The following is a 115,488-nucleotide window of genomic DNA, read 5'->3' on the forward strand; positions in this document are numbered from 1 at the left end:
GCTCTGCTCTCCACTGAGAACCAACTCCGGTCCACAATGAGGACTGGCTCTGGTCCCCACTGAGGCCTGTCTCCCGTCCTCACTGAGGTTCCACTCCGGTCCTGTGCTGTGCTCTGGGGCCCGGGTAGGGTCCTCACTGAGGCCAGGCTCCGCTCCTCTGTGAGGTTCGGCTCCAGTGCTCAGTGAGACCCAGCTCCTCCTGCACGGAGACCTGGCTCTGCTCAGCACTGCTGCACAGCTCCGCCCTGCAATGGGGCCTGGCTATGGTTCTCGGTAAGGCCACAGTATCGTCCTCAGTGAAGCACAGCTCCAGTCCACGCTCAGGCATGCCTCCGGGCCTTAGTGAGCCCCTGCTCTGGTCCTCACAGAGATTTGGCTTGCTTCTAACTGAGGTTTGGTTCACCTCCGTGAGGCCTGACTTTGCTACTCTGAGGCCAGGCTCCCCTCCTCACTTGGGGCCAGGTCCACCCTCAGGAAGGCCTGGCTCTGCTCCTCACAGGGGCCTGGCTCCAGTCCTGAGTCCCTGCTCTGCAACTCACTGAGATTCAGCTCCAGCACTGAGTCCTGCTCTGGGCCTCACTGTGGTTCAGCTACCCTCCTCACTGAAGCCCAACTTTCCTTCACTGAGAGTGAAGGTTCACCTCCACTCTTCACTCAGGCCCAGCTCTGGTCCTCCTTGAGGACGGAATTTGGTTCTCTGAGGCAAGACTCCATTCTACACTGAGGCCCAGCTACACTCCACATAGAGACTGGGCTCTGGTCCTCTCTGAGGTCTGGCTCTGTTCCTCAGTGAGACCCAGCTTCTCTCTGACTGAGGACTGGCTCCACCCACACTGGGGTCTGGCTAGGGTTCTCACTGAGCCCAGCTTGCTTCTCACTGAGGTTCTGTTCTCCCTCTTCCTGAGGATTGACTTGACTACTCTGAGTCCCGGCTCTGGACCTCATGAGGCCAGGCTCCACTCCACACTGGGGCATGGCTACAACCTCAGTGAGTTCCGGCTCGCTTCTCACTGAGGTTCCATTCTCTTCCTGAGGCCTGACTTTGCTACTCTGAGTCCTGGCTGTAAGGCGAGCATGGAGAAAAAGAGAGTGAGCCAGACAGTCAGGCAGAGAAATATTTATTATAGGAAGAAAGAAAGTGGTTTTAGAGAGAAACCAGTGCTTTCTTTTTACAGCCAACCCTTCTTATACCGTATCGATGGGAAATTGTGCCCCAGAGGGGTTTATCCTTAGCCCACAGCTGGAGTCTTGTGGTCACATAGTCGAAGGGGTCTCATAGTCGGGTGGTCATGTAGTCTTGAGAAACTGGCACCAGCAGGGAAAAACAGGTATCACCTTAAGGAAAAAACAGGAAGCCGTCAGGGCAATGTGGCCACCATGATTTCATCCCTTGTTTGTCAGGTCACCACAATAGGCCATATTTTAACTATAGCTATGAGCCCCTTGAGAGCCCTAACACTGGCCCTGGTCCTCAACAAGGCCCAGCTCCTCTCCTCACTGAGGCCTGGCTCACTTCTCACTACGGTTCACCTCTGATCCTCCCTGCGACCTGACTTTGCTTCTCTGAGGCAAGTCTCCATTCTGCACTGAGGCCTGGCTCCACTCCACACACAGGATGGGCTCCAGTCCTCAGTGAGACCCGGCTCCTCTCTGCCCTGCACTGGGGCCTGGCTATGGTCCTCAGTGAAGCCCGGCTCCACTCCTCACTGAGGTTCGGCTCTTGTCCCCAGGGAGGCCAGGCTTCGGTCCACAGAACCTGGCTCACTTCTCACTGAGGTTCTGTTCTCCTCCTCCCTGAGGCCTGAATTTACTTCCCTGAGGCCTGGCTCCTCTAGGGACTGAGAACCGGCTCCGCTCTCCACTGAGGCTCCTATCCGCTCCTCACTGGGACCCACCTCCCTCAGCACTGAGGCCCGGGCCTCACAGAGGCCAGGCTCGCTTCTCACTACCTTTCAACTCTGCTTCTCCCTGAGGCTTGACTGCTTCACTGAGTCCCATCTCCGCTACTCAGGAAGGTTCGGCTCTGGTCCTCCTTGAGGCCCAAGTCACATGTTACAGAGGCTCAGCTCTGCTCCTCCCTGAGGCCTGACTGCCTGTCTTCAGCCCGGCTCCACTCCACAATGAGGCCCGGCTCTGCTCCTCACCGAGGCCCAGTCTGGTCCTAAGGCTCGGCTCCGGCCTTCACTGAGTCCTCGCTCTGCTCCTCGCTTAGGCCCAACTTTGCTTCTCTGAGGCTTGGCTTGCTTCTCACTGAGGTTCGGCTCTGCCCCTCTGAGTCCAGACTTTGCTACTCTGAGGCCCTGCTCCACCCCACTCCACACTGAGGCCTGGCTCACTTCTCACTGAGGTTCTGTTCTCCTCCTTGAAGCCTGACTCTGCTTTTCTGAGGCAAGTCTCCGCTCCTCACAGAGGCCCAGCTGTTCTTCCCTGAGGCCCTGCTCCACTCATCGGTATGGCCCGGCTCTGCTCCTCACTGATTCCCAGCTCTGGTCCTCATTCTGACCTGATTCTGTTTGTCTCTCAGACCTGACTATAACAGGAGGCTCCATCAATATGGAACTTAAAAGCACAACCTTCACATACTTTAAAATTGTTATATTAAAAATAAAGATAATTTTTGGCAACAATGTATAGAAATTGGAACTTTTAAATGTTAGTTGTCGAAATGTGATATGGCTCAATCTACTTACGTAAAACTTTGGCATCTTATAAAAAAATATAAAAATGCAGTTATCATCAGTTTCAAAAAGTCTGCTCTTACATATATACCCAAAGAATTTTAAATAAATGTTGAAATAAAACTTGTATACCAATATTCACAGCAGCGCTGTTCTTAATGCCCCTCTGCAAAAAGAATTAAAATGTCCATCATTGGATTATTGGATAAGGAAAATAGGGTAGATCCATTAGATGTGTTATTTTACCATATAAAGGAGCAGTATCTGTGGAAATCAGTAGGTGGGGTCCTCAAACACTGAAACATAAAATTAACATATAACTCCTGAATTTGCCTACGGCCATGCCACCCTGATCACACCTGATCTTGACTGACCTCTTAAGCTAAGCAGGGTCTGACCTGGTTAGTACTTGGATGGGAGAATCCCTCAATTCCACTCCAGGCTGTACCCGCAAATACTTAAAAGCAAGGACTGGAACAGGTATTTGTACCCCATATTCACAGCAGCCAAAAGGTGAAATCAAAACACGTGTCCTTCAGCAGATGAATGGATAAACATAATGTAGTAATGTACAAAATAGAATACAATTCAACCTTTAAAGTAATTCTCACACAGACTTCAATGTGGATAAACCTGGAAGTCAATATCCTAATTGAAACAAACCAGACACAAAAAGACGAAGGTTATCATTCCACTAGTGTGAGGCATCCGGATAAGCCCTATTCTAGGTTGCCAGGGATTGAGGGTGGCGAGTGTTTGTTTAATGGTTACAGTTTCACTTCAGGAAAATGAAATGATTCTAGAGATGAATGGCAATAATATTTTTACAACAATGTGAATGTAATTAATGGTATCGAAGTGTATAGTTAATATGATTCAAATGATAAATGTTATATATGTCTTAATCACAATGAAAAGCTACTGATACATGGTACAAGGGAAAACACTGAAATTATCCTCAGTGAAAAAAGCCATACAGAAAAGCCACCCAGCTCATATTCATCCTGTATACTTTAAATCCATGAAGACTTTTAACATGAGGGAAAACCCCAGGGATGGTTCCAGAAAAGGAAAATTGCATTAGAATGGAGAAAGGCCTTTGCACAAAGTTGGGGGCACCTGGCGAAAGTTGAAGTGGTCTTGCGGATAGGATTGCAATATGGAAAGCATAATTATCCCTCATTTTGGAGTTATGTGCAGGGAGAGAGGCCCTGTTTTGGGTAAAACACACTGTAGTGCCTGGTATGAGTGTAGCAAACTTTGTACTGCTATTTAAAGTTTAAATATTTGAAATCGACTAGAAAATAAATTACTTTTCAATACATGTCAGTAACATGCCAGAAAATCAGAGATGACATCACACACTGCTAATAGAGGCCAAGACTTACTTACCCAATTCAAATTCACCCAAAGTAGTGATGCTAATCGGCCTTGTAGAAGTGCACATAGTATAAAGAGGCACCATGGGAAGAGTATATTAGTAGCCATGTCTTGGGTGCTGTGGATGACCCTGATGTAGCTGAAACTGTGGGATTTCTGAATTCTAGTTTTCCACATAGTACCACCAAAAAATGCCAGAACTAAAAAATGAGTTCAGTAAAACTGCAGGATCATTTGTGATTCTCTACACTAATAATGAAGTATCAGAAAGAGAAACTAAAAAAAACCATTTACAATTGTATCCCCCCAAAAAACTAGGAATAAATTTAACCAGGGACTTAAAAGGGATGCACACTGAAACTGTAAGACGTTGATCAAAGAAACTGAGCAGACACAAAAAGAGGCACGCTATCCCATGCTCACGAGTGAAGACGTTGTTAAAATACCTATTCTACCCAAAGCCACACATACATGCAATCACTACCAGTATTTCAGTGACATTTTCCACAGAAACAATCTTAACATTTGCATGGAGCCACAAAGGACCCAGAAGAGCTGAAGTGACGCTGAGAAGTGAGAAGAGGCTGGTGGCATCTTTCCCCTTGACTTCAACCCACATTAAGCAGCTAATGGCACCACAAGACGTGTGGAATTGACACAGAAACAGGCAGAGACGAGAGCCCAGAAGTAAACCTACAGGCCCGTGGTCAGTCAGTTCACAAGAGAGGACCTAAGTAAATACACTGGGGAAAGGCCAGTCCTCTCAATAAACAACGCTGGGAAAATGGACACCACACACAACACCGGACACCATCCCATAGTGAGAGCGAAGTGAAGTCGCTGAGTCGTGTCCGACTCTCTGCGACCCCATGGACTGCAGCCTGCCAGGCTCCTCTGTCCATGGGAGTTTCCAGGCAATAGGACTGGAGTGGGTTGCCATTGCCTTCTCCAGGGGATCTTCCCAACCCAGGGCTCCCGCATTGTAGACAGACGCTTTACCGTCTGAGCACCAGGGTAGTCACCATCCTATACTACAGACAAAAACTAAACACCCACAACTTTCCACATCAAACTTTTCCAGTCCTGAGTTCTCTGAAGACAGACACACTCAGCATCAGCCACACACAGAAACTCTCTCCCCAATTTCCTCACCTTCTCTTTCAACGGCACCTCTTCTCCACAAATCCTGAGGAGACCAGACTCCCATCAGCCTGAACTGAACCCCACAATGTCCCAAAGCTGAAGCCCCAATGGGCCCTGAGGAGACCAGACTCCCATCAGCCTGAACTGAACCCCACAATGTCCCAAAGCTGAAGCCCCAGTGGGTCCTGAAGGGCCAGGCTCCTGTCACCATGACTGGACCCCACAATGTCCCAAAGGCAAAACCTGAGCAGGTCCTGAGGAGACCAGACTCCCTGTCTTCCTGAACTGAACCCCACAATGTCCCAAAGCTCAAGCCCCAGCGGGTCCTGAGGAAACAAGACTCCTATCAGCCTGAACTGAATCCCACAATGTCCCAGAGCCGAAGTCCCCAGAGGGTCCTGAGGAGACCAGACTCCCATTAGTGTGGACTTGACCCTGTGGTGTCCCAAAGGTCCCAGGCTTTCAGCATGGACTCAGCCACGAGTGTTCCAGAAGCCAAAGCCCCAGCAGGTACAAAGGAGACCAGGCTTCTGTCCACTGCCAGAGGGAGCCAGGTGCATGGGCAGAGGTTCAATGCCCTGGTGGGTCACGGAGGGGAGCTCTGCGTTCCCTGCCAGCCAGTAAGCAAGTGCAGACCGAGCTGCCCTCACAGCTGAGTGGGGACCCTGCACCCCTGAGGGCAGTTCTACTAGGTCCATTAAAGTGTGGAAATTCAAACTGAAACAGAGCCAAGGATCCCAAAACTTTTCCAAACTAGTCAAGGAACAATTAATTTATAGACATAAACACAGAAAATCTACATGATCTCGGGTTTAGCACACAAAAAGTCAGTCCACAAAAAATATTGCGGACCTTAAAAATTAAAGATGCCTACTCTGAAAGACCTTATTCAGGAAATCAAAAGATAAGCCACAAACGGGGAGAAAAATGTTTGCAAAACTTGTGTCTGATAAAGGATTTGGACTCAAAATAGACCTCTTGAACAGAATCTATAGACAAAAGGCAGAATGGACCTTTCATAGACAGTGGGCTTTATTTTACAGGCTTCTTTCCAGAGCGCAGTAGCTAACAGCACCAAGACCTGTGCGCATGTAATCCGGAAAGAAGCGACACACAGATAGAGGGCAGATAGTGGGCGCCAGGCTCCTCACCGTGGGAATGCGAAGGGCAGACACACGAGGGGAGAGCCTCTGCTCTCATCATCATAAGCCAGTGGCTACCTGATGCTTTCGATGGTGCCACCCAGGAGAGCCAGCTTTGCAAGGTAAGCCCTGCTGGACTCGACACTGGGCCCCTTTCCACGGACAGGATGGGGTGGCTGTTCTCACGGGCCCCACGGTGGGAGAGATCACGTCTGCTGAAGCCAGGCCTTGATCTTTCCCAGGTCCTCATTCTCCCCAGATGCCCACCCACATGACTGCTGTCTGTGCTGGTCTATATGGGACTGCGGTGATCTCCTAAAATGAGGGTTCTTTTATACATGGATAATGGGCTGAATTGTGGCCCCAAAAGCTGAGTCCCCCCAGAACACATAAACAGGGCCATTGTCTGGGGAAAACATCTCTGTAGATGCAGTTAAGGATCTCAAGGTGAGGTCATCTCCGGTTAAGGTGGACCTCAATCAAATTGACCAGTTCCTTATGAGACAAATGAGGAAAGACACAGAGGAGAAGCCATGTGAAGACAGAGGCAGAGATGGGAGGGAGGGGGCCACAAGACAGGGACCCCTGGAGCCCCTGAAGCTGGAAAAGGCAGGAAGGATCCTATCCTGGAGCCTCTGGAGAGACCTCAACCCTCCTCCACCTTGATCTCAGGTGTCTGGTCTCCAGGACTGGGGGAGGATAAACTCCTGTTGTTTTAATCCACCCAGCTTGTGATCATTTGTTAGAGAAGCCATAGAGCAGCCACACAGACCCTGCTCTGTAGGATCCTAGAAGTGTGGGTCTCAGTAAAGGAAGATGGAGGGTGGATTACAGAACCCTTGGAGTCAGCACTGGGACCCCCCCCAAATCCTGAAGCAGTGTCTGGATGTCAAAATGCTGAGGGGCGAAGTCTGAAGCCTGTCCCTAGGGGAACGGGCTGCACAGGCCTCCCCAGGTTCTTACACCGGTACACGTGGTGTGACATCTCAGCCCTGACTGAGGAGGACATTTAACGTCACCGTTCACGTTGCTGATTAACAACCCACCAGTTACACCCGTGAAAATCAATCAGGACGCCTGCTGCGCGGATGGACAACTCTGAAAGTGGCCAAGGGCGAGGACTGACACACAGCCAGCAGCCCCGCTGCCCTCCCACCCCACTCCCAAGGAGGGTCTGCAGTGCGGAGCTGGGGGACCCCATGGAGGCATCTCTAGGTAAACGCTGGCTGACCCCCAGGCTGGTGCTCCTGAGCCTCCTCCAGCCTTCCCAGCTAAGACACCTGAATGTGAGCAAAGACCTCAGAGGCTGGAGGAAGGGGCCTGGGACCACCCCAGCAACAGCACACTTGCCGAGTTGGCTGTGCAGGCAGGCAGGATGGTGCTGACCCCAGGGGCTCTTCTGGAAGCTTTCCATCTTCTTACCTGAGTTACTCCTCTGCCCTGCTCCCACTGCCTGTGTTTTTGCTTCCTCACCTCTGCCTGGGAAGACTTCCAACATCAGGTACCAGCAACACAACCTCTTCCTTATCAAGTGGCAGCCTAGCAACTCCTGCAGAAGGCCCAGCAGAGCCCCATGCAGGCTGACGCCCTGACACGCCACGGCCCTTCATTTCCCCTCACCAGCCCAGCCCTGCGGCCTCTGATGGCAGAGAAGGTGGTGTCTGGTACCGCTGCAGGCGCCCTCCTGCCTGGAACCAGGGCCTCAAGCAGGCACACCTGGGAAGGGCTGGCCAGCTGGGTCACGCTGCCCGGGTCAGCTGATCCTCGCCCACCAGGGGCTCAGTTACAGAAAACGGGCCGTGCTGTCCCAGGTCCAAGGACCAGCTGTGTCCTGAAGGTCAGGATGGACGTGGGGCTGCAGCTCTGGTCTGTCTTCTAAGTATTTTAACTGGCCTACAAGTGGGAAACAATTTCAAGAAGACCTGCCATGCATTCCTGGTGGTCCAGTGGTTATTAATCCGCCTTGCAAAGCATGGGACACCAGTTTGATCTCTGGCCAGGACGATCCCACATGCCTCAGAGAGAGTGAGGCTGCGCCCTGCCGCTGAGCCTGTGCTCTAGGACCCACGCACTGCAACTGCTGAAGTTGGCCCATCTGGAGCCTGGGCTCCAGGCAAGCTCAGCGAGGAGGAGCCCCCACTCCCGACAACCAGAGAGGAGGCTCGTGTGCAGTGATAAAGTCCTACCACAGCCAAAAGTAAAATAAATGAATGAATCTTAAAGAAAGAAAAGACCTCTCCCCAGGAGAGGAGCCCAGGAGTGAGGGAGAGGAGGGGAGATGTGGAGGCCTGGTAGGGGGAAGCCAGATAAACTCCATGGGCTGCCCAGGCGAGTCTCAGGTTCTGGAAGGCTTCTGCCCAGGTGGCTTCCCAATCCTGGAAGTGCCTGCTTAAAAGTGCCCCTTGCCCTGGGAGGGCCATGGGGAAGGAGCATCTTCTCTTTGTGACCAGCACAGTTTCTGACGAACAGCCCTGGGCAGCGCTGGGTTGAGGTGAGAGCCAGGAGACACTGGGCTCCCGAAGCCGCCTGGGCACATCTAGAGCAAGGAGGCCCAGAGGAGGCGATGGCGGAGGCACTGGCTGCTGTTCGGTCGCTCAGTCGTGTCCAGCTCTGCGACCCCCTGCACTGCATCACACCAGGCCTCCCTGTCCATCACCATCTCCCAGAGTTTGCTCAAACTCATGTCCATTGATCAGTGATGCCATCCAACCATCTCATCCTCTGTCGTCCCCTTCTCCTCCTGCCTTCAATCTTCCCCAGCATCAGGATCTTTTCCAGTGAGTCAGTTCTTCATTCGAATCAGGTGGCCTAAGTATTGGAGCTTCAGCTTCAGCATCAGTCCTTCCAATGAACACCCAGGACTGATCTCCTTTAGGATGGACTGATTGGATCTCCTTGCAGCCCAAGGGACTCAAGAGTCTTCTTCAGCACCACAGTTTGAAAGCATCAATTCAGGCTTCCTTGTGGTCCAACTCTCATATCCATACATGACTACTGGAAAAACCACAGCTTTGACTATACCGACCTTTGTCAGCAGATGTCTCTGCTTTTTAATATACTGTCCAGGTTGGTCATAGCTTTTCTTCAAAGGAACAAGCATCTTTTAATTTCACGGCTGCAGTCACCAACCACAGTGATTTTGGAGCCCAAGAAAACAAAGTCTGTCAGTGGTTCCACTGTTCCCCCATCTGTTTGCCATGAAGTGATGGGATCGGATGACATGATCTTAGCTTTCCGAATGCTGAGTTTTAAGCCAGCATTTTCACTCTCCTCTTTTACCTTCATCAAGAGGCTCTTTAGTTCCTCTTTGCTTTCTGCCATAAGGGTGGTGTCATCTGCGTATGAGATAATTTTATAAGGCTTGAGTTTCATCCAGCCCAGCATTTTACATGATGTACTCTGCATATTAGTTAAATAAGCTCCTGGTACCCATTTTTTAACGTAGCTGCTTGTTTCATAGCACTTTATATTATGCAAGTACAAGTTCTTTATCACATGTGTAGTTTGCAAATATTTTTTCTTCATTTCTGGCCTGGCTTTTGACTTTCTGGATAAGTGATTTCACCAGTACAATTTTCAGTTTTATAAAGTTTGCTATTTTTTCCCCTTTTCTGTGGATTTTCATGTGATGTGTTAGAAATAAAAGGTTGTGGTCTACATGACAAAAGCCACAGCCATGTCGATTTTCTTCTACAATTTTAAAAAGTTTTATATTTTAAATTTGCCTTTAGACAACTTGGAGTGTCTTTTGGTTTGAGTTGTAAAGTCTGTTCCTACATTCCTTTTGTGGTTCCTAATTGCTCTGTAGTTAGGGTTGCAGAAGTCCTGGGATAGTGGCCTCGACCCGTTTATTTCCAGAGTGTTGTGCCTTGAGCGGGACTGGCAGGAGAGACCTCGGTCTGCTCTGCAGTGGGAGAGGGCGTGGCCTGCATTCTCCAAGTTGGCCCGCAGAGAGTGACAAGCCGCCTCTCTTCCCAGGGCGGACCCGTGTCTTCAGGCCACAGCTTGGCCCAGGGCACAGCTGACAGGCAGTAGGTCTCCTCAGGACTGGCCAGTGCTTTGGCTTCGGGAAAATGCAGGGCTTTGTCCACGCAGAGGGTGGCTAGGTTTCCTCGGGACCTTCTGGGAGGAACCCCTGGGAGAGAAAGGTGAGGAAAGGTGGGGTGATGCTGCCTCTGGGGGCCGGGGGAGGCATCCACAGATGGCGACCTGCCTGCAGACAGTGCTGCGGACCCCCCTGAATTCTTGCTGAGTATTAGGGGGAGTGCAGGCACCAGGGCAAACAGGTTGTTCCAGTGGCTCTTGAGCAGAACTGGGGGACAGGGCTCAGTCCACACAACCTGAGACGCACTTCCAGAATGGCAAGAGGTGGTTCTTCCACCTGCCAGACATGAAGGGAGGGGTGGGCCCACTGGGCCACCCTCACTCTCGGCGACCTTCTAGGAGGCTCACCGGCCTCAGTGCATGCTGTGTGTGAGGCTAGGATGGGTCAGGTTGTGCAATAGGGAGGCACGGTGTGGTGGGGGGGGCTTCCTCCAGCTTCCTCACGACCCCTCCTTTCCTCAAGGGTCTCGGAACGTCTCCCCTCCCAGTGACAGAGGGTAGTTCCCCAGGAAAGCTCATTAGAGACTTGACCCCCAAGTGGGGCTGGTCACGTGGTGTCCACCCTCCCCCTCCAAAATGCCAGGCCCCAGAAGGGGAACCTTGCTCAGTAAGAACCACATGGCATGCAGTGATGCTGCAGGGGGCCGCCCCTCAGGGGACGGAGCTTTAGGTCACGAGGAGGGTGGTTTGCCAGCTCTCCTCAACCCTGCCACCACCCACCTTGGCCAATTCACAAAAGCCAGAGTCTGCATCAGCACCGACCAGCCCAAAGTGAGCAGCGAGGCCCACACGGCCCGGACACTCCCATCAGATGCGAGCTGACCTCCCCAAGCCAGCAGGAGAGGTCCTCTCCGGGCAAATCATTTATTTACTTATTGGGGTACATTTATTCCCAGGCCTTATGTCCTCTTGACCTTACTGTGAGATAGTTTTCTTTCTCTCTGATGCTAATTAGTGTGTAGGAACACAACTGATATTTGTGTACTGATTCTTGTATCATGCAGCGTCACATACTGTTGGTGTTCTTCAGTAGTTGCGCGTGGAAAACTACGATTAGAACACCACTGTTTCTACAACAGCCAGGTCATCCAGGACACCAAGACACGCCATGCCCTTCGAACCCATGCCATACTACAGTGGTAAAGCACGTTTCATTCTGGGGGAGCGGCCTGGGTGGGGCTTGGCCTCTGAAACAAGTTTTGAAGTTTTCTCTAATTTCTGGCTCTTCGTTGACATGGTTGTTTTGAAAAGAAATGTACGTAACTTCTGAACTCTAGAAAATTGTCCACAGCAGTAGAATGGGCTCCCATTTGCCGTCTCACACAGAATTCAGCCTTGTTTTACACAAAGCAGAAACCCTCTGCCAGGGAAGTGGCACGTGACCTCCAAGTGAGGACATTATAATATATTTCTACATTATAATCCAATCCACAAGGCCATGTCCACTTCCACCAGTTGCCCCAATTCTAGAGAAATGTCTTTCCCATGCTGATCCATGTTTCTTTCTCTGGGACCACAAACAGATACTTTCCGTCCTTGTCACAGCCTTGATGGACTGAAGGGCACCAGATGAGCAGGCTCTGGGTGGCCCTTTCTTACGGTAACAGGTATCAGTGCTTCATTGATTGTGACTAAACAGACATCACACTTACCATCTGAACCATTTTATGTACACAGTCCTATGGTATCAACCACACACATGCTGTTGTATAAACATCCTCAGCACCCACGTCCAGATCTTTTCCATTTTCACTGGTGAAACGCTGTACTCTGAACACGAATCCCCCTCAGTCTACTTTGTGCCTTTGAGCTGCACTGCTCTGGACGCCTCCTGTACATGGAGGTTCGCCCTCTTGTGACAGGGCTATTTCACTGATCATGCCTTTGAGGTTCGTGCCCGCTGTAGCAAGCAGCAGCATTTCCTTACTTGTGAAGGCTAAATGGCACTCCTTTGTGTGCAGACCACACAGGGTCCATCCACTCATCCATCGATGAACACTCAGGTGGCTTCCACCACTTGGGTGTTCTGATTCACGATGCTCAGAATGTGGACGTGTACCCACATCTGTTCCAGGCCCTGCTTTCAATCTTTTGGGTATGATTCTCTCTAACCGGGTGTTTCAAAACTTTTAAAAGAACATTGGACAGACTTCCCAAATATCAGGTTCTATTTAAAGTTCTTCTGAACTCCAGTTGACTTTGGGGTGCTTCAAAGGGCCCTGGAGCATCTCAAAGAGAGACCCTAAACTAATTAGGCTCATTTGGAGGGTTACGCTGCATGGGAAACACTGTCCAACCTGCTGTCGCTTCTGTCAGAAGGACTCACGAGGCTTGTCCCCGATTTCATCACAGCCTCCACCCAGGGGAAAGGGTTCAGGGTGTCTCCTGCTGCCTAGTCTCTCACCTCACACAGTGTCCAAGAAATCTAAAGAACATCTTCATTTCCTGGTCCTCGGGTCTTGAACCCCATGCTGCCTTCCACAGTGCCCAACTCTACTTTCTCCAGGGGTTTCTTTCTGCATCAGCTGAATGCCTTTCACTCCAGTCTCCTGGGCTGGCCGCTGCCCAGAAGCCCAAGTTATAATCTTTATAGATGCTCAATCGCGAGGAATACACCCCAGGGTAGGGAGACTTGCTGTTGGCTCTACCCTTTATACACAACAGAGCCTCCTCAGGGAGAGTCCTGGCAATGCCCTGGCAGTGTGCAAACGTCCCTGTCCCACCCACTGGGGACCAGTGAAAGGCCTGGGTCAACCAGAGATATCTGGTTAGACAACGGGAGAGTAGAGGATGCTCAAAATCCCACTGGGGGGACTTCCGGTGGTCTGGTGGTTAAGAATCCACCAGCCAATGCAGAAGACACAGATTCGATCTCTGGTCCAAGAAGATTCCACGTGCTGCAGAGCAACTAAGCCCGTGTGCCTCAGCTACAGAAGCCCACGTACCCCAGTGCCTGTGCACCCCCAAAAGAGAAGGCACTACAACGAGAAGCCTGCACACCACAGCTAAGGAGAAGCCTTCGCTCTCTGCAACTACAGAAAAACCCTCACACAGCGACAAAGGCCAAGTGCAACCAAAAAAAAATAAAATTTAAAAACCCATTAGGTTCAAAGGGAATTTGGACAATGCTCTGACCCCTTCAGGTCAAAGCCTCCTGGTAAACGTTTCCTGGACGCTGGATTCCATTTCTAGGAAAGTCCAGTTGCAGGTTGTTCAGTATGGGTGGATCCCCTTCTAAGCCAGAAGAAACACCTCTGGAGTGTATCCTTAAGAACTGGAAGTTCTTAAAAATAGTTGGGCTAAGAAAGGAAACACTTAAAGTTTATTGTAACACTGCCTGTCCTTTATGGAAGCTGGGAGGATGGAGAGGAAATGGCCTGAAAATGGGTCTGTAAATTACAATATCACCTTGCAATTGGGTCTTTACCATCACAAGAGGAGAAAATGGACCTAGGTTCCCTATGGTCAAGTCTTCAAGATCCTTTCCCTAAGTCCCACCCTATGTGGCTTTTGTAATTAGAGGCCTGGGGAATCAGAAAACACTCCTGACATCTAAGGTGATCCCCTTCTAAGCTCCCCAACCCTCAGTGGGGAAACCGGCCTCCTCTGCTCCTCAGGAGCCAGCAGCCTTTCCAGAGCCACCTACTCCTCTGGAGCCCTCCAACTGACCCCAAATCCCACTTCCCTGAAACCTTTCATACCCTCCGTTACCCCAGGAGGGCAAGCCAGAGCCTCCGTAGTAGGGGAGCTTCCTCTCGCCCAGGATGAGGGAAAGTGACAAATGGCGAAGGATGATCAGAGTGTATGTGCCCTTCTCTCTAACCAACTGAGCCCAACATGGAGACTAAGCCGATCTTCTAAGGAACCTACTAAGTCTGCTGAAAGGTTTTAGGCCTGACTCTGGCCTCTGATTTAACCTGGAAGGATGTCCCAATAGTCCCACCTGTTGTACCCAAGGAGAGCAAAGCACCCGGACCGAAGCGCAGGTGCACACTGTCCTGGCGTGCCAGGGCCTCCATGCAACACCCACTTCTGCCAGCTGTTAGGCCAGACGGGGAATAGGAGGTGCACACAGACCGGGAGCAGTAAATGAGGCGGAGGCCCTGCACCTTCCCTCGTGGAAGACGTGAGGGCCGTGCTGCCACTGAGGAAAGGGGGAGACACGGTGGACCTGAAGTTCTCACCCAGGGAGGTGGGAGTGCCCAGTTCTCCAGCCTCACATCGCAGGACCAGCATCCCTGAGCCTCTCAAGGAGACCTCACTCCTCCCAGGCAAAATGCACGGCCACGTCTTCGAAGGTCAGGCCATCCTGCTGTGACCGTGACAGACGAAACCACAAAAGCCACACACCCATGGAGCCACGATCCACTCTCCACCTTCCCCCCAACACTGACCCCATCCTCTTCCCACACTCCTCAACACAGAGGAAAACCAGGCCTGGTGCCCCTGTCTCTTCACTGGGTAAAGCCCTTGGCAGCAGGAGGCATCTAAGCTCTGGGTGGGGAGAGAAGTGCGACTTCCACAGGACAGCCCCGCGGTGCGGCCACGGCCATGTAACCCTCAAGGCAGATCAGCAGACGCGCGCCAGGCCCCGCGCCCAGGGCCACCACGACCCAGGCCCTGCCCCTGGCGTCTCACTGCCCTCCCGGCACTGGTGTCTCAGTCACTTGCCAGAAACCCCGCTGGTTACAGTGCCATTCCCTCAGCATGCGGCTGGACACGTGGCCCCTGGCGGCGGCCAGATGCGGCCACCAGCCCTTTACTGCCCCCACGTTAACATGTGGGAGACGGCACACAAGGCCACCAGCAGGCTGCACTCTGGAGGGTGACCAACCACGGGGTCTGGGACGCAGTCTTTGTGGGATCAAAGGGTTGGATGCCCCGCTTCCCGGAGGACGTGACTGGCTTGTTTAAATGACTCTGCACGTTTGTAGGGAACTGAAACTCACTACAAACAGATAAGCAGGAACTGCGCCTGCTCCCTTTGATGAAAAGGGTTGTGAGGTTAGGAGATATTACCTGTGAGGAGAGTGTGGAGGGAAATGCACTACCGCCCCTCGAGGGCATCCTTGTTTCAGGAGATCTGGGCACCATGTCTACTGGCCTTAACTTGAAAACTTACAACTTGGCAGACAGCAGCCAGAATATCACTAACAAACTCCACAGGAGCCAGGATGAGCACAGGCTTCCCACAATCCCCCTAGTGCTGGCAGCCTCAGATCACTCTGTATGCGGCCACAGAGAGCCCAGTGTGATCCCAGACGCCCAGAGGCCTGCTTTTCCTGCACTTGCTGTGCCCTCAGAGATTACAAGCTTCCTCCACTCGTCCAGCTGTCGCCCACAGCCCGGCAACACTGGCAGCCCGGCCCAGGCCTGCTGCTTCCACAAAGGGCCGCACTCGCCCTGACCACAGGCGCTCGGCCGAATGAAACACGCGAGGCTCCGGAAAAGCCTCACAAAATCTTGGTGAGTCCACAAAATGGTGAATTCCAAGTATGTCTTTAAATAATCCCATAGACAGAGGAGCCTGGTAGGCTCCAGTCCATGGGGTCGCAAAGAGTTGGACATGACTGAGCGACTTCACTTTCACATATGCATAATTTATGGTAACACAATCAGTAGTCCTCATCTTTTCACAGATTCAGTATTTGTAAACTCGCCTACTTGCCAAAACTGTGGAAACCCCTCAAATCAATACTTACATTTTTACATTCGTTCACAGACATTCAGCTGTGTCTGACTCTGCAACGCCATCAACTGCAGCCCACCAAGCGCCTCTGTCCATGGGATTTCCCCGGCCAGGCTCCTCTGTCTGTGGGATTTCCCAGGCAACAATACTGGAGTGGGCTGCCATTTCCTTTTCCAGGGGATCTTCCTGATCCAAGATCAAACCCGCATCGCTTGCGTCACCGGCAAATTCGTACCACTCAGCCACAGGGGAGACACCTCACAGATGTACAGACACACAAAAAAATCTGAGTCACCCAGTGATGCTCTGCCTTCTCATTTCAGCTCTCATACCGGAAATAGGCATTCTTCCCATGATGCCTTTGGTACCCCATTTATGCTTTTTCTTGGTGATTTTGTGGTCCACACAGGCCTCCAAACCTGGTGCCTCTGTCCACCTGGTGTTCCTAAGCACAAAGAATGTGCCTTAAAGAAAATACGTAATAGGTTAGAATTGTTCAGTCATGAACCACTGTTCTTGGCCATGATTTCAATGTTAACAAATCAACAGTATATAGTAAATGAGTTGCTTAAAAAAAAACAGGAAAACAATGTTATTTACTGACTAGTGGACAACAATTTTGTGACCAGAGGCTCTCAGGAAATTATTTCTGTTATTTCCCCTAGAAACAATGGTTGTACATCTATTAACTCAGTGAATTACAGAAAATGACTATTGTGAATGACAACTAATTGGACTTCAATAAAGCTGTTTTGCTTTTTTTTAAACAAACTCTTAAAATTTGTAACCTCCTAATTTACTATGCTTTACTATTATATGTATGTTCTTGAAGTTATCCATGTCTACTGCAGCATTACGGAGTTGACAGGATATAATGCGGTACCTTCTCTGCATCTTTGTCTCTTCTCAGGTTGCCCCAACAAAATCCCTGATTAGGTGGCTTCAAGGGATGTATGTTCTCATATTTCTAGTGGCTGGAAGTCTAGGGCCAAGATGCCATCAGGATTGCTGTGTCATTAAATGGCCTTTCCTCTGTTCAAAACTACAGAGACAAGCAAGCACCTCCTGGTGTCTAGTCTTCTTATAAGGACACAAGTCACACTGGGAGGCCATTCTCATGACCTCATTGGTCTTAATCACCCATCTCCTTATAGGCGACACCTAAAAAGTTCCATTGGGTGTTAGTGCTTGAACGTACAAATTTTGAGGGGCACAATTCAGTCTATAACAGACTGACCAATATTATATAATGGTCTTTATGCCTTGTGAACATTCTGGTACTTTGGCAGACTAGGGTTAAAGGTAAAGGACTTCCATTCACTAAACTCTAAGGTCTTTCTCTAATGTGAACTTTCTGGTGATTAATGAGGTTAGAGCTCTGGCTAAAAGACTTCCCATATTCTACACCCATAAGGTCTTTCTCCAGTGTGACCTCTTCAATGCTTAATGAGGTTAGAACTGTCACTGAAGGCTCTGACCCTCGCTACACTCATAAGGCCTTTCTCCAGTGTGAATTCTCCAGTGCTGAAACAGTGTCAAGCTATGGCTAAATGATTTCCCACATTGCTCACAATCATAAGGCTTTGCCCCAGTGTGAACTCTATAGTGTGAAATGAGGTAAGATTTGCAGCTAAAGGACTTTCCATATGGCCTTTCTCCAGTGTGAACTTTCTGATGTTTAAAGAGGTTGAACAAGCTGGTACACATTCATCACATGAGATCTTAAACAAGTGTGAACTCTGTGGTTTTGGAACAGGTGGCTGAAGGAATTAAGAATTTCCCATTCACTGCACTCATAAGGCCTTTCTTCAGTGTGAACTCTTTGCTGTATAATGATGTGAGAGCTCTGGCTAAAATATTTCCGACATTCAATGCATTCACAAAGCCTTGTTCTAGTAAGAATTCTCTGGTGAGTTATGAGGTCAGACTTACAGCTAAAGATTTTCCCACATTCACTGCAATCATATGGCTTTTAACTAGGAGGAACTTCCTGATGCATAATGATTGCTAAATAATTTTTCACATTCATCACACTCATGAGGTCTTACTCCAGTGTGAACTTTCTGGCGTTGAAAGAGGCCAGAGCTTTGTCTAAAGGATTTTCCACATTCCTCACATACACAAGGCTTTTCTCTAGTGTGAACTCTCAAATACTCCCTGAAGATACAGTATTTTTACTGCACCTGTAACATTGTTCCCTCGTGAACACTCTCTGGTGCTGAACAAGCATGTGTTTGGGGCTCCAAGCTTTCACGCTCTCCAGTCAGTGACTTTTTACAGTGTGGAAGGCCACCACACACTCTCCTCTGCTGTTTGGCTTCTCCCTGGTGTGAGGGGCCTGTTGCTGAAGATGTCCTGAGCTGCCCAGGAAGTCCTTCCCGACCTCCTTAAAGGTAAAAGATTTCCCTGACGCTTGGAATTTGCAGCTCTTCAAAAACAAGGCTCTGTTCATGCTGCTTTTGCAGTGTTTCTCGCCAACATGCCACCTGTGCTGCTGATACAGATTTGCCATGAGATGAAATCGATTTCCACAGGCCCCACACGTGTGCAGTTTCTGCCTGTGCTGTATTTCCTGGTGTTCAACCAAGTGCAAACTGTCTCTTGACATGGGCCCACACACCTCACACAGGTGTGCCTTCTGGGCAAACAGACCTGCTTTGAGGGTCCTGTCCTGTGGCATTACATAGGCAGAAACGCTCCGCTCAGATGCTTTCTTATCCTCACTACACACCGACAACCTGAAAGAAAGAAATGCTGGTGAAGTGCATGTTGACTCTGGTGAGAAGGGGTAACCTGTAGAAAGTGTGTGTGGGACAAACCCAGGAGCAATCAGTGAGATTGTTCTGAGGACTAAAGACGTGGGGACAGGTTGAGAATGGTCTGCTTAGCAGAATTGGTCCTGTAAAGATCACAGATCAGAGGCAGACTCAGGAGGCTAAATACACTGCCACTGTGAGACAGAAAGGGTCTGTAAGTCCTTCCTCTGGGGAAAACTCTCAGGAGACCTGGGCGTTTGCTGACATGGGTGTGTTATGTAGAGCACTGAGTTTAGGCTCTGAGTTTAGGCTCAAGAAAATGCAACCGCAACAGAGTGGTTGGTGTTCCATGACTTAAAAATTATGTGTGTGAGGGCCTCTGGGGTGAGGCCCCGCCCCGCAGACCCCAGCCCTCCGCAGGCGTGCAGCCCTTAGGCCCCCAGGCTGGCCTGCTGCGCCCCCCACCCCAGGGCGCAGAGCTCCGTGCTGCTGAGGGTGTGGCCCGGCTGCAGCCTCCCACCCCGGCCCCGCCCAGACTGGGCCAGACCAGTGAGCGCCCGGCCAGCCCCGCTCTCTGGAGCCCGACTGTCCCCCTTGCCCCAGCTTCCCCTAGTCCAGCTTTGCTTCGACATCGGATCGCCTCTCTTGCCTTTGGTGCCTGCCCCTCCTCTGCTGGGGCTTTGCTGACTGGCGTCATCATCCAGGTCTGGTTCACATAGCAACGTGCAGCACAGCGGTGGTCAGGGCCCCCCAGGAGAGCTGGGTGGAGGTGGCCATGGGGTCCCCTCTCCCCAGGGCCAGCTCCGTCGTGACGGCCTCTCCCGGATCTCTGAGAGGACGTCCTGCCTCATGGCCGCCGGGCTCTGTACTGTGAATCTTCCCGGCCCAGGCGGCTGGCTGCACCGCAGAGCCCACAGCTCCTCCCAGCCTGAAGCAGACCTATCTTTTAATAAGTTATTCAGACAGAATAGCCTGACTGCATGACTTTATCTCTTGGGACAAAACAGTCGTTTACACCTGCACACACACACCGGTGTGGTCTAGATTATGCACTATTTCGGCCCAGTTTGGTGGGGGTGGGTGCCGGGGTGGACGGTTGGTTTGGAATCCGGAGGGAGACCCTGACAGAACACGTGTCCACCCCGGCGCTCCCGGGTGTGCGCAGGCTCCGGGAGGGCGGGAGGGAGCAGGCTCCCGGCAGAGCGCAGGCCGAGAGCTGGGCGCTGCCTGAGCCCCACCCTCTCCCCACCCAGGTCGCAGGCAGGGGCTTTGGGAACAGGGGTGCCAGAGCAGGAGAGGAAGGTGGCGGTCGGACCTGGCCCGGTGGCAGGAGCGGCAGATGCCCGCCGAGGCCCCTCAGTTTTTGGAGGAGGCCCCTCAGTTCGGGCCACTGACCTGGGTCCCACGTGCGGGACTGCGGAGGGAGCGTTCTCAGAGGCGCTTTGAACGGAACCGAGCCTGGCTTCCCGAGGGGCCTTTTGTGCCATTTGCAGAACACTGTGCGGACCCCGCGCCTGGTCCCTGATCAGCGGTGGGAGTTTTGTCGATTGTACAGAAATCAGCACACTATTTTCTTGCAGCTTTCAGATTTTGTTAATCTGGATTATACAGCAGATGTAAAGTGTTTTAGCAAAATGGAAAATTATGTGTGCAGTTATTAAGATGGGATTTCCAGAGTTGTGGGGCCTGGACCCAAGACCAACAGAGCCACCAGCTCACACTGCCAGTCTGGGAGAGCTGCAGTCATGAGACTCCAACCCAGGAGGGCACAGAGGTGGGACTGCTCCCAAGAGAACCTCAGAGGCAGGCCTGCTCCCAGTGGGCCTGGAGGGCAGAAACTGAACCACTGAGGAGCATTCTTAAGGTTTGAAGTTCAAACAAACTTGCCCCAGTAAATTTTGGACTTATCTGGTACCTATCACTCCTTTCTTCCTCCCCTTTAGAATGGGAATTGCTTCCTTCTGACATGGGAATGTCTATCCCATGCCTGTTCTATTATTATATTCTGGAAGCATATAACCTGTTCGGTTATACAGATTCTCAGCTGGAGACAAATCTGTTGAAAGATAAGCTGTATTTCAAGTCTCACCCACATCTGATTTAAATGATACTTAGATGAGACTTTGGAATTTAGAGTTGATCCTAGAACTAGCTAAGATTTGCGGGCAGAGATTGACTCTGAGTATGGGGTAGGTTTGAGGGCCTTATCCAGGGGGTTACAAGTGCCAAGTTCTCCAGCATCACATCATAGTATATGTATGGATCACTGAGCCTTATCAAGCAGATTCCATTCCTCCAAAGAGAAGCACATGGCCACATCCTCAGAGGTCACATTACCCTGCCAAGATGGTGACAGAAGAATCACAGAACAGTCCACTTCAGAGCCACAGTCTCTTCCCCCACACGTCTATTCCATGCCCAACCTCCTCGCAAACTCCCTAACTCAGGGTTCTGAGAAACTAGACCTTGACACCACTGATGCCTTGTGCCTTCATGTGCCCATGAATCACTGGATCCAGACATCCACAAGAGGAAGGTGGAAAAACATACAGTTGAACCTTGGATAACACAGGTTTGAACTGCAAACGTCCACTCATGCTTGAATTCTTTTCAGTAAATAAATACTACTTCGTGAGCTGTGTACAGGTTGGTTGAATCAGCAGATACGGAGCTATAGACACAGAGGGTCAGAATGTAAATTTTATGTGGATTTTAGAGTGTGCAGAGGGTTGGTGCTCCTAACCTCTCGTAGTTCAAGGGTCAACTGTGTATCTAAGCCATGCGCTGGCATAGAAGGATCCAGCTGCTCATTTTACCCTCGTATTACCAAGGGCTCAATACCAGATCCTAGAACCATAAGGTACAGTCTCTAAGGATGCACCACTCTTTCCAATGCATATCCCTCACTTCTCTAGATTCCACAGCCACATGCCATGGCTACCACCACCTGAGGGCTCACACCGTAGGCACGCCCCTGGTCTCCCCATGCTACTTGTACCTTAATTGGCATCTCTTCACTCCACTGTTGCGGGTGGAATTCCCAGTGTATAGTTATGGAGACAGCCAAATACGTGACACTGAACATATGACACAGATAGACATTTATAAATCACGTAGATGCAGAGCCTAAGAAAGGAGGACACACCACACCACACAAGACCACATGGAGGTTGTATTTCAGAAAAAGTAGGCTTCCCTTGTGGCTCAGCTGGTGAAGAATCCACCTGCAATGCAGGAGACCTGGGTTTAATCCTTGGGTTGGGAAGATCCCCCAGAGAAGGAAACAGCTACCAACTCCAGTATTCTGCCCTGGAGAATCCCAGGGACAGTATAGTCCAAGAGGTCTTAAACAGTCAGACACGACTGACCGACTTTCACTTTCACTAACTAAGTTAGTTTGCAAATAATCTAACTCGCAGTTTGATAAAACAGAAAAGAGTAAACCGCCACGGACTGTGGAGCGTGAGCTTTGTAGTGTCAAGAGAAGTGTTCCTTGGTTTCGATGGGAGGATGTGATAGGCTTTTTGCAAAATTCCATGGATTGGTAGGAACTGAAACCTGCTACAAAGAGATAAATAGGAACTGCTCTGGTCTTCTTGATTAAAAAAGAAAAAAAGAGGGGGAGTATCTGGCTAGGAGAGCTTACCTGTAGGAACAGACTGGGGAGGGCAACTTGTATTCAGGATATCTGGGCCATTGTATTTTTCACCCCCCACGTTAAGGTTACCCATAATGGGCCTATGTGGCAATCTAGCAGACGACACCCACACCATGCTTTACACAGTTCGCCATGATTTGATATCACACCAGACATCCCATGTCTTCCACTAGCAGCCGCAGCCCCAAAACTGTCTATGAAGCTCTCCCTGCCTGGCTCTGTTCCCTGCCTCAGACTCAGTCACACAGAACCTCGTGTGGGTCTCAGACACACATGGCTCTCCTCCGCTTCTGTGTTTCACTTGCTGCCCCCTTGCTAGAACCTTCCTCTGTCCACCTCTCCCTCACTCAAGTCACAGCCCACAGGTGGCCTGCCCCAGAGAACACGTGGTTCAGTGTCACGCCCCAGAGCGGGAATGGGATACCTTCTACTGTGTTGGTTCCACAAGCAGCCACGGAAAGGTGGAGAACGTGATGAGTCTATGGTCGGGGGTTGGACGCGTTGTGTTTCCCTGTACTCCTGCACGGCCCTGAGGTGTCTGGCAGCCCTTTAACCTCTGACCCTCAGTGCTCAGTTCGCCTTTTATCAGGTGTCCCTCTGCCTGTCACCCTCCCCCAGTTGCCACAATGCGCTCAGAAACAGGTGCCCACCTGAAACCCCAACAGGACCCCCTGCGGCTCCTGGGCACGGAAGCCTTTCCCCATCCCCAGCTTCTTGTCTGTCGGTCAAGGGATACACACAATATCTTGATTTCTACTGCAGAACTAAAACAACCAACAAATAGAAAACGCTAAGCACTTGAGGAAGCGTTCTTCAGAGACGATCAGGAAGCCAACGAGGCCAGATTGAAGAAACGTAGGCCCAGCACACACGCCCTGGTCCTAACTCCTCCCTTGAACCCAGTAACTCCTCACTGACAGCCCGGGGATTGGGACGCACTGTGTTTCAGGGCACGTCCCCACTGTGTCTCCCTGCGCCGGGCAAAGCAGTACAGACAATTCTCTCTGCTTCACGGAAAACTCGAGCGCCGAGATCCCATCCCGCGCTTCTGCACAGACGCTGCGCTTTCGGCATCACGCCTACGGCCATCCACCCCCCGCCTCCCCCCGCCCCACCGCGCCCTGGATCCCGGGCCGGGCTGCGGGCCCCCGCGCTCCCGGCTACAGTGTCTGGTGGGGCGAGGGCGGCACGGGGCCGCGGGACGTGCGTTTACCAGAGACGGCCCGGCAGCGCCGGCCGCCATCGGAGTTCGTGAAGGGCGGAGCAGGGGGGGACTCGGTGCGGCAATCCCCATCCCGGGCCTGGCGAGGGGGACCCCGGGCCACGTGGGAGCCTCAGATCCGCCTCGGTGCAGTGGGGACAACGCGTCTTCTCAGACCAGAAAGTCCCTCACGTCTGTCCAAAGCCTTAGGCACCCGTGCCCAAACAGACCTAAGGCAGTTATAACGTCAGCCACGAAATCAGAAGTCCCGCCCTTGCGAATTGGTCCTAAGACCCTTGCTCCTTGGCTATGACCAACCTAGACAGCATATTAAAAAGCAGAGACATTACTTTGTCAACAAAGGTCCATCTAGTCAAGGCTATGGTTTTTCCAGTAGTCACGTATGGATGTGAGATTTGGACTGTAAAGAAAGCTAAGCGCCGAAGAATTGATGTTTTTGAACTGTGGTGTTGGAGAAGACTCTTGAGAGTCCTTTGGCCTGCAAGGAGATCCAACCAGTCCATTCTGAAGGAGATCAGTCCTGAATATTCACTAGAAGGACTGATGCTGAAGTGAAACTCCAATACTTTGACCACCTGATAAGAAGAGCTGACTCATTTGAAAAGACCCTGATGCTGGGAAAGATTGAAGGCAGGAGGAGAAGGGGATGACAGAGGATGAGATGGCTGGATGGCATCACTGACTCAATGGACGTGAGTTTGAGTAAAACTCTGGGAGTTGGCAATGGACAGGGAGGTCTGGTGTGCTGCAGTCCATGGGGTCGCAAAGGGTAGAAACACGACTGAGCGACTGAACTGAACTGAAGTGAACTGAATCATCCTCCAGCAAAGGAGGCAAAGCTCTCCTGGGAAATGGTGCCTTTGGGTTTCCAGGCAGAGGCGGGACTTCCACTCCTTCTTAAAGAGGTTGTACTCAGATTACTGGAGCATCCTGTCAGCAACTAAAACTCGTAGGTGTTTGGCGACCTATTTATTAGTTTGGGCTCCAGGAAGTTCAGCATGCTCTCAGAGGCTAAACAGATTCAGATTCTCGCAGAAGCTATAGATATAACGCACCTGTCCTCCATAGAATCACAAAAGGTGTGTCCACTAGTAGAGAAAACTCATAAATATCATGTGCAATTCAAGCATCAAAATTATAAAAATTCAACCATATTTTGAAATTCAAGAAATTATCTTTAACAATCGTATGACAATGATCATAAATTGACAAAAGTCATTTATGTAAATTTGGAGTAATTGCTCTGCAAGAAATTGAGACATAAATCTAGAGTAAAAAAATGCCAATTACAAATTGGCAATTGCTATCTACCTCTACAAGGATTAACTCGTGTGCTCTGCAGCTGCTGACTTTCAACATCTCCCAGAAAGGAGTTCAAGGTGGACAGCAGAAATGAGGCACTCTGCTCGGGGAAAATTAGCAGAATAGGTCTTCAGATAGACGTTTTCAGGAGCCAGTTTTATGAGCCCAGTTCTTATATCTCCTCATATCTAGAAAAGCACCAAAACCGTTCATTGTGACGACTGTTCCTTGTGACTAGTACTAACCTTGACGAGACTAGCAGAAAACTTTTGCAAAAAATATGTTTGATTGCATGTACTCCCCCTTCACCAAAAGTACATATATACTGACTCCCCTCTGCCTCTCTGGAGCAGTTTCACAGCGCTCTCTGAAATGCTGTCTCCCAGGTTATAGTCCTCGTTTTGCCCCAAATAAAACTTGATGCACAGCTTTCACATTGTGCATGTTTTTTAAGTCAACAGAAACAAACACTGGGACGTTGGTATAGAGACCTAAAATGTAAGTCACAAACGTAACAGAACAGGACTTCCCTGGTGGTACAGTAGTTAAGAATTCACTTGCCAATGCAGGGAACCCGGGTTTGATACCTGTTCAGGGAAGGTTTCACTTGCTGAGGAGCACCTGGGCCTCTGTGCCGCCAGTACTGAGAAGCCCACGCACCTAGAACCCGTGCTCCACAAGAGGCCACAGCGATCAGAAGCCTACACGCTGCAACGGAGAATAGCCCTTGCTCAGTGCAATTACAGAAAGCCTGTGTGCAGTAATGAAGACCCAGCCCAGTAAAAAATAAATTAATTTTTTAAAAAGACCTACATTATTAAAAAATGGAACAGGACAGATTATGGAGAACATTTAAAGGCATGTGTATATTTTGATCCTGGATTTATGGGTACAGCGGTACCAGATAGCAGTGAGAAATGTAAGCTTTAAATACGGTCTGCATGCCGCAACAAAGATCAAAGATCCCACGTGCTGCAGCCAAGACCTGGAGCAGCCAAATAAATAAATACAACTAAATATTAAAAAGGAAAAGAGTCCAAAAAAAAAAAGAGTCAAACTTGAATCAGAGGGGCATCAGTAAATGGCAGAGTAGGAAATTATGGGTCCTTGTTCCCCCTAAAAACTCTAAGTAAACAACATCATGCTGGTCAAAATAGTTTTTCAAGTACTGTAGAAACCAGTGAAGGATCTGCAGAAACTAAGCAAGCACCCTAATGAAAAAAATCCCACAAATCAAAATAATAAATTGGGGGGATGTCCCAGAAGTCCAGTGCTAAGACTTTGTGCTTCCAGTGCAGGGGGCAGAGGTTTGATCTCTGTAAGGGAACTAAGATGTCACATGCCATGAGTCCAAAAAACTAACGGGAAGAAAGATAGGCTTGAGGGCATTTTCAACGGCTCCATGTCCTCCTCCCAGGCACAGCAGAGTGAGGTGGAGGCTGCCGTATTCTCAATTCTACTGTGGGAAAGGAAGGGAAAGCACGGCACTTAACTGCAGCATTCTGGCTTGTCCGAAGGCGGGCCAGCAGTCTGCTTTCTGCATCGCTTGCCTCGGTGCTGACGGCATCGGTGGCGACAGCCTGCAAGTCAGGACGGAGGCCAGTAAGACCCCTGGGCGACTCCAAACCCTGGGAGAGCAGCAGGAGACTGCAGTCCTGCCATGTCTGCGGACAAAAAGACGAGGGCAGAGGAACGCGATAGAATGTGTAATGCCCTGAGAAAAATCAGGAGTGTGGGGGAGTGAGACTTTAGGGAAATTAAGATATTTAATGCAGCATACTGTATATGGCAGTATGGGGGGAAAACATACCCACACACCAGGGAAGATGCATGTCCAGAAAAAATCTGAGAAGGCCTGAAGCCTTCACAATGGGTTGATTAGCAAAGGTCTTTCCCTGCATGGGTTGTGGCTTCCCAGATAGCCCTAGTGGTAAAGAACCTGCCTGCCAGTGCAGAAGACCTAAGAGATGTGGTTCAATCCCTGGATCGGGAAAGATCTCCAGGGAAGATCCCCTGGAGAAAGAAATGGCCACCCACTCCAGCCTGGAGCATTCCATAAACACAGGAGTGGTGGGCTAAAGAATAAGGTCCATAAAGACTTGGACAGATGGCTTAATGTAATGATTAAGAGTGACAGTCCCATCACCTTTGCCCAATCACAAGACTGACGTCCGTCATATCTGAAGACCCACGCTCAATGGCAGGTGTGTACACACAGCTGTGTAACCAGGGAGCAGGATTTTCAGGGGCCGTCTCAGACTTCTGCCTGCCACCCTGGTTTTTGCTAAGACATGCCTGCCTGAGACGATTTATGCTCTCCTCATATCCTTGATACCTGATAAAAAGTAGTCCAGGGATTTCACTGGTGGTTCAGTGGTTACGACTCAACACTTTCATTGCAGTGGCCCAACTTAAGTCCATATATCTGAGTCACTTTGCCGTACAGCAGAAATTAGTATAATATTGTAAATCAAATATAATGCTTGTGTCTTGAGTATTGGCCTTTGCAGCAGTGAGCAGCTGAACTTGGGTTTGGTATCAGCCTTGTCCAGTTACACTAAATTTTTTTGGTAAAAATTTTCATTGCCTTCAAAAGAATACTCATACCCGCAAACCATTTTTCCATTTTCTCCCCACCCCCAGCACCTAAAACCCCTTATCTACTTTCACCCTCTATGGATTTGCCTAGTCTGGCTTTTTCATATAAACAGGATCATATGATGTGTGACCCTTTGTGTCTAATCTCTTTAAGTTATGCATAATGTTTTCAAGGATCATCTGTGTTGGAGCATGTGCGGGTACTCCTTTTGTCCAGCTTAACAACATCCCACTGTACAGGGAGACATTTTGTTCGCCTGTTTATCAGCTGATGGACGTAAGTGGTGTTTCCACCTTTTTGCTCTTATGAATAACGCTGCTATGAACGTGTGTGTACAGCTTTCTCTTGTGTGCAGGTACATGTATTTTCAATTCTTTCAGATATATACCTAGGAGTGGAGTTTCTGGGTCATGGAGTGGCTCTATATTTAACTTCTGGAGGAACCATCAGACTGTTTCCCAAATCAACAGCCCTGTTCAGATTAAATCTTGCCTCTTTTCATGCTTCCCACGGCTCTCGGTGACTCCTAGCTTACAATACATCTGACAATGTTTTCAGCTCTTTGCCTGCAGGCTTATTTCCCTCACCAGGTCCAAGATCCTTAAAAACAAAGGTTATTGTATCTTAATCTAGTGTCATATTCATTTTGACGTTCTTACTCTCCTCATAGTAAAATGGAAGCAAGTTATTGGAATTGACAGATAATGTCACTGGGGAAGCTTTATTTCATGAAAGTGGTTCCCTGGCATGGTCTGGGAGGCTTGCCCCAAGAAATTACTGGTTAGGAGTGAGAAAAGAAAATTCTGACAATTTCTCTTTCACACTTAAAAGTCAGATTTCTCTTCCAATTAAGTTATATTTATTCATAAAACTATGAGAGCTAGGAAGCAAGAATTGCTACATCATGTGAATTTATTTTCTGCTTTCATGTCTAGTTGTCATCGTTCAGGGTGCTTCTGTACAAGGCTCTCCAGAAGGAAGTCAGGCCCATGTTCTCAGCCATCTGTCCTCCCGCAGGTGTTCCTCTGCACTGGCGAGCACGTCCTGCATCTCCGTCACTTGCTTTCACGGACTCCCTGCTTTTGCAGTATGTACAGGATCCTTTACTTTCACTTCCTTTATTAAGTTTTGTGCTGCATTCAATCTCTGCTTTTCAAAATGTTTTCTCCTTTTCGATCTAATAACTAAAATGTAGACATCATGTTGCTGAGATACTAATAAATGAGGAATTATAAATGGAGACAAAAGAAGTGAAGAAAGATATGGAAAAATAAAGGAAGGAACAATGGAATTTTTAGGTTATACTGAATATTATTTGCCTGATAAGGAAAACTGCACTTTGAAATTATTCCCCCACTTTCTGTACTCAAGCTTTGTAAATTCCCAGTTTTAAAAATGTATAATATTGTAAATCAACTATACTTGTTTTTAAAACTTAGGTAACTTAGCACGCCCGCCCGCATGAGCATATATGCTGTTATCTCCTCACAAGAACTGGCAGGGGTGGTGGGCAACTCTCAGCAAGGGTCTCTGACCCGGGGGTAGTAACCTGTTTTGTGGGCTTGGATCCCATTTCCATATCAGGCTGAGGCAGACGGTGTAGGAAGGCATCTGACTGTCTGCGTTCAGAACTCAAGAATAATGCAACATTAATAAGTATGGGTAAGGAAAATACTTAGTCCAGGAAAGGTTTTGTTTCCTGAACTCTCTTTTCAATCCTTGGAATTGCCTTGCAAAAGGAACCAAGCAACCACACAGCTGTTTGCCGCTCTGTGTAACTGAGAACGGTTCGCTCTTGCAGGTGTGGCTGGAAATACTCATCTTTCTTACCTCCCACGTAGCTTCGCTTTTGAGAAAACCAAACCATCATTGTCAGCTCAGCTTTCCTGCAACTCGATCTGACAAGGTAAACTGGTTGACCCCCTACCTGAATGAATGAAAGTTTCCAGTTCCCGCTCATTCTCCGGAAGGAGGTACGTGGACTCATCCTGGCCCTCATCCTCAAAGAATTCCTCTTCATCTCCTAACGATGGGATCTTGATATTTTTATAAAGTGATGCAAGTTGTTGTTTTTCCTCAGCCTCTACCAGTCGACTGGAGAACAAAATACATAATTTTGGGGGAAGGCTGTGCCCTGGGGCTTGCAGAATCTTAGCTCCCCGACCAGGGATCAAACTGTGCCCCGTGCAACAGGAGCGCAGAGTCTTAACCACTGGACCACCACAAGAATTCCCAAAATAGATAAATTTGAAAAGCATAATTTTCACATTAAATCATCAGGTCTTATCCTTAGTCCTGTGATTTTCTGACTGAAAAGCAGTCACTAGTATGTGGTGGTACTAGTACATGGGGAGGGAGGCAGAAATAGGCTTTGAACAAAATGTCAACATTTTAAATAAAGATAGCATAGGTACTGTTGTTTTTTCCTTTTGCTCAATCTCCAATATTTTTTGGCCTGGCACTGTTACTGATCCTGTATTTAAAATGTTCATCATGGGGTTATGAATGCATTAATTTAGATTAAAAAAATACTATATTATTATTTATCGTGACTACCAAGTTTTTGGCACTGCCTTAAATTTTGCACCTGAAGTGAGTGCCTTGTTCACCTCACCTAGATCCAACTTGGAAGTGGATCATTGAACAGATATTTCTGTGTGAAGTGGAAATGGATAATACAGTGTTTAATTTTTTGTAACATATGTACCTTCTTAATTATGTTTGACTCATGGGCTTCTGGGGTGGCTCAGATGGCAAAGAATCTGCCTGTAATGTAGGAGACTTGGGTTAGATCCCTAGGTCAGGAAGATCCCCTAGAGAAGGGAACCGCTACACACTCCAGTATTCTTGCCTGGAGAATTCCATGGACAGAGGAGCCCTGCAGGCTACAGTCCATGGGGTTGCAAAGTTGGACACAACTGAGCAACTAACACTACATGTAATAATAAATCATTTTAGGGTTAGCTTAACTGTGTTCTAAGGAGCTGAGATGGAGGAAGGGGTGTAGGGGTAACGTTCCAGAATCATGCTGTGCAGCAGAAGCACTGATCTGACTGTAAGCACTGCTGCAGATAATCAGGACACTGGGACAGGAACAGGATTTGGGTGAGGAGAATCATCAGGACACTGGGACAGGAACAGGATTTGGGTGAGGAGAATCATCAGGACACTGGGACAGGAACAGGATTTGGGTGAGGAGAATCATCAGGACACTGGGACAGGAACAGGATTTGGGTGAGGAGAATCATCAGGACACTGGGACAGGAACAGGATTTGGGTGAGGAGAATCATCAGGACACTGGGACAGGAACAGGATTTGCGTGAGGAGAATGAGGTGCTCACTTCATGTGCAAAATATAAGGGGGTGCCAAAAAACTCAGTGATGATGATAAATATTTTGACTTAATATATTTAAAAACTGTAATGAGTGAATTCCCTGGCCGTCCAGCGATTGGGACTCGGTGTTTCCACCGCCAAGGGCCCAGGTTCAATGCCTGGTTGGGGAACTAAGATCCCACAAGCAATGCAATATAGATTAAAAAAAGGGAAAAAACTGGAAAAATCCATAATAAACCAAATATCAAAATTTTAAAAACAGGCTCCATCAGCACTGTGATGAACTGCATGAGAGCCTGAGTCAAAAGGGAAAATGTATATAGATGCTTTTATGTATTATTTTCTGGTTCTTCTTTTCTAAAACAAAGTAGTGGAGAATATATTTTAAAAATTGAAAAGCCCTATATCAAAACTCACGGCATTATTTTAAGTTTAAATAATTTATACCAGAAACAAAATTTATTATAATTTTACTTTCCTGGTTTAAATGAAATAAAACTGACTAATATATTTTCACTTTTTGTATCTATTTATTTATTTATTTTACTTGGCTGCACTGGGTCTTCACTGTGGCACGTAGGATGTTTAGTTGTGGCTTGTGGGATCTAGTTCCCTGACCAGGGATCAGACTCGGGTCCTCTGCATTGGGAGCACAGAGTCTTAACCACTGAACCACCAGGGAAGTCCCTCATCAATATATATCCAAAATATACTTCTGGAAAAAATTAATGGCTAAAAATTGCATACAAACATGCACTCTGGGGCACATATTTTTCCTTTTGCCTCAGGTTTTAAAATGTCACTATGGGTAACACAAACTTAAAAGCTGTAAATGCTGACATTAGTTCAGTAGCTTAACTGGCCGCTAACAGTTCAGGATGAAATGTGTGAGTTATTTTAGGAATCTTCGTATGTGTTAACATCTTTGTCTATACTAATGAAATAAACTGAAATTGAAGTTCCATAAATTGAGTCAAAGGAGATCGGCAGGTTAGAAACTCCAGAACCAGACATGCTGGCGACACTCACTCATTAGCAAATCTCCTCACTCTCACTTTAATTCTACCTTCATCTGACTCCAAGGCCGTCCTAATGTGGTTACGTCACTCTCAGCTTTAATTCTACCTTCATCTGACTCCAAGGCCGTCCTAATGTGGTTACGTCACTCTCACTTTAATTCTACCTTCATCTGACTCCAAGGCCGTCCTAATGTGGTTACGTCACTCTCACTTTAATTCTACCTTCATCTGACTCCAAGGCCGTCCTAATGTGGTTACCCTCACTCTCAGCTTTAATTCTACCTTCATCTGACTTCAAGGCCGTCCTAATGTGGTTACGTCACTCTCACCTTTAATTCTACCTTCATCTGACTCCAAGGCCGTCCTAATGTGGTTACGTCACTCTCACCTTTAATTCTACCTTCATCTGACTTCAAGGCCGTCCTAATGTGGTTACCGTAAAAGATAGTCCATACATGGCAATGTCTTTCCCATGTGCACATTTAATCCTAATGCAGAGTGTAGTACTTCCTCAAGATGTTTCTGATAGGATATAATGGAATCCTGGAACTAAATCCTAGAATAGGAAGCAACGTGCTCCTGATCACAGTCACATGATGTCACAGAGTGGCTTCTTTAGTCTGACACTAATTTCACGATGATCGCGTAAACTGAGCTTTGCCACAAGCTTCATTTGTGTGGACAAGATGAAGTGTCTTCCCTAAATGCCACTATCTCCCCAACCACATTGATGATAAGTTTCTAGTGAAAGAGACAATGGTCACTTTTCTGCTTTGCACTATTAAGATTTTTTTCCAAAGCATCAAGTTCACTCTAGAAAATCACATTATGAGAGGATGCCAGCATCTCAGAACATTTATCATGAACCACAGTAAGAGATAAGTTTTACTTCACAATCTTCAGTCTGAAAAGTTGAAAATCAGCATTTCTATTCTACTAAATTCTATTCATTCTGTCCTGTTTCTTTTTTGTTATTTATTTGTAATTTTTATTTTTTTAATTTTTCGCCATGTTTCTTTCTATATTTTTCATTTATGTCATGATCCACCATGAATATAGGCCATATTCTGAAAAACACTGAAAATTTATAATGACTATAAGTATTCAGTGATTGTAAGAATTATCAACATCATCACCATTATTAACATTACTACCATGAAATCATCTAGTTACCTGTATGTCTTACTAAAGGATGGTAAAGATTATTTAGCATAGACTTACTATATCACGTAGGAAATAGTGGTCCCAAATATCAGGGCAATAGTGAGAGCTATACACGCAATTGTAATTACTTTAACAAGAGCAGGTCTATGAGGAATCCATGCTAAAAATAGAAAGAAAAGAAGTTTTCATAAAATCTCATTTTTAGCTGTGACTCTCAGTTATTAGGGCTTCCCTGATAACTCAGTTGGTAAAAAATCCACCTGCAATACAGGAGACCCTGGTTCAATTCCTGGGTTGGGAAGATCCCCTGGAGAAGGGAAAGGCTACCCGCTCCAGTATTCTGGCCTGGAGAATTCCATGGGCTGCATAGTCCATGGGGTCGCAAAGAGTCAGACACGACCGAGCGACTTTCGTAGGTGGTGCTAGCGGTGAAGCGCCCACCTGGCAGTGCAGGAGACATAAAGAAACTCGACTTCAATCCTGGGATCGGGAAGATCCCCTGGAGGAGGGCATGACAACCCACTCCAGTATTCTCGCCTGGAGAATCCCATGGACAGAGAAGCCTGGCAGGCTACAGTCCACAGGGTCGCATAGAATTAGACACGACTGAAGCGACTTACACATATACATGTATCAGTTAATATATTTGTTAATCATATTGTTTTAGGGGAATAGGAGAGAAAATCAGAAATAACATAAAAATAAAAATTCTTAATTTACAAGAAAACCATGCAAGCTAGATTGCACAGCCTGTGTGAACAAGTATAATTTGAATTCCCACCTAAACCCTGACTCCTTTTTTTCATCTGTCTCCTGTCTTTGGCCAAAGCCATTTCTTATGAGTCTGGTCCCTGATGTATAGCAGAGACTGCCACTGATATAGCTGAAAGGAGAGTGGCCTTAGTTTTACAACTCAAGTGTTGCCGGATGGTCTTAGGTTGTACAGTGCTGTTTTTAAATAAAACAGGCTATTACAGGGCAATTCAAGATCTAATCCCACAAACCTGCATTCCAGGGATTGGTGTTTAGGCCCATTGAATATCCTATAAAACCAAGGGTGGTCCTCGCAGGCTCACTCTTCTCATCATCTGAAATGAAAATAAACAAACAGAGCTACTACGGGTACAAACTGAACAAAGGTGCAACTAAGTACATTACTCAACCACTTGTAAAATCTGACAACCTGAGGTGCCTCCTCCCTGTCTCACACGGAGCACTCCCTCGCTTTCTTTCCCTTCTCTGGCTCAACAACTGAGCTGAGAAACTCTTTGAGACTGGCACCTCAATGTGAAGTCAGCTTGACATGAAGAAAAGAACCTGGACTATGAAAATGCTCACAGATTAAATGCTTAAGCTTTCAGTTCACGTGCGCAGTTGTGTCCAACTCTTTGCAACCTCATGGACTGCAGCACGCCAAGATTCCCTGTCCATCACCAACCCCTGGAGCTTACTCAAACTCATGCCCATTGAGTCGGTGATGCCATCCAACCATCTCATGCTCTGTTGTCCCCGTCTCCTCCCATCTTCAATCTTTCCCAGCATCAGGGTCTTTTTAAATGAGTAAGTTCTTTGCATCAGGTGGCCAAAGTATTGGAGGTTCAGCTTCAGCATCAGTCCTTCCAATGAATCGTAGATGTTCATTTAATGATTCTCTCGATTTTTCTGTACATTTTCAGGTTTTCATAATGAAATACTGATGTGGGGGATATGGGTTACAGATGGTTTCAAAACCGTGACTACTGAAAACTGGTCACTGGACTTGGCAATGGGACGGTCATTGGAGACCTAGTCAAAAGTGATATTACCCATGTGCATGACTGACAGAGGTTCATGAGAGAACAGAAGGAATGGGATTATAGAGAGCAAAAGTTTTGAAAATTTTCTGAAGAGTTTTGCTGTCATGGCGGGAATAGAAATGAAGGCATCTCCCAGAAGGGGCTGAGGGATTGGGAGACAGGTTTTGCTTTTTAATACAGGAAAATTGACATCATGATCTCATGAGCACAGGGACGACACTTTAAATTGTGGTGCTACTGGAAAGGGAGAAAGAACCGACCAGTGTCCCGAGTTGGCCTGAGGGGATGGAAGTTGGTGCACAGGTGAAGGGTCAGCCTTGACCTGGCCCGGAGGAAAGACGAGAAAGTGTTATTCAACTGCTAGTTAGGGCGATGCAGACGCTCGCTCAAGTGCTTGTTTTGTAAGTGATGGTGGGAACAAGGTCATCCTCTAAGAGCAAGGCTGGGGTCGATATGGTGGGGGTGTTTGTGGAACGAGAAAAACAGAGGAGAAAGTCACCAAGCAAAGGGGGAGGGTAAGTGGACTAGGAAAATGGACCAGCATAAATAAAATTCCCTAGAAACAGAATGGCTGGGTACATTATTTTTTTAATAGCCACTCCTGTAGCCCAGAGCCCACCAAAATTATTCAAACTATTCAACACTAGTCCATCCTAAAGGAAATCAATCCTGAATATTCATTGGAAGGACTGATGCTGAAGCTGAAGTTCCAATACTCTGGCCACCTGATGAGAAGAGCTGACTCTCATCAGGAAAAGACCCTGATGCTGGGAAAGATTGAAGGTGGGAGGAGAAGGGGGTGACAGAGGATGAGATGGTTGGGTGGTATCACTGACTTGATGGACATGAGTTTGAGCAAACTCTGGGAGATAGCGAAGGACAGGGAGGCCTGGCGTGCTGCAGTGCATGGGGTCGCAAAGTCAGACACGACTGGGCGACTGAACGACAACAAACGCAACACTACACCTACTCCATGTGCCTACCCTGCCTCACGCATTCCTTCCCCCAGATGCTCAACAGAAGCTCTGGGTCATGCTCTCCTCTTTCCGCCCTTTCCACCCCCTGCCTCCTAACAAGGCTGGTCCTTCCCCACATGGCTTGGCATGGTGCGCCCTGCCTGCTGTTTCTAGGATTCTGTGTATATAACCTTCCTCCTTCACGATGATCATTTCCGAGTCTGTGGGTCTTATCATACCTGATTAAAACAAATCCTGGGTGTATTTCAAAACTGTGGGTCAAAAAGTGAATGCATTCTTCTTATAAGAACTCCCAAATTGCCCTCTGTAGAAACTGCACTTATTCCCGGCTTACACACAAGACGGGACATTAAATTCCCTACTCCTTTGCCGGTACAGTTTATTATGAGATGCTTTTCCCATTTTCAACATGATAGCTGAAAACTGGAATTAAGAGTGTATTTTCAAGGTGTATTTTCCTTTTTATGAGGTAGGCATCTTTCCATGTAACTGAGAGCTGAGAGTTACAAGAGAAAATTGGAGTCTTCCAGTGATCCAACTAGACAAACAATTTTGTCTTCTGTCTCTATCAGAAATTACACCTGGGACTGAAAGCTCAGGGATGGCAGAGGTCTCAGCAAACCTCTAGGGCCACCTCACAAGAGGGTAGTGCTGATAGTTAGTGTCAAGACTAGAATGTGGGCCTTCTAACACTTTGATCCAGCTTCCTTTTCTGGACTTTGGTGGTGGTGAAATGAAATACTATAGCTGAGCTTTGTACATGTGTGCGCGCACTCAGTTGCTCAGTCGTGTCCAACTCTTTACGACCCCATGGACTGCGACCAGCCAGGTTCCTCTGTCCATGGGATTCTCTAGCCAAGAATACTGGAGTGGGTTGCCATGCCCCCCTCCAGGGGATCTCCCCAACCCAGGGATCAAACGTGCATCTCTTATGTCTCCTGCATTGGCAGGTTCTTTACAGAGCCACCTAGGAAGCCCATAGCTGAGCTTTAGGAAGAGTAATAAAGAATGTCTTTGGGATGGACAGATGTATTAATTGTGATTTTTTTTTTCTGTATTTCCTGACACTTTGACATCTGTGCTATTTTCTAATCTGTCCCTAGCAACATGGTTACTAACCCAGCCATGGGGGGCAAGACGTGCCTTTTTCTAATTTGCACAGGGCGGGGGGGAGCTGTACAGGTTAGTTATGAGCGTCATGGGACGCCCTCCTGGAGGAGCCATATGACACAAGAGCTCTGCAGATATTTATGGATCCCACATGCACTCCCAGATCCCGACTTACCAGTGCTCGCTGGGGGCTGCATGGGTGTGGTACGCGGAGCTAGATGGCCATTGAAGGGGATCAGAGAGGAGAGAGAGGTTTAGGATACATTTAGGAAAATTACAATATAACTTGGTATTAGATGAAAGGGCATGACATGTAGTTTCCAAATATTAATCGCTGAGATGGTAAATGTTCTTAGCAAGTTTACTCCAATGCCGACTAGATTCATGGGGCTTAGTCTGCAAAAGCATGGTGCTCTGCTCGCAGCCAGTGTTTCCTCTGATGCATATGGACTGTTAGCAACACAGTGCATTTGGGTCCTGGTCTGCTTCTGCAGTCGTGCAAGCTGGGAACCCTCCTCTCAAGCAGAGGACCTGGAAAAACTTGGTGCGGAGCTGAAGGGTGTGGTGCTATCATCGGCTCAGAGAGGTGGTGCTGGGAGGGCCCAACAGTGACAGCCACCACCCGGCTTACAGAGGGAACAGCACAGGATCCAGTTTCCAACCGACGTCTATCTAATCTTACACTACTAACAATACAGAAGAAAAGACACACTGAATAGCAGCTTGGAGGACCACAGAGTGCAGTTCCCATTTCAGTGACCGAGTAGTAACAATGACTCACCTCTGGGTCTTGGGATGGCTCCATGGGCCAAATGAAATGGCTTATCGAGCTGTATGGGTTGTTTGGTGACATTTGGGTGTCTTTCTAAGGGAAAATAATCTGGAAAAGAAAACCTACAGCAGTGAGGTGTAATCAGCCCTTTCTACTTCCCCTGAAATGAGTGAAAGCGGTGGTTGAGGCAACCCATCCAGCCTGTGGTTTGTCCGAGTGGTTGGAACTCACCTGCATAAGGCACACACAGATGAAGTGGGCACTCCATTAAAAACAAAAATAAAACAGCAAAAGAACTTTGAACCTTGTCCATCATTCCAAAACTGCTAGTTTGTTATCGTGTGGGTGTAAGGAAGTATTTAGCTGTTGTCCACCACCTGCCCTGTCTTTCTCTGAGAAACCAAGGAGCTCTTCTCCCTACAGCGTGTCTCAGTTCTGACTGGCAGCCACCAGTGTGAGGTCAGCTCACGCTGCCACATGGAATTCTTTGACGGAACGAAGTCAGCCAATGGGGAGACTAACAGAATGAGAGGGTGTGCTGGGAGTAAGACCCTCAGAGCGTCCTGACTCTTGAGGAGACAGAAGGGAATCAATTATAATTCAACGCAACACCTCACCAGAAGCAAACGGAGACAGCAGGGCTCTGTAGGCCCATTCTAATGCTTACCCCAGCTTCCCAGAGGTTTGAGTTTCATCAAGTTACTTAACCCCTCTGAGCTTCAGCTTCCTCATCAGTAAAACAGGAGGAAAGAAGACCCACCTCACAGGGTAACAGCGGGGGCCCAATAATCCCCACAAAGCTCAAACCTGGGTTGGCCCTGAGCGTTAGTTCTGGATGTAAAATGTGAGCGTGTCATCTTTGAAAAAAAGCAATTTGGTATGCCTCCAACCTCTGGGGTACCATCCAGATGCCTAGACCCAAGTGGCTGTCTCCAAAAGTTTAAGGGAGAGATTAATTGAATCATCTCAGCATGTAGAAAGGGGATTGAACAATGAGATGGTGTAGATGGCTGTCCCCTGGACTTGTCCTCTGCCCATCCGGTAGTTCACATGATACACGAAGTAGGCTTTCATCCCTCCCACCAATGATAGTAAGGACAGACAGGACACCTCGTGACGCTTACACAGCCCCAGGGCCAGGGGCCGACTCCACGTGTGCTGCAGCCCAGAGGGCAGCTGCCCCTCCTAAATGTCTGGGGGATGACAAGGCTGGGACCCCGCCCCCCAAGACCTCCTCCTGCTGTGAACTACCAAGAGGGTCTTGTTCTGTTCTTTCAACACCCAACCTGGCTTCCCCCCATTCTGCTGTGCCCCCGGGATGAGCCTGGTAAGGATGCAGCTCCCATGCTCTCTAAATCCCAGTCTCACAACTGCCTCCAATGAAACCCATCTCTTTTGAGCTTCCTGTTGGCCTACCTGTGGGCACTGTTTAGACTGGACTTAGGACTGTCAAGGTCCGTGGGGACTGGCCTAAGGTATCGATCTCCCTGTGCTCACTGCTGCCTTGCCCAGTCCTTCCCCCTAGGTCTGTGAACACCTGGCTCCTAGTCCAGGTTTCCCGGAACACAAAAGATTGGACAGAATTAACTGTGTGTTTTCTAGGAGCCTGGAGGTAAATTTCTACACCGTCACCCCGTATCTCCAGGTTTCGCACCAGCTGTATCCCAGAGCCCTTTGAGTGGCCCCTCTAGGCCAGATGGAGCCTAGGCCACCACCCTCCTCTATCCTGTCGTCGCTACATGGGGCCAAGTTACGAGTCCCCAGCACTTTGCGTGGGTCCTGCCCAAAGTGGACCCACAGTGACCTCAAGCCAAGCTGGCTTCCTCCCTTTTGAGTTATAAACCGTGTCATGTCCCACTGAACATCTGCTCCCAGGAGGACAAGAACCTCCAGAGTCTGGTTGAAAATACATTATTTCTGGGGCCGGGGGGAGGGGCCTGTAATTTTAAGATGCCCCCAGGTAACTGTCAGGATAAGAAGTTTGGGGAACAAGACCAAACTTAGTGGCTTCTAGCTGGAAAATCTCATCGGGGCCCCCGTTTCTCCACTGGGACCCTCTTTCTTTGGGGCACTAGTACTTCTCCAGACCCTTCACCAGTTCCTCCCACTGTGAGGACCCACCTTGAGCAGGGCGCTGCCCGTAACTGCCATGCTCGCTCCACCTGCAGAGGGGTTTCGTCTTTGTGATGTCATAAGGGAGGGCACTCACTGTCCAGGCAGAAAGAACAGCTTCTGCGGGGGAGGCTGGCATGAGCCCTGGCTCTCCTGACTGAAGACTGTGTTGCTGGGAGCGCCCAGCACTGCACACATTCCCAGGCCCTTCTCTCCTCTGTCCACAAGGCAAGGCTGCCTTATTGCTTCTGAGTTAATTGCTTTTTTTTTTAAGAATTTAAACACTTATTCTTCATATTAAGAAATTACACATTTTGATAATGGTCATTGTCTTAAAAGTCTCATTCAGTTCCAGCACATTTAAAAGGATATTGGTAATTCTGACCAATTCCTGTAACTGCCTCCTTGATATCCATCCACCCTGGACCCCATCATATGGCTGAGCCTTCTGACCAGGCCTTCTCCCACATACAGGGCTTCGTGACCATCTGCTGAGACCTTATCGCCCTTCTCCCTGTGTCGCACCCCTTCAGTCCCCCCACATCTCCACAGTCAGGAGATCCAGATGAGGAGGTCGAGAAGCACAGCTGACAACCTGCTGGTGTCCCAAGCACTTCCAGACCCAGAGTGCCATGCTGGGCACCTCAGACATGGCAGACCGGGACCAATGAGGTCCCCACGGAGCACAGAGCCTGGTGTGTGGCATCGGGAGACAGAGTGGGCAGTAAGAAAGGAGAAAATGTACGCGGTGATGTCAAGTAGAGACGCGTGCAATGCAGCAAGTGAAGACAGGGTGGTGAAGTGGGAAGTGAGGAAAGCGTGATGGTTGGATGGTCCAGCATCAACACGGCCATGAACAGCCCCTGGTCCAGGTCGCTGAGGGGTGGAGTCAAGGTTGGGCAGTAACTCGTGCTTGGGAGTAGCTGAGAAAGAGGCAGAGACTCCATGACACAAGGCACGTGTTTTTCCACCCTGACTCTACGAAGTCCTGGGCTTGCGGATCACACTTCAGTTACCTTGGGAGGTAAGAAGTCACTGACTAGCTTTCTGGTGCCTTCACCTCCCCATTCCAGGATCCATCCTCCCAAGCCTGAACTCACTGGGGTTCATAGGGACCAGGATCTGATCCCGTCCCATGTATGCATAAAAACAAGTAGCTGATGAAAACAAGAGAAATAAATATGCTCACTGGCCAAGGAAATAAGCAATTTTCTAAGCATACTTATTTCCAAAAGAAAAACAGCACACTGGATTACAGATTCTATCAGAGGCACATATATTAGAACAGATGGACCAAAATTTTAAAGTAGTAACATACATTTAGAGAGATAAGGCATGACATTAACAATAGGGAATGAGACTAATAACATATAAAAGATAACCAAGAAGAAATATTAGATATGTAAAACAGTTGTTGAAATGAAGATACATTAGAGGAATTAAGTAGCAAATAGACAGCTGAGAAACAAATTAGCAAACTAGCATAGCAAACAGGAAATGTCCAGAGGAAAGAAAGAAAAAGGAATTAGAGAACATGAAAGCAAAGGTAAGACATATTGACAACAGACACAAACATGCTAACATCTAAGTATTAATAATAGGAGTCTTAAAAAGAGAAAAAATTTAAATACATAGATGAAATCTTAAAAAAAGAGATAAATTTCCCAGAATGTAAAACAGAATAAAGACATCAGATGAAAAGGCCCATAGAAGTAGCTTATGAAGTTAAACATATACTTACCATACAACTCAGCTATTCCACTGCTAGGTTTTTACCCAAGATAAATGAAAACCTGCACACACAAATAACACTGAAAAAGAACATCCAGAGCAGCTGTATTTACACTGGCCCAGAGCTGGGCTCAAGGTAATGTCCATCTACAGGTGGGCAGAATGACCACTGCGGTCACCCACCCAACGGAAAGCAAGCTACGGACACACACTGCAACGTGCAGGAGCCGTCAAAATCATGCTGGGCAAAAGCATCTGGATACAGAAGGCAGCATACAAACAGAACACTGTACAAGTCTACCTTTATAAAACTCGGAAAGACAGTTCTAATGTACATTCACAAAACAGACATGTGGCTGCCCAGGTCTTAGGTTGTGGTGGGGATTAACTGTGAAGAGACATGGGGACTTTTTGGAGAAGGGAAAAGACTCTAGTTTTACTGTAGTGGTGGTTACAAGCACATGGACATTTTTTTTCAAAACTCACCAAACTGTAGACGTAAAGGGAGATTCAACAGCATATCTGTGGTGTTTATAGAGCCTCAAGACTGGATGAGGTCAAGGTAGTGTGAGCAGACGGAAGTGGGGAGGAAACAGCAAAGGGGACCTGAAGTGCAGGCCAGAGGGGCAGGGGTCGAGCCCCAAAGGCCAGGTGAGCGTACTTCAGGGAGGAGAGGACCATCACCTGAGAATCTGAGATGCTGCTGCTAAAGCCAAGGAAGAAAGCAGAACTGACCACTGGATTCAGCAATGTGGAGGACATGTGGCAGCAAGGTACGTTTTGGAGTGGGTTCAAGAAAGAATGGCTTCCCCAGGGCCTCAGCGGTAAAAAATCTGCCTGCCAATGCAGGAGATACAGGAAACGTCAGTTCAATCCCTGGGTCGGGAAGATCCCCTAGAGGAGGAAATGACAACCCACTCCAGTATTCTTGCCTGGGAAATTCCATGGACAGAGGAGACTGGTGGGCAACAGTCCATGTGTTCACAAAGAGACAGACGCAACTGAATGGCTGAGCAGAAGAAAGAATGGAAGGGAAATGAAGACAGCAAAAAGAGACCACCTTTGAGAAATTCTGCTTTCTGTAACAAAGCAGAGAATGATACAGGAGCTAGAGGGTTTTCTTTTTTTAACGTATGTTTGCACATCAATGGAGATAACTCAGTATATATAGAAAGCCTGGTGATACAAGAGATCAGGGAAACTTGCAGGAACAACGTCCTGAGGCAGTGGACACGGAACAGGCTCTGACGCCAACACAGTCAGTTTGTATCAAGGCACCAGTGGGAAGGCACGGATGTTACCGAACGTGGGAGAGCAGGTGGAGACCTACAGTGGAAGGCCTCTGCTGGTGGCTGCTATTCACTCAGGAAACAGGAAGCAAAGTCGTCTCCTGGGAGCAACCCAGAAGGAAGCTTCAGTCAAGGGATTGTTGGAATCTTGGTACTAAATAGCCAACTAGCATAGGAAAAGATACTTGAAACAGATGGTGGGCAGGTCCTAGTCACTGGTAACGGAATGGTCCTAGGGATGACAATGTGGCAGTGTCTTGCAGGCTGGGTGGGAGGCAAAACCACTAGCAGAGAGGTTGAAAAGCTGTGAGGTCAGGACATGGGAAGGTCGTCTACACGGATAGTGGGACTGGGAGTATGATGGGGATGGTTTTAGATACAATACTGCAAGAGTAGAAATCTTTGCAGACAAGTGAACCATTCATAAGGTGACTGCAACAAAGCAGCAGGAGTGATATGACAGTCTGATCTTCCAAGAGTCAGCACTGTTTTAGAGAAAAGGGAGGGAGAACAATCTAAGGGTGGGAGAACAAAAAAGGAGAACAACGAGTGAAGAAGAGTAGGAGAGAAAGCAGCCACTCCCTGCAAGGATCTTAAGAGGTGCTGTGCAAAGAGGAGACTCATGTTTCAGCAGATGATGGATGAATGGAGACTTCCAACCGGGCCCAGAAGGTTTCAGAGCTGGGGAAGAGTGAAGCAGGGGTATCAAAAGGGCAATGAACTGAGCCATGTTTTGGTGAGAATAAGGGAGGTAAGAGGGGACCTGGGAGTCCTGGACACATGAGGTTGTATGATAGGTGGTAGGGAGATAGGGAATCCTCCTAGGAGGAAACACAAGACTGGGATCCTTTTAGAACAACCCTTTAGAAGTCCAGAAGGCCCTTTTAGAAATATTTTTTGGGGACTTCCTAAAGTGGTCCAGTGGCCCAGTGGCTAAGATTCCATGCTCCCAATGCAGGAGGCCTGGGTTCGATCCCTGGTCAGGGAACTAGCTCTCACATGTCACAACTAAACAAGATCCTGCATGCTGCAACTAAGACCTGCCGCAGCCAAATGAATAAATAAAATTTTTAAAGAGAAATACTTTTTAAAAAATACTAGGCTTGGTAATATAGTTACAGAAGAACTTACCAGGATGCATGTGGAATATTGTATATGACTTCCAAAACCCTCTGGAGTCACTAAATCAAGAGAATCTGGGTTCACTCAAAGTGTATTTCTTTGGGTATTAGAATACAGTTCCCATATATTGGCAGTACAACTCTTGATACATTAGATTGCTTTCTCTTACAGAGATAATGCTGATAGCTCTAGACTCTTCAATGATCTTTGCACAAATCACATGAGAAATCCAATTAATTTACCCCTGCAACATTTATTGGGTTAACTGTACATTAAGGTAAGGATCAGATACCACCTATATAAGCACCAGCTATAGGCATCAGATAGTGAACACAGCATCCCACAATACCAGCAGGTGACTGCTTCTCACCCCTTGGAGCGTCATGGACCCCTAGAGAACTAGATGAACTTTTTGTACCCTGGATTTCTAACCAATACCATTGAAACCTATCCAGGAAGGACTGTTGGTCCCAAATTATAGCCCAACTTTAGGGGAACACAGGAAATATTTGTGAACCAAAGAAATACCACCCAAGTCCTCCTATTCATCTTACCCCCTCTTTCCACTCTGAGCAGAGAAACTTCCTCACTTTATGAGGTGATTGATGATCTCTCTTCCCTTCTGAGTCCTCCCTACTATCAAGCAATCTTTTCATCTAGAGAAGATAAGGAAACACTGCATCCCAGGGAGACCTTGAGAAATGGATTTCCTGTACAGAGGTGTTTCTTGCCCTCTGCCTCATGAAGGGTAATTCTAAACCCATCAAGGGGCATTCCTCTGACTTGCCCAAACCTCCAGCGAGTCCTCCAGCCCCTGGTCGACTATAATCTTCAGGGATGGAGGTGGTGAAATTCTTGGGAAACGAGAGCCCAGAAAATGCAGTGATTCTCAATGTTCAATCTAGACTTCATGTTTTAAAGGGAGCTTTGCTCTCATATTACCAGAAATTCCACAGGCAAAGAGCCAGATAACTTTCTCATTATTTAGGAATTTGATTTTTATTACCAAATATCTACTATAAAAACAGTGAAGAAAATTTTTAAAAACACATTAAGGGAAAAAAAAAATCACTGCAGAGGCAGCGTAACACAGTGGTTATAAACATGAACTCTGGAGTCAATCTCTCTACTCCTAACTAGTTGTGTGTCCTTAGGTAGGTTTCTTATGATCTGTGCCTCAGTTTCCCCACTTGTAAAATTGAGATAATAACAGTTCCTATCTTATAGAATTAAGGGGACTGAATAAGTTAATATCTGAAAAGCATTTAAAAAAAAGTCTAGTACACAGTAAGTGCTGTATGTGTTTGTAAAACTTAAAATCTTATTAGGTTAATTTACCCATGAGTATTTCCAGTCCTTATGCAAATACACTTTTCAGATGTTCTAGTGGATATGTATATACAGTTTTGTGTCCTTTTTATTCCTTTATGTTATGCGTTCTGACTCAGTGTCCATATGTGACTGCCTAAAACAGATTACAAACTAATTGTCCAACTGCAGTAATAAGTAAACCATGGACACTGACACACTGGGTTATGAAGTATCACCTTTTGTTCCAAGAACATCAGTCTCATACTTCTGCACAATAACCTTTCCATCATTAGTAATCTCATTTACTACTCTTTCCTAAGGCTAATCTTGATCAACAGTAAATATCCCATTCAATACTATTCTTTGCTTAAATTCAGGTTTAGTATTCCACATTCTATTCTTAAAGGGCACCCAGACCCTCCCCTTACAATAGCACAGTCTGTGTTTCCATAACGATGCACAAATGTTATTGTAAGGCTTCCATTCAGTACTCCAGCTTGATGCAAAACAGTGTATTTCCAGTTGAAAATACTTTTCTAGGATAAAGTTTTTTCCATAACAATGCACTCTGAGCCACAAACAGTAGAGATCTCACTAATAGACGTTTCATTCCCTATGTTCATGTTGCTCAAGTAGGATTCCTGGTGAACCATGAGGGGAGTCTGGAGTTCTCTTCATTGTACTTATTTGATTTTAAACAAGGGCTACATAACTGTGGAAGGCTTTTACTTATTCTTTTCATTCACAGGTTTCTTCTACAAAGATAATTTCTACTGATTAATAGGGGGAGAAGTCTTACTAAACTCTTATTAAAATTCCCCCGCTTGATTATACTTATAGGGTTTTTTCAGTGTGTTATCAAGTGTACAATAAAATAAAAACCTCATCAATTCAATTCACAGAGTTTCTCTTCACTATGAATTCTCTGGTGTTGGAGGAGGGCTGAGTGACCAGTAAAGGCTTTTCCGCAGTTGCTGCATATAAAGCGTTTCTCTCCACTATGCATTCTCTGATGAATAATAAGAGAAGAATTCTTACAGAAAGCCTTCTCACAATGATTACATTTGTAGGGTTTTTCTCCAGTATGGTTTCTCAGATGTACAATAAGGGAAGAACTCTCATTAAATGCTTTTCCACACTCGTTACATCTGTATGGTTTCTCTCCAGTATGAGTTCTCCGGTGAGCAATAAGATGAGAGCTACAGTTAAAGGATCTTTCACATTGATTACATTTGTAGGGTTTCTCACCAGTGTGGATTCTCCGATGAGCAACAAGGTGACAGCTCTGGCTGAAGGATTTTCCACATTTATTGCATTCATAGGGCTTTTCTCCAGTATGCGTTCTTTGATGTCTAACAAGGTGAGCCATTTGGCTACAGGATTTTCCACATTTATTGCATTCATAGGGCTTAATCCCAGAATGAATTATTTCATGTTTAGTTAGGGCTGAACGTTCTCTGAATGCTTTGCCACATTCCTGACAGTTATAGGGTTTCTCTCCTGTATGAGTTCTCTGGTGGGCAATAAGGTGGGAGCTCCAGCTGAAGGATTTTCCACATTCAGTACATTTATATGGTTTTGCTCCAGAGTGAGTTCTTTCATGTTTACTAAGAGCTGAGTAATCCCTAAAAGCTTTTTCACATTCATCACATTTAAAGGGCTTCTCTCCAGTATGCATTCTCATATGGGCAATCAGATGGGAGCTCCAGCTGAAAGATTTCCCACATTCAGTACATTCAAAAGGCTTCTCTCCAGTATGAGTTCTCTGATGCCCAATAAGATGGGAGTTCCAGTTGAAAGACTTCCCACATTCATTACATACATAAGGTTTCTCTCCTGTATGAATTCTCTTATGTACAATAAGATGAGAATTCCAGCTGAAGGCTTTTCCACATTTATTACATTCATAAGGTTTTATTCCAGTGTGAGTCCGTTCATGTTTAGTAAGGGCTGAACGATTCCTAAAAACCTTTCCACATTTATCACATTCATAGGGTTTATCTCCAGTATGAGTTTTCTTATGTTGGATAAGGTAAGAACTCCAGATGAAAGATGTTCCACATTCATTATATTCATAAGGCTTCTCTGTAGCGTAAGTGCTTGTATGTTGTGTAAGGAAGGAGTCATACCCAAAGACTTTCTCCCATTCGTTGTATTTATATGCTTTCTCTACAGTACCAATTTTTTGATGTTCCATAAAGGATGAAAAGTAAAAGATGTTTTCATATTCTTTGTAATCATACTGGTTTCCTCCAATATGAATTCCCGGATGATCATTAAATGATGGGCTCTGGTTAAAGATTTGATGGCATTCCTTATATTCATAGAGTTTTTCTCCTGTATGCATTCCCATATGATCACCAAAATGCAGTATATGGTTGAAAGATTTAACAGTATCAGTATATTTTAAAAGATTATCTCCAGTTTGTACCCTTGCAGGGTGAACAGGCTGCGTGGACTGGTAGAAGGCTTTGTCATACTCATTATTTTCACAGGTAATCTTATCAGTATACATTATGGCTGAGTTACATCTCCAACTTTCAGCATTTACATCAGGCTTATAGAAATGTTCTACTTGAGAAACTTTCTGAGATGGAACAATGTTTAAGCTCTGGCTACACCCTGCTCCAAGTTCACAGAACTCAGAGCCTCTTTGAGATAGTATCTGCTTTTGCATGAAGACCATCTGCCTCATAGCTGTACTCTGGTTCACGTGATACATTTCTAATTGGTCTTTACATCCCAAAACTTCTAACCTGGAGAACCAAGGATCATCCCATATGTATCTCTCCAACTTCATGCTATGGGACTGTTCCTCCTCAAGTATGCTCTGTGTTGGGATCAATGCTTTGCTTTCAAGATTTTTCATCCATTCTGAAATAAATAGAAAAAGTCCATGAGAGTATAGAGAAACAAATTCTAAGAGTAGGGTGGACAAGGTAAGATTTATTTGTCCATGTTATTGAAAAGGCAACTGTGAACTTGTTTCCAAATAGACTGGTAACCCAGAGAAACATCATAACAAGAAAGAGGAAAATAGTAAAGAGTGAGTGTAAGTAGTTAAATAGAATACAAAATGTGTAACGAATATGAATAAAACTCATTTAGGAACGTTTCCCCATGTAAAGGAAGACTAGAATAAGTGACTATTGAAAACCTGCACTTGGTTTCCTCTGGACTTAGCGCCACACACCTTACCCTCTGCTGATGCCGCTCTGTATTATTTCACTGTAACAATCCATTACCCTGAGTTTAATGCCTTCTGAGTCCAGTGTGTACTTCCAGAAAATTACTGAACTTGGAGGGGAGGGGGGGTGTTGTCTGGAGGATCCTGACACATTTAATACTACTAAGGTGAAAAAATAATAACTGGTTAAGCAAAAGACATATGAACAACCAGCCCCTCAGCAACTAATATTTAAATTATTAAAGCATGTCAATTCATTTCTATTTTATAATGTCCTATTGCTCTCCAATTTTGACACCTACCAAAAAAAGGAGGGGTGTTAAGTGAAAGTATCACAAACAAGGCGTCAAGCCTTATTTCCTATTCCACAGAGTTCACTCAGTAACACAAAACCATCTGCCCAAAGGGCAAAAATCACAAAGTTTAAGGATACTCCTAAAGTTCTTTCAACACTGCAGAATAATTTGTAGACTGATGGCAGAGGAGACAGACTTGAAAGACAGAATACTGCAATGAAAAAGGTACAGGAGTTATAGTCTGATAATCTGTATTTAATTACTGGTTCTGCCACTCTCCTTAGGTGAGTTTTCCAAAGATTAAATGAGATTGTAAAACCAACAAAATGTCTGGCAAATTCAATATGTGGAAGCCACCTATCATCACCCTTAGTTATCAGTCTTCCAGCAACGGAAGGGTGTTTACTAGTTTCCTATTGCTGCTATAACAAATCACCCATCTCACAGTCTGAAAGTCAGAGGTTATAAACGGCTTTCACTGGGCTAAAATCAAAATAGCTTTCCTTCAGAAGCTCTAGGGGAGAATCCATATCCTTGCTTTTCCCAGCTTTAAAAAGCTGCCTGCATTCTTTGACTTGTAGTTCCTCTTTCTATCTTCAAAGTATATTATTCCTATCTCTGCTTCTGTCAATCATATTGGTGTCTCTGATACTCACTCTTACAAGGATCTCATGATTACAATGGGCCCATCTGGACAATCTAAGATAATCTTTGCATCTCAAAAGATTCCTAGTTTAACTCACATCTGAAAAGCCACTTTTGCCACATAAAGCACCATATTCAGCTTTGGATGTGGACATTTTGTGGAGGGAGGAGGGTATCATTCAACATACCACAGTGTCTAAAAGCTACAGGAACCCAATATGGACCTAAACCCTGGTTTTCTTCAGGTTTTTATGCTTTCTTCACTATATACTATTTTCCCCTTTTACTACCCCAGTCCATTACAACAGAGAGAGATTCTACTCTGCTAAAGAACTGGCATTTATTATCAATTTTAAGCTTCACTCCTAGAAGTTACAGTCCCTCTTTGTGCTCAGTTGTGTCCAATTTTTTGTGACCCCATGGACTACCAGGTTCCTCTGTACATGGGATTTCCCAGGCAAGTACACTGGAGTGGGTTGCATTTCCACCTCCAGGGGATCTTCCCGACCCAGGGATGAAATTTGCATCTCCTGCATTGGCAGGCAGGTTCTTTACCTGCTGAGCCACCAGGGAAGCCCCAGAAGTCTGGGAATGATCTTCAAATAGCTTTTGAATTTTCCCAGTAAAAAACTTTTTTAAATGGTAGCTGACCAAGTCACTGACCAAACAATTTCTGACCAGCTTTACAACCAGTATTTGTGGCCTGAGCATATCTTCCACCTGTAAATTATCAGCTCTGTGATGAGAGGACCATCGAAACACTATACATCACCGTGACTGTGGGGCTGCAGATGCTAAGCAGGTGGGAGGCCAGAGAAGGAGAGCAGCACGACAGAAGCCACCCAGGAAGGTTTCACCCACAAGAAGCGACACGAGCTCAGCCTTCAAGCATGGCTCAAATACAGACTGCCAGAATGGCACAAGCAGAGGCAAGCTGTGATGAGAAAAGGCATCACACATCCTTAAGGATGCCAGCTGAGTAAACTCCAGGAATTAGGCAGGAAATAATGAGAGAAAAAGAAAATAGAGAAAATAGGAAGGTCTTGAAATCGAGTCAGTTATTTAAAAGGTAATCCAAGTCATTGTAGATTTACTGGCAGAGGCCTCATAATGGAAGACTTCAGGGATGTAAATCTAGAAATACCACCTGAGAGGCTCATAACAAATAAAAATTTACTCAGCAACTTGAGCTGGATGAGAAGAGAGATTACTTCTTAGAGAGGAAAGAACAGGGTGTCAGGATGACTTCCCCATTTCCAGCTCCAGGGATTCACAGAAGGCTGAACAAGGAATACACATCAGGAAGATGGGGACACCAGCCAGAAGGGAAAGTGAGATTCCTGGTTCTATCAGTATCAAGGAGACAGCTGAGATGATCTGCAAGAAGGCAGAAGTGTAAGGCTGGAGCTGGTGGAACCACAGGGCTCAGGATGATTACTCAGAAAGGTCAGCACATAAAAGCTACTTGAAATTATGACGCCTTGGTACAGGCTTTCAGATCCAGATGGGGGCAACAGGTAAGACCCCACAAAAGCCCACTTTGTTAGAGTGGACAGGAAGATGTCCACCTTTAGGACTCAAGAGAGAGCACAGTATATTGTTAAATTAAAAATAACAAAATACAGAACAATGTGTACTGTATTTCACCTTTGGAAAGGTGAAAAGTAACTATGTGTGTCTATATGCTTAACCAAAGCTGTGCAGTGACCCAGAGAGAGTTTATTCAAGGAGAATAGTTAATTTCAATAGCAACAGATTTGTAGCATTTTAACTTACCCTAATCCCATCTCTGACTCCTCAACTCAGCAGTAGCCTTGGAAAATAACATCCCATATTTCTGGTGCTGGAGGAAACAGAACAAAGCTAGAGCTTTTTCAAAGCCTCACTCCCAAAGAATAGTCATTATCTGAGCTGTTTAGTGATTCCCAGAAAGATCCCACTTGAAAGGCTTGTGGGAACTTGCACAGTGCTAAAAGCTTCCAGGAAGTAGGGATCTGTCAAACATTTCCAGGCAAAGTTTTAAGAAGTCTTTTTTTTTTTTTTAATTACTGTCCGAGATGATGCAAAACAGTTGGGGTAAACGATATACTAACCAAAAAATGAAAGGAAAAGCTGAGGAGTGAGATATGCATAGGAGCTTTGAAAAGTTCTAACATATTCCTGGGAATCTAGAAGGCCACATACATACACACTGTAGTTAAATTTTCAAAAGTCAAAGAAAGCAACAAGAGAGAAGCAAGTCATCACACACAAGGGATCCTCAACAAGATTAACAGCTTATTTCTCATCAGAAACCAGGGAGGACAGCAAGAAGAAATGTGTCAACCACGAATTCTATACCTGGCAAAACTATCATTCAAAAACAGAGAAATCAAGACCTTCCCTGATAAAACAAAAGGTAAGAGTTTGCTAGTAAAGGTGCCCTATGATAAACGCTAAAAGGAGTTCTTCAGACTGAAATGAAAAGACAGTAACTCAAAATACAGACCACCAATAAAGGTAACTACTTGGGAAAATACAAGACTGTATAACTGCATTTTTGTTTCCTATCTGATTTAAAAGACAATTACATAAAATCCAAACTAAACTGCTGCAAATTAAGATGTTAATTATAATTCCCAGGACAACCACTAATAAAATAACCAAAAATTTATAGTAAAAGGAAAGGGGTTACCTGTGTGTGTTTCTGTGTGTCTCTCTGGAGGATAAGAACAGTGTGAATAAGTATAAATGAAACTTTCTTTCACTTACCCATTTTATATAGCTTTGAGTTTTTAAATCATGTAGATACATTATCTGTATTAAACAATCACTTTTTGCTGGGTTTTTTTTTTTTTTTGGAAAGAAGAGTCTGTGACTACAAGGATACAAGTTTTGCAATAAAAAATTAAAAAGCAGGTAAATAAATGAGAAGTCTTTTTAGACAAAAGGGACAGAGATAATATGAGAGGTAAGGAAGGAAACTGCAGGATACAAAAATTGCTACCTTCTTAAGAAGGTGGGCATTTTTGCTCTGAAAATAGTACAAGGGATGAAGCTCCTTGGAAGGAACTGTGATGCTATCTGAGGAAGTGAACTCCTCATGGCCTCAGCCCTTTTCTCAAAAAGTAGGGCTCAGAGGAAGGTTCCTCACTCCCACCTGGGGCCTGCTCTCACCTGGACAAGTGCCTTGAAGAGGATATGCTGGTTCCATTGACCATGGCTCTTCTCCTTGCTCCAACAGGGAGATGACCTCAGGCTTGGTGATCTGATTCCCTACATGAAGAGGAAAAACATGGACTTGTGTAGTCATGTAACCCTCCTTCCCCTACTCTTTCCATGAGTGACTTCACTTCATACTTTATGATCAGTAGGGACTCCATCCTTGAACCTCAGGGCTCTTGATCACCTTGGCCCCCCTGAGGCTCATATAAGATGGTAAACAGGGAGCAGCAGAGGGTATTGCAAGGACAGCTTCCTTTATTCAGTCAGCCAGCAGCTTACCTACAGAGAGCAGGTGCCCATAGGTCTCCAGCATCACGTCACGGTACAGGGTCCTCTGAACAAGGTCCAGCTGCCCCCACTCCTCTTGTGTGAAGTCCACAGCCACATCATTGAAGGTCACTGGTTCCTAAAAGACCAGACATGTTTCTCTTCAACCTGGAGACACCTCTCCCTGCCCCCCATTCCATCTAGTGTTTTCTGGGGAGGGAGTAGGGCTGACAAGAGTTGGGGAGGAAACAGGACATAGAGGAATTGCCCTGAATGTATTCAATATTCTGACTGATGTGGATAAGGTCTCACTGGGAGCCAGCCAGGGCCCTGCATTTGAAATGTACTCTTAGGAAAGTGGATACCTGGGCTCACAGTAACCACAATAAAAATGAGCAGCTCTCTCCCAAGTCTTGCTCAGTTCTAGTAACACTGGGTAGTACCTGGACAGTTCTTCCTGCTTTTCCAGAGCTGCAGACACTTAGTGAGACCGAGACTAAGACCAGGACCAGGATGGACGCGGAACATGAACCCTGATCACAGAGCAGAGAACCTGGGGCTGACATCTGCTCCACAAGTGGATCCAGGACCTGGAAGGGTTCTCTAAACACTCAGAGGCTGCCTTCCTGGGCACAGAGAGAGGTTTCCACTCCCAGACTGTTTCTGAGGACAGCCTCCCAAGCACTGGAGGTGGGGTGGGCCAGGACTGAGCAGAGCTGTCCAAGCCAAGGAGAACCACTAACAGTTGCTATCAAAGCACTTTGAGTTCTATAAAGTTCAAACTGACGTTTTTAAGAAAAACAACCAGGAATACCCACTAGAAAAATTAAAGGATGTCTGATTTTTCAACAAATGCATCCTGCACAGTCCTTTGAAACCATCAAAGTGAGTCTCAGGTATCTGGGCACTTTCAGGGTGGGGCAGGGGCATGTCTTCCCTCATGAGGGCAGTGGGGAGTGAGCTGTGTGTTGTGGGACGTGTGCTACAAACCCCACAGCCCCTGCTCCTTTTGAGGCCTCTCTCTTGGCCTGTCTATCCACTATGGTCCCCTCCTCCAGGTCAGCACAGAATTCCCTCGAGACAAACACCCACTGAATGGACACGTGTGCGGTGTGCTTCCCCTCATAGCATCTGGTGAACCTCTACAAAGCCTGCAACACTTCTCTTCCAACCACATACAGCCGCCTTCCTTCCGTCCCTGTGGGTCATGGCTCATAAACCAAGCCTGTCATCTCTGATGAGGGCCAGCTCTCATGCTGGGTCTTCAGTGTAGATTTCTCTACTGGTCTGAACTGCTCCCCTCACCCCCTTCACACAACTGGCTTGAAACACAGAATTGCTTCTGCTCCAGTGATTCTCTTCTGCTGATCACAACCTCCTATGGTGAAACCCTCCCAAAACTCGGACTCCTCAATGACAATGGGTTTTCCTCTTGAAGACCTGCCCAGGCCTCAGTTTTCTTAATGGCAGCTGCCTCTACATTTTTGGGTAATGTAAACATTTTTACTTAAATGTGACATTCAGGTAGAGAAGTGCACAAAACCTAAGTGTGCACAAAGCATAAACTCACTGCACTTCCAGAGTGATACACTCAGGGGTGTTAGGGAAATTTTTAAAAAATAGTCTTGTTTAGGCTTCAGAGACAAAGCAGTACAGGTCTCTGACCTTGCTTCTAACCTGTGTGGACAGTACCCTGACTGGGAGTAACCGCGTGCTGAGTGCAAGACTTGCAGCACCTTAGATAAAATGAGGGAGGAATCTTGAGGTCCTTGAGCCCCTAAAGGGGGCCTGGCCAACCAAGCTCCAACCAAACCCCAAGCCCCAGCAACATTCCAAGTTTTACAAGACAAAACAAACAGCATTAACATGAAGCCAGGCTTGCAGTTTGGTCACATATTGATGATGATATCAGTTTGCCTCCGTCCTGGGATTATAAGCAGGAACCTGAACTGCAGTCTCTGAAGTCTCACCCACAGAGTGGACGCGCTGCCTGGAACCCTTTCCCAGTTGGGACTCCAGATGTGCTGTGACTTGTGACTTCCCAGCACTGTTTAAGTCTGGATGTTGGTCAAAACCCAATTTGGTGATGTATCCTCCGCTCTATTTCTCTTTTAACGTTAGTATATTGAAAGTAAGGTAGATAATTCTCTGACAAATATTTGTATTATTTATTTGTATATAGCGAGTGGCTTATTTTGTTAACAAATCCTTTGAACCTGACATGAAAGTGAAAGCTTTCGCCAAAACAGGGGGCCCAGGCAGGAGGCCATGCTTCCTGCCCAGGGTGCTCTTAGGATGCTATCTCCCTGGAAGGTGGCACCTACTTACATGGCGTCAAAGTTCAACAGTTAACAATATCCAAGCCCACACCCTGGCAGCAGTCAAGCAGGTGGAATGAGCCACAAGTTCATCTCCCACTCCTTCAAAGACCCCAGCAGATCCCCACACAAATACTTAAAAAGGAACAACCACCTTTAACAGAGACAGAAGGAACAAAATCACTAGAAAGAATTTGCAACCCCTAATAAAACAGTGGACCTTGGCACTCTGGCAATGATCAGTGATGACTGCTAAACTACAGTGAAAAGCAGACATGGGAATTTACGATGGAGGGATCAGGCTGACTGTACCTGCACCCACTAATCCATCACATCATCTGGAAACGGGACAACAGACAACTTGTGCCCACTGATGCAACACAGGGGGGACTCAGCACCACCTATCAAGGACTCTTGCCCAAAATACAAAGCCTGTAACTGCTCTAGCCTCTAGCTCAATTATCCATCTACAGGAGACAGCAGGATGAAGGAACTCATCCGAGGACATCACAAGGGCAAAATTAGGCAAACCAACAAGGCAGGCGACCTGGTTTCATCAGCATATGAAATACAGGCAATGTGCCATCCCTGCTTGGATCCTGATCTGAATAAACCAAATGCAAAAGATAACTTGGGGACAAGTGGGGAAAACTGAATGCAGGCTTGGTACTAAGTAATACTAAAGAATTACTGTTAATTTTGTTGGGTGTGATGAAGGTATTGTGTTCATTTCCTAAAAGGTGGGTATGTCTCAGATACAAACATGGGTGAAACAATGTAATATCTGAGCTTTGCTATAAAATACATTTTTTCCTAACACTCAACTTAAAAAAAAAAACTTATTTTTTTAAATTTTTATTGACATATAGTTGATTTCCAATGTTGTTTATAACTGTTGTACAGCAAATTGATTCAGTTATACATATATATACATTTTAAAAAAACACTCTTTTCCATTATGGCCTATCATAGGATCTAGATTTTTTTAAGGTATCCAAATAGATGCAAAGGCAGAAAGCTGAAAGGTGACATTTGGTGGATGTCTGTGGTCAGCTGAATAATGGTCCTGCCAAAGACGTCCACATCCTAATGACCGTTACCTCAACATGACAAAAGATGTCACAGTTACAGAGATGTGATTACATTAAGGATGATGAGATGGGGAGATTATCTTGGATTATCCAGGTGGGCTCAATGTAATCACAATGGTGCTTACAAGTGAAGGAGGCAAGAGGGTCTGCATCAGAGAAAATGAGACAATGGAAGCAGAGTTCAGAGTGATGCACACTGGAGGAAAGGCCCACGAGCCAAGAAATGCAGATGCCTCCAGAACTGAGTAAAAGCAAGGGAGCCAATTCTCCCCTGAGCCTCCAGGAAGATAAGAGCCCAGTAGTCCCATTCTAGACTTAGAGCTCCAGAACAAGAGAATAAATTCATGTTGCTCTAAGTCATTGTTTGTGGTAATCTGTTATAGCACCACAGGAAACTATTAGGTTTAAAAATAGGTGATTTTTAAATATTTATTTATTTTAATATTTAATATTTTAATTAATAAATATTTCTATTTATTTGATTGTGCCAGGTCTTAGTTGCAGCATGTGGGATCTAGTTCCCTGACCAGGGATTGAACCTAGGACCCCAGCATTGGAAGCACAGTCTCAGCCACTGGACCAACTAGCCAAAGTCCCCAAAACCACCTAGTTTTAAAGAAAATCCAGTGAAGAAAAGAAGCCATCAGCATGTGGTGGTGCACACATTCCTGTAAGATCGGGAGCAGAGGAGCGTGGCTGAGCAATGAAACACCAGAGAGCCCCACTCTGCACGTGAGAAGGGGCTGCAGTGGAAGCGGCACCTCAGGAGAGGCTCCGGGCTCTGGGTTTAAATGCCACTGAAGTCAGGAGTGAAAATCAGGCTTAAAGGTCTGTACTCAGGACACCTTTGCCAGTTGCCCCTCCTCCCTGCCAGCCACTCTATCTGATGGGAAAGTGTGTAAGAGGTTCTCAGATTGCCCAGGTGAGTGACCGCCCTGGAGTTGAGACCCCCTTCAGCCCAAAACAGGGAGAGAGGAGGGGGTCTGTGGACGACCTGACAGTCAGCTGTATACCCAGGAAACTGCAAGCAGAACTGACCTGGTGATCGTGGCCCACCCAGGTCCATGCAGTTTAGAATGAGACTTGTCAGGAGAGACAGAAGAGAGACAAGGAGGCAGTGAGGTCAGGAACCAAAGCTGCTCAGCTGCACAGTCACACAGTTCTCTGGTAAATACAAACAGATCGGAGGGCCCCTGAACACAGGAGAAACATCTGCACACGTGGAGACTGAACTTAGCAGCCAAGGGGACAGAGAATCCAGGCTGCAGTCACATAGAACTTTCAATGATCTGAAAATCTAATCCCCAGATTGGAAAGTTTCAGTATAAAACAGGACAGGATGATACAAGAGGCTTGGAGTACAAGAATCTACCGAATACAAAGAGACAGAAAACACAGCAATCAGGTCAGGAGGTCATATAAATAACCTCAGGAAAGCAATATAAAGGAGGACAGGAAGGGATTTTGCTTTAAAATAAAGGGCTTCTTTACATAAAATGCTAGCCATAAGCAAAAACAGATACATCTGACAAAAATATACCAAAAAACATTTCCCTGATAAAAGACATCATAAAGTTAAAGAGAGTGAAAAAGTCGGCTTAAACCTCAACATTCAGAAAACGAAGATCATGGCATCCAGTCCCATCACTTCATGGCAAATAGATGGGGAAACAGCAGAAACAGTGGCTGACTTTATTTTTGGGGGCTCCAAAATCACTGCAGATGGTGACTGCAGCCATGAAACTAAAAGACGCTTAACTCCTTGGAAGGAAAGTTATGACCAACCTAGACAGCATATTGAAAAGCAGAGCCATTTCTTTGTCAACAAAGTTCCATCTAGTCAAGGCTATGGTTTTTCCAGTAGTCATGTATCGATGTGAGAGTTGGACTATAAAGAAAGCTGAGCACCGAAGAATTGATGCTTTTGAACTGTGGTGTTGGAGAAGACTCTTGAGAGTCCCTTGGACTGCAAGGAGATCCAACCAGTCCATCCTAAAGGAGATCAGTCCTGGGTGTTCATTGGAAGGACTGATGCTGAAGCTGAATCTCCAATACTTTGGCCACCTGATGCGAAGAGCTGACTCATTTGAAAAGACCCTGATGTTGGGAAAGATTGAAGGCAGGAGGAGAAGGGGACAACAGAGGATGAAATGGTTAGATGGCATCACCGACTCAATGGACATGAGTTTGGGTAAACTCCGGGAGTTGGTGACGGACAGGGAGGCCTGGCGTCCTGCAGTCCATGGGGTTGCAAAGAGTTGGACACGACTGAGCGACTGAACTGAACTGAAAGTTAAGACAAGCTACAGACTGGGAGAAGATAATCCATATACAGCAAAGATTCAGGATCCAGAAAGCATGAAATGCTTATATATCAAGAGTCTACAGAAATCTAGACATGGGAGTGAGACAGAGAGAAAGCAATACAGATGACCAATAACTACATGCAAAGATATTCAACCCCACAAACAATCAAGGACATGCAAATTAAAGTAATACATTTTCTTGGTTTCAAGGTAAGCAAAAATTAAAAGACCCAATATTAATACTGTCAAGTGGCAGCAAAGATGGAAATAGACACCTTCCCTCAGAGTGGGGAGACTGAGAAGGGGCTCTGCTCTTTCAGAGCCACGTGGCAGCACAGGTCATACTGACAACACATACGCCCTGAAACTTAGCAAAACCCTGCTTCCAGGAGTATGCCTAGATAAACGTACACGTGCATACAAGTAAAACTGTAATGTCCACACAGCTTTGTTTGAAACAGGAAAAATGGTAGAGGGAGGGAGGACTTATAAGCCTATCCACAGAACAGATGAATATAGAATGCATGTCTTTGATGGGGCAAAAAGAAATGCCCCTGATCTTTACACTCACATGGAGGGACCTCAAAATTGACCTTGAAAGGTGTAAAGAAAACATGTATAAAGCATTGTTTAAAAGTATACGATTATTTACCTTATATCTACAGTTTATTATCTACATGTATCATACTATCTACATAGTATGAAAATGGACTTGCTGTAAGTGGCTGTTCTCAGGAAGGGTGGGAGAAGAATGTAATTGGGGACTAAGAAAGAAAGCAAAGCAAATACAGCAAAACATTAACAATTGTTCATTTGGAGTGATGGGAGGGACCCTGTCTAGCTTATCATTTTTTATATTTTTCTATAGCTATAGAATTTGTCAAAAAAAATCTAAATAAAACATATTTCCAGAGTTAAGAGATGTCATCAAAATTGAAGGATCCATGGTCTGCTAAATAGAAAGAAAAAAAGACCCCCAGCAGAACATGCCCCAACATCAGGGCCCACAATTCATGGAGGCCTTAGGGACACAAAGGAAAATGCAAAACTGAGGCCGGTGATGAAACAAAAGGAAGAGATGGCAGGAGACAGGCACCTAGCCTCACCAGCCGTGGAGAGAAGAGGTGGGGCTGGGAGAGGAGTGTCACTGTTAGCTAATGCTCAGGAGCAAGGGGAGAGGGCAGAGAAGGGCCCACCTCTAGGTAGGAGTGAGCCCTTCCAATTCTCAGGTAACCCTTACCTGAATTCCTATCTTCCAAATTATTATCTGACATGATGAATTGCAAAGATATTTCACCCAAATTTTTGTAAACATTTTTGGACAGATGGCTTTGCATACATGTATAAGCGTTTATCAGAGAAGGCAATGGCTCCCCACGCCAGTACTCTTGCCTGGAAAATCCCATGGACGGAGGAGTCTGGTGGGCTGCAGTCCATGGGGTCGCTAAGGGTCGAACACGACTGAGCGACTTCACTTTCACTTTTCACTTTCATGCATTGGAGAAGGAAATGGCAACCCACTCCAGTGTTCTTGTCTGGAGAATCCCAGGGACGGGGGAGCCTGGTGGGCTGCCGTCTATGGGGTCGCAGAGTCGGACACGACCGAAGTGACTTAGAAGCAGTAGCATAAGCGTTTATCTAGACATTCTAAGGCACTTTATGAAATTTGATACACCAGCCACACATCTAAACCATGGGAGGACACAGGGCGTGATGAGCTGGGTCTCAGCTGTTTGCCTGGCAGTATCTCATCTGATTGCTCCTGCATTACCTGAATTCTCTGACCTCTGGCCCCTTCACGGAACCTAGAGAAATTCAGATGGACTCTTCGGCATCTTCAAAACTTCATGATTTATTACTGTTTTAGGGCAAGCTCTTTGCAGAGACGGAAAATATAACTAGTGTGTGTTCATCCTTGAGACAATCAATGATGGGGGCAGAGTATTCCATTAACTGATGTCTTATATGGAAGTTTATTGTGCAGAAAACTTTGGTGGATTGTTAAGGAGGGGTTTAAGAGTTTCCACATTTGGAGTGGCTGGCTGGGGTTTTTTAATGGGCTGGAATATTATTATTTTCCCTATTCATCAGAATAATAGGATCTGGACTCCCACTAGCTAAAACTTCACTAACCAACATGTTTCTAAAATCAGACTATACCGATAACAAGGGATGACAGCCATTTGATGTTTTCACCAGGTGAATACTTTATTTCAATAAATATTTAATTTGGAGGGAACAACAGAGGCAGAAGGGGCTCTTGTCTGTGTGTCTGAAAACCTCACTTAATACAAAACTCACATATTCAAGGCTTGAGTTTCCCAGAGGGAAAGATCCAAAGTGAGTGTGGAGAGAGGGCCAAGAGTATGTGCTCATAAATTACAACTCTTCAGACACTGGAGGGTGGTGTTATTTGAAGTCTCCATTTTATTTTCTTGGCATTAACTCTAATAATTCTCAGAAACCCTCACAAATATTGCCAGCTAAGTGCAGCACAGTGGTTATTAGAACTTCATAGCATTTCACTGTAGCTAACTTCTATTCCCAAGCAACTGATCCAGGGCCCATCTTTCAACCTAGTCTAGCTTCACTACTGATTATGTTACAGAATCTAAACATGACTTCACACTGTAGCAGCAGCAAACATCAGTCACTCAACTTTTGATGCCAGACAACCACCACCCTGCATCACACGATTCAGGCCCTGCCTCCCAGAGACAGCAGCGCTGCCATGTGGGGACAGCACACTTAGGACAAACTTCACCAGTCAGCTTTTAAACTGTGGGAGGTTTTGTTGATTTTTTTTTTAAGTTGGTGGGAGACACAAAGTTAGGCAAAGATGTTATTAACATTTTTATATCATAGTATCTCCCATTTGCTTGATTCATTATTGTGACTTAGGAATGAAAAACCTAAATATAGTAATGGAACTATTTTTGTCTTTCATAGTAGAAAATCATTAGGATACACCTAAATTCAAAGAATTAAAATAAAAATCTCTCATTTAAAAGCAACCCTTCTTTGGTGGCTGAGACAGTAAAGAATTTGTCTCTGCAATGCCAGAGACCTGGGTTTGATCCCTAGATTGGGAAAATCCCCTGGAGAAGGGAACGGCTAACCACTCCAGTATTATTTCCTGGAGAATTCCAGGGACAGAGGAGCCTGGCAGGCTACAGTCCATGGGGTTGCAAAGAGTTGGATGCAATTGAGCGACTAACACACTTCTAAAAAACTGAAACAGTAAGTTAAAAATGGCTTTTTCTGTGTCATGAGAAAGAAAAAAATTGATAAATGATAATCACATCGATAACCTGTCAAAACACGCTAAGTGACAGAAGCAGACACAAAAGGCCATATATTATATGGTTCCCTTTATATCAAACGTCCACGATGGGCAAACACAGGGAGAAGTAAATTAGTGGTTACCAGGAGCTGGGAGCTGGGGAAACAGGGAGTAACTGCTAATATGTACAAGGTTTCTTTCTGGAGTGATGGAAATTCTAGATACTGGTGATGGCTGCAGTTCTGTGAATTACTAAAAACCCACAGAACTACATACTTTAAGAGGTTGGACTCTATGGTATGTGAATAATATTTTCATAAAACAGTTATAAAAAAGTTCTTAAGTGGCTGCCTCCAATAAGGAGGCTTGGCAAGAGGGGAGGAGGGGGATGACACCTCTCCAGCATCAACTCTGCTGCTCTGTTTCTCTAGGGAGCCAATCTTGTACCCAAACAATCACAAAGTCCTCCTGCTTTACCTCCCTTATACATATCAGATCTTGCTTCCAGGTGCCGATCAGACTGAAGCCTGATTCGCCAGCCTGCTTTCCAGTCCCCTTCTCTTCACTCCCCTGCCAGGAACATCCTTCCAGCTACATATTAGACCCTGGTGCTTCTTGCTCCCAACACTTCTGCGGCTCCTTACTACAACCAGGATGGAGTTCCAACTCCGTGGCAGGCATTCAGGATACAGCAAGGTTTTTCCTGGCCTTCTTGGCCTAAAATCAAATTACAGTCGGCCTTCACCAGATGCTGGTCATGCAGTGCGTCCCCATGGCGCTAGAGAAGGCAGATTTCTCGCACCAGGCTATGCCCATCTGGCTGATGTGTCGCCTTCGCCTCTTGGCTCAGGTGCATCCTATCTTCCAGGCAGCCTCCCTCTCCACAACAAAAGGACCCCAGCTGTGGCACGTGGCCTCTATGCAGACTCTGTCCCACCTCCAAGGCATCCGTTGTGCTCAGCTCCTCCAGGGATCAGGGCCTTTCTAAGCACCTCAGGCCTGTGTCCTGAATCACATGTACAGCACCAGGCAGATGGTGAGGCCTCAGGAGCTGACTAAACCACCCTGGAAAGGGGGCTGGGAGCTCCCAAGGAAGGGGGCTCACAATTGACCTTGTTCCCCTGCCTAAGCACAGAGCTCAGAAAATAGGACCAATGTGAGTCAGGCACTGAATATATGGGGAAGGTGGAAGGGAAAAGGGGGAGGGGACTGCTTGCCAAAAGGGACTGACCCTTATGTACCAAACAGCCCACAGCACAGCTGGGGCTCAAGGACTCGGAACAGGCTGGTTGACAGTGAGGCTCCAAGTCATGGAAAACTGAGTTCTCCCTACCTATGCTCAAAAATCAATAAACTTCTGGCTGATTCCTTCTCTATCCAAACCTTAGCTGTGGTAAACTGAGGAGCCATATCAACTGGGATGGTCAGGGACACCCCCAACACCTTAGGAAGAAGGCAACCCGTCAGATAAAAGCAGAAGCCCCATCTCACCTGGGCCTGGGCTGTTGGGAGCCCTGGGGCCCTCCTCCTCTCCTCGGCGGTCTCCTCCATTTGCCAGGTAGAGTCCTGAGGGCACAGAGCTGGGGGAGGAAAGTGAAGTCACAGAGGCAGCTCTCTCTGCCAAAAGTGGCCCAGCTGAGTTCCAGACCCTGTCCCTCCCATTTGGGCAAGGGAAAAGATCCACTTCCTCACATTACAGATGAAGGCAGTGGGATCCAGAGAAGTTAAACAATAAACCTAAACACATGACCCATCCCCTGTTGTCCTGAGGCACTGTCGTAGAGAAAGTGCCTGTTCACAGCCTTTCTGGGTCTGAGCCCTAAATGGCCACACATGCATTCTCATGCATCCTGTTCTGGAAATTTCATCGCTAGATCCCTCAGTGATGTGTTCTGATCCTTTCCTGTTCCAGCTCTGCCAAGAGACGGATCTGGACCAGACCCCCTCCTCTCTCCCCACCAGCTCTGATTCCCAGCAATGGCAGGTTACTGATGGGAGAGACCACAACATAGTAACCAATGTGTCTGATGAGGAAACAGGGTCTTGACTCACCCCAGGAGGCCCACGGGTCAACAGTCGTCATTCCCCAGGACTGGTCCATAAGGATACCTACACCAGAGGTCAGGTTAGGACAAGGAAAGGACAGGACTGTGACGCTGACCCTAGCGACTAAAGGCAGCAAGATGGAAAAGGAGACCTATCTCACTCATGTGCACACAGAATTCCATTACTAGAGCCCAAGGACGCGTGGGGGGAAACATAAGCTAGATTTATAGCAAAAATGCACAGTGGGTCACTTTCAGGAAATTTATTGATATGATACAGCTACTGAACAATTAAGAACATAACTCCTTAAGTGGCTGGAGAAGTATCTGATAAAATTGAACATCATTTAATTTTTAAGAAACATTACTGGTCTTTTGATGTCTTTAATGACAGATACATGAAGTGTCACTTACACACTACTGACACCATTTAATGTTGTTCTTAAATTATAAACCAACGCTATACAGCGAAAAACAATAATACAAGTAAAAAACATGAGGATGGTATAGAAATTTTGGTTGTAGATGACCGTCTTCCAAGAAATTCCACAAATCACCAGAAAAATCTCTTAGAACTAATGAGACTTCTCAGGAGAGAACTATAAGATACAGGAAAATTACATTATCTTTTATACAAACAACCAATTAAAAAACAAAACAACCTCACTCAGTTCTAATTCTGTACCAAGATAGAGAGACCCCCTCCAATCCCAAAAACCCTTAGCCCCTCTACAGCTCTGACCCCTAGCTACAGCAGGTCACCACTAGGGAAGCCCAGAAGAAACAGGATTTGTACTCACCCCATGAACCCCATGGGTTGATGGCAGCCATCTTGCAGGATTAATCCCCCAGAAGCTTGCTGAGGAGCAGTGGATTTAGGTGATTATTGAAAACCAATTGCAAAACCCACCTAATAACAAAAGTAGGAAAAGACAAAAAATGGTTTTTCTCAAAGACAGTGGGAATAAGGAGAACACATCCACAAAAACAATAAAAGACTTCTACAGAGCACTGAAAGAAAACAACTTAAAAGTCAAAAACAAATTCCTGAAGAAAAATGAAGAATGACTCGGGTTAGCTGAAAAAAGGGCATGGTCCAGGATGAGGGGGGAGAAATTTGTTAACAGTTCTCATGAGACGGTTACTGACAACGAAGAGGTAGCTTTTCTATTGATTTAACAAAAATTGTTGTAAAATCTACCTACAATATTCATATGTAAGTAGTTGCCTAGAGCTGAGGGGAGGAAGAACCGGCGAGTGGCAGCTTAATGGTTCAGGGTGGGGGTGTGTTTTTTTTTTTGCCGGGGAGAGGGGTGATGAAAATGTTCTGGAATTATATAGTGGTGATAACTGCAAAACGCTCTGAACGCACAAGAAAACCACGGACTTGTACGCTAAAATAGTTAATTTTAAGTTATGTAAATTTTTTTTTAAGTTATGTAAATCTTATGTAGGGAAAAAAAAAAATCTGTCTCTTGGTGCTGGGGTCAACAGAAAACCAGATTTGGAGACAACACCAACCCAACCCCCTAAATTCTAGACTTTTATGCAAGTTCTGCGACCTCTCGGAGGGCACCAACGCCAACTGGCAGAGCTCTGCGAATTCCTGGGAGCGTGTATAAAGCACTGGAACGCCCAATGGGCACCGGGAGCACCGGGATCTGCGCCCGAACTCCAAGTTGGCACACTAAATATTCTGCACGCTTCTTTGCAACTTGACAAAGTCATCCGGTCACTGCACCTTTAAAGGAGCCCCGGGCTGTCCTTTTGACTTCGCTCTATGACAAATGAGAACGTGTTCTCACGAGAACCGCCCGTCGGGAAAGACAAGGTGGACTCCTAAGGACGGCCTCGGAGGCGTCCTCGCCACCTGCCTTCTGGCCTCTCATCCCAGACTTCCTCCGCACTCCCGCTGTGGGTGCGAGGCTCACAGCCCGTCCCGGTAACGGCGGACCTCACCTGGATCGCAGCCGCCGGCCTCCCACCCCTGCGGGCCGGTGACCCCTGCTCTCAGCGGGCAGCTAGACAAGCTCGCGTTCGCTTCGCCGAGGGCGTTCGGCTTTTGTTGCGCTCACATTCGTCCCGGCTCGGCCGTGAGCTTAGGGTTCCCGCCCGGGGGACAAAGGCCCGACGCGCGGGGCTCACCCGGGCTCTCCCAGCCGATCCAGCGCCTCCGCAAAGCCAGAGGCGGGCCAAGGGACCTGCCCTAGAGGCGAGCCAGGCGCAAGTGTAGGCGCCGCCTCTCCCCGCCCGTTCTCCCTATCCTCCGGGCCGGCGGCAGCCGCAACAGTAATAACCCCACCGCCCGGGCGACCGCTTCACTTCAGCCGCGGACAATGGCGGCCTCCCCCCTGCCTCGACGGGGACGCGTCGCGTGGGCTACTGGGAGTGGTAGTTCCAGGGGCGCGCTTCCGGTTGGACCGGAAGCGCCTTTGGCCAATTCCCCAAGCGGCACTTGTCACAAGTTCCGCCTCCTAGGGGTTTACTGGGACAGCAGTGTCCGAGGCCTTGGCGAGGTGGACTATACTGTCCTAGACGCGGACCGCGCCGGCTAGGGGGTGGGGAAGCTCGGTAAATCGCCGCCCGGCGAGCCTCAGTTTGCCTGTCCGTAAAATGGCAGCTCACGGTAGCCGCACTTTGTAGTAACTTCGTTGAAGTCTGTTGAAGCGCTTTCCTTTTCATAAAGCAGTTGAAGAGTTGTAAGGAAGGGTCTGTTATGTACCCTTTTCAGTCAAGGAACCTAATTTTGAGCTTCGGCTCACATATGAAGCCCTACCCCTTGTTACGACTAGAATTTGAGTCTGCTGAACCAAGGCCTCCTTCCCAGGAAAGGAGTTAGGAGGGACCCTTGCCCAGAGGATTCTGGCCCTCCTGGCCCCTACTCTTTACTCCCCATTCGCCTCGCCTGTTAATTTGTCCACCCACGTTTCTATTGTTTAGTTGCAACAACAGTCAGATGGTCTGGAGAAGGAAATAGCAACCCACTCCAGTGTTCTTGCCTGGAGAATCCCAGGGACGGGGGAGCCTGGTGGGCTGCCATCTATGGGGTCACACAGAGTCGGACACGACTGAAGTGACTTAGCAGCAGCAGCAGCAAGATAGTCAGAGTGAGTGACGGGTTGGAGAGAGCCTGGGGGCATCAGAAAGGCTCTGCTGTGAGCCAGGGCATGGGTCTGAGCAGAGGAGCCACAGGCCCTGGCCTCATCAAAGGATCACTCACTCTGGCTTTTGTGAGGAGAATAGGCCCAAGAGGGTGAGGGAAGGACCGTGATGACTTTTGAACCAATGCAATAATCAAGGTGGATGGGGATCAGTGGTCAGATTGTGGACAGGTTAGTATTTTAAGGGTAGCGCCAACAGTCAGGGGGTTCAAGTTTGTGCATCATGGACTGCAATCCAGCCCCTAATATGGAGAACAAGGCATGGAGAAGGCCTCTCAATGCAGAGCTGTTTACCAAGGGTGAGTGGAGAATGTGTTACAGGTGTGTGATGAAACTGCTTCCCTTTTGTCCAGGCCCTCTCCTATTTCAGTTAAGGGAGCTTGCTGGATGGTACCCTGTTCTCTCTGAGTGATGGGGTGGCCAAGACTGGGCCAAACAGCCGTTTTGGATGCCTCTGTTACAGAAGTCTGGGCTGTGTCTGAGCTGTTACTGAGGTTTCTGAATGGGAAAAGACCAGAGTGGTAGTAGAATCTATGCTCTCCGTGGACATGCTCCCTCTGAGAGATGTCCAAAATGTGATCACCCCATGGCAAGTGAAGGGCTCCAGCTGGTTCCATTTCATCATAGCCAGATGAAAATGAAAGGTAAAGGGAGGGTGAGTCAAGGACACATTATTTGGAAAAAGTAGGGCATTTTATCGGAGAAGGCAATGGCACCCACTCCAGTACTCTTGCCTGGAAAATCCCATGGACGGAGGAGCCTGGTAGGCTGCAGTCCCTGGGGTCACTACGAGTTGGACACGACTGAGCAACTTCACTTTCACTTTTCACTTTCATGCATTGGAGGAGAAAATGGCAACCCACTCCAGTATTCTTGCCTGGAGAATTCCAGGGACAGGGGAGCCTGGTGGGCTGCCGTCTATGGAGTTGCACAGACTTGGACACAACTGAAGCGACTTAGCAGCAGCAGCAGGGCATTTTATCAGCTGGGTTGTGGAGTCACCAACAATAAAATAACTAGTACAAGTCATCTAGACTCGAAGTTATTAGTTTGGTGCAAAAGCAATTGCAGTTTTTGCTTGTTCAAATTTGCCGTTTGATACTGTTTTTGTTGTTTTTGTTCAGTTGCTAAGTCGAGTCTGACTCTTTGCAATCCCATGGACTGCAGCATGCCTGGCTCCCCTGTCCTTCACTTTTTCCTGGAGTTTGTTCAAATATTGATATTGGAATACATTCTAAATAAATGTGGTTATGTTATATATAATTTGAATGCACATTTCTCTTTTTTTTTTTTTTTTTGGTAATGTTATTACTTGCTGTTGATTTTATATTTATTTTAGACTGAAAGATTTAGGGCAGGAAGAGAAGAGAGTAACAGAGGATGAGATGGTTGGATGGCATCACCAACTCAATGAATGTAAGTTTGACCAAACTCCAGGAGATAGTGAAAGACAGGGAAGCCTGGCATGCTGTAGTCCATGATGTCGCAAAATGTTTGACACAACTTTGCAACTGAACAACAACAGTGGAAATGATGTTAGACAAAAAGCAAATTCCAGAAATTTTCTTATTTGAGTTCAAAATGGATCACAAAGCAGCGGAGACAACTCGAAACATCAACAATGTATCTGGCCCAGGAACTGCTAATGAACATACAATGGTGGTTCAAGAAGTTTCGCAAAGGAGACAGAGCTTTGAAGATGAGTGTAGTGGCTGGCCATCAGAAGTTGACACCAACTGAGAGCATCATCGAAGCTGATTCTTTACAACTACATGAGACGTTGCCAAAGAACTCAACGTCAACCATTCTATGGTTGTTTGGCATTTGGAGCAAATTGGAAATGTGAAAAATATCCATCAGTGGATGCCTCATGAGCTGACAAAAAAAAAAAATGTTGTTTTGTAGTGTCCTCTTATTCTGTGCAACAGTGAACCATTTCTTGATTGGATTGTGACATGCAATGAAAAGTGGATTTTATATGATAACCAGCAATGACCAGCTCAATGGTTGGACGGAAAAGCCCCAAAGCACTTCCCAAAGGCAAACTTGCATCAAAAAAGGGTCATGGTCACTATTTGGTGGTCTACTGTTGGCCTGATCCACTACAGCTTTCTGAATCCTGGTGAAATCATTACATCTGAGAAGTATGCTCAGCAAATGTATGAAACACACCAAAAACTGCAACACCTGTAGCCGGCATTAGTCAACAGAAAAGGGTCAATTGTCTATGACAATGCCTGACCAAACATCAGATAACCAATGCTTCAAAAATTGAATGAATTGGGCTACAGAGTTTTGCCCCATCATTTGTATTCACCTGACCTCTGGCCAATCAGCTACCACTTCTTCAAGCATCTTGAGAACTTTTTGCAGGAAAACCACTTCCACAAACAGCAGGATGCAGAAAATGCTTTCCAAGAGTGCATTGACTCCTAAAGCACGGATTTTTATATTATAAGAATAAGCAAACTTTTCTCATTGGCAAAATCTTGATTGTAATGTTTCCTATTTGGATTAATAAAGATGTTTTGAGCCTAGTATAATGATTTAAAATTCATGGTCTGAAACTGCAAGTACATTTGCACCAATCTAATACCTCATGCTCTCAAACCCTAGGATTAACTCATTTTCTCCAGCTAATGTTCTAAGAGTCACAAAGGTCAACACTTGGGATTCTGAGTACCCCTCCTTGCCCCCAGGTGAAAGTCAAGATGTTTCTGTATAGCTGGTGACCATGCAGAGGCTCCCCTTTCACAGGTCTGCTTTGCCACCAGTTCAACATTCAGCATCCAATTTCTCATGTCCCTGGAATTTAATGTTAGATGTCTGCTCCTTTTTCTTTTAAGAAAAATATGTAAAACAAAAATTTGTAAGAGATTCAATGAAACTTGTGAAAAGACTCCTAAGCTGAATAAAAAAAATGAAAAAGAACATCAACCTACAGGCCTAAACCCCTTTGTTCCCCTCTCTTCATTGGAAAAGACTCTGATTCTGGGAAAGATTGAGGGTAGAAAGAGAAGGAGATAGAGGATGAGATGGTTGGATACAATCACCAACTTGAGCAAACTCCAGGAAATAGTGAAGGACAAGGAAGCCTGGCATGCTGCAGTCCATGGGGTCACAAAGAGTCGGACACAACGTAGCTACTGAAAAACATTCCCCTCTGGAATAGAAACCCCCCTTCCTCCAGGGGAGCCACTGTCCTGAATGAGATGTGAATCACGCCTTGTGTTTCCTGAAAGTTTACAATGTGTTTGTTTCATAACAATACAAAGCACTTTTTGCATTCATATAAAAGCATCGAATTTCATCTACAACTTGCATTTTTTGCTCCATAATTTTATCATTACAAGATTTATCCTTTTGGCTTTGTGTAGGGTTTTTTGTTGCTGTTGTTTGTTTTGCCATGTTACCTGTCAGAATCTTAGTTCCCCAACCAGGGACTAAACCCAGCTCCCTGCAGTGGAAGCATGGATTCCTAAGCACTAGACCTCCAGGAGAGTCCCAAAATTTATCCTTTTTGATATGTGAGACTCAATTTCATTTATTTTCGCTGCTGTATAGTTTCCCATTGAATGACTATACCACAATCCTTTGGACTTTTGATGGCCACTTAAGTTCATTGAAAAAGACTCATTAAAACAACACCCTACAGTCCATGCTCCACAAAAGAAGTCACCATGATAGGAAGCCCATGCACTGCAACTAGAGGAAAGCTCGCACAGCAATGAAAACCCAGCACAGCCAGAAACAATTTTTTTAAGCAAAGATGTCATCATGAGCAAGTTTATGCTAAGTGGCTTCAGTCGTGACTGACTCTGTGACCCCACAGACTGTAGCTTGCCAGGCTCCTTTCTCCATGGGATTTTCCAGACAAGAATAGTGGAATGGGTTGCTATTTTCTCCTCCAGGGGGTCTTCCCAACCCAGGGGCTGAAACCACGTCTCTCATATCTCCTGCATTGGCAGATGGGTTCTTTACCACTTGTGCCACATGGGAAGTTTTCATGCCTTTTGATCGGGTAAAAGGAAACTGGGGAGAAAAGGGGTATACATTTTATGAAAGAAAAAGGAAAAACAGTCTTATTTTTCACTTGGATTTGCAGGTGAGGGAAGTGGTAATTGACACTTTATGAACACTTTAAAGCTTTCTTACTTCAGACAGAGGAGTAGTTTTCAGTAGGACAATCACAAATATGATCCTTTATAGTCTCTAAATAACACCTTAAAAGAAAAACTAGAGCTTGCATCATGAGAGCATTCCGATCAGACACATCTCATAACAACCACTGTTATAAGGCTTACTAGATTTGAAGTCTTTCGCTCAGGTGTGAACCAGCCAAATCTTTTCACCTGTTATGTGTAAAAAAAGATGTCACCAGCTATTTTTTTCCCTAACATAAGAATTCTTATTGTCTGCTGTTTTCAGCATCAGAGTTTTTCCAAAAGAAAAGATGCCCTTGGCTTGAAATTTTTCTCAGCTTCGGATCCATAATGCAAGCCCCAACTTATCTGAATCAATCAATCCCCTCTTAAAAGGGCAAAGGCAGGTGTCTCAGCCTTGGTTAGATTCTTGCTCCACTGGATGTTCACATGCATTACTGAAAATAAGCCCAGCTCAAGAAGGGGAATGGTGAACAGTCTCACCTTGTACACTTGGCTGCTGTACCCAGAGTATGCCACCTGGTTGGCCTCTCTCAGTGTTCACCATATGGCGAATTCAGTCATGTGCATGGACGTCAATTTTTAATGTACTCATGCTCAGTGGCATCTGACTCTTTGCAACCCCACAGACTGTAGCCTCCAGGCTCCTCCGTTAGTGGAATTTTCCAGGCAAGAATATTGGAGTGGGTTGCAGTTTCCTACTCCAAGGGGTCTTTGCCACCCAGGGATCAAACCCGCGTCTCTTGCATTGCAGGCGGATTCTTTACCACTGAGCCACTCCAGTACTTTGGCCACCTCATGCGAAGAGTTGACTCATTGGAAAAGACTCTGATGCTGGGAGGGATTGGGGGCAGGAGGAAAAGGGGACGACAGAGGATGAGATGGCTGGATGGCATCACTGACTCGATGGACGTGAGTCTGAGTGAACTCCGGAAGTTGGTGATGGACAGGGAGGCCTGGCGTGCTGCGATTCATGGGGTCGCAAAGAGTCGGACACGACTGAGCGACTGAACTGAACAGAACTGAGCCACCTAGGAAGCTTTGCATACTATGTCCAGGTGCTAAATCGCTTCAGTCCTGTCCCATTCTTTGCGGGTCCCTGGACTGTAGCCCCCCAGGTTTCTCTATCCAAGGCATTCTTCTGACAAGAATACTGGAGTGGGTTGCCATTTCCTGCTCCAAGGGATTTTCCCCACCCAGGGATCAAGCCCGTGACTCTTGCATTGTCAGGCACGTTCTTTACCACTAGCGCCACCTGGGTGAATGCTGCTGCTGCTGCTAATACTCTTCAGTCGTGTCCCGATTCTGTGCGGCTCCATAGACGGCAGCCCACAAGGCTCCTCTGTCCCTGGGATTCTCCAGGCAAGATCACTGGACTGGGTTGCCATATCCTTCTCCAATGCATGAAAGTGAAAAGTGAAAGTGAAGTCGGTCAGTCGTGTACGACTCGTAGTGATCCCAGGGACTGCAGCCTACCAGGCTCCTCCGTCCATGGGATTTTCCAGGCAAGAGTACTGGAGTGGGGTGCCATCGCTTTCTCCGACCTGGGTGAATACTATGAATACTATGCTGCTATTGCATTTCTTTTCCATGGAGATGGTCTTGATCCCTGTCTCCTGTACAATGTCACGAACCTCTGTCCATAGTTCATCAGGCACTCTATCTATCAGATCAAAATGGCTGTCTGGGGAGGCCTTACAAATAGCTGTGAAAAGAAGAGAAGTGAAAAGCAAAGGAGAAAAAGAAAGATATAAGCATCTGAATGCAGAGTTCCAAAGAATAGCAAGGAGAGATAAGAAAGCCTTCCTCAGTGATCAATGCAAAGAAATAGAGGAAAACAACAGAATGGGAAAGACTAGAGATCTCTTCAAGAAAATTAGAAGAAAAAAAAAAGAAGAAGAAAATTACAGATACCAAGGGAATATTTCCTGCAAAAATGGGTTTGGTAAAGGACAGAAATGGTATGGACCTAACAGAAGCAGAAGATATTAAGAAGAGGTGGCAAGAATACACAGAAGAATTGTACAAAAAAGATCTTCACAACCCAGATAATCACGATGGTGTGATCACTCACCTAGAGCCAGACATCCTGGAATGTGAAGTCAAGCGGGCCTTAGAAAGCATCACTACGAACAAAGCTAGTGGAGGTGATGGAATTCCAGTTGAGCTATTTCAAATCCTGAAAGATGATGCTGCAAAAGGGCTGCACTCAATATGCCAGCAAATTTGGAAAACTCAGCAGTGGCCACAGGACTGGGAAAGGTCAGTTTTCATTCCAATCCCAAAGGAAGGCAATGCCAAAGAATGCTCAAACTACCACACAATTGCACTCATCTCACACGCTAGTAAAGTAATGCTCAAAATTCTCCAAGCCAGGCTTCAGCAATACGTGAACCGTGAACTTCCAGATGTTCAAGCTGGTTTTAGAAAAGGCAGAGGAACCAGAGATCAAATTGCCAACATCTGCTGGATCATGGAAAATGCAAGAGAGTGCCAGAAAAGCATCTATTTCTGCTTTATTGACTATGCCAAAGCCTTTGACTGTGTGGATCACAAGAAACTGTGGAGAATTCTGAAAGAGATGGGAATACCATACCACCTGACCTGCCTCTTGAGAAACCTATATGCAGGTCAGGAAGCAACAGTTAGAACTGGACATGGAACGACAGACTGGTTCCAAATAGGAAAAGGAGTACGTCAAGGCTGTATATTGTCACCCTGCTTATTTCACTTATATGCAGAGTACATCATGAGAAACGCTGGGCTGGAAGAAGCACAAGCTGGAATCAAGATTGCCAGGAGAAATATCAATAACCTCAGATATGCAGATGACACCACCCTTATGGCAGAAAGTGAAGAGGAACGAAAACGCCTCTTGATGACGGTGAAAGAGGAGAGTGAAAAAGTTGGCTTAAAGCTCAACATTCAGAAAACTAAGATCATGGCATCTGGACTCATCATTTCATGGGAAATAGATGGGGAAACAGAGGAAACAGTGTCAGACTTTATTTTTGGGGGCTCCAAAGTCACTGCAGATGGTGATTGCAGGCATGAAATTAAAAGACGCTTTCTCCTTGGAAGGAAAGTTATGACCAACCTAGATAGCATATTGAAAAGCAGAGACAGTACTTTGCCAACAAAGGTCAGTGTAGTCAAGGCTATGGCTTTTCCTGTGGTCATGTATGGATGTGAGAGTTGGACTGTGAAGAAACCTGAGCGCTGAATAATTGCTGCTTTTGAACTGTGGTTTGGAGAAGACTCTTGAGAGTCCTTTGTACTGCAAGGAGATCCAACCAGTCCATTTTAAAGATGAATCCTCGCTGTTCTTTGGAAGGACTGATGCTAAAGCTGAAACTCCAATACTTTGGCCACCTCATGCGAAGAGTTGACCCATTGCAAAAGACTGATGCTGAAAGGGATTGGGGGCAGGAGGAGAAGGGGACGACAGAGGATGAGATGGCTGATGGCATCACCAACTGGATGGACGTGAGTTTGGGCAAACTCCGGGAGTTGGTGATGGACAGGGAGGACTGGCGTGCTGCAATTCATGGGGTCGCAAAGAGTCGGATATGACTGAGCGACTTAACTGATGCTGCTATTGAAACGCAGTTCTGACCATTACGAAGCAGTGCGTAAAGCAGTTTTCAAATATCCATGTTTCTTATAACCGTGTACTAAATACTGGCACCTACTGAGCGCCGGGCTACAATCACAAGCCGCCTCACCGCACCGGCGGCACGGAATATTTATGATGGGGACACAGAGGTGTCAGGACTCGAATTCAGGTACCAGAGGAATCCGACGGGCGAGAATAGACGCCCAGGGAGACCGCGAGTGGCCCTGGGCGATGCGTGTCGGCGCCCTCCGCGCAGGCGCACTCCCAGACCAACGCGGTCGCAACCTCCCGCTCCAGTCCTAGGAGTGAGGCTCAGAGCGGCTCGAACCTCTCAGCCTCCGTCCCACGAGGGGTGGGACGAGCTGAGAAACGACCGGAGGCGAGAGCACCACTCTGTGGGAGTTGTAGTTCGGCGCCCAGCCAGCTAGGCGCAATCTCGGCCAGCAGCGGGCGTGGCCTTCGTCCTGCCATTCCTCCGAGGAGTGCGGAACGAGAGGACTCCTGGGTGGAAAACAAGGCGGAGCCAAGACTCAGAGCCCTCAGCCTCAGCCACTCAGGAGGGGGCGTGCGAGCGGAAGACGCTCAGAGGGTGCGCAGCCCTCTGGGAGCTGTAGTTCCGCGTCGGCGCGCAGGCGCAGTGCGCTCCGTGGCAGCCTCAGCCTTTGTCCTACAGTCCGGCGGTAAGTGAGGCTTGGGTTGGCCCGGGTACGGGAGGCCGGGCGGAGCGCGCGTCCAGGGTCTTCCTTGGGACTCCGGCCACGGTGTGTACGTAGCCGCGCGCGCCTGTGTCGCATCCCTTTTACTGCTTCGGCCTAGTTCGGGTTGCTGTGGGCGGTGTGGCCTGGGCCGAGTGGGCGGGGCCCGATTCCAGAGGGCTGACAGTGTCCGAGGGGAGGAGTTGGGGCGGGGATTGGGTCACGGCTTTGGTGGAAGGGATTGAGGGTTTTGGCTTCCGGAGCGTAGTCATAGAGATTAGCTGGCCTGACTCCTCAGAGCCTGGAGCCAGCCTGACCTGCATTCCTCCCCGCACTGGGCGAGACCTCCGACGTTTGGAGGTGGGGAAGGACGAAGCCCCACCAGTCAGCTCTGGAACCTCGCTTTCTTGAGGGGCTTCTGTCCGTAAAGGATAAAGGTAGTTCAGTTCAGTCGCTTAGTCGTGTCCGACTCTTTGCGACCCCATGAATCGCAGCACGCCAGGCCTCCCTGTCCATCACCAACTCCCGGAGTTCACTCAGACTCAGGTCCATCGAGTCAGTGATGCCATCCAGCCATCTCAACTTCTGTCGTCTCCTCCTCCTGCCCCCAATCCCTCCCAGCATCAGTCTTTTCCAGTGAGTCAACTCTAAGCATGAGGTGGCCGAAGTACTGGACTTTCAGCTTTAGCATCATTCCTTCCAAAGAAATCCTAGGGTTGATCTCCTTCAGAATGGACTGGTTGGATCTCCTTGCAGGCCAAGGGACTCTCAAGAGTCTTCTCCAACACCACAGTTCAAAAGCAGCAATTATTCAGCACTCAGCCTTCTTCACAGTCCAACACTCACGTCCATACATGACCACTGGAAAAGCCATAGCCTTGACTACACTGACCTGTGTTGGCAAAGTAATGTCTCTGCTTTTCAATATGCTATCTAGGTTGGTCATAACTTTCCTTCCAAGGAGAAAGCGTCTTTTAATTTCATGGCTGCAGTCACCATCTGCAGTGATTTTGGAGCCCCCCAAAATAAAGTCTGACACTGTTTCCTCTGTTTCCCCATCTAGTTCCCATGAAGTGACGGGACCAGATCTTCGTTTTCTGAATGTTGAGTTTTAAGCCAACTTTTTCACTCTCCTCTTTCGCCGTCATCAAGAGGCATTTTAGTTCCTCTTCACTTTCTGCCATAAGGGTGGTGTCATCTGCATATCTGAGGTTATTGATGTTTCTCCTGGCAATCTTGATTCCAGCTTGTGCTTCTTCCAGCCCAGCGTTTCTCATGATGTACTCTGCATATAAGTGAAATAAGCAGGGTGACAATATACAGCCTTGACGTACTCCTTTTCCTATTTGGAACCAGTCTGTCGTTCCATGTCCAGTTCTAACTGTTGCTTCCTGACCTGCATATAGGTTTCTCAAGAGGCAGGTCAGGGGGTCTGGTATTCCCATCTCTTTCAGAATTTTCCACAGTTTCTTGTGATCCACACAGTCAAAGGCTTTGGCATAGTCAATAAAGCAGAAATAGATGTTTTTCTGGAACTCTCTTGCTTTTTCCATGATCCAGCGGATGTTGGCAATTTGATCTCTGGTTCCTCTGCCTTTTCTAAAACCAGCTTGAACATCTGGAAGTTCACAGTTCACGTATTGCTGAAGCCTGGCTTGGAGAATTTTGAGCATTACTTTACTAGCGTGTGAGATGAGTGCAATTGTGTGGTACTTTGAGCATTCTTTGGCATTGCCTTTCTTTCGGATTGGAATGAAAACTGACCTTTTCCAGTCCTGTGGCCACTGCTGAGTTTTCCAAATTTGCTGGCATATTGAGTGCAGCCCTTTTGCAGCATCATCTTTCAGGATTTGAAATAGCTCAACTGGAATTCCATCACCTCCACTAGCTTTGTTCGTAGTGATGCTTTCTAAGGCCCACTTGACTTCACATTCCAGGATGTCTGGCTCTAGGTGAGTGATCACACCATCGTGATTATCTGGGTTGTGAAGATCTTTTTTGTACAATTCTTCTGTGTATTCTTGCCACCTCTTCTTAATATCTTCTGCTTCTGCTAGGTCCATACCATTTCTGTCCTTTACCGAACCCATTTTTGCATGAAATATTCCGTTGGTATCTCTAATTTTCTTGAAAAGATCTCTAATCTTTTCCATTCTGTTGTTTTCCTCTATTTCTTTGCATAAAGAATAAAGGTAAAGGAGACCCAAAGCAACGAATTTTGATCTTAACCACACGGGACCCAGGAAACAGACAAATTAAAATCTTATTGAGCATCAGCTGCATTCCGGGCACCATCCAGGTTCCTTCATTATTTCAACAAACAAGTGTTTACATGTCCTGGGTGCCAGGCCCTGTCCTATATCCCCAACATTGTCTCCGCCCTGGATGCCACAGGAGAGTCAGGGAGAGGATGATAAGCCCATAAAATATCACTGAATATGATAACTCCCATCCAGGGAAACTACAATGAAAACAACTGGGCAGAGTGGCTGGGGCAGAATCGGGTGCATAGGCAAGGTCATTAAGGGACAGTCCAGAAATAAGGGAAACACATCCTGCCTTTGGCCTGAGTTTCATTTGGCAATCAGCTAGGGATGAGCTTGTAAATCACTGCGAATAAGGCTGTGCATGTAGCAGATGCTAAATAGATGCTCACTGAAGCCATTAGCTTTCCCCCAACAGCAGTCCCCTTCCTCTGTGTTCTGCTGCTTGCTGGGCTCTGTCTTCAGCTCTTTTCACATTTTGTTTATTTACTTATTTATTTAGCCACACTGCATGGCTCACAGAATCTCAGTTCCCCAACCATGAATTAAACTCCAGGCCACGGCAGTGAAAGCCCAGAATCCTAACCACTAGCCCACCAGGGAACCCTGCCTTTTTACATTTTAATTCTCGTAAGCTCCGTCCTGGGTCACCATCCTCATTTTATAAGAGAAAAACCTTTTGTAGAAACAGGCATGCCAAAGAGTGCCAGAGACCCCAGTACTGCCTGGGGTCTCTGCCTTCTGCACAGTAACAGAGTTACCACCCTGGGCATCATCCATGCGACCTAGGCTGCGCCCATTGCCCCTCTGGCCGTCAGTCTCCCTGTCTGGAATGAGGTCTTCCTTCAGCAGCGCCTGGAATAGCATCAGGCTCACAGCAGGAGCTCAAGAAATGCCACGCTGAGGTGGCAATCCTATTGCATCCCACCTGGGCACAGAGTTCCTTCTACGTGCACACAGCCCTTCCAGGGCCTGGGTCACTTGTCACTTGCCCAGTCTCTCATATCCCCTTTCCCTCCAGAACTGCCTACAGAGGAGCTGACTGTTCCTGCGAGAGGCCCGAGGAGGAGGGAATGACCGCTGGGCTCCTCACTGCCGGGGACCCGGTGAGTACAGTGCCACCTCCCACCCGGCCCGCAGGCTCCACCCGTCGTCCCCACCAGGCTCGTTCTGCGCTCAGGGCCTCTGCCCTCACCCTGTCCCCAGCCCGGCCTGTGCTTTCATCAGCTCCACGTCCCTCCACATCTTAGCTTGCCACTCCAAGAAGACCAGCTGGGTCCCACTGCCCCACCCCTGCCCTGTGCCACCCTGGCAGACATCGCTTATCCATCCCACTGACGGTCCTGGAACTTTCTCAACACAGGGCTCAGAGTCTGTTCTCCCAGCTCACACTCCCTCCAGTCACTTGGCCAACATGTACTGAGCACTGCTCGTGAGCAGGCACTGTTCCAGGTACTGCAGGTGCGGAAACAGACAAGAAATCTGCACCCTGCGGCTCACAGAGCTCGTGAGGAATGTAAATGTACCATGTGTTGGGCAGAGAAATAAGGCCCCAAAGAGGGTGGGCTTGGGCGTCAGAAGGCCTCCGTGAGGCGTGGCCCCTAGGCAGAGACCTGCAGGAAGGGAGAGGGTGGGGTCAAGCCCACAGGCAGAATGCTGAAGGTGGAGGGGACAGCAGGAGCAGAGGCCTGGGGGTGGGACCACACTGGGCACTTAATGTGAAGGCCAGGCACACATGTGGCAGGAAGATGGAGAGCCAGGTCTCCTAGGCCAGCTGCAGGGGCCCGAGGCCTTAGGAAGCAGTTCTGGCTATTTTTACCGTGTGCAAAGGACTGACACACAGTAGGCACACGGAGAATGGGTGAAGACTGAGTGTTCTGACCCTGGTCAGTGCTGGACATGTTTCACCGGGCTCGACCTCTACATCAGTCCCACGAGGCGGGATGAGGAGGGACCAAGGCGCTGGGGCAAGTGACGCAGCTGGGAGTGGTTGAGCTAGGCCTGAGCATTGAGCCCTGAGGCCCCAGGGCCCCGCGCACGTCCTGCTCCTTCGTGCCTCTTCCTCCAGGTCCCTCTGCTGCTGCTGCTGCAGCATCCCTCCCACTTTCCCCAGAACACCGAGCCCTTCTGGAGTTTGCATTTTTGCTCCCTCCCCAACCCAGCAGCTAGCACACAGCAGCAGGAGGCAGAGAGAGAGAGAGAGTGTGTGTGTGTCTTGTCTCCACAGCCTCTGCAGTGTCCAGACCTGTGCTCAGCAGGACTCTGCAGATAACTGAGCAAGATCTAATGAGTCTGGAAAGTGTGGAGCAAGCAGGAAGGGTTGATGAGAGAAAAGAAAACCACCCCGCCCTGCCCTCAGCATAATTTGAAGCTGGGTCTGCAGGTAAAGCAACCACTATGTGCCGAGTCCTGGGCACACTTCCTGTGACTTCCCTCATTCCTCCCAGTAGCCTTCTCAGGGAGCTTCCAGCAAATTGCAGATGAAGCCAGAGGGGCGGAGTGTAGTGCAGAGACACCTGGGGCTGGGGTTGGAATCTCCACCAAGTGGATGCGCCGCCAGTCTTCACATCACCACCCCACCCTCGCCCCACCAGGCCGTGCTGGTGGGAGAATCTCCAGCAGAGGCGGATTCTGCCTGGGAGACCAGGGTCCAGGAGGTGGGTGGCCTTGTGTCCCTGACCACCCCCTCCACATGACCAGGTCCTTAACTCTGCCCTCCACTCTGGCCATCCATAATACTTGCTTCAGTGATGTGAAAATCTTTTTGTGGAGGATGTGACTGCCCAAACCTCGTGCGCCTTGTAAAAAAAAAAGCATAAATTCCCCACCTGATCACGGAAGAAACTGGCCTTATTCTCTATTTGTGAGTCTGTCGTTGTTTTGTTTGTTCACTTGTTTATTTTTAGGTTCCATATGTGAGAGAATGATCAGTATTTATCTTTTTCTGGCTTATTTCACTAAACATAATACCCTTCAGGTCCATCCATGTTGTGGCAAATGGCACAATTTCATTTTTTATGGTTGAGTAGGCATTCCAGTGAGTGTAGGTCTGCATGTGTGTACCAAGTCTTCTTTATTGGCTCATCTGTTGATGGACACTTAGGTTACTTCCTAATCTAATCTTGGCAATTGTAAATAGTGCTACTGTGAACACTGAGGTGCATGTGTCTTTTAGAATTACTGGTTTTTGTTTTCTTCAGATACATACCCAGGAGCAGGATTCCTGGATCATGCAGTACTTCTATTACCACAGTATTTAAAATTGAAGACTAGGAAACAGTCCTCGGGGGTCCTGCCCCTGAATATCCCCACCATTTCATTTTTCTGGCCACTTTCCATTGCTCTTTCTCTCCACAGTTCCTCTTTGTATTCAGGCATTGTTTATGCACTGTGTAGATTTTGTGAGTGTGCAGCCTGGTGCCTGCACATATGGACACCAGTGGATGGTCCACCTGAGGCGTGGGGTTCACAGCCCCTCTGGGGCTCCCTCAGTCGATTCTGCTGTGACATCTCAGGGGTTCTTGTTTGTCCAAGGAGGAACCAGATAGAAGGGTGCAAGTCCCCTGCCTACCCCCCAGGCCCAGAACTCCCATTCCGACCTCTGGAGCCTGCTTTTCTCTCACTTGTCTTTCAGGGAATTGGCTTAGCCCCATGGCCAACAGGCAATTGATGGACCCAGACTTCCTAAGTTCAAATCCTGGCTCAGCTCTCTCTCTGGGTGGTTTTGGGCGACTCCATTGTCGTCCTCCCTGGGTGAACAGAGGCTGGATGTGATCACCCATGGCTGGGGCTATTAAGTGAGCGATCCATGTGCATCTCTCAGCACCGTCTACATGTTTGCTCTGGATTTTTTTTTTAAGGTTCAGAAATTTAAAGTTCTTGATGTGTCAGAACTCTGGTATCTTCCATAGTTGGCTGACTTTTTTTAAGACCACACAAGCCCATAATGACACTCTCCTCGTGAACGTGCCCAGCAGGCTTAGAAGGCGCCCTTGCTCCTCACACCCCCCAGGCTTCCTTCCAAATGCAGCTGTTCTCACTCTATGCGCCTCGCTTTCCGGTGCTAACAGATACGTTTCCAGACAAATAGGAAGCAGAACTCTGTTTTGTTTCACATAAACAGCACTGTGCTGGTGATGTCCCACCCCTGGGATTTTTCCACCTGGAAGGTTACTCCCCAGCTGTGCGTATCAGTGCCCCCCATCTGGTGCATGGCTGCAGGTTTTCCAGAAACGAACTTGGCTGCTCCCACATGACAGGTGTCTAGGCTATTACCAGTTGTCTGTCACGTATAGGCAGTGCAGCAAGGGAGCGAGGTTCTTGGGGGGATGGGGAAATGGAATTGCCAGCATAACTACTATATGTATTTTTAAAAACCTGTCAGTTGTGCAAGTAATCCATGCCTGGGTACTCAGCCACCCTCTTCTCAGAAGGGCCGGACTCACTGTCCTGTTGTTTGCCTTTTACTTACTGATTTCTCAGTTCTTTGCATGTGCTGGCCAGTAATCCTTTTCCTTCCATTTATGTTGCAAATATTCATTCTGCTGTTATGGTCCTTGTGGCTTGTAAACACTGTCATCTAGAAATCATGAATTTTGATTGCTGAATGTATCATTTTCCTGTTGATTCTGTAACAAATCCCAACAAACTTAGTGGCTTAAAATCACACAAATGTATTGTTTTATACTTCTGGAGACCAGAAGTCTGAAATACGTCTCCTTAGGCTGAAATCAAGGTGTCCGCAGGGCTGTGTTGCTTCTGGCAGCTCTAGGAGAGAATCTGCTGCCTTCCCTTTTCCAGCTTCTAGATGCCTCCTACGTTCCTTGGCTCCTGGCCCCCTTCCATCTTCTAAGACAGCTTCAGCCATTTGAGTCTTCCTCACATACCATTACTGTGAGGCTGACTCTTCGGCCTCTTCCTCATTGAAAGACCCTTGTGATTACACTGGGCTCACTAGGATATTCCAGGATAACCTCCTTATTTTAAGGTCAGCAGACTGCTGCTGCTGCTACTGCTGCTAAGTCACTTCAGTCGTGTCTGACTCTGTGCGACCCCATAGACAGCAGCCCACCAGGCTCCCTCATCCCTGGGATTCTCCAGGCAAGAACACAAGAGTGGGTTGCCATTTCCTTCTCCAGTGCATGAAAATGAAAAGTGAAAGTGAAGTCGCTCAGTCGTGTCCGACTCTTAGCGACCCCATGGTCTGCAGCCTACCAGGCTCCTCCGTCGATGGGATTTTCCAGGCAAGAGTACTGGAGTGGGGTGCCATTGCCTTCTCTGAAGGTCAGCAGACTAGCAACCTTAATTCCATCTGCCATCCTAATTCCTCCTTGCTATGTAATCCTGGGATGGTAGAGACACAGTTCTTCCTACCAAACTCATTTTTCTTCTTTCTAACTTCTGTTTTATTTGTGGAGACTTTCCCTGCCAGCCATTTATTAAATTAATGGTCTATACTTTTCCAACTTTTTCCTTTTTTATATTCATCTCTTTAAGATTTCTCGAATTTATTTATGGTATGAGGTAGAGATCTACTGTTTTTCCCCCAAAGGGCTAGTTGCCCCAGTGTTCCCCATTGCTTTGAAATGTTCCCACGACCACACTGACATTCCACTAATGCATGGATCTTCATGTACTTGAATTTCATTTGCACGGTAAACAGATTCTTAATAAAATCTCCCAGATTCAACCCTTGGACTTGCTGCTTACTAGCTTTATACCTTTGGGCAAGATACTTAACGTTCTCCCAGTCTCTGGAAAATGGGCTTCTGGCAGCTTGGACCCTCTTATCTCTTAAAGAGGGCTTTGTTTCATTATGTATACACCATGGACCCCTCAGATGTGATTTTGGCCAAAGGATGAGGCAGAGAAACAGGCTGACAGTTTTCTAGGTGCTCCTTCCCCACCTTCTCCCTGAGGGACACCCACGCAAGCACACTTCCTGTGACCCCAGCATGTCAGGACCATCATCCTCTTCACTGTTACTCCTCATTTTTTCATCTCAAGAGTCTCGCCTCCAGAAGGGCTCCTGGCCCCCCAAGGGAAACCTGACCCAAATCCCCTGATCCTCTCACCTACATGGCCGAGGCCCCTGTTTACCAGCTGCTTGCTCCCGACAGCCACGCTGGGGACTCTGAGGATGCATGTGTGTGATGTTTCAGGACCAAGTGACTTTTGAGGATGTGGTCGTGGACTTCACCCAGGAGGAGTGGGGGCATCTGGAGCCTGCCCAGAGGACCCTGTACCGAGATGTGATGCTGGAGACCTTCGGGCTCCTGGTCTCTGTGGGTGAGGCCACCCCCGTGCCCTGACGATCTGCCCCCAGCACAGGTTCTCATTTTCCTGGGATAAAAGTGGGAGTACATCTAGGCCTTAAATGGAGATATCTGGGCTGTGTCTTAGGCTTCAGGGACCCGATTGTTTTAGTGTAGGTAACATCAGTTATAGTGTTTTGGTTGCAAATTACAGATCCGAGTGAACAATACCAGAAGCAGAAAGTCCTGGGGTAAAAGGGACATATTGGTCCAGTGACTACGGAACCCCAGGACAGACTTGGATCTGCCTTTGGTGCTGTTGGGAACCCCCTCCTCCCCCCATACCTCTTTCAGCCTCCATTCACAGATGGGCCCCTCTGAAGGTAATGAGACAGCTAACAGTGTGCCTCTCCTGGGCTTGAGACCAGCAGGAGAGACAGGGTCTGTGTCCCAGGCACCCATAGAAGGCCCCTAGGTTGTCTTGGTTTGGCAGCCAGGTCCCCCTCCATGCTGGTCATTGTTGCCACGAGGCAAAGGAAGAAGCAGAGCTCTGATTGGCTACCCTGGGGCTAGGGATGGGGTCAGGGGCTGAGTGGGGGGAAGGGGCCTCTAAGGAAGGGCAGAAGCTGTTACAACAACCGTGTCCTCCCAGAACCCCAGACACGTGGTCCTGGAAGACTGAAGGTGTGGGCAGAGGGTTAGGGAGGCTCCTAGGACACAGATGTTCACTGCATGGGTCTCCCTCTGAGCAGAACACTGGCTCCCAAAGCCGGATGTCATCTCCTTGCTGGAGCAGGAGGCAGAGCTGTGGGCAGCGGACAAGGGAGGCCCCCGAGGTGTGTGCCCAGGTGAGATGAAAGCCCTGCAGTCTGGGGGGAGCCTGTTCACCCCCCAGCTTCTCTCTCCATACCCACCCTTGGTTCTTCAGGGCAAATTGACAACTCAGTCTCTCAGGGAACATTCACCAAGCACCTGTTCTGCTGTGAGAAGGGTAACCTCAAATTCAAAGTCTCCAGGGATGAGGACGTGGATATGTTTGGGAGTCTCTGTTCTGCCAACCACATCTTGCTTGACCTTTTCTATATAACTTTTCACTGGAGTGTAACAAATGGGAAAGGTGCCCATGTCATACTTTTAAGCAAGTCTGGTGTCAGGGTGGGGATGTCAGGCACTGAGGTCATGGCTGTACAGAGAGAGTCAGATCCCAGGGCCAGAAGGGAGGAGGGGGAAATGCATTTTTTCTTCCTTCAACACATCCATTGAGCTGTGCTCTGGGCCGGGGGTACTCCAGGCCCAGGACATCTGTTGACAGTTTCCCTGGATGCGTGCTTTCTCCTCAGCATCCTCTCCTGCCCTCATTCTCTGTACTACCCTCAACACCCCATCCACACCCCGTATACCAATGCCCCACCCATGATTATTCTCAGTGTGTCCTTCCCTGATTTGTAAAAATGTACTTTTTAATGGACAAAGCCACCTGTGCCTTGGACCTTTCAAAACTATGAGTTTTATTCTTCTGTCCACTCACCACCCCCACCCCCCCACCCCCAACACACACACACAGGCTTCCTTCAGAACCAGGATTAGGGGACATTTCCATTTCTCTGCTTCTTACAGATTTGGAAACCAGACCCCAAAGCAAGCTATCAACTGAAAAGCAAGGTGTAACTGAAGAAATACCCAACAGTGCCCTGGTAGAAAGGTTCCTACAGGAAAGTCTATGGCACTCTAAGGATGAAGATACTGCAGACCACAGGGAACAGGGCCCTGAGAAGTCAGATAGCTGTGTGGTACAGGCAGCCTGCACACTTGTAAAGACACTGACAGAGGAGCAGCAGCAAGGGGATGGGTGTGGGGAAAACTTGAGTTTGAGGCCAGATCTCCCAACTCAACCAATGACTCCTGAAAGGCAAGGTGCCCCAATGTGGGGAACACATGGACAAAGGGAGGATCCAGACTCAAATGCTCAACAGAAAACCTGTGCAAAAGAGAAGCCCTATGGATGTCAGGAATGTGGAAAGGCTTTTAGTCACAGCTTAGCACTCATTGAACACCACCGAACACACACAGGAGAGAGGCCTTATGAATGTCATGAATGTGGAAAAGGCTTTCGAAACAGCTCGGCACTTACCAAACACCAGCGGATCCACACTGGTGAGAAGCCTTACAAGTGTGCTCAGTGTGGGAGGACCTTCAACCAAATTGCCCCACTGATCCAGCACCAGAGGACTCACACAGGTGAGAAACCCTATGAGTGCAGCGAGTGTGGGAAATCCTTCAGCTTTAGATCGTCCTTCAGCCAACATGAGCGGACGCACACAGGTGAGAAGCCCTACACGTGCAGTCAGTGTGGGAAGGCCTTCCGACAGAGCATCCATCTCACCCAGCACCTGCGAATCCACACTGGGGAGAAGCCATACCAGTGTGGAGAGTGTGGAAAGGCCTTCAGCCACAGTTCATCCCTGACTAAACACCAGCGGATCCACACTGGGGAGAAGCCCTATGAGTGCCAGGCATGTGGAAAAGCCTTCACCCAGATCACACCACTGATTCAGCATCAGAGGATACACACAGGTGAGCGGCCTTATGAGTGCAGTGAGTGCGGGAGGGCTTTCAGCCAGAGCACACTCCTGACTGAGCATCGGAGGATCCACACGGGAGAGAAGCCCTACGGGTGCAATGAGTGTGGGAAAGCCTTCAGTCACAGCTCATCGCTTAGCCAGCATGAGCGGACGCACACAGGCGAGAAACCCTATGCATGCAGCCAGTGTGGGAAGGCCTTCCGGCAGAGCACACACCTCACTCAGCATCAGAGGATCCACACGGGGGAGAAGCCCTACGAGTGCAGGGACTGCGGCAAGGCCTTCAGCCACAGCTCATCCCTGACCAAACACCAGCGGATCCACACTGGGGAGAAGCCCTATGAGTGTGATGAGTGTGGCAAAGCCTTCAGCCAGCTTGCTCCGCTCATTCAGCACCAGCGGATCCACACGGGAGAGAAGCCCTATGAGTGTAATCAGTGTGGCAGAGCCTTCAGCCAGAGCTCTCTCCTCATAGAACACCAGAGGATTCACACCAAGGAAAAACCCTATGGGTGCAACGAATGTGGAAAATCCTTCAGCCACAGCTCATCACTCAGCCAACACGAGAGGACACACACTGGGGAAAAGCCCTACGAGTGCCAGGACTGTGGAAAGTCCTTTAGGCAGCGCACCCACCTCACTCAGCACCAGAGGATCCACACAGGAGAGAAGCCATATGAGTGCAGGGACTGTGGGAAGGCCTTCACACACAGCTCCTCCTTTATCAAGCACCAGAGAACTCATACTGGGTAGACCCACTCTGGTATGTGTGCTGGGACCCAGCAAAGCCTTAAGCCATAGCACATCACTTACTACGTTTGACCCAGTCATACTCCTGATAAACAGTACCCTGTAAACAAGCCTTTGTGCTCAACACACCCTAAGACTCCCACACAGAGTTGACACTTACAGAAATGATTGTGGGAACAGCAAGCTCTGGGTCATCCATCCCAGATAGCCAGTCATCCAGACAGTAGGGAAGTGTGAAGTTAATCACTGTTGAGAACCTTCAGCCATGAGTGCCCACCAATGCTTCACTATAGAACCTACAAAAGGGAGAAATGGAAAAAAATGTAATGGGCATGGGGTGGCTTCTAAGAAGTCACCATATTCTAAACCAGACATTTTCAAAGTGGTGAGAAACTCAGCAAATGCCTTTCATATAAAAGAATCAGATGCAGTCAGAATTTGTCATTATTGCACATGACATTCTTGTGGGTAGGTGCTTATGAAAAGTGCAAGTTGACTTTCATATTTGCTAAAACCAATATGGCAGAATGTTCCAGACATGATAGTGGCATTTTTAAGGAATCATAAATATTCAAATATCCCAGCACAAAATTTTCTGATTTGTGTGTAATTGTTTGAACAAGGTACATGGGCCACCAGCCTCACAAATGTGAATGCCATATGATAATTATCCATGTACTATAAACAGATTTTAAAATAGTTGTATGCATTATGTGGCAATAAGTTAATTTTTATATGTAATGGAACTGAAAGGATTTGTATAGGAAGACTTGAAAGGTAGAGCCCCTTCCACAGAGTCTTGCAGATTCTGAGATGGGTTTTACTGCTTTGTTCTTGCTATACAATTTTCTACCAGACTCAAAGGCATTAGAAATGCAGATGTTGCTGTTTCACAAAAAAGTTTTATCTTTGTTAAGTCATCATCTTGGGGCTTCCCAGATGATTCAGTGTTAAAGAATCCACCTACCAAGCAGGAGATGCTGTTTTGATCCCTGGGTCAGGAAGTTCTCCTGGAGAAGGAAATGGCAACCCACTCCAGTATTCTTGCCTGAGAATCCCATGAAGAGAGGAGCCTGGCGGGCTACAGTGCATGGGGTTGTAAAAGGGTCAAACGTAACTTAGCAACCAAACAACAACAGAGCCACAATCTCATGTGCAAGTGCACGTCCACGTGGGGAGCTTATGTTTTGCAAGATTTATCTCTTGAGAAATGTACAAGTTAACCTTTTTTGAGCTGGTTTTTTTTTTTCATTGACTCTTTATCCTAGTGTTTATTAAGATTTTGTTTTTATAAAATTCAACTAGGAGGGAGTCTGCAGTATTTCACTGAACGCTGAATCCACGAACAGCAGTCGCCCTGACAACCATGATCCTTAGACAGTGACTTGTCACCCTCATCAGAACCCAAGTGTAAATTGCATTGGCTGATTTTGGTAACTAACCATCAGTTAGGGTTATATCAGTCAGTTTGATTTTTCAAATCACAATGCTGGAATATGTTTCCAGTTAACTTGAAATTTCTCCATTGGAGGGGACCATGTTTGCAAATGATCTTCAATACTGTTCTTCAGTATCCTTGTGGAATGCCTCTTCTTTTATGGCATTAATTTGAGCCATTTGAAAACCATTTAAGGGGATTTCCCTGGCAGTCCAGTGGTTAAGAATCCACCTTGCATTGCAGGGGATGCAGGTTTGATCCCTGGTTGGGGAACTAAGATCCCATATGCCTTGGAACAGCTAATCCTGCATGCTGCAACTAAGACCCGACATAACCAAATAAACATTTTTAAAAATTGATTAAAAACCCACTTATGAATCAATACAGAGTGCATAGCAACACTCCCCAATTGAAACAACGTAAGCCAGAGATGTAAATTAAATATATTGTAATAGTCCAATTTAAAAAGCAAGAGGACACAGGTGAAACTAATTTACTATTTTTCCCCTATATATCACAAATGTTGCCACTTTGACATGTTAATATAAAAGGGCACTAATGAGACAATGTGCTTTTCCAGTATACTGTGTCTTTGAGATCCAGTATATTTGACGTCTGCAGTACATTTTAATTTGCTGTGACCATGTTTCAAGTGCTCGTCTGCCACACATAGCCAGCCAGTAGCTGTACTGAACAGGGCAGCTCAAGAGCCTTGATCCTTTGGCCAGGTGTTTTTTTCCTCCCATGTATCCTGTGCTGTTTCCCTGTGCGTCTATCTTTGTGTAGTTTCTTGTCCTCAAGGAAATCAGATGTGCTGGGAAGATCAGAAACAAAGTAGTCAGAATAGAAAGGAGACAAAGTGAAAACTGGCCAGAGATATTAACATCTGTATTATTGTGTATGGTGGATTGGAAATTGGGAGGGGGCTCACATTAGGAGCCTCTGCACTTGTGGTTTGTCAATTTTTTCAGAGATTTGCCCTGATGCCTTGGTGAACACCTGTTTTATGGCATTGCTGTTCTTAGTTTTTTTGGTACTTACGTTGTCCCAGAAGTGGCCAATGAGAGTGCATTCAGGAAAGTTCCTGGCATCCCTGTGACATGCCTCCATCATTTTCTGAAGACTTCCTTTCTTTTCAGAATGTTTACAAGCTCATCTTGTTACTAACCCTGCAATCAGCCATAATTCTCCAGTTCCAAAGAACTGGTTCCGTTTAGAGGGGGACGCTATTCAGGACCAAATCTGAGTGCCAGGTGCGCTTTTTGCTAGAAAATAAAGGCACACATATGAACACACAGATTCATACTAAAAGGTACATGGGTGCATATACATATACAGAAATACCTCCAAATCCAATCTATGATTCCCTCACATTTTTAAGTCCGTTTTCAATAGAATGGGGCTTCCCTGGTGGCTCAGAGGGTAAAGCGTCTGCCTACAATGCGGGAGATCTGGGTTCGATCACTGGGTCGGGAAGATCCCCTGGAGAAGGAAATGGCAACCCACTCCAGTACTCCTGCCTGGAAAATCCCATGGACTGAGAAGCCTGGTAGGCTACAGTCCATGGGGTCGCAAAGAGTCAGGACATGACTGAGCGACTTCACTTTCAATAGAATGCTGATTACCGCCATAAAAGCACTAATTTGCTGAATTCTAAAATACTTCTAAAATAGTTTCAGAGTTGCTTTTCTCAAACCATTATGAAAACAAACCTACTACAAGAAATTTAGGGTGTTTGCTGTTCCCCTACTATTACCCTCCTGCCCAAGACATGGTGAAACAAACCAATGGATGATTTGATTCTACAAAGAGAAAAATATCGCCAAATGTCTCCATTTGTTAATATCAGGGGGAAAGTGAGTTGGCTCAGGCATTAGGAGTCTGTGCTGAGGGTCTTACCTCACATCCAAATGTGAAGGGAAATGAATCACTGAGAACAAATTTGGTTTAAAAAAAAAAAAAAAAACGGGAAGATTAATCTGCCCCAGTCTCCCTTTCAGAAGTCTGCACCAAGGGGAAACCCGCACCTCCACTGCAGAAGCCGCCCCTTTACCCACACTCCCGGGTAGCCTGCTTCCGGCGGGGCTGGGGCACGGGCAGTGATGTTCTCGGAGGGTTGCCTCAAGTTTGTGTGGCCTCTCAGTAGCACAATTCTCAAGAGAGTTTTTTTGTCAGCCAGAGGCTGGAGCTGGAGAGCTAGTAGATATCACTGAGACTTCTACAAACTGTCCTATCTATACACTCAGGTGCTGGTGGGCTGAGAGAGGCCTGGGTTAAGTTATATTTTGAGGCTCGGGTTTCATAGATTTGTCACAAAAGTGAAAGAAGCCATACTCCAAGGTCATTCACGAACTCCTGCCCCCCTTCCAAGGTCTAAAACCTAATTTCATCTTGGCAGTTTTTAATTTTTCCTCCCAAAGAGGCACTCCTCAGTCGTGTGAGCCTCGAATCCAATGAATCTGGACTGATCCCTGACTCAAGATACTTGAGAGACATTTATAGTGATGATGCTCATATATTTTATATATGTACTGAAGACATACATACCAAATATTGAACACAGAAAAATGAGTCATCTATACACTCAAAAGTCAAAAGTAATAGTTCCTATGTTCTGGGAACATGAAATATTTCTTCTTCTTTTTTTTTTAAGTTTTCCATGATTGGGAGAAGTTTTTTCAAAATGGTGGAAAGTAAATTTTATAGAAGCCCAGTACATAATTTTCAAGATAATTAAAAGCAAAAACAAATATAACCAAAATTCCATGACTCCAACAAAACTATTTTAAGTTTTACACTTTCTCTGCTATGATTTGACCACATTCACTGTTTTATAGTTAACAACAAAATAAATATTTATAATTTACTTACTAAGCAGTGCTTAGAAATATATTTTTCCATGTTCCCACACAGTCGTCTTAATTATCATTATGCTTATTATTCCTTTAAATGACCCTACCAAGATTCAAGTCATAGTTCCTCTGTAATTGGGTATTTAACTCCATGTAAATGAACATCCTAGTTATTTTGTTTTTAGTATCCCACATAGGTCCAGGAAGGATTTCAGCCTCAATGTATACAGCTTTCTCCTTCCCCTGCCCCACCCCACCCCCCAACTAATTGTTTAAAAAAAAATTTTATTTTTGGCTGTGCCACACAGTTTGTGGGATTTTCCTTCCCCAGCTGGGGATCAGACTCATGCCCTTTGCATTGGAATTGCAGAGTCTTAATCACTGGACCACAGGGAAGTCACTCCTCACTAACTCTTTAGGAAAAATCATCATGTCTTTACATTTCAAGAAACACAAATGTCAAAGTAAGTCTTAAGCAATTGGGCTGTTTGTGTTCCAAGTATTTGCACTGATTGACACTGATTTACAAAGCTCATCAACTCAGGCAATGATGGGGGGCATGTATTAGTCTGCTTGGGCTGCCATAACAAACAGGTCAGCTGGCTTAAACAACAGAAATTTATTGCTGGAAGCTGGAAGTCCACGTTTTGGAGTTACAGAGTCACAGAAGCTGGAAGTCCAAGATCAAGGTGCCGTCGGGGTTGGCTTCTGCTGAGACCTTTTTCTCCAACTTCCTCTGTGCACACTTGGCAAGAGAGAGTAATCTTTGCTTTTTCTTCCACTTCTTGTGAGGCAACCAGTCCTATGGAAGTAGGCCCCACCTGTATGACCTCATTTAACCTTAATTATCTCCCTAAAGGCCCTATCTCTAAATTATGGGTTAGGGCTTCAACACATGAACTGGGGAGGGGGAGCATGGCAGCACACGACTCAGGCCATAACAGAAGGTAGTTAAGCGTTTCCTTCACATTGGGATTCATTCCCATCTTGCCAGGTTGCCTTTTGTGTGATTTTACGTTCCCCCGTCCCTTTGAACATAGGCACCCTCTGACACAACAGGCTTCCCTGGTGGCTCAGTGGTAAAGAATCTGCCTGCCAATGCAGGAAACACAGGTTCAATCCCTGAGTTGGGAAGAACCCCTGGAGAAGGAAATGGAAACCCACTCCAGTATTCTTGCCTGGGAAATCCCATGGATAAAGGAGCCTGGTGGGCTACAGTCCATGGGGTTTGCAGAGTCAGACATGACTTAGGGACTAAAAAAGCTCTGACCGTCCGTGTGAACCCATTAACACTCAAGCAGCAGCAACAACTACAAGACAGGGATGTGAATGAGGAAATAAATCCTTGATTATGTTAAGCCCCTGTGATTTGGGCATGATTACAACAGAACTGTATTGCTGGAGAAGACTCCTGAGAGTCCCTCGGACAGAAAGATCAAACCAGTCAATCCTAAAGGAAATCAACCCTGAATATTCATTGGAAGGTTGATGTTGAAGCTGAATCTCTAATCCTTTGGCCACCTGATGTGAAGAGCTGACTCACTGGAAAAGACCCTGCTGCTGGGCAAGACTTAGGGCGGGACAAGGGGGTGACAGAGGCTGAGATGGTTGGATGGCATCGTCGGCTCAATGGACATGAGTTTGAGCAAACTCTGGGAGGTAGTGAAGGACAGAGAGGCCTGGCATGCTGGTGTCCATGGGGTTGCAAAGAGTCAGACATGACTTAGCAACTGAACAACAACAGACTTCCTGCCCCAAAACTGACAGAAATAGGCACAGTATCTACAGAAAGCAGTTAAGTTTACCTCAGGCAAAAAAAAAAAAAAAAAAGAACAATGCTACAATCTGCGACTAAAGGCAGAAATCAAAAGATCACCTTACGCAGCCCAAGGAGTTAAGTTCCCCTTCCTCATGCAGACAGAGCTCATCAACCTTTACTTGTGTTTTCGTTTTTTTTTTTAATCACAATCCTCCCCACTCCCTACCAAGTAAAATACACATTTTATATGGCATCCAGTTTTCATATTTAGATATATGGCTGTAAAGTTTCATAAAACAGTATTTGCCTTTATTATATTATGAATTTTGACTTTTTTATTCTATGTCATTACTTTGTAATGTCGGTGGTCACCTGCTGATTTGATTTCACAACTCACTAATGAGCTGAAACACATGGTTTGAAAACACTCCATTACTAGGCTCTGAGTGTTTTTGTGATCTTTATAAGCCACTCCACACCTATAAAGACATGTGAGTTAAACTAAAATAGTATGCTACTGAGTATTCAGACGTGAATGTGACATCACGTGTTTATGAAAAGGCCAAAACAGCTGGCAAGATTTCTACTTGAACAACAGCCTTCAGAAGTTCTACCAAGAGGAACAGAAACAAGGCTGACTTGGAGAAAGAGCTGGCAGATGACACACTTGAAGGCAATTATACACTTTGCACAGAGACCAATGTTCCAACGTGTGGGTGGTGCTGAAGTGGGCATAGAACAAAGCAGAGTCCGTTCATTCTTGACGGCTTGTGTTCAAGGGTCAGCCCTCTTTAGTTGTGTTTGCAAGATGAGGGCTTCCTCCTTCCAGGGTTCTACCTGCTTTAGCCACATTAGCTCATTTAGAAAACGGGCGGACTTACACCCACACAGACACCACAGGAAACCACAGAAGGGTTTGGAAGGAACCTGATGTGTGATTTGGAACATTCAGGCAGGCAGCTGTCCTCCTGTGCCGGCACGTACAGCAAAGTGGCTCATCTCTGCCTCAGAGTGAACAGGGCAAACGTCAACTTCCACGTGTTCCGGGACCCGCCAAGCCTCTGCTGGTCCGGGCTCCATGTGCAGCCCGGTGAGGCCCAGGGCCCTCTCAGACGCACAGACTCGCTCCTTCTCATGGTCTCCTGGTGCCTGGCCAGGGCCAGGCTGAAGTGGAAGTTTCCAGCAGCCCTGCCCACCTAGAGCTTCCTGCTGTGGCTCTTGAGATGATCCGTGAAATGGCGGGTCCCCCACAGGTCTCCCCACGGGGCCTGCAGGCCCCTGGCTTCCCTTGGGACCCCCGACCCCCACCCAGGTTCACGTACTGCAGGGCAGCAGACGGCTTGAAGTGCCCCGGTCCTGCCTGTCCACAGCAGGCACCTTCTTCATGTGGCATTGCTGGCGGCTGCTCCTGCTGGAGACACCCTGGGGCCCTGCCCACCCACACCCTCTGCGTGAGGCCTGTTTCTTCCCCAGTCTTGCTGCGCGGCGCCTGGGGTGACAGGCGGTCGGGCTCTCCCCAGCTATGCCACTCTCCTGGCTGGCTCCTGGATGACTGACAGCCTGCGAGCTATGGTGAGAAGGCCTGGTACCCCTCCCGAGGATCCATAACCTTCTGCAGCTGGCTTTCCTCCCACATGGCAGTGCCCCCAAGGAGCAAATGAGAATTTCTCTCGTGAGCGTCTCACATGCTCTCTTTGCTTTCCCACCGCTTCCTGCTGCCTGAAACAAGGTCACATGAGTGGTCCTGACTCAAGGGGCTCAGAGAAGGAGACGGCTACGGGAGCCAGGTGTGGGTGAGGATGGAGGGTCTGGGCAAGCAGGGAGGAGTGGGCAAGGGCACGCCATCATCGACGAACTGAGGGAGCTGTGGACTCAGGCAGGATCAGTTGCTGAGGGCCATGGCGCGGGCCAGGGTGGTCCCCAGTCTGCTTTCCCATCTCTGAGTCCCTGAGCTCGTGGCTGCCTGAAAGACCCTCGCTCCCCGCCCACCTTATCCCTTAAGTGGCCACGTGATTCAGTGCTGGCCCAAAAGCACAAGTGGAAGGGCTCCTACTGCCGTGAGAGCCGGGCCAGTCAGCCCAGACTGCGAGCTGACGCTGGCAATGGACTGTCAGAGCCGAGACTGTCACCAGGAAGGGCCAAACGCACCCATGTTGCAACTAATGTTACGCTGGAGGCCCCAACGACGCCCGTCTCCTGTGATTTATGCCCTTGGGTACACCCCCTGCTACACCCGAGCCCACCCCCCTACACACACACACACACACACACACACACACACACACACACACACGCACAGTGGCTTGGCCACGTGACCTATATAGTCTACCGCACATTAGCACACATGATGCAAAGGCTTGATAAGCACCCGTACAACAGTACTTGCTGTGTTAGCCGCTCAGTCGTGTCCGACGCTTTGTGATCCTGTAGACTGTAGCCCAACAGGCTCCTCTGCCCATGCGATTATTCAGGCAGGAACACTGGATGGGGCTGCCATGTCACAGTGCCTACCCTCCTGGAGTGCTCCCTCCTGAACCCAGCTGCCTGCCTCACTGTGAGGCAGTGAAGCAACATGAACAAGAACCCAGGCTGGCAGCTTCAGCTGAGCTCTGTGCCAAGGGCCAATGCCAACTGCCAGAGGGTAAGTGAGGCCACCCAGGACACGCCAGCCTGACTCAAGCCTCCAAGTGACACGGCCCAGCAGAAGGGCTGCCCGGCTGACCCAGTCAGTCCACAGAATGATAGTACCTGATACTGCTGTCCTTAAGTGACTACGCTTTGGGGTGGTTTTAGTACACAGCAGGAGATCACTGCAGCGGCCAGCGTTTGGGAAGGACAGGTGGTAGGCGGATGAGTGAGGTCAAAGTGGAGATCTCTACCGAGGACCTTGGGAAGCGTGTTCAATGTCAAATACATTTAGCATGTCTTTAAAACAGAGTGGGGTCCCAACTGAAGACCCCCGTGGGGTCAGGATTCCTGAGACCAGCAGGGCTGGGAGAGGGTGAGCAGGGACGCCGCAGAGGCAGGTCTCGCCCGCAGCGGCGGTGTCTGAGGATCTTACTCCAGAGGGGCCCCGCTGGTCCCCCACCCCGCTCTCCTCTGTACGAAGGTACCCTCTGGAAACTTCAGCTCCTGGAAAGAGTGGTGCAGCCACAGCTGAGGCTCCTGATCCAGAGAGGCCGGCCCCTCCGTGTCAGGCCCACAGCGAGATGCTTGGGGAGCACCGTCCTGGTTCTGCCCAGGGGCCCCGTTTCCCGGCCCAGCTCAGGGCTCCGCGGCCACAGCATTGCCAACCTTCTTGGGGCCAGGCCCGCCCTGGGCACGCAGGGTGCTGCACGGCACCCCAGCCTCTCACTTTTAGATGCCAGGACGGACACCCGAAGTGGGCCCCAGACACTGCCCACCACCTGCGCTGAGGACCAGTCCTTTAGTCCCCAGAGGCTCTTCTGTCCCTCCACCGCACACAGGCTCCACGCCTGCACTCAGGATGGCAGGGCCACAACAGGGCAGACAGACATCGACAAAAGCCAGGCAGGAGATGAGATCGGGAGTCCTGGCTGGTGGGAGCGGGAAGCCAAGGAAGGCAGACGCAGCAGGAAGGGTGAGGAGGGGAGCAAGAGCACACTGGGCATGGCCAGAGGGGCAGAGAAGAGGCTGCAGTGGCCACAGTGGGTTGGGGGGCAGCGTGCGGTCAGGGGCCACCTGGCCAGGACCTCCCAGGATGCGATGGGAGGGCTTGCGTCAGAGCCCCTCCCCAATCTCAGGGAGCTCCAATTCCCCCACCTCCAGCCTCAGCTCAGGACCAGGCTCATGCCCATGTCCCAGGGAGGTGGAGGCCTGGGTACCCACCCTGCTCCTCCTCTGGCCGCCCTGGGGCGGCTGGGGGTGCACTGATGATGCGGGGAGATGCTGACAAGCCAGGGAGGACGGGCCTGGGAGCGGCCAGGAGCGGGCCCTCCGGCTTCCACTCGGCCTCTGTGAGCTCGGCCTCTCTGATCTCCTCCATGACGTCCCCGTACCAGAACAGGGTCTGGAGCCGGAGAGGCTGGGAGAAGGAAGGCAAAGCTGACGGCTTTGTTGTTGTTCAGTCACCAAGTCGTGTCCGACTCTTTGTGACCCCATGGACTGCAGCTTGCCAGGCCTCCCTGTCCATCATCATCTCCCAGAGCCTGCTCAAACTCATGTCCATTGAGTTGGTGATGCCATCCAACCATCTCATCCTCTATTGTCCCCTTCTCCTCCTGCCTTCAATCTTTCCCAGCATCAGGGTCTTTTCCAATGAGTCAGCTCTTTTACCACAAACCTAGCAGCTTAATATAATGCAGATTTGTCATCTCAGCCTTCATTACTTCAGTGGCCTTCCCCCTACAGGAACCACCCGGGGCTCTGAGGCCACCCTGACCAGTGGCAGATCACAGTCAGTGCTGCTCAGCCTAGGAGGGAGGCCCCAGGTCCTCCTAGACCTCTCTGTGGCCTACTCCTCCCATCCTCCACGGGAACACCCTCTCATCATCCAGATTCTGAAGAGAAATTATCCTCATGCCCTGAGCTGTGGATGCTAAACCCAGAAGAGATTCTGCCTGGACACTCCCGTCCATGGGGGGCAGGGGTTCCCCCTGGATACCCCTCCTCCATTCCCCCATCCATTCTTACATAAACTACCCTGAGACCCTGACCCAGGCACTTCTGGTCTGAAAAAGGTCCAAAGAAACCCCACCTTTTCACTCCTCAACAAATTATTGAAACAACAACACATGATTTGTGATGGAGGAAAAATCACACAGTCAACAGTCCCTTAGAAAAACCACGTTTATTTCTCTGTGATCAACTTCCAACCTACATCTGTATGTGTGCGTGCCTTTACATGGCTACAGCAATGCAAATCTATTTTATGCTTTCAGTTGCTGGCCATATTATAAGTATTTTCAATACAACAACAAAATCTTTATCGTTATGATTCGGCATGGCTGCACAAATCCCGTGTCCCACATGAACAATGAGGGGTGACAACATAAACATGACAACTCAGTGTTTTCTGTTTGCTTGGCTCAACAACTAGAGCAATGCCTCGCGTTTCTCAGCAGCAGCCCCTTCCCTCTTGGAGGAATCTACTCAGTCTCCTCTTAGAAGAAACATCATTGTTCATTCACAAGCAACTTCCTCACCCAGCTGCCCCTGCTGAAACGAGTCCACAGCACCTGGCAGGACAGTAACATGGGAGTCCATTCAAACAGTGATCTGCTGTAACTCTGCAGTCCCTGCAGGGTGTAGTCGTGTGTAGGCTTTTGCTGATGCAGATAAAGCATGTAAGGGCCCCAGCCAAGTCTCCCTCACTGGGCTCTAGTAGGAGTCTGCCTACTGACTGTGAGGCAAACACTCCCTGTCAAGGACTCCTCACCCTGATTACAGAAGAGCCTTGCGGTTCCAGGATTCCAACGTGTGGGCAGGTGGCTTCTCCAGGGGAGCACAGGCTTTACTCCAGTGTGTGTGTCGTCACGTGTGTGCACTGTCACACGTGGGGCAGGTGGCCTCATCCATGACGACGTCACCATGTCTATCACCATCCTGTATTCTCTTCAGGAGTTCCCGAACCTACAGACCAAACTGTGGCTCAGGAACATCTCACATCTGTCGGTTCACTGCAGGGCTCAGGGAAGTGCTTGCCCCTGACAGGGAGGAGCCAGCCCGGGAGACCCTCCTCCCACACGGAGGTGTCTGAGAGCCCGTGGGCGAGTGTGGCCGCGTTCACTACACGCCCACGGGCTGCTCGCCGGGGTGCGAGCTCTGGTGCCGGACGAGGGCGGAGCCTCTCCGGAATGCCTTCCCACACTGGGGACAGTGGCCGGGGCCCTCCCTGCTGTGCAGTCTCTGGTGCACCGCCAGGTGAGAGTTCTGCCTGAAGGACTTGCCGCACTCTGGGCACTGGTACGGCGTCTCCCTGGTGTGGATCCTCCTGTGCTTGGTCAGACAGGAGCTGTCCCTGAAGGCCCGGCCGCACTGGTTACACTCGTAGGGCTTCTCGCCAGTGTGAGTCCTCTGGTGCCGGATGAGGCCAGCGATGTTCCTGAACAGCTTCTGGCACTGGTCGCAGCCGTAGGGCTTCTCGCCCGTGTGAATCCTCTGGTGCCGGATGAGGTACGCGCTCTCGATGAAAGTCTTCCCACACTCTTTGCACTCGAAGGGCTTCTCCCCGGAGTGAATCTTTTGATGCACAATGAGGTGGGAATTGCGGTTGAAGGACTTCCCGCATTCTGTGCACTCAAAGGGCTTCTCTCCAGTGTGAGTCCTCTCGTGCTGGGTGAGGTATGAGCCGTCTCGGAAGGCCTTTCCACATTTGCTGCATTCATAGGGCTTCTCGCCAGTGTGGATCCTGAGGTGCACGGTGAGGTGGGAGATGTCTGTAAAAGGCTTCCCACACTCGTTACATCGGTATGGCTTCTCCCCCGTGTGAGTCCTCTGATGGAGGATCAGGGACGAATTTCGGTTGAAGGTTTTCCCACATTCCGGACACTCATAAGGTTTCTCTCCGGTGTGAATTCTCTGGTGTTGTGTCAGAGCTGACCCGTCACTGAAGGCCTTCCCGCATTTACTGCACTTGTAGGGCTTCTCTCCTGTATGGATTCTTTGGTGCACAATTAGGTTGTAGTTCTTGCTGAAGGACTTTCCACACTCATTACAAGTGTAAGGCTTCTCCCCAGTGTGAGTTCGGTGATGCAAGACAAGAGAAGAGTTCCGCTTGAAGCACTTGCCGCATTCGGTACATTTATACAATTTCTCTCCAGGGCTGCTCCTCCTGCTTTCACTAAGAGATGGACTCAGGGTAAAAAGGTCCCCAAAGTCCTCGCCTTCATACAGTTTCTTCCCTCGTGTCATGATCTTCTGTTGGCCTAGAGGGGTAAAGTGGTTGAGAGACTTAACACTGTCAGGGTATCTATAAGGCTTCTCTCGGGTCTGAGTTCTTCCAAACTGAGTCACTTCCATGGAATGGCTGAAGGCTTTCCCACAGGAGTCCCTGTCACCCGTTCTCTTAGCTGTGTAGCTTTTCTGAGCATCATGTGAAGCTGGGTCACAATTCAGACTTTTAACATCTGAGCCACCTACACGGAAACCGTTTGTTGCAGGAACTCTCTGACCTTGTGGAAGATCTGCGCTCACACTCAAATGCTTCCTAAACCCAGGATGTTCAGAAGCTGCCTCCCGGGCCCCTGGCTCCTCCTGAGTTAAGGCTGATCGCCTCGAACGTCCCTCTGGGTTCTCAGAGTCCCAGCTGGCCCCTGGAGTAGAAAGGCGAGGAGCCTTTCTCGCGAATGCCTCCATCTCCATGTCGCAGGACAGTCCTTCCTCAAGCACATTCCAAGCTGTCATTTTCAATCTTCTGTCCCGGGCTGGAAAGTAAAGAGTGAAAAAGACTTAAGTACATGAAGCTGAGTCTAGAAGAGGAATGAAAAACGGTGACAGGCCAGGTGTGTGTTTGTGTCTTTTCACTTGTTTTCTTTTTGAAATTCATATATGAACAAGGCGGAGAAACAGTGAAAGTCAAGGATGGAGCCAAAAGCAAGTTCAAGAAGAACCATGTGGCATTTCCCTCTTCCCAGAGACCAGACAGGAGGAATGGTGCTGGGGGTGACGATCACTAAGAGGACTAGTCTCAGACACGGGAGACCAGGGGCCGTGTCATCGTTCACACGGGAGCACCATCTCAGCCACTCTGTGCTTGTCCTCATGACTCCTCCCCACCAGTGGTCAGCACATATTCCAGAGCAACACCCAACAATGGTCTTACATCAGCACTGAACAAGCAGTCCTCAACCCACCTCTGTGGTCAGAGCTCTGCCTTTATGGACTGGACACAGCACGAGCCTACTTTCCTGAAACTTCTGACATCCCGAGATCTGTCATCAACCTCCCTGTAAAACTTCCAAGTCCACAAAGCAGTGGTTCTCAACCCCCAAAAGACACCAGGCACCATCTGGGGACAGTTCTGGTTGACACGACTGGGGAGCAGATGCTACTGGAAACTAGGGATGCTGCTGAACACCCTTGAAAACACAAGACGGCCCTTCACAACAGAGTGACCAGACCCAAAGGCCAACAGTGTTGCAACGGAAAACTCCTATTAGAGGAGGAAAAAATAAAGACAAACAAAAACCCAGATTGATGCAGAGGAAGGTGGTAAGGGTAAAAGTTCAGAAAGGACACATTAGAATAGAAAGTATAAAACAGGACATCATCAATAACAATAAATGTAAATGACTTTGATGGGTAAGATAAAGACACTGTGTCAAACTGCGTTAAAAAAATGTGTTTGTAACAGACACCAAAAGCAAAACAACACAGAAGACAAAACCAAAGTTTTGAGCAGACACATGCTCTCCGAACAGAGACTGTTGGTTCTTTGCTAACCAACAACAAACTTCAAAGATGACAACAGGGCTCTGTCACAGTCTACATGGACATTTCGCCTGCAAACACACAACAAGGTCAGCAAATACAACCATACTGGGTGGGTTTAACAGGCCTCCTTCCGAAATGGAAATACAGAAAGACTGAATACAGAAACGCATGAGAATGTAATTAGCCTGGCCACACAGCTGCATGAAGGACCACTGCCAACAATCAGAGCCAAAGGCTTCCCACAAGTGGAACATATGCTACACTGGCCATAAACCAGGCCAAAGAACAGGTTCAACAAAGGCCAGACCACAGTCTTTTGACTACAGATGCAGTCAAGTTAAATACCAGTAATAGAAGATGTGGCGGCCTGGGTGGGAGCAGGGCTTGGGGTAGACTGGATACATGTATATGTAAGCTGAGTCCCTTCACTGTTCATATGAAATTATTATACCACAACATTGTTAATCAGCTATACCCGAGTACAAAATAAGAAGTTTAAAGTTAAGGGAGAAAAAAAATACAGTAACAGAATGAGCATCAAATACACAACTAAATAATTAAGTTTTTTAAAACGCTCTTTATTTGGAAGAGTGAAAACTTGTTTCTCAGTAATTCACAGATCAAATAGAAATCCTGATGAAATTAGCAAGCACTGACTCAGAAAACAGAGAACAGAACAGCTGATGATGATGGCACGGCTCAAAACACGTGGCAAAGGACGATGCAGCTAAAGCAGCTCCTCGGCAGAAAATGCTGGTCTTCAACGCTTGGGCGTCTGGGGAGAGGGCTGAGCTGGGCCTTTTTGTTTGTTTGTGGCCGAGCTGCACTGCTTGCACGGGGAAGGCGATGGCGCCCACCCCAGTGCTCCTGCCGGGAGAGCCCCAGGGACGGGGAGCCTGGTGGGCTGCAGTCCATGGGGTCGCTAAGAGTCGGACACGACTAAGTGACTTCACTTTCACTTTTCACTTTCATGCATTGGAGAAGGAAATGGCAACCCACTCCAGTGTTCTTGCCTGGAGAATCCCAGGGACGCGGGAGCCTGGCGGGCTGCCGTCTATGGGGTTGCACAGAGTCGGACACGACTGCAGCGAGTTAGCAGCAGCAGCAGCACTGCTTGTGGATCTTAGTTCCCCAACCAGGGACTGCACCTGTGCCCTCAGCAATGAAAGCGCAGAGGCCTAATCACCAGACCGCCCAAGAATTACCTAATGCTTATATTTTAAAGAGAAGGCTGAAAGTTAGTGAGATCATTGTTCAAATTTAAGAAGCTATGCAGGAAACCAACAGAAGGTGGTAAGAAGGTGATAATAAAGGTAAAGGCAAAAATTACAGAAGCCAAAAACAAGGAAACATCCAAGAATATGAAGAAAACCAAAAGTCTGTTACATGAAACAACTAATGAAATCATTTTTGACAAGAATAATCATTAAAAAATAAGAAGGCATACAAGGTGATATTCAGCTTTAATTAAGGGGGATTTAATTAAGAAAGAGAAGAAAGTTATCAAAATCAACATTGGATTTATCCCAGGAAAGCAAGGACTATGAAATATGAGAATATTTCTAATATTTCTAATTAGAAGTATTTCTAATATTTCTAATCTACTGATATGATTCCCCACATTTTCAGATCAACATAGAAGACACCCCCTACACCCAAGAGGAGAATGAAAAAGTTGGCTTAAAGCTCAACATTCAGAAAACGAAGATCATGGCAACCGGTCCCATCATTTCATGGCAATTAGACAGGGAAACAGTGTTAGACTTTATTTTGGGGGGCTCCAAAATCACTGCAGATGGTGACTGCAGCCATGAAATTAAAAGACGCTTACTCCTTGGAAGGAAAGTTATGATCAACCTAGACAGCATATTAAAAAGCAGAGACATTACTTTGTCAACAAAGGTCTGTCTCATCAAGGCTATGGTTTTTCCAGTAGTCATGTACGGATGTGAGAGTTGGACTATAAAGAAAGCTGAATGCTGAAGAATTGATGCTTTTGAACTGTGGTGTGGAGAAGACTCTTAAGAGTCCCTTGGACTGCAAGGAGATCCAACCAGTCCATCCTAAAGGAAATCAGTCCTGGGTGTTCATTGGAAGGACTGATGTTGAAGCTGAAACTCCAATATTTTGGCCACCTGATGTGAAGTGCTGACTCATTTGAAAAGACCCTGATGTTGGGAAAGATTGAAGGCAGGAGGAGAAGGGGACGACAGAGGATGAGATGGTTAGATGGCATCACCGACTCAATGGACATGAGTTTGGGTAAACTCCAGGAGCTGGTGATGGACAGGGAGGCCTGGTGTGCTGTGCTTCATGGGGTTGCAAAGAGCTGGACACAACCGAAGGACTGAACTGAACTGATATGATTCCCCACATTTTCAGATCAACACAGAAGACACTCCCTACATACCATCTCAATAAATTCAGAAAGTAATCTGAACAAATCTCACCCAGACTCATGATCAAAATGCTCTCAGATTAAAGCAATAGACCCCTTTACCGTATGTCAATAAACTGATAAAGTATTTTAAGGCTGCATGTTTCCAAATTGGCCTTCTGATCAGACTGGAGCCTGGGCGCCCTACAGCTGTCCTGTGGAAACAAGAGATGGAGAGCATCTCCCTACATGTGTGTAAGGAGAGGATGAGTGTGTGCACTTAAAAGAAATGAGGTAAGTCAGATATGTAAGTCATCATATATAAGATGATACCACTTAGTGAAAATTTTGACACAAAATATTCTCGAAGTAAAAATATTAAAATGCTCTGGCAACATGCCTAACAAAGCTGTGATCATGACTGTTTTGGAAGTGTGGAAGGCAACAGGCCTTGAGGAGCAAAAGCAATGTCCATTTTATCTATAATAAATACTTCCTTTATTGAAATGAGATTTACATATCCCTAAGCTAGTAAAAAGACAAGCTACCAAATCAGAGCAAATATTTCCAATGCATGAATCTGATAAAGGACTTGTAGAAGGTATTAAAAAAATTCTGATAGCCCAATAATAACAGGACAACCCAAATTTTTTAAATAGGCAAAGGATCTGAATGGATATTTCTCCAAAGACGACCAACAGATGACCAGTAAGCACATGCAAAGATGCTCAACATCACCTCCATTAGGGAAATGCTAATCAAAACCACAGTGAGATGCCACTTAACACCTACTAGTGTGGCCAATATTAAAAAAAAACAGACAATAACTGGGAGTTCCCTGGCAGTTCAGTGGTTAGGACTCAGTGCTTTAACTGCCATGGGCCTGGGTTCAATCCCTGAGGTGGTGGGAAGTGTCCTGGTGGTTACTGCAAACAGAACAAATTATCTCAAGTATATAGGAGGACATTAAAACAGACTTCAGGGCAACAGTATTAAATTAGGATAATTAATGAAGGAACTGAACTGAATTTCATTAATTAAGGTTGTTTTTAAAATCTATTACTACCCTCATACATATCTGTGTATTGCTATTTTTGGCAGTACAATGATATAAAAATTATGTGGTAAAAAATTCATCCTCATGCTCTTCACATGAAGGGAGTTCTCTGTTTCCTTCATACACATACACTCTTCCTCTGACCTGACCTCAGATATTCACAACCACTTCTCTGGAGCCCCAGCATGACTAATTTCCCCTAGCCTTCTCTTCCCCATGGCCACCAAATAAGGTGGTCTTAAAGGTTTTTTACATTGAATGGTGCCCCAGCACATGCTGAGACTTCAGCTCTGTCTGGAGAACTGTTTTCTGCAATAAATCATCCTGATGTTGCTGCAGGTTACAGCAGAGGGGGTGATGGATCCCACACCTGTCACCCCAGATCATCCAGACAGCCTGGGTTGCCTTAACTGAGTTAAGTGCTTAGAATCTGCTTCCACCAAGGTACCTTCTTCCATTCCTATTTAATACACCTGGTCTGGACCCACCCACAACATTCAAGTTCCAGCAGGATCCAGTCACACCTCCCCTCATTCAGTTTCACTGAGGACAATGAGTTCTGACTGTCCTATTTCTCTTAATCCAAACCTATAATCTCCAGCTGAGCACCGAAGAATTGATGCTTTTGAACTGTGGTGTTGGAGAAGACTCTTGAGAGTCCCTTGGACTGCAAAGAGATTCAACCAGTCCATTCTAAAGGAGATCAGCCCTGGGTGTTCTTTGGAAGGAATGATGCTAAAGCTGAAACTCCAGTACTTTGGCCACCTCATGCGAAGAGTTGACTCATTGGAAAAGGCTCTGATGCTGGGAGGGATTGGGGGCAGGAGGAAAAGGGGACGACAGAGGATGAGATGGCTGGATGGCATCACCGACTCGATAGATGTGAGTTTGAGTGAACTCCGGGAGATGGTGATGGACAGGGAGGCCTGGCGTGCTGCAATTCATGGGGTCGCGAAGAGTTGGACATGACTGAGCGACTGAACTGAACTGATAATCTCCAGCACCAGACTTCTTCCTGTGTCTTTAGGTAGCTGTGCCAAGCATTTAAACACAGAAATACATTTTTTAATACAATGCCTTTTATTGACTCTTTATATTTACTTTTTAAAATTATATGGATATTTAATATTATCCATAGAATTCTTTTCAGGATGGTAAAAGGCACATTGCAACTATCGATCTTAAAGAGTAAACATTACAGAAAAATTAAGTCAAAATGCATCATAAGCATAAATATACAAGCTAAAACTATAAAACTCTTAAAAGAAAAACACAGGTATAAATCTTCAGAAACCTAAATATAATACCAAAAGCACAGTGACACAGGAGATAAAATGGACTAATCAAAATTAAAACTGTTTGTGCTTCAAAGAATGTTACTAAGAAAGTTAAAAACACAATCCATGAGACTGGATAAAATATTTGAAAATCATATACCTGATAAGGCACTGGTATCCAGAATAAATAAACTATACTTACAATTCAATAATAAAAAAATCAATAACCCATTTCATAAATGGGCAAAGGATCCAAATAGATAGTGTTACAAAGAAGATACACAAACAGCCAATAAGCACAATGAAAAGAAGCTTAATATCACTAACCACCAGTTCAGTTCAGTCACTCAGTCATGCCCAGCCCTTTGCAACCCCATGAATCGCAGCACACCAGGCTTCCCTGTCCATCACCAACTCCCGGAGTTTACCCAAACTCATGTCCATCGAGTCGGTGATGCCATCCAGCCATCTCATCCTCTGTCGTCCCCTTCTCCTCCTGCCCCCAATCCCTTCCACTAACCATCAGGGAATTATAAATCAAAACCACATTGAGATACCATTTCACACCCCCCGAGGATGGCTACAATTAGTTCCACTCCTAGGTTACCTAAGAGAAATGAAGACATATGTCGACAAAAAAAAATACCCCACAAAACTTGTATGTGAATGTTCACAGAAGCATTATTCTATGAAAGCAACTTAGATGGCTATCATCTGATGGATGGATAAAAAATTTAATATATTCATACAATGGAATATTATTCATCTATAAAAATGAACCAAGTACTAACACATGTTACCATGTGGATGAACCTAGAAAACACTGTTAAGTGAAAGAAGCCAAAACAACAGATTACACACTGTATGACCATCAATGTGAAATGTCTAGAATAGGCAAATTCAGAGGCGGAAAGTAGGGTAGTAATTGCCTAGGCCTGAGAGGAATAGAGCAAATGGGAAGTGAGAGCTAATGCTAATGTGCATTTCCTGTCAGAGGATGATGAAAATATTCTAAACTGATATTGGTAATGGATGCACAACTTAGTGAATTTACTAGAAAGCACTGAATTGTGTATCTTAAGAGGGTGTACTATATGGTATGTGAATTATACTTTAATACTATTATTAAAGAAAAAAAAAGCAGGTACTGAAACTGTTGGGAGTCAGAATTACTGGTCCAGACTCCACTTGGCATGTTTCTGGTACCTTGAGATTTAAAGCTTATGGAGAATTCCATACAATAGTGTACAGTAAAAAATAAATAAATAAATAAAGCTTATGGAGAATTCCATTCCCAGGTACTCACCTCTGAAGAGCTTTTCCCCCAGTCTCTATGACCCTGCAGAAGAATTCATTTAATCCCGACGACTGGATGTTTAACATCAGCGGTTGCTAGACTGCAGCTGTCTGATGCCATCTGCATGGTTCTTGACATCTCTGTGGACCAAACATGACAACGTTTACTTGTTCAAATGATACATTCTTTAACAAAAATAAACTGTTTGCCACTAATGCTAGCCCTGTCCTAATAAAGTCACCCATCTGATTACCAGTTGTGATTAACAGTCTGACTTCATTTTTGATGACTAACTGCTGGCAGCTTTCAACTCCCATCCTCATCACCACCTATTGCCCTTCTCCTTCTGCAAACTAGGCAAACGAACAAGAAAGCCTGAAAAAGGAGAGAGAGAACCAAAGAGCTTTCTCCTTGCAGTTGGCAGGAAGTTCAAACCATCCAAGCCCCAATCAATGCAAGGCCACCATCATCCCAATTCCATTCTCTAATCACTATAAAAGCCCAAAGAAAGACTTCAATAATGGTCCAGTGAGTAGGACTCTGCACTTTCAAGGCCAAGGACCTGGAGTTCAATCCTTAATTGATCCCACAAGCTTCTCACTAATAAATAAAGCCTAGCAAGCTTTTTTGTGGTCTCTCCTGATTTTTTTGGATCACTTTAGGAAGCCTGCCCTGCTCTCACAAAATAAGTCTCATCCTGTGAGTAACACACCTTTTATCTTCTTGGGTTGTCTGTAAAATGCAAAAAAAGAGTGTGTCTTTATGTGTTTGGGGCTTACCTGGTGGCTCAGACAGTAAAGAATCCACCTGCAATGAGGCAGACGTGGGTTCCATCTCTAGGTTGGGAAGATCCCCTGGAGGAGGGTATGGCAACCCACTCCAATATTCTTGCCTGGAGAATCGCCATAGACAGAGGACTCTGGCGGGCTACAGTCCATGGGGTTGCAAAGAGTCAGAAATGACCAAGCGACTAAGCACAGCACAGCACAATATGTGTTTGAGGCAGGGTGAAAAGAAAGGTAAGCTAATGAGGCAAAGTGTTAATAACTTGATAATCTGGATGGTTTTACAAGTGTTCATTGAACTATTCCTGCAACATTTCTGTAAGTGTAATACTTTTCAAAAAAAAAAGTTGGGTAGGAGGAAGAGAAACAAGCAATAGAAGGGAGAAAAGTTACTGGCTGTGGGTTGAAAAAAAACTAAAAAAGCTTGGTGTTCAAACATATTTTTACAAGCCCAAGTCCTTAAATTTTTTTTTAAATTGACAAAAGATAAAGGAGTATGTCAAGGCTGTATATTGTCACCCTGTTTATTTAACTTATATGCAGAGTACATCATGTGAAATGTTGGGCTGGATGAAGCACAAGCTGGAATCAAGACTGCCAGGAGAAATATCAATAACCTCAGATATGCAAACGACACCACCCTTATGGCAGAAAATGAAGAAGAACTAAAGAGCCTCTTGATGAAAGTGAAAGAGGAGAGTAAAAAAGCTGGCTTAAAACTCAACATTCAAGATACTAAGATCACAGCATCTGGTTCCATCACTTCATGGAAAACAGATGGGGAAACAATGGAAACAGTGACAGACTTAATTTTCTTGGGCTCCAAAATCACTGTGGACAATGAGTACAGCCATGAAATTAAAAGACGCTTGCTCCTTGAAAGAAAAGCTATGACCAACCTAGACAGCATACTAAAAAGCAGAGACATTACTTTGCCGACAAAGGTCCATATAGTCAAAGCTATGGTTTTTCCAGTAGTCATGTATGGATATGAGAGCTGGACTATAAAGAAAGCTGAGCACTGAAGAACTGATGCTTTTGAACTGTGGTTTTGGACAAGACTCTTGAGAGAGTCCCTTAGACTGCAAGGAGATCAACCAGTCCATCCTGAAGGAAATCAGTACAGAGTCTTCATTGGAAGGACTGACACTGAAGCTGAAGTTCCAATACTTTAGCCATCTGATGCAAAGAAATGACTCATTGGAAAAGACCCTTATGCTGGGAAAGATAGAAGGCAGGAGGAGAAGGGGACAACAGAGGCTGAGGTGGCTGGATGGCATTACTGACTTGATGGACATGAGTTTGAGCAAGCTCCTGGAGTTGGTGATGGACAGGGAAGCCTGGTGTGCTGCAGGCCATGGGGTGGCAAAGAGTCAGACACGACTGACTGAACTGAAAAGATCTTTTGGGGTAATGGTAATTTGGATAAAAGTTTGAATTACATTTGTCACAACTCATCCAGTGGTGCATTTCACTGTAAGTCAGTTTTCCCTCAAAAACGTAAAGAGCAATACTGAATTCTAATTGATGTTAAGCACAGTGAGGTATTTGAGGGGGTAAGTAATAATGATAATCTGTCATTTATTTTGAATGTATCCCCAAAAGATTTTTGAGCAAACTCAGGGAGACAGTGAAGGACAGGGAAGCCTGGTGCCCTGTAGTCCTTGGGGTCGCAAAGAGTCAGATACGACTTAGCAACTGCGCAACAACACAAAACGATTAGTGGATGGCTAAAAGGGTGGACAAAGGCAACAAATATAGGGCATACAGCAAGCAGAGCAGATGTTAATAGATTAGTATAGGAACGTAGGAGTAACTCAACTTCACTATATGTAGAAAAACTTACCTTAACCTACTGGGTGAAGAAGAGCTAAGGAAAGGAACCACGAAACCAAGAAAGAGGACTTCCCTGGTGGTCCAGTGGCTAAGACTTCACTCTGCCAAAGCAGGGGGCTCAGGTGTGGGCCCTGGTCAGGGAACTAGATTCCACATGCCACAACTAAGACCCAGAGCAGCCAAATAAACAAATATTACAAAAAAAAAAAAAAAAAAAATTCAAGGAAGAGCAAAGTGAAAAGGCCACTAACAGGTGGGAAAACGCGGTTTTCACTGAGAACCCCGGCCAAGACCTGATTTTGCAGCTCTTAGGTGGTGAAATACAGGTGATCTGACACCTGCTGGTCCGCCGGGCGGTGGGAAACCGCACAGTCCGTGGGCGCAATGGGGCCACCTTGGCCAGACACCTACCTATGCCCACACCGGCTCGCCCGACACCTGGCAGGAGAAGGGCGGCAGACCTGGGGGTCGCCCAGCAGCCGGGCTCGGACACCTAGCAGGCAGGGGCAAAACGGTCCCTGCCGAAGGGCCGGCTGGCTCCTCACGAGCGCGGAACCGCCGGGCCATGCCATGGAAATGGCTAGGGCGTTCTCACCAGGAGAGGGGGCGTCCACACCCGCAGAGGCGCTTCCAGACTCGCAGGGGAGCGTCCACACCGGCCGGGGGGCATCCTCACTTGCAGAAGGAGGGGGCGTCCTCACCTCCAGGAGAGGGGCATGTACATACACACGGGCGTCCTCACTGCCGCCGGCTGACGCGTCGCTCTTGAGCCACTCGAGCCCAGCAGACACCGCCCCCGCCACAGACACCCCACCCTCGAGGGGAAGCCGCGGCGCTAAAGAACGAGCGGCGCGGCGAACTCACCCTCGGTAGGTCGGCAGCGCCGGCCACGGCGGCGGCCATGTTCCTGCGAATGAGCATGCGCGCGGCGGGACCGGAAGTGCGCGCCCGAGGCTCCGCGGACCCCGCCCGCCCCGCGTAGAGAACCGCGCCTTTCGCCTCCTACCCGCGCCAGGGCGGGCCCGCGACGGGTCCGGTCCCCGCTCCCTGGGCTGGGGTCGGCCCCAGGGTTCCGGGCTCCCTCTGCCCGCCCTGCGCCCAGCCTTCGCCTCTAGCCCGCGGCTTCAGAGAAGTGCATTGGGGCAGAGATGTCCTTTCGCCGCATCTACTAATTCAGTTATTTATGGCGATCAGTGTGGGTTCGCCGACATTTATTTTCGCCCACGGCTTTCATCCGAGGACATCATTATTGTGCAGCCCTATTTTTGTGTACTGCATCAGTTCAGTTCAGTCGCTCAGTCGTGTCCGACTCTTTGCGACCCCATGAATCGCAGCACGCCAGGCCTCCCTCTCCATCACCAACTCCCGGAGTTCACTCAGACTCACGTCCATCGAATCAGTGATGCCATCCAGCCATCTCATCCTCTATCGTCCCCTTCTCCTCCTGCCCCCAATCCCTCCCAGCATCAGAGCCTTTTCCAATGAGGCAACCCTTCTCATGAGGTGGCCAAAGTACTGGAGTTTCAGCTTTAGCATCATTCCTGATCTACTTTGTGTACTGCATAGATTGCCGAAATAATTCTATGCCATCCCTTGTTTGTTGTTTTTAAGAAAAATATGTTCAAATTCAGATAAGGGCAACTCAGTATCAATTAACAGTACAGTTATTTACTTAGAAATCTAAACAGAAGCTACACATTTTTGGATTTGATGTGACAATTAGTTAAGGATTTTTTGATGGATTAGGACTGCGAATGAACGTATGTGTTGTGGAAAAATCACCATACAAAAATAATATAACAAGCAGTTAGAAAGTATGCTTTGAAAAGGTCGCAGTTTTGTGTATGTATATAAAACAATCCAAAAATAAATCATTCATGTATATACAAAAAATAATAAATTGCCATACTTCCAGCATTAATGTGGGCAGGGTGGGGGTGGGGGGTGATCCTCAGAATAAGCCCAGGCAGGACATGTCTGGGAGGCCTAGGAGACCAGGCTCAATCCCTACACAGCCAAAGTCAAGGTTAAGGAAAAATTCTCAAAGAATCTCGCCCAATATTTATACCTTTTGCCTTCATATTGGTGATTGTAGGGTTTTTTTTTAATTGAAATATAATTTATTTACAATATTGCCTTAGTTTCAGGTGTGCGTGCCTGCTGAGTCACTTCATTTGTGTTCGACTCTTTGCGACCCCATGGACTGTAGCCTGCCAGGCTCCTCTGTCCATGGGATTCTCTGGGCAAGAATACTGGAGTGGGTCGCCATGCCCTCCTCCAGGGCATCTGACTCAGGGATCAAGATGATAGTTTACGGTGAACAATGTTGGATTCGTGATATCTGAAGATAAAGATTTAGCTTCGGGACCAGGGACCAGGCTTCAGACAGTCAGAACTTCGTGTGGCAGAAGTTTTATTACCGTGAAGGACAGAGAAAGCTTCTGACGGAGACATCAGAAGGGGGATGAAGAGTGCCCGCTGGCTAGGCTTCCGGGTCTCCTGCATTGGCCGGCGGGTTCTTTACCATTGGCTCCATCTGGGACGCCCTTAGTTTCAGGTGAAAACCAAAGTGATTCAGTTATTTTTTTCAGATTCCTTCCCTCAATAGGTTATTATAAGATATTAACTATAGTTCCCTGTGCTATACAGTAGATCCTTGTTGCTTATCTATTTTATACATTGTAGTTTGAATCTGCTAATCCCATATTCCTAATTCATCCCTGCCTCCCTCTCTTCCCCCTTTGGTAACTGTAAGTTTGGTGCCAAACCAAATGCCAGTGCTACCCTCAACTCTAACTCCTCTCACAGTGCTGCCTGTCTGGGTTCCTAGTGTTTCCACTCTTTGCCTGGTGCAGGCCAAGTCTTCACTGGTGTCTGGATTCCCCTAACTCATATCCTACCTGTGACTGGACAGCATGTCCTGCCAGCATCATGCCGACCCCTACCTAGAATGCACCCATCTCTGACTACCTGACAGCCAGCCTCTCTTACAGTGATCCTGTCATCAGCCTCCCTGCTGTCCTTTTTCCCAACTCAATTTACCCATAGCAGCCAGAGGGTTCTCCTGCCACCTGCCTCCTTTGCTCAAAAGTTTCAAGGGCTGCCGCTCTCTCAGTGGGGAAAGTCCATACTGTAGCCTGAGAGGTGGCCAGATCAGCTCAGTTGCCTTTCTGAGCTCATCATCCACATCTTTCTCTCTGCCTCAGCTCCAGCCACACCAGTCCTCTCCCTGGTGCTCACATGCACAATACACTTCCGCCTCAGGGCCTTTGCACATGCTGTTCCCCCTTGCCCGGTGTATGTTTCCACCAGATACATGCTCAGCTCATTCCTTCTTCTAAGTCTTTATTCTACCTGGCACATACTAGGTACTTAATGAATATTCATTGGCTGAAAACTAGTCAGTTGAATTGTTGGTCCCAAATTTTCACTGCCTTTCCTGAAGAAGGATTACATGTCCTGACGTGTTGCTAGTGACTTGCAAAGTATCCCTGTGCAGGTGGGAAGGAGGCATATATATGTGACATATATATATATGTGTGTATATGTGTGTGTGTGTGTGTATAATATACATCAGTTCAGTTCAGTTCAGTCGCTCAGTCATGTCTGACTCTTTGCGACCCCGTGGACTGCAGCACATCAAGCTTCCCTGTTCATCACCAACTCCCAGAGCTTACTCAAACTCATGTCCATCGAATTGGTGATGCCATCCAACCATCTCATCCTCTGTGGTCCCCTTCTCCTCCTGCCTTCAATCTTTCCCAGGATAAGGGTCTTTTCCAATGAGTCAGTTCTTCGCATCAGGTGGCCAAAGTATTGGAGTTTCAGCTTCAGCATCAGTCCTTCCAATGAATATTCAGGACTGATTTCCTTTAGGATAGACTGGTTTGATCTCCTTGCAGTCAAAGGGCCTCTCAAGAGTCTTCTCCAACACCACAGTTCAAAAGCACCAATTCTTCAGCACTCAACTTTCTTTATACATAAATGTCTATATTTGCATATGGGTGGTGCAGTGGTAAAGAATCCACCTGCCAATGCAGGAGACACACAAGAGACGTGGGTTGAATCCCTGAGTCAGGAAGACCCCCTGGAGGAGGAAGTGGCAACCTACTCCAGTATTCTTGCCTGGGAAATCCCATGGACAGAGGAGCCTGGTGGGCTATAGTCCATAGGGTCACAAAGAGTCAGACACGACTGAGCACTGAGCACTTACACTTTTTTTTCCAGGTCGGGAAACCCAATTCAAAAGCAAAGAGTTAACCAGAAAGCAGAGCATTTCTCTGAGAATCATGTGCTGCTTGAAAACAGAAAGATTTGTAAAGGATGAACTACATCCCTCCACGTTTGGCAGAGACTAGGAACAAGACTCACTTAAAGCAGCTGTAGGAGAACCAGGAGAGAGAGGTGGAACGCATGACCCTTGAGGAAACACTGTTTCAAGACAATGGGAGCAAGAATAATACATTTGGGGGAAAAGTTAATTAGGACTGTCCTTCATTCTTCCTCTATTCAGTGACATCAGAGAAGTCATACTCAAGAGGGATCATACAAATATATCGAGACTACAGAAATATGAATAGAGCTTGCCCTTAAAACCATGAACAAATTCTCTCAGGAGACACATCTTACAAATATCTGAGTGTAGGAGAAAGATTGCCTATCAGTACATTTTAGAACTTATACAGGAGAAAAATCCTATAAATATACAGGCACAAACTATCCGTTACTGTGTATGAGCGAAGTTATACTTATGAGACATTTCATATTTGCAGTGAATTCAAGAAATTATTTTCAAGGAGTGACTGCTCTATGCTACAAGGTTCTGTAAAGAAACCCTACAACATACTTATCAAGGAAAAGTTTCATGCTATTCTCCT

The 115,488-nt window shown here is 47.1% G+C and overlaps 3 protein-coding genes and 1 long non-coding RNA gene across 22 annotated transcripts; 1 reads left to right on the forward strand and 3 right to left on the reverse strand.

Moving 5' to 3' along the window:
* Window positions 1–1,102: 1,102 nt before the first annotated feature.
* On the reverse strand, window positions 1,103–19,308 carry LOC123330339. 2 transcript variants are annotated; one of them, XR_006546195.1, is made up of 2 exons: window positions 16,150–19,308; window positions 1,103–1,335 (listed from the first exon to the last, which is right to left on the reverse strand). It is a non-coding gene; the product is annotated as an uncharacterized LOC123330339 (long non-coding RNA). The 2 variants fall into 2 exon arrangements; XR_006546194.1 differs by lacking the exon at window positions 16,150–19,308 and adding an exon at window positions 7,766–8,409.
* Window positions 19,309–28,509: 9,201 nt separating this feature from the next.
* LOC102389376 (zinc finger protein 606) lies at window positions 28,510–66,444 on the reverse strand. Of its 11 annotated transcripts, none has more exons than XM_044931791.1 (12): window positions 66,014–66,444; window positions 64,855–64,964; window positions 64,062–64,118; window positions 63,501–63,589; window positions 53,024–53,150; window positions 52,697–52,795; window positions 37,857–37,955; window positions 37,251–37,289; window positions 34,197–34,280; window positions 33,250–33,352; window positions 29,601–29,767; window positions 28,510–28,857 (listed from the first exon to the last, which is right to left on the reverse strand). In XM_044931791.1, the coding sequence occupies exons 2-12, from the start codon at window positions 64,883–64,885 to the stop codon at window positions 28,739–28,741; spliced, it is 1,014 nt and encodes a 337-aa protein (XP_044787726.1). In that variant the 5' UTR covers window positions 64,886–64,964; window positions 66,014–66,444; the 3' UTR covers window positions 28,510–28,738. The 11 variants fall into 11 exon arrangements, 10 of the variants coding, with proteins under 10 accessions (XP_044787726.1, XP_044787725.1, XP_044787728.1 ...); XM_044931790.1 differs by having other exon boundaries at window positions 28,510–28,887; XR_006546174.1 differs by lacking the exons at window positions 28,510–28,857; window positions 29,601–29,767 and adding an exon at window positions 31,597–32,369 and having other exon boundaries at window positions 32,429–33,352; window positions 66,014–66,443.
* An 8,853-nt stretch (window positions 66,445–75,297) lies between these two features.
* On the forward strand, window positions 75,298–90,949 carry ZNF135 (zinc finger protein 135). 6 transcript variants are annotated; one of them, XM_025270400.3, is made up of 6 exons: window positions 75,299–75,674; window positions 78,975–79,059; window positions 80,181–80,336; window positions 84,115–84,241; window positions 84,960–85,055; window positions 85,825–90,949. In XM_025270400.3, the coding sequence occupies exons 3-6, from the start codon at window positions 80,277–80,279 to the stop codon at window positions 87,540–87,542; spliced, it is 2,001 nt and encodes a 666-aa protein (XP_025126185.2). In that variant the 5' UTR covers window positions 75,299–75,674; window positions 78,975–79,059; window positions 80,181–80,276; the 3' UTR covers window positions 87,543–90,949. The 6 variants fall into 6 exon arrangements, with proteins under 6 accessions (XP_044787732.2, XP_044787733.2, XP_025126185.2 ...); XM_044931797.2 differs by lacking the exon at window positions 84,960–85,055 and having other exon boundaries at window positions 75,298–75,674; XM_025270401.3 differs by lacking the exon at window positions 80,181–80,336 and having other exon boundaries at window positions 75,300–75,674.
* Window positions 90,950–98,379: 7,430 nt separating this feature from the next.
* On the reverse strand, window positions 98,380–111,616 carry ZNF329 (zinc finger protein 329). 3 transcript variants are annotated; one of them, XM_025270408.3, is made up of 3 exons: window positions 111,476–111,616; window positions 108,000–108,130; window positions 98,380–100,973 (listed from the first exon to the last, which is right to left on the reverse strand). In XM_025270408.3, exon 3 carries the CDS (start codon window positions 100,951–100,953, stop codon window positions 99,337–99,339), a length of 1,617 nt encoding a protein of 538 aa, XP_025126193.2. In that variant the 5' UTR covers window positions 100,954–100,973; window positions 108,000–108,130; window positions 111,476–111,616; the 3' UTR covers window positions 98,380–99,336. The 3 variants fall into 3 exon arrangements, with proteins under 3 accessions (XP_025126193.2, XP_006067317.3, XP_025126194.2); XM_006067255.4 differs by having other exon boundaries at window positions 111,207–111,533; XM_025270409.3 differs by lacking the exon at window positions 111,476–111,616 and adding an exon at window positions 108,770–108,791.
* Between the last annotated feature and the right edge of the window lie 3,872 nt (window positions 111,617–115,488).

The sequence above is a fragment of the Bubalus bubalis genome, chromosome 18 (genome assembly GCF_019923935.1).
Source record: "Bubalus bubalis isolate 160015118507 breed Murrah chromosome 18, NDDB_SH_1, whole genome shotgun sequence".
NCBI classification, from domain to species: domain Eukaryota; kingdom Metazoa; phylum Chordata; class Mammalia; order Artiodactyla; family Bovidae; genus Bubalus; species Bubalus bubalis.

Coding starts and splice junctions, on each gene's coding strand:
- LOC102389376 (XM_006067257.4), bottom strand. CDS start 64,885: ATGGCTGCCATCAACCCATGGGGTTCATGGG. Junction 64,119..64,854: donor CAACCCATGGGGTTCATGGG/GTGAGTACAAAT, acceptor CCTCTGGTGTAG/GTATCCTTATGGACCAGTCC. Junction 52,796..53,023: donor TGGGCACCTGCTCTCTGTAG/GTAAGCTGCTGG, acceptor CTCTTCATGTAG/GGAATCAGATCACCAAGCCT.
- ZNF135 (XM_025270400.3), top strand. CDS start 80,277: ATGAGAGAAAAGAAAACCACCCCGCCCTGCCCTCAGCATAATTTGAAG. Junction 84,242..84,959: donor CGGGCTCCTGGTCTCTGTGG/GTGAGGCCACCC, acceptor CCCTCTGAGCAG/AACACTGGCTCCCAAAGCCG. Junction 85,056..85,824: donor CCCCCGAGGTGTGTGCCCAG/GTGAGATGAAAG, acceptor TGCTTCTTACAG/ATTTGGAAACCAGACCCCAA.
- ZNF329 (XM_025270408.3), bottom strand. CDS start 100,953: ATGACAGCTTGGAATGTGCTTGAGGAAGGACTGTCCTGCGACATGGAG.